The 144,179-nt window shown below is 36.3% G+C and overlaps 4 protein-coding genes across 8 annotated transcripts; 1 reads left to right on the forward strand and 3 right to left on the reverse strand.

The window, feature by feature from the left end:
* Positions 1-37,426: 37,426 nt before the first annotated feature.
* On the reverse strand, positions 37,427-101,441 carry LOC123306637. Of its 5 annotated transcripts, none has more exons than XM_044888735.1 (9): positions 101,338-101,441; positions 74,153-74,237; positions 55,154-55,363; positions 49,867-50,089; positions 44,802-49,813; positions 41,007-44,771; positions 40,752-40,949; positions 40,539-40,703; positions 37,427-38,528 (listed from the first exon to the last, which is right to left on the reverse strand). In XM_044888735.1, the coding sequence occupies exons 2-9, from the start codon at positions 74,231-74,233 to the stop codon at positions 37,578-37,580; spliced, it is 10,605 nt and encodes a 3,534-aa protein (XP_044744670.1). In that variant the 5' UTR covers positions 74,234-74,237; positions 101,338-101,441; the 3' UTR covers positions 37,427-37,577. The 5 variants fall into 5 exon arrangements, 2 of the variants coding, with proteins under 2 accessions (XP_044744670.1, XP_044744669.1); XR_006536932.1 differs by adding an exon at positions 38,596-38,671 and having other exon boundaries at positions 38,385-38,528; positions 41,007-49,813; XM_044888734.1 differs by having other exon boundaries at positions 41,007-49,813.
* Positions 62,160-70,636, reverse strand: LOC123306638. Its single transcript, XM_044888736.1, has 2 exons — positions 69,891-70,636; positions 62,160-62,315 (listed from the first exon to the last, which is right to left on the reverse strand). Exons 1-2 carry the CDS (start codon positions 70,570-70,572, stop codon positions 62,179-62,181), a joined length of 819 nt encoding a protein of 272 aa, XP_044744671.1. The 5' UTR covers positions 70,573-70,636; the 3' UTR covers positions 62,160-62,178.
* A 4,628-nt stretch (positions 101,442-106,069) lies between the features above and the next one.
* Positions 106,070-106,975, reverse strand: LOC123306377. The gene is made up of 3 exons (XM_044888353.1): positions 106,953-106,975; positions 106,353-106,902; positions 106,070-106,310 (listed from the first exon to the last, which is right to left on the reverse strand). Exons 1-3 carry the CDS (start codon positions 106,973-106,975, stop codon positions 106,260-106,262), a joined length of 624 nt encoding a protein of 207 aa, XP_044744288.1. The 3' UTR covers positions 106,070-106,259.
* Positions 106,976-108,189: 1,214 nt separating this feature from the next.
* LOC123306378 lies at positions 108,190-109,587 on the forward strand. Its single transcript, XM_044888354.1, has one exon. It carries the CDS (start codon positions 108,190-108,192, stop codon positions 109,585-109,587), a length of 1,398 nt encoding a protein of 465 aa, XP_044744289.1.
* Positions 109,588-144,179: the final 34,592 nt, after the last annotated feature.

Here is a 144,179-nt window from a genome sequence, read left to right on the forward strand (position 1 = left end):
TTGTTTTTTTTAACGAATATTGAAATTAATATGTTCCATAAAAAAGTTTATCTGATCAGATTAAGGAAGGATAATCCGTTCTTCTGGCGTTTTCAAATCCTATGGGTTGAAGCCAGTGTATTAAATCTACCCATCTTGTGATCCACTCGGAAGATAGATTTACATCCAGGTCTAAGGTGGATCTAGCTCCTTCTTGTTATATAGTTTTCGTCGAACAAATGTCTTCAATTTATATCAGAGCGTCGGTGTGAATTTTTTTGTTAATTTGTATTTCTGAATTTGATACATCTTCTTCAGTCTTTATATATATATATATATATAATATATATTATATATACACCGCTGCACTTAAGCCTCTTCCAAACTTTTCCTCATGTCCTTGCCTAGGGCAAGATGCGGTGCCAGTTTGGGACCACAGATTATGATATTATCCAGCAAACTCTTTTAGGGTCTTCCAACACTAATTTTCGTTAATCGTAGTCGATACTTGGCAAAGATGGGCCAGTCCGGCAATTTATCAACATAATCCTATATCTCAGCGTCATTAAGAGGATTTCCGGGCCCGCATGAAAATAATCAACACTGTGTATCTACCTCTAAAGAGGCTAAAGAAGCTTTCGAAATGTGGGCCTACCGCAGAATCTTTCGAATACCATAGACAGAAATACAGACCACATTTCCAATTTAGAAGTGCTAAGGCGAATGCGAAAAAACACAGAGATTGTATTCACCATCAAACAGTGGAAGCTGTTTGGCCAAATAATGAGAAATAGCAAATACCAAGTATTACAGCTAATTTTGCAAGGCAAAATGGAGGGTAGGAGAGGACCGGGCAGAAGGAGACATTCATGGTTGTTCAATCTCAGCAAATGGTTTGGACAAACTTCAGTACAGCTTTTTAGGAACGCTGCCAATAAAATAAAGCTTGCCATGTTGACTGCAAACGACCGGAACGGATAGGGCAAGCCAAGAAGAAGATATCTAATTTCATTACATTCGTCATCCACAACAAAATTTCGTTATTTATTGTTCAATTGATGGTGTCTCTTGATGATCTATGTTGGTAAGAAAATCTCTCAGTGGAGAGTGAAATTATTCTATCAATAACTCCATTACACTTGCCATAGAATGAATGAGATTCAAGTAATCTTCACTCGTGAAATCAGGTATCTGAAATTTCAATAAAGAGTGAATTCAAATGGAACAATTGGCTGTTATTTGTTGAATATCTCCGAAATCTTCAATTTTAGGCAAATGTTCCATGGAATATTTTTAATGTGTTTCTTATTTATTTCGAATAAGGAAGTTTTTGATGAGAAGTAGAATCAAAATTCGGCATCTTTTGTAAATTATTCTCTGTGAAACTTTTTAAGAAAGATGACAGCTTGAAATTTAATTCTCCTTACGTGAAGTTGCAAGTATACTCCATTCACTTTTATTTTAGCACTCGGTTGGCCATGGAAATTTGACACATTTCACTCTGTATAGTACGAAAATTTGGGGTTATGAAGCTTGTCAAAACATTTTTGGGTTTTAAATCAACTCTATCCCAGCAAACACTGAAATGCAGTCACTGTACAAAAACTGTACTTCGTTGCTTCAATTGACTGCAGTTACGGTAATGCAATAACTGCACCAAAAAGGACCGTATATGTCCAGGTGGACTTTGCAGTTACTGTACAGTACAAACTGCATTCGACATACAGCCACAGCTGCACTTCAAAAACAGCGATGGCATCGCAATCCACTGTACAGCAAGCTGCAATTCAAATGCAGCAGTGACGTGCTAAAACTGTACAGCAAGCTGTACTTTAAATGCAGTATTCACTTTGCAAAAACTGCACAGATAGCTGCACTTCAAATGCAGCAGTTACGTGCTAAAACTGTACAGCAAGTTGTACTTTAAATGCAGTGGTCACTGTGCAAATACTGTACAGTTAGCTGTGTTTTATATGCAGTTTGTTCACGCAAGAACTGTACAGCAAGCTGTATTTTATATACAATAGACACTGTGCTCAAACTATACAGTAGCTGCACTTTAAATGTAGCAGTCACTGTGTAAAAACCATATCGAAACTTGCAATTACGAAACAATATTCTATTAGAGAAGTTTCCTAGTTATAAACATAAAATCTATTCTGCAAATCAGAAATTTTCAATTTCACTTAGTATTTTTGCGGTAAGCGCAAAGGTGACTTCACGCCAATTGAGACATAGCCTACTCTTAGGGGTGGAGATTAATGAACCATAGGTGTTAGCTACGACAATCGTCGAGGCAGCGTAGATTGTGCCTGCTATAAACGCTGGTTACATAGAGGACTTAGAGTAATGCGTCGCCGGTGGCGCCATCGTTTGGCGTATGCTGCACCGCAATAGACGTGTATGCTACCCTGTGATCGCAACCGTCAAGAGCAGTGATGCCATCATTTGGCTAATTCTGGTACCACCATGGTGCGATGAAGTATTCTTCTATCATGGGTATAATGCATATTTTGGTAATGAACGGAGTCTTCAATTATTGAATTAAATCTGTTTATGAAATGTCTCTTTAACCTTCATAATCGAATTTTCAACTTCTTGAAGAAGGTATATGTTTAAGTTTTAGGAATTCCTATGAATTATTATTCTATATTCTATTATTAACTCTATATCAAATACTCCATTTTTGAAATCAAGAATTGCAAATACAGAAACTGTGCAGTCACTGTATATCAAAAACTGCGTTTTGAAAATGCAGAATTATCAATACAGAAACTGTGCAGTTACTGTACATCAAGAACTGCGTTTTGAAAATGCAGAATTATCAATACAGAAACTGTGCAGTTACTGTACATCAAGAACTGCGTTTTGAAAATGCAGAATTATCAATACAGAAACTGTGAAGTTACTGCACATCAAAAACTGCGTTTTGAAAATGCAGTATTATCAATACAGAAAATCTGCAGTCACTGTACATCAAAAACTGCGTTTTGAAAATGCAGAATTATCAATACAGAAACTATGCAGTCACTGTACATCACAAACTGCATTTTGAAAATGCAGAATTATCAATACAGAAACTATGCAGTCACTGTACATCACAAACTGCGTTTAGAAAATGCAGTATTATCAATACAGAAACTATGCAGTCACTGTACATCACAAACTGCGTTTAGAAAATGCAGTATTATCAATACAGAAAATCTGCAGTCACTGTACATCACAAACTGCATTTTGAAAATGCAGAATTATCAATACAGAAACTATGCAGTCACTGTACATCAAAAACTGCGTTTAGAAAATGCAGAATTATCAATACAGAAACTATGCAGTCACCGTACATCACAAACTGCGTTTAGAAAATGCAGTATTATCAATACAGAAAATCTGCAGTCACTGTACATCAAAAACTGCGTTTTGAAAATGCAGAATTATCAATACAGAAACTGTGCAGTTACTGTACATCAAGAACTGCGTTTTGAAAATGCAGAATTATCAATACAGAAACTGTGAAGTTACTGCACATCAAAAACTGCGTTTTGAAAATGCAGTATTATCAATACAGAAAATCTGCAGTCACTGTACATCACAAACTGCATTTTGAAAATGCAGAATTATGAATACAGAAACTGTGCAGTTACTGTACATCACAAACTGCATTTTGAAAATGCAGAATTATCAATACAGAATCTGTGCAGTTTCAGTACAGCAATCTCTGTGCTGTATTCTGGTGGCACTTGTTGTGCAGTATTTGTACAGTTGCTGTATATTGTGTTTGTTGGGATGTTGTCCATTCTACGTAAAAGTTTCTGTTATTACGTATTTTATCTAAATGTCGAATCGCTTCGGAAAATATGTGACGAACATAATCGAAGTTTATACAAACTGATTGAAGGCATGGCAAATCCAGCTATTTGCATGGAAAATACAAGAGATCGGTATAATATCATAATATGCACTAGCTTAAGGAGAGTTAATGTACGTTATCTTCTTTGACTTGACTAAAGTTTGAATACGTTACATCAGTTGTAGAGTTCAAAAATATTAACCCGAAGATGAAATGCATATGATGCAGTGGTTGGGAATGGGTATCTCCCGAAGGAATTAACAGATAATTACAAGAATATTAAATTCTTCAACAAATATCATCTTGCATCAATATAAGTAAAAGGAATTAAAGGAAGTTTTAAGTCAAGATGAACTTCACCTTTGAACAAAAATTTCACATGAATAAACAATTAACAGGACAACTGGCGCGTATTTGTGGGTGTTCATCTCAATACATTGGTATAATAATAATAATTAGGTATTCATTGGTACCTAGAGACATATACAATGTATAGGACAAGTCAAATGAAAAATAGAAAAATCAATTTTCGGGTACTTATTCTACGATGACGTTAATCGAAAATCCTGTAGTAAACTTTTCGCATTAATTCTCTCAAACATAAAATTCTCCAATGCCACCACTTTTTTGGGCCTCCCCTTTGTCATCCTCTTCATTCACAATCTTTCTGATTATGGAAATATTCAGCTGAAATATAAAAGTCGTTTAGATTCAGATGAAACATTATATAAATTCTCTTACATTGAATATGTTCGCTACCGTCTGACGTTTTGTGGATTTTAGAATATCAAGGTATAACTATTTGAAGGAGCGGACCTGAAGTCTAAATAGCACTTCCTGAAACCTTGTCTCTTTTTTCTATCGCTTTCGGCATTTTCGTAATAAAAATTGATATTAGTTGTGGCAACGGCGTTATGACATTAACGACATTTCATGAGTGCCAACCTTACTCCGTTCTAGTTAGAAAAACTTGAGAGAATTATTTCATGGCCAACCGACTGCTAAAATGAATGCGAAGGGAGTGTAGCTTTGATCATTTTTGTCATAATCCCGAATCTTTTCTTCGCGGCAGCTAATAGGCTCAAGTATTTGTCTAAAATCTGAAACCCCGAATGTATCAGCGAAGTCTTGATCGAAATCCAATCAAAATTTGAGGAGGAATCCAAAAATGCGATGATTTATTAGACATTCCATTTTATAGCTACGTATACGTGTAGCTAAGTAACAAAAACTAGAAAATATTATGAAAGGAAGATATAAATCCAAGCATCTGAGAACAACCATTTTTATGCTCATTCTGAAAATTATCACTCGCCAATCTGCGTTCATTTCGTAGGGACATTTCAAAATGCCACCAGCCCTTTTGAACCGAAACATACGATTATGTCCATTCCAGCGATAAACTAATAACCCAGTTCACAAAGCAACTGAATTCAAAAAACCAACTTTTTTACATCTCTCCAACAGTCTAGAGTGCTTTGAATACAACTTTTCAGAGCAGAATATCTAGGGAGCTTTGTCACGAATGGTACAATGCGCTTCCGCAGTGATATGCTGCTGTTCATTTCCTTCGTCTTTGTTTTCTTGCACGTAGCTCTCCAACTCTATTCGCACGGCCTGTGGTTGGAAGGTCCAAAGACTCCGAATTCATCTAGTTATCGGGAACCCTGAATTTTGTTTTGTTATTGTCTATAGTTGTATCGCATCTGTGCATAAGCAAAAAGACTCGTTTTAATTTAACCTAACCGTGGGCATGAAATGAATAGATATGGCTTACCGTATAATACTGCCGCGTTCATTCATTTCGAATTTGAGTCTTCTATACATGTGCTGCATTTAAAATATTCATAAAGCTGGGATAGTGGGATAGAAATGGGGATTATTTTTCCTCGAAAAAGTTTTGTGGTGATAAAATAGATGAGATGAGAGACATTTCAAAATACACTGCATGAGTTGACGCTTTGAATCGAACTAACAAACGAACATCATTCGAAGTATTGACAGAAATACCATTTCGTAGGAAAAGAGTAGATGCTGACCATAGTTTCGGTCTCATTTGACCTCGTCAGAGCAAAACAACTCCTCCCTCGATGAAAATAGAACGAATTGAGGGCATTGAACTATACGAATACATATGGAAGAGTCAACGGTGGTTGCGTCTAACATAGACAGAGAGATACGAGAGAGTGATGAAGCTACTCCTGGCAAAAGGCGAACAGATACTATCGTATACTTAAAGCATACAATATATATTTTATATTCTAAGATCGTATATGAATACACGGGGACTTTGAAGATTTACAGCAATGAAATGATTTTAAAAATTTATTCAAGTACCGATCGAACAACAGACTTGAACACATCTGCACCGTTCTGATAAGGTTTAATTATTTACGCACGTTATTAAACGATATAGCTACGACTGCGAAGAGCAATTCAAAGTATCGAATCGATAGACATTCAACGCCGCAGACTTCGAATCCTTCTACAGGAAAGAAATGTCCAATATTAGTGGAACTTCTTCAACTATTGCCTCAGAGGAGGAAGAAAGCGTAAACAAACAACAAGCAACTAAAAAACGCAGGAAGAAAATAACACGTCAAACAACCAAGAAAAAAAATGAAAAAAAATCTCCAGACATCGTTTTCAAACAACCGCTATTGAAACCTAATAACAATGAAAATATTCCGACCCAAATGGAAATTGACCATTCCAACGAGCCAACAACATCTGCTATGACAACAAGAAATATTCCACAACAAACAGTAAAACCACAACCTACAAATTCCACGCCAAATGCTATAATCAAAAATTATTCAGCCAGAATGAATGAAATCAAATACATGGAATTCTCTATATTATATAAATTATATATATATATATATTATATAAATACTGAAAACATTGAAATGGACAGAATGGAAAATATGGAGTTCCAAATTTCCCAATTCTAAAGACGTCAAAATTAGGTTTTATCCTGAAATCAAATAATCAGAAAACAGTAATTCTTCGAGGTCTAGAGGAACTCAAGAATGAAAAGAAAATAGTAAACTTCAAAGAAACAACAAATCAAAGAAAAATGAGCGAAAAAAAGGAACCTCAACAAACTTATGCAGTTGTTAATTAATATCTGAGAATGTATAGGGGATATTGTGAAAACAAAAACCCAGAATTCAAAAAAGACTTGAATAATTATAGCAAAAGTATCCAGAATGATACAACAATACAGAGAGAACAACTGGATTACTGCTTGCACTAATATCAATGAGTCCAAATGCAAAAAATTCTACAATGAGGTGAATAAACTGTCTAAATACAAGAAATATTTCTCGATACCGACAATAATCAAGAATGACAGAGAATATGAAACTGATCAAGAAAAGGCCCAACTATTTGCTGAACACTACAAAACAAGATATAAATTTAGCAACGACAACCTCTTTGATAGGAGCAATGGAGCACATATAGATGAATGGTATGAGGATTATTTCAAACGGCGGGATGACATTGTGGAACCGATAACAATAGAAGAAACGTACTACTACCAATTACTCCATAGCTCCAAAAATAGCACTCCTGGCGATGACAATATCCCAGCAAACACTGAAATGCAGTCACTGTACAAAAACTGTACTTCGTTGCTTCAATTGACTGCAGTTACGGTAATGCAATAACTGCACCAAAAAGGACCGTATATGTCCCGGTGGACTTTGCAGTTACTGTACAGTACAAACTGCATTCGACATACAGCCACAGCTGCACTTCAAAAACAGCGATGGCATTGCAATCCACTGTACAGCAAGCTGCAATTCAAATGCAGCAGTGACGTGCTAAAACTGTACAGCAAGCTGTACTTTAAATGCAGTATTCACTTTGCAAAAACTGCACAGATAGCTGCACTTCAAATGCAGCAGTTACGTGCTAAAACTGTACAGCAAGTTGTACTTTAAATGCAGTGGTCACTGTGCAAATACTGTACAGTTAGCTGTGTTCACGCAAGAACTGTACAGCAAGCTGTATTTTATATACAATAGACACTGTGCTCAAACTATACAGTAGCTGCACTTTAAATGTAGCAGTCACTGTGTAAAAACTATATCGAAACTTGCAATTACGAAACAATATTCTATTAGAGAAGTTTCCTAATTATAAACAGAAAATCTATTCTGCAAATCAGAAATTTTCAATTTCACTTGGTATTTTGGCGGTAAGCGCAAAGGTAACTTCACGATATTTGAGACATGGCCTACTCTTGGGGGTGGAGATTAATGAACCATAGGAGTTACCTACGGCAATCGCCGAAGCAGCGTAGATCGTGCCTGCTATAAACGCTGGTTACATAGAGGATATAGAGTAGTGCGTCGCCGGTGGCGCCATCGTTTGGCGTATGCTGCACCGCAATGGACGTGTATGCTACCCTGTGATCGCAACCGTCAAGAGCAGTGATGCCATCATTTGGCTAATTCTGGTACCACCATGGTGCGATGAAGTATTCTTCTACTATGGGTATAATCCATATTTTGGTAATGAACGGAGTCTTCAATTATTGAATTAAATCGCTTTATGAAATGTCTCTTTAACCTTCATAATCGAATTTTCAACTTCTTGAAGAAGGTATATGTTTGAGTTTTAGGAATTCCTATGAATTATTATTCTAGATTCTATTATTAACTCTATATCAAATACTCCATTTTTGAAATCAAGAATTGCAAATACAGAAACTGTGCAGTCACTGTATATCAAATACTACGTGTTGAAAATGCAGAATTATCAATACAGAAACTGTGCAGTTACTGTACATCAAGAACTGCGTTTTGAAAATGCAGAATTATCAATAAATAAACTGTGCAGTTACTGTACATCAAGAACTGCGTTTTGAAAATGCAGAATTATCAATACAGAAACTATGCAGTTACTGTACATCAAGAACTGCGTTTTGAAAATGCAGAATTATCAAAACAGAAACTGTGCAGTTACTGTACATCAAGAACTGCGTTTTGAAAATGCAGGATTATCAATACAGAAACTGTGCAGTTACTGTACATCAAGAACTGCGTTTTGAAAATGCAGAATTATCAATACAGAAACTATGCAGTTACTGTACATCAAAAACTGCGTTTTGAAAATGCAGTATTATCAATACAGAAAATCTGCAGTCACTGTACATCAAAAACTGCGTTTTGAAAATGCAGAATTATCTATACAGAAACTATGCAGTCACTGTACATCACAAACTGCATTTAGAAAATGCAGAATTATCAATACAGAAACTATGCAGTCACTGTACATCACAAACTGCATTTAGAAAATGCAAAATTATCAATACAGAAACTATGCAGTCACTGTACATCAAAAACTGCGTTTTGAAAATGCAGAATTATCAATACAGAAACTATGCAGTCACTGTACATCACAAACTGCATTTTGAAAATGCAGAATTATGAATACAGAAACTGTGCAGTTGCTGTACATCAAAAACTGCGTTTTGAAAATGCAGAATTATCAATACAGAAACTGTGCAGTTTCAGTACAGCAATCTCTGTGCTGCATTCTGGTGGCATTTGTAGTGCAGTATTTGTACAGTTGCTGTATATTGTGTTTGTTGGGATTCCATGGATTGTACTGAAAAAACTAGAAGATACAATACATAAACATATGTGTTAAAAATTTATGAATTCTGTCTAAATAACTGCATATTCCCGGATATATGGGAAACAGGACAAATGATAAATATTCCCAAGGCCAATTTGGACAGACAGAAAGTTGACAACTATAGACCCATCACCTTATTACTTGGAAAATCATATGAAAAAGTTATCAAAACAATTCTTTCAACTCATATCGAACGACACATACCACAGTTTCAGTTTGAATTCAAGAATAAAAGATCCAAATATCACCCACTCACCATTCCCAACAAACACAATATACAGCAACTGTACAAATACTGCACAACAAGTGCCACCAGAATACAGCACAGAGATTGCTGTACTGAAACTGCACAGATTCTGTATTGATAATTCTGCATTTTCAAAATGCAGTTTGTGATGTACAGTAACTGCACAGTTTCTGTATTCATAATTCTGCATTTTCAAAATGCAGTTTGTGATGTACAGTGACTGCAGATTTTCTGTATTGATAATACTGCATTTTCAAAACGCAGTTTTTGATGTGCAGTAACTTCACAGTTTCTGTATTGATAATTCTGCATTTTCAAAACGCAGTTCTTGATGTACAGTAACTGCACAGTTTCTGTATTGATAATTCTGCATTTTCAAAACGCAGTTTTTGATGTACAGTGACTGCAGATTTTCTGTATTGATAATACTGCATTTTCTAAACGCAGTTTGTGATGTACGGTGACTGCATAGTTTCTGTATTGATAATTCTGCATTTTCTAAACGCAGTTTTTGATGTACAGTGACTGCATAGTTTCTGTATTGATAATTCTGCATTTTCAAAATGCAGTTTGTGATGTACAGTGACTGCAGATTTTCTGTATTGATAATACTGCATTTTCTAAACGCAGTTTGTGATGTACAGTGACTGCATAGTTTCTGTATTGATAATACTGCATTTTCTAAACGCAGTTTGTGATGTACAGTGACTGCATAGTTTCTGTATTGATAATTCTGCATTTTCAAAATGCAGTTTGTGATGTACAGTGACTGCATAGTTTCTGTATTGATAATTCTGCATTTTCAAAACGCAGTTTTTGATGTACAGTGACTGCAGATTTTCTGTATTGATAATACTGCATTTTCAAAACGCAGTTTTTGATGTGCAGTAACTTCACAGTTTCTGTATTGATAATTCTGCATTTTCAAAACGCAGTTCTTGATGTACAGTAACTGCACAGTTTCTGTATTGATAATTCTGCATTTTCAAAACGCAGTTCTTGATGTACAGTAACTGCACAGTTTCTGTATTGATAATTCTGCATTTTCAAAACGCAGTTTTTGATATACAGTGACTGCACAGTTTCTGTATTTGCAATTCTTGATTTCAAAAATGGAGTATTTGATATAGAGTTAATAATAGAATATAGAATAATAATTCATAGGAATTGCTAAAACTTAAACATATACCTTCTTCAAGAAGTTGAAAATTCGATTATGAAGGTTAAAGAGACATTTCATAAACAGATTTAATTCAATAATTGAAGACTCCGTTCATTACCAAAATATGGATTATACCCATGATAGAAGAATACTTCATCGCACCATGGTGGTACCAGAATTAGCCAAATGATGGCATCACTGCTCTTGACGGTTGCGATCACAGGGTAGCATACACGTCTATTGCGGTGCAGCATACGCCAAACGATGGCGCCACCGGCGACGCATTACTCTAAGTCCTCTATGTAACCAGCGTTTATAGCAGGCACAATCTACGCTGCCTCGACGATTGTCGTAGCTAACACCTATGGTTCATTAATCTCCACCCCTAAGAGTAGGCTATGTCTCAATTGGCGTGAAGTCACCTTTGCGCTTACCGCAAAAATACTAAGTGAAATTGAAAATTTCTGATTTGCAGAATAGATTTTATGTTTATAACTAGGAAACTTCTCTAATAGAATATTGTTTCGTAATTGCAAGTTTCGATATGGTTTTTACACAGTGACTGCTACATTTAAAGTGCAGCTACTGTATAGTTTGAGCACAGTGTCTATTGTATATAAAATACAGCTTGCTGTACAGTTCTTGCGTGAACAAACTGCATATAAAACACAGCTAACTGTACAGTATTTGCACAGTGACCACTGCATTTAAAGTACAACTTGCTGTACAGTTTTAGCACGTAACTGCTGCATTTGAAGTGCAGCTATCTGTGCAGTTTTTGCAAAGTGAATACTGCATTTAAAGTACAGCTTGCTGTACAGTTTTAGCACGTCACTGCTGCATTTGAATTGCAGCTTGCTGTACAGTGGATTGCGATGCCATCGCTGTTTTTGAAGTGCAGCTGTGGCTGTATGTCGAATGCAGTTTGTACTGTACAGTAACTGCAAAGTCCACCTGGACATATACGGTCCTTTTTGGTGCAGTTATTGCATTACCGTAACTGCAGTCAATTGAAGCAACGAAGTACAGTTTTTGTACAGTGACTGCATTTCAGTGTTTGCTGGGTTCTCACATCCACCCAACAAACACAATATACAGCAACTGTACAAATACTGCACTACAAGTGCCACCAGAATGCAGCACAGAGATTGCTGTACTGAAACTGCACAGTTTCTGTATTGATAATTCTGCATTTTCAAAATGCAGTTTTTGATGTACAGTAACTGCACAGTTTCTGTATTGATAATTCTGCATTTTCAAAACGCAGTTTTTGATGTACAGTAACTGCACAGTTTCTGTATTGATAATTCTGCATTTTCAAAATGCAGTTTTTGATGTACAGTGACTGCATAGTTTCTGTATTGATAATTCTGCATTTTCTTAACGTAGTTTTTGATGTACAGTAACTGCACAGTTTCTGTATTGATAATTCTGCATTTTCAAAATGCAGTTTTTGATGTACAGTGACTGCATAGTTTCTGTATTGATAATTCTGCATTTTATTAACGTAGTTTTTGATGTACAGTAACTGCACAGTTTCTGTATTGATAATTCTGCATTTTCAAAATGCAGTTTTTGATGTACAGTAACTGCACAGTTTCTGTATTGATAATTCTGCATTTTCAAAACGCAGTTTTCGATGTACAGTCACTGCACAGTTTCTGTATTGATAATTCTGCATTTTCAAAACGCAGGTTTTGATGTGCAGTGACTGCACAGTTTCTATATTGATAATTCTGCATTTTCAAAATGCAGTTTTTGATGTACAGTGACTGCACAGTTTCTGTATTTGCAATTCTTCATTTCAAAAATGGAGTATTTGATAGTTAATAATAGAATCTAGAATAATAATTCATAGGAATTCCTAAAACTTAAACATATACCTTCTTCAAGAAGTTGAAAATTCGATTATGAAGGTTAATGAGACATTTCATAAACAGATTTAATTCAATAATTGAAGACTCCTTTCATTACCAAAATATGGATTATACCCATGGTAGAAGAATACTTCATCTCACCATGGTGGTACCAGAATTAGCCAAATGATGGCATCACTGCTCTTGACGGTTGCGATCACAGGGTAGCATACACGTCTATTGCGGTGCAGCATACGCCAAACGATGGCGCCACCGGCGACGCATTGCTCTAAATCCTCTACGTAACCGGCGTTTATAGCAGGCACGAACTACGCTGCTTTCGGCGATTGTCGTAGGTGACTCCTAGGGTTCATTAACCTACTATCACACCCAAGAGCAGGCCATTCCTCATATCGCGTGAACTCACCCCTGCACTTACTGCCAAAATATCAAGTGAAATTGAAAGTTTCCGATTTACAGAATAGATTTTCTGTTTATAACTAGGAAACTTTGCTACATAGAATATTGTTTCGTAATTGCAAGTTTCGATATAATTTTTACGTAGTGACTGCTACATTTAAAGTGCAGCTTACTGTATAGTTTGATTAGTTTGAGCACAGTATAAAATACAGCTAGCTGTACAGTTTTTGCACTTAACTGCTGCATTTGAAGTGTAGCTTGCTGTACAGTGTTTGCACAGTGACCACTGCATTTAAAGTGCAGTTTGCTGTGCAGTTTTTGCAAAGTGAATACTGCATTTAAAGTACAGCTTGCTGTACAGTTTTAGCACGTCACTGCTGCATTTGAAGTGCAGCTTGCTGTACAGTGATTGCAATACCATCGCTGTTTTTGAAGTGCAGCTGTGGCTGTATGTCGAATGCAGTTTGTACTGTACAATAACTGCACAGTCCACCCGGACATATACGGTCCTTTTTGGTGCAGTTATTGCATTACCGTCACTGCAGTCAATTGAAGCAACGAAGTACAGTTTCTGTACAGTGACTGGATTTCAGTGTTTGCTGGGCAATATACAGAACTCAACATTGAAAGGATGGAAGTTCGCAGTGTTGAGTCTTGATATAGAAAAAGCATTCGACTGTATGTGGCATAGAGGACTTCTGTACAAATTGCATAGAATCCAACTTCCATATCACCTAATCAAACTATGCAAGCACTTTCTAGAAGGCACAACATCAGCAGTTAAAGTTGGATTATTTGTGTCTGTATACATTAGCTCAGAGCAAGGCACTCCTCAAGGTTCTCCTCTTTCAACACTCCTTTTCAATTTCTTCTGTCATGACACGGGCGTAGCCTCCCCCCCCCCTCCGAAATAATAGAAGTACGTAGTATAAGTTTCAAAGAGTCTCACTTTTGTATGTCAAAATCAGAAAAATTTCATTTCAAACCCCCCTCCGAAACTCAACCCTGGCTACGCCCATGTGTCATTATATCATCTTGAATCACATGAACTCCTGCTACATTTTGCAATTCTCAGACGACACAACTCTGGTATCCCATGCGAAAACATTAGAAAACTGCATGCATACAGAAGCTCCAGGAACTCCTTGATGAGGTCTCCAATTGGTTCCGGAAGTGGAGAATGAAAATTAATCCTGGCAAGTCGCAGTTTATAATTTTCGACCACAAAATTTCTTCTACATCACCAATTCTTAAAATCAATGATGAGATCATAAAAGCTGCTCCTTCTATCAAATACCTTAGTGTCCACATTGAATATAAATTGAACTTCAACCTGCATACTAAGTCGATGAAGAGAAGAACCATATCAAGTGTGACGAGGCAGATTTTACCCCGCCACGAAAAGGAAATTTCTCTACCGATACTTTCTTAATAGGACCTGACAATCGAAGTATTTCGGAAGAAAACCGTTAAATTATCATAGGGGGGATTTACCGATTGATTTCATGTCATTGTTTTCCACCGACCAGTCCCATATTTGTAGCGGAGACCGAATATATCTTGTTTTCAGAATTCATATATTTTAGAATTCTTTCCGTTGAACCGTACTTTTTCTGACTCGAAAAAGGTCTTTCAACTTGTTCCGTTTTTCCTTCTCTTCAATTGTTTCTGTCTCTTTCCGAGCCCGTTGATTTACCGAACAATTTGAGTTTATCCAATGGGGGAATGAATTACCCATGGTGGGGACAATTTTCCGGGGTACCTACTTCTTCGAGTTCCGTCGCTGAAGGTCAAGATCAGTATGAATCGTTGTTGAGAGTTGAACGAGTGAGGTGATTGTCAAGTGAAAACCGTACTTACGAGACACAAAGGAATTTCTAAGGCAAGTGATATTTGAAATTATTACCGCTTCATTGCACCTTTATGGAACAATATTCTCTCTAGACTTGTGCTTGGCTGAAAACCGTGAGCTAACCATTTCCTGCTGTATATAGCTTTCCGTTACCGTAGGGTAGCATTTGGGTCCCAGGAGGACGTTGGGCCCCCCTGATTTTTCCGATTCCTGAATATTTGACCGTTTCATCCCGATTTCCAACCGTTTGAATTATAGTTATAGGTTAGATTCGCCGAGCATAGAGTTGGGATTCCATAACCGTCAAATACCCTCACCGCCGGACTCTGTGGCCGCTGTTTGACAGTCAGCCAGCTTAAGGTCACCGAGAGAGAGACCGAAGGACACCGGATCATAGACAAACCACCGAGACAGAGATAGAGGGCGTACCCCGGTGAACTGGTGTTTTTAAATTTTGACCTGACTGAATTCCGTTTATTATTTTTAAAACTGTTCGTACTTTTCATTCAATTGTGTCTTGCCTTAGTTGAAATATTTTTCCGAAACCGTGCATGTTTCTTTACACTAAGTTTAATTGAGACTTGACTTACTTCCGTATATTTCCGAAACCGTCCATTTTCCTGAAGTGAAAGTTTGCCAGCCGTCCTGCGCCGACCAGACACAGCCGTTGACGTCCACGATTTAGTGTACCTGTCTATTTTCTTTTGTGTACAGTTTTATTTTAATAGAAATAAATAGTTGAACATTTATTTTTGTTGCCAATTATTTTGCCAGTGAGAGTCTATTCATTAAATCAGTTTCATCTAAGAGTTTAGTTAGAAGAGGTAAGTACTCTTTCTGACGCCTAAAGACCGTTGAAAAGCAGACACTTAGAAGACGCTACCGCCTTAGTCTTCATCGATACCCTTCTCCACTGATACTCAAGTCTACCCGGGCTCTCCAATTCTTTGGGGATTCTGTGAGAGACGTGGGGTTTGACTGATTGCCCCACTGGCGCCCGAGCAACCGTAAGGAGCTGCCAGAGTACGAAAAGTCTATCACATCTGGCGCCCGAGCAGGGACTTCTGCTGTTCTGTGAGTAGTTCCTGTTACCGTAACCGTACCGTTTCCTTTAAATACTCTTCACTGGCAAATTGTTAACCGTTCTTTGTTTCTGGCATATATCCGTATAGTATATATTGTAAATCTTTCTTCTGAGTTTCTGGTACCGTGAAAATGGATGTCAACCGACTGAAAAGTGACGAACTTACATGGGAGTTAGAGGCAAGAGGCTGCACCGTGGGACACACCGTTCAGGAGAAAAGAGCTCAACTGAGAAGGGCCATCCATTCCGACATACCGTTCATTCCAAGAGATGAAATTGACCAGGCACAGGAAATTGGTGTTTGTGGTGCCAAGTTGTTCGACTTGATGGGAGAGATATGTGAGTTCGATTTTAATAATAGAGACAATGAGTTGCAGCGCATTAGGAGCCGGCTACTGCACGTTCAAGGCCGACTGAGAAGTCTATCTCCGGAAGCTGTCAGTCTGCTTCACAAGAAAACCGAGCTGGAGCACTCTCTGAAGATGGCTATGAGATTGCTGGAGAATACTCACTGGTTAGGTGGTATTCCAGAGAACCTGTCAGCCGGCACACCGTCGCTGATTGACCAGGAATTACCGGACTGCGCATCTAGACTTGGTCCAGGTCTGATTCCGTGCTCAACCACCGTTGGAGAAGCAGACTTGTTGAACTTGGGAGAAGATTGTGACATATCCCGACCGACCAGTCATGATGACCGGCTGCAACAAAACCGACAAGAAGTTTGCAGATTAATAACCGAACAAATTGAACGTACTTTTTTGCAGAAACAACCTTCATACCACCGACCGCCCGCCGACATCCTCCCATTTACCGTTGAACAAGCACTGCCAACCGACCGAACCAGTGAGGAAAATAGACCGCTAATAACATCCCCTGAGTCAAGGCGATTAACGAGGGAGTTTGCCGAATCAACCAGGAGAGTTTCATTTGCCTCATCTCCTACCGATACCGCTGGGATGAGAGAAGTAAGAAGCGAAGGACCGACGACCAAGGAAGCCGAACTGACGACCGAATACCCGCCGATGAAACCGCCGAAAACCACCGACCATTCCATCGTTCCTACCGTTCCTGTGTGGAAATGGAACCTGACGTTCGATGGGTCAACCAGTGTGACCTCATTCCTGGAGGAGGCTGAGTATCTTGCCGAGGCTAGAAAGGTGAGCCACGAACAGTTATTCGAGTCAATATACGAGCCGTTACGTAGGGATGCAAGAGACTGGTACATTCCCCGGAGAGGCACCTTCACCGACTGGACCGATTTCAAGGAACAACTCCGAGAGGCCTTTCTTCCTCCCGACTACGAGGACATCCTTTTGGAGGAAATCAAGAAACGCACTCAAGGAACCGATGAACGACTCTTGTTGTATGTAACTCGAATGCAAAATCTGTTTCAGAAGCTGACCATAAAACGACCGACCGAGGAAGAACAGGTGAATATCATCCGACGACGTTTACTGCCAGAACTGCAAACCGCCCTGGCCTTCCAACCGACTTCAACCATAGATGAACTGCTTCGAAAAGGAAAAGTGTTCGAATTGGTCAAATGGCAAACTGCTAACTATGCTTTGCCACCGATCCAAAAGAGTCTCATCAACGAACCGCATCTTACTTTCCGAAATCCCTCACCGAACGTCCAACCGATCGGAATGCACCTCAGCACACTGTCCGAACCGTCCGATAAACCGAAACTTGTCCAAAACTCTACAACACGTCAGAGACAAGATGAACCGAAGAATACCGTCCGACCGCCAACCGAAATCCAGTGCTGGAGATGTGGTGGTAAGGGCCATCTACGAGTACAGTGTACATCGAAACCGATACTTTTCTGCTCTCGATGTGGTAAGAAGGATGTAATGTCCAGAGATTGTCAGTGTCCGTTACCGAGGAACTACCCAAAGCCGGGGCTCCGTCAGTTTCAATCAACTCCATCCCCTATTATTCCGAAGAAAACCTTTTCTGATAACCGTCCTATAATTACTGTTCTTATAGGAGACAAGGAGTTCCGGGCACTATTGGACACCGGATCAACCAGGTCCTTCATCAGCAGTGAAGTGGCTGCTCACTGCAAGGCCGCTGGAATAACACCGAATTATGTTAGAGACGTTACCACCACCGTCGCTAACGGAAGTTCTATCCCGATTAAGGAAATGTACACAGCACAGGTTCAGGTTGGATCCGAAAAAATTGAGGCTACGTGGTTGTTAGTTTCAGATTTACCGATCAGTGTAGTACTGGGAATGGATGTACTGAGAGCACACGACTTCTCCATCAATCTCCAAACCGCCGAATGCTTTCTGAATGGCAGGTCCCTAAAGGACAAGCCCATGACGCAGGAAGAGCAGAATCAGTTACCGTCACCGTTACCGTTACCGTCACCGTCACCGTTACCGTTACCGTTACCGTCACCGTTACCGCTACCGTTACCGACCGAAGGAACCATATGCCTGACCAAGGACAGTGTAAGTTGCTCATGGTACAGGAGGAAATTGGCAGAAGTTAAATCGATTCCTACAGCGTTTCCTGACTACAGGATAGTGTCAGGAAAATTATACCGCCATTTTTGCGATTCCGATGATTTTACAGAGCCAGAATTGGGAAATCCCTGGAAGTTATGTGTTCCGAAAGATGACCGAAGAGAAGTCCTTCTCGAAAACCACGACCGACCGACCGCTGGACACTTGGGAATAGCAGAAACCAAATTTCGCATAGCCCGCAGCTACTATTGGCCAGGAATGTTCCGAGAAATTGCCCAATATGTCCGAAAATGTAGCAAGTGTCACCGATACAAGGTTTCACAGCAGAAACCGGCAAGGAATCATTCCTATGTGGTGGAAGAACCTTGTAAAAAGGACAGATTCTCCAAACGGATGTAATTTAGGCCCATGAGAACAACTGTCCAAAGAGGTGTGTACCAGGCTTCCAAGGAAGATGAAGTGAATTCCCCAAAGCAGGAGTCAACCGAAGACCCCAGAGCATTCTTGAACTTTGATAGGGAAATGCGTTCACCGAACGCCAAATTTTCTACCGAGATTGCTATCAAGGAGGGAGGGAATCACACCGAACCGGATACCGAACCGCAAGTTGCTTACCATGTAAATAACCGTAACCGATTTACCGAAACTAAATTTGTCCGAACTAGATTAACACGAGCCTTCGTCCAGCAAAGTCACTATAACCTACGTCGTAAGGACTGGCGTCATAGGATTGGAGACCAAGTGTACCGAAGAGGGCATTCCTTATCTTCAGCAGTAGAAGGAGTTGCCGCCAAGTTGGCTCCGAAATACTCCGGACCGTATACCGTTGTAGGCATAGTCTCTCCTGTGGTGTATGACATCAAGGATGGCACTGGTAAGGTTGTCAGACACATCCACATAAAGGACCTGAAATCCCCTGGGATTGAAAGGTATATGCCGTTAAGAACCTGACCGAATAATTTTCCAATTTGAAAATCCGAGAAGGCTAAGTCTTCTTACCGACATGGTGGATACGCCAACCGACAGTTTTTTTTTAATTACCGTTTGAGTTCATCAGGTCATGAAATGACGCCGAGTTCAATAACCCCGCAGCTTTCACAGGCTGAAACCGACATTTAGAAATACCGCAACGATACCCAGGGGGGTTGAAAAAAAGAAAATAAAACTTCGTGTTATTTTTTTTGCCGACGAAGGAGGGGGATGTGACGAGGCAGATTTTACCCCGCCACGAAAAGGAAATTTCTCTACCGATACTTTCTTAATAGGACCTGACAATCGAAGTATTTCGGAAGAAAACCGTTAAATTATCATAGGGGGGATTTACCGATTGATTTCATGTCATTGTTTTCCACCGACCAGTCCCATATTTGTAGCGGAGACCGAATATATCTTGTTTTCAGAATTCATATATTTTAGAATTCTTTCCGTTGAACCGTACTTTTTCTGACTCGAAAAAGGTCTTTCAACTTGTTCCGTTTTTCCTTCTCTTCAATTGTTTCTGTCTCTTTCCGAGCCCGTTGATTTACCGAACAATTTGAGTTTATCCAATGGGGGAATGAATTACCCATGGTGGGGACAATTTTCCGGGGTACCTACTTCTTCGAGTTCCGTCGCTGAAGGTCAAGATCAGTATGAATCGTTGTTGAGAGTTGAACGAGTGAGGTGATTGTCAAGTGAAAACCGTACTTACGAGACACAAAGGAATTTCTAAGGCAAGTGATATTTGAAATTATTACCGCTTCATTGCACCTTTATGGAACAATATTCTCTCTAGACTTGTGCTTGGCTGAAAACCGTGAGCTAACCATTTCCTGCTGTATATAGCTTTCCGTTACCGTAGGGTAGCATTTGGGTCCCAGGAGGACGTTGGGCCCCCCTGATTTTTCCGATTCCTGAATATTTGACCGTTTCATCCCGATTTCCAACCGTTTGAATTATAGTTATAGGTTAGATTCGCCGAGCATAGAGTTGGGATTCCATAACCGTCAAATACCCTCACCGCCGGACTCTGTGGCCGCTGTTTGACAGTCAGCCAGCTTAAGGTCACCGAGAGAGAGACCGAAGGACACCGGATCATAGACAAACCACCGAGACAGAGATAGAGGGCGTACCCCGGTGAACTGGTGTTTTTAAATTTTGACCTGACTGAATTCCGTTTATTATTTTTAAAACTGTTCGTACTTTTCATTCAATTGTGTCTTGCCTTAGTTGAAATATTTTTCCGAAACCGTGCATGTTTCTTTACACTAAGTTTAATTGAGACTTGACTTACTTCCGTATATTTCCGAAACCGTCCATTTTCCTGAAGTGAAAGTTTGCCAGCCGTCCTGCGCCGACCAGACACAGCCGTTGACGTCCACGATTTAGTGTACCTGTCTATTTTCTTTTGTGTACAGTTTTATTTTAATAGAAATAAATAGTTGAACATTTATTTTTGTTGCCAATTATTTTGCCAGTGAGAGTCTATTCATTAAATCAGTTTCATCTAAGAGTTTAGTTAGAAGAGGTAAGTACTCTTTCTGACGCCTAAAGACCGTTGAAAAGCAGACACTTAGAAGACGCTACCGCCTTAGTCTTCATCGATACCCTTCTCCACTGATACTCAAGTCTACCCGGGCTCTCCAATTCTTTGGGGATTCTGTGAGAGACGTGGGGTTTGACTGATTGCCCCACTGGCGCCCGAGCAACCGTAAGGAGCTGCCAGAGTACGAAAAGTCTATCACACAAGAGCTAAATATTTTTCCAAATTGGTTTACAGAAAGCAAGGAATAAGCATTAAAAGTGCGTCACTTCTGCAGACCCATATTAGAATACGCCCACCCATCATTCGCAAACTACAAGCCTCCAGCGATTAAAAATCTCACAGTACCATTGAGAGCCATAACTCGAATGCGACATCCTAATATCCAACTTCATAATCCTCCAAACCATTTACTCTACCTGAAAACCAAAATAGAACCTATTCACATAAGAATGAGCAGACTAAATAAGAAATTCTATAATAAGTTACGGCAGTTAGACGATGTCATCGCCCAATATCATGAGGAAGGAAGGAACACACCCAAAAGAATACATCCAAAATTTCCACTTTTAACTCAACTCAGAAATCTTCAATAGAGAGATGTAAAATATTTAACTTTCAGTTTTCACCTTAAGCAATATAATTGATGTACTAAAAATTGTTAATATTAAATTTAATTAAATGTACCAAAAATTGTAAAATACAGGCTGAAGGACCGCTGGTCGATGGCCAATTGCATAGGCAATAAAGACATTTAATAATATGCAATTTTTCACGAAAGCAGGTATCGTTTCATCATCAGTTGCGAAATATTTTACTTTGCGTAACTGGTTGCGAAAAGTAAAACGTTTCAAAGTGTCAATGGGTTTTGAGAAGGGTCACTTTATATGTTAAAATTAGAAAAACAATGTTTTTTCCAATTGAATAGCACTTTTGTAGCATTGTTTTCTTATGTGTTGTCTAAAATTATTATGAAATTTTCTAAATTCCAACGTTAATGATTTGGAAAATTTTCATCAATACCCGCTAATAAAATAGGTATTTTCATGAATATTAAGAATCACCAATCTTCAAATATGGGCATAATATCTTCTTTATTATGAGGAAGGAATATTATCTCTTTCATGAATTGAAGAGAAAAAGGAAAACTTTTAAGCTCTTTAGGTGCGTTGAAGCTTCTTTGTAGGTATATTGTAAATGAATGCAACAGAAAGGAGAGTAAGTTGAACAACATAAAATATTAGATTTCAAATATGATTTCCTTCCTAATTCCCTAAGAATTTTTCAGAACACCCTCGAACACCAGGTATCTCTCATCATCATCGGAATTATCGATGAATATCTTCACATCTACTTCAACTAGTGATTCAAAAGTTAACATGTGTCTTATTCAGAATGCAATACAGATTCTCCAGGTAATTTTTTTCTAGTACACAATCCAATAAATCCCGTAAATCTCGTAATAATTGAATTCCATACCTATGGTAAGACTAAGGTATCCCCTCAGGAAGTCCACTCTCCAGAGCTTACGTTCGTGATTCAATTTTCGGGACTTGAGGATTTTTCCCCAATACGTGAATCGAAAAGTAAAACTCGAACCTGTATTATTTGATATAATATTTATTGTATTTCATCGAATAGGGAGGGAAAAATGTAGGGTATCAGATCATTTTATGGGGTTCTATTTCACATTGTTCCTATATTAGATAGATGAGCCATGTTTTAATTGAAATTTTTTATTTATATCGCTACACTTTTTTCAATTGTGATTCTTCAGAAAGTAAAATACATTATAAAGGCTGTTACTAAATTGGATGTAGGTACAAACGGAAAGGGGAGATTTACTTGAGTAATTTTAAGAAAAAAGTCTCATTAACATGGGGATGGAACGATTCGTTTCCGAGATAAAGTTTGTTGAAGTTAGAACTTTTTTCAAGTTTTTCTCTTATAGTATCTACACTTCACAAGATATTCAACTGAAACTTGGCATAAATATTATAATTGATGGTTCACACCATGTGCCATGCCAATTTCGAAAGCAAATCTACAGGGTGATATTTTTTTTTTGACTCTCAATTGACTTACAATGTTCACTGCACATGGTGTAGTCAATAGTGTTTGCATGCCTTTACGCCATGAAAATTTCATCCACTTCAGAGCACTGAAAATTAAAATCAATGAATGACGGAGTCACATGTTAGCAGTTTTATTACTTACATTTCCATTTTCTTTCGAAAAATCCATTTTATTTGACAGTGAAGTTCTAGCGATTCACAGTTCTTCACCATGTAATTATTTTCGAACGATATTTTGAGGTTTTCACAAAGAAATTAGACAAAATTCAATAGTCAGCAACTAATAGATCGAGCTAGATAAATAAAAAGCGGTATGAGGATCAAAATATTCAAAACCTATTCGATCAAAATGTCCATTTTAAATCTCAAAAAATTTTATATGTTTCTGCAAATGGTCCTCGAATTAATATTTTAACCAGTCTTAGAAACACATTTGAAACACAGATGGCGCTTTCATCACTACTCTATAATCTTTGATGAATAGGTATGTTTTCACAACTTGTTTTGATACCAATTCAAAAATTCAAACTTTAACACCCTGTATCTCGAAAACGAAACGTTTGAGCTGCCACGTTTATGGGACATTTTTTTGCTCAAAATTACTTAAGAAATATTCCCATTTCGTTTGTTTCTTCAATTTAGGAGCACCCTTTAAATTTCTTAAAATAAAATTTGTAATTCAGAATAATAAATAATTCAGAAAACGTGAGGATGGCTTGTGTATATCTTGAGCACATTCCGTTTATTGATAAAAATATCTTTATATTCTCTTTAATCCTAGATTTATTATGAAGAATCGGAAAGATATCATTTATTTATTTATAAATTTTCCGCTTTGACAACTGGGTCATTAGCGGTTTCGGTACAGTGAATTTCACGTGTCACCATAGAGTAAAACCACATTAACCACATTAAACCACCACACAATGAGTATTAAACCACTCATTGGTGTCTCTTACAAAATTTAGTTAGGTATTTTATGAGGAAAAATTAAACATATTTTACTATTATATCTTGACACCAATTATATTAAAAGCCCCTGTTCTGCTGATGTTGAGGGCATCTTCCATTTTGGAGGATTTCCTTCAATTTCTATGTATACTCCATTCACTTTTTTAAAACACTCGGTTGGCCATGAAATAATTTTCTCAAGTTTTTGTGACTAGAAAGAAGTAAGGTTGGCACTCATGAAATCTTCATGTCATAACGACGTTGACACAACTAATATCAATTTATATTACATAAATGCCGAGAGTGATTGAGTATCAAGAAGTGATATTTAGAATTGATGGCCGGTTATTCGAATGAACCCTGATATTTTCAAATCTACGAGGATTTATTGAAAAATGCTTAGCCTACAATAGAACCAAACAAAATTTCAATGTCAAAATATTTTATTACTCAACATATTCTCCTCTTAATTGGATACATTTACTACAGCGAACCTGCAACGTCTCTAGACAAATAAAAAAAAAAGTTTCTTCTTGCTCTGCAAACCAGGCCTCCACAGCTTTTATTACCCCTTCGTTGGAAGAAAATTTACGACCTCTTAAACTTTTTTTCAGTTGAGGAAAGAGATGACAGTCGGATGGAGCCAAATCTGGTGAATAAGGCGAGTGTTCTAGTAATTCAAACCCTTAATCACGAATTTTTTGCATGGCAACATGAGATTTGTGTGCAGGGGAGTTGTGACGCAAAAACAAAACACCTTTGGATAGCTTTCCGCTTCTTTTCTCTTCAATTTTTTCCCGTAGAGTGTTCAGTAATATCGAATAGTAATCTCCGGTTATTATTCTTCCCTTATCTAAAAAATCAATCATGATTACTCCATGGCAATCCCAAAAAACTGACAACTTTTCCAGCAGATTTTTGGACACGAAACTTCTAAGGATTTGGAGAACCAGAGTGTCGCCATTCCATCGATTTTTGTTTTGTTTCTGGATCGTAGAAATGTACCCAAGTCTCATCCATAGCAACAATCCGGTTCAAGAAGTCTACATCGTTTTCAAATCGAGCACAGATCGAACGCGATGCTTCCCATGCACGCTTTTGGTCAACATTCAAACATTTGGAGATCCATTTTGAAGCAATTTTTCTCATGTCCAAATTAACTTGAACTACATGATGACCGCGTTCGTATGAAATATTCAGTGCTTCAGATATCCGTTTTAGTCCAATTCGACGGTCTGATAAAATCATGTCATGAACTGCATCGATATTTTCGGTGACTGACACAGAAATTGGCCTTCCCGATTGGTCATCATCTTGAATGGAAAATTTACATCTCGAAGCTTGCAGTTCAATTTTCCACATTAATCACCAAGGTTAACCTCAAACTTCACACTTATACTTCTAATGAGTTATTGTTCGTTGCTATGGTAACGCAATATTTTTTTCATGCATGGAATTGGTCTAGGCTAACTAGATATTCAATGTAGATAAATTTATATTATGTTTCATCTGAATCTAAACGACTTATACAGGGTGTTTCTGAATTGAACGTACAAACGAAAAGGGGAGATTTCTTAAGTGAGTTTAAGAAAAAAAGTCTCATAAACATGGGGTCGCAAACGTTTCGTTTTCGAGATACAGAGTGTTGAAGTTTGAATTTTCTTCAAGTTTTTTCTCATAGTATCTACACTTCACAAGATATTCAACTGAAATTTGGCATAGATATTACATTTTAGAGTTCTCACCACGTGACCTGGCAATTTCGATAGAAGATCTACAGGGTGATATTTTTTCTGGAATACTGCCACCTGTTCTTCTTCAGAACTTTTTTTTGGTGAGCAACTGTTAATTTGAAAAAATGTAAAAAGAAGCTTTGTTCCTATACTAAACTTTTCGGTCTCTTGTAGTTTTGTTGTATCTACCAACGAAAAAAACTTGAAAAAAATTCAAACTTCAACACTCTGTATCTCGAAAACGAAACGTTTGCGACCCCATGTTTATGAGACTTTTTTTCCTTAAACTCACTTGAGGAATCTCCCCTTTTCGTTTGTACGTTCAATTTAGGAACACCCTGTATTTTAGCGGAATGTTTAAAAAAATAGAGAGATTGTAAATGAAGAGGATGACAGACAATTTTCTTCTATTGGGGGACCCAAAAAAGTGGTGGCATTTGATATTATTATATCAAAGTATTAAAAATAAACAACCATAAATGAGCCAGCTTTCCTGTCAATTGTTAATGTTTAAGTATAAAATTTTTGTTTAAAGGTGAAGTTGTCTCTTGACTCTACCTTTAATTATTCTGACTTCCATTAATGCAAGATGATTTTGTTGAGGAATTTAACAGTTTTGCAATTATCCATAACTTCCTTTGAGAGATTTCCATTCCCAATCTAACTTGAGTTTCTTCCATGGCAAAAATAAATACATTTTTCCATTTTGACATAAGTATTTATAAAGAGACACTTCGTAAAACTCATTGACGTTTTGAAACTTTTCATAACCAGTTACGAAAAGTGGAATATTTCGCAACTGATGATGAAAACATTTATGCTTTCATAGTAACGGAGTGAAATATTAAATATTTTCATCAGTAGACGATTCAAAAGGAATGTGCAAGTACGCTTGTATAGACGTTTTTGGTACTTTTAGTTCGCATTCATAGACGCATCCTATTCAAATTTAAAAAAATATTGTGTGAAACACTTTGGAAAACACTATTTTATATTGTGTTTCATCTGAATTTGAACGACGTATATTTTAGATAAGTATATGTTTCCACAATCAGGAAGATAGTGAGTGAAGGGGATGACAAAAAATTTTCTTCCTTTTCGAGACCGGAAAAGATGGTGGCAGTATTTTATTTTATGTTCAGCCAGCAACGACAAACTTGATGAATATGAACATGAACACTCCTGTATTGACACACTACACGCAAATATGCGGAAGATAATTAATAAATTACTTTCTTGCGAAAATTTTCAAAATATAAATGATACTTATTTTTTCATAGCAAAAAACTCTTGTACTTTCTACCGAAATAACCAGATAAGGAATCCTCTCGATTAGTTTATATGCTTAAACGGTTTTTATGTCCATTACATATTTTCCAATTCGTATTTTCCGACGTAGGGAATTTCATATTGCGAGAAAATACAATTACTGAGTCTTTCACGTAGAACGGACAACACAGCGCTGATATAAAACCCAAAAATATTTTGACAAGCGTCATAACCTGAAATTTTCGTACTATACAGTGTGGAATGTGTCAAATTTCTACCGCCAACCGAGTATTTTCATAAAAGTGAATGTAGTGTATCTGTCATTTTATTTTTTGTTATCACAGGAAGAAATTCATAAAAAAATCCAAGACGTAGAAAAGTTTCGGACCGAATTTCTCTGCGTTTTATGATATTTGAATACCGAAAAATTTGCCACCCAAAAAAAAATTGATGAATGTAATCATCACTATAATACACTCTGTATGAAATTCAGCAAAAATTCAAACCAACGTTGCGGTGAGAGAATCTTAAAAATGACGACAGTCGCCACTCTTTACGGTGCATGCATAATCTATTTAATAATTTTGATAGAGGATGTTGTTTTTGTCAAATCAACTGTTAATCGTATAATTTTTGAATAGTTAAGTAGGTATTCTAGATTTAACTTGAAGCGACTGCGTGGTATCAGATTCTATAAGCCCACCATCAGTATAAATTAATGTTCTAATTACAAGTTGTTCTTTTAATTGCTAATGGTAATTGTAATTAGCGAACGGGATCCCGGCTGCTGCTTCAGCCTCCCCGTTATTATGTAAATATACCAAAATTGCACACCTGAGTCTTTCGTCATGATCTATTGGCTCTCCCGAAAACTCCATTTTACTAAATTACTAGTTACAGCATTGTCGCGGATACAAAGTAGTCAATTAAACCGAAACACACAGATATATGGATATTTAAAAGGCTTTCAAATGTTCGAAAGAGCCCCAACGTTATTTACAACCAGCTTTCAGATCATCGCTTTCAACTTTCTTCGTAGGTATGTTGAAGATTATGAAAAGAAGTGTTTTACTTATCAATAACGAATTGGATTAATTCATAGGGAAGAATAAAATAGAAGTAGTTCACTACTTGATACTTCTAGATTTCTGTACCACATTTCATACAGGGTGGGTTCTTGAAAATTTGCATTGCAAAAATGTCGACATTTTCTTATTTTCTCCAGATTCTCGCTTATGAGAAATTATGATGAAATTGTGGATTCTTATTTTTTTTCTTATTGTCCACATTTGAATAATTCATTCAAAAGATAGTTTTCTACTGTTTACGATTCTGTATAGAGCAGAGCTGTTTCTTCAAGAAATCAGTGAATTTAACTGAAAAACAGCCCAAATTTGGCCTGTCCCCTGGACCACTATTCAAAAGTATTTTTAAACCGACTTTACATTTATTATTGTTGAATAAGTCAAACTTATTACTTACATTCTCTTAACAATACAGTTTCATTTTTATCTTTATATATGGCAGATATCTCCCGAAATTTCACAATATTTTCCATAATCAGGTCCCCCGGACAACTCTAATTCTACAGAATCGGAACTTGTTAATTGGATTACGAAATGTTTATAATGATGGAAGAAAGCTCCTCCTGTTACATTGATTCATATTGCGTAATTGAAGGTTTAAAAAATTATGAACTCTTCTTGAATTTGAAGAGAAAAAACGATTAGGTACATGTGATTTTACCGACTTAGTTGTTCCATAGACATATCTGGTTGTCCAATGGAAATATTACAACCAACAATCTCAAAGAAGGTACTGAATGAACCAAAATCAATAAAGTATCAGTAGCAGCAATTTTAATGATACGGCACACCGGACAATCAAAACGTTATCAACGTTCTTAATAATAAACAACTTACAAAATAATAATTTCAAAGCCAGAGGTCTTAAGTTTTAAGAAAGCATGTCAACTGTTGGAATTAGGGTGTCAAGCACTAAAATTGTCATATTTTCCAAGTAAAAATCTTATCACATCGTTTTCATTGAAGGACAACAAAAATTTCCGTTATGTTCCCATTGATATTATACAGGGTGTCCGGGGAATAACTGTACATACCCTTACCAGAGATAGAGTTGGACTAGCTGGTTACGGATTGTCTATAAAAAATTAATTTCTGGATTTCCCTAGAAAGCTACAGGGTGATTTTCCAACTTCATGGAAATACTTAGACCATCATAAAATCCAAACTTATTGACGGATATTATTGAAACTTGGAAGGTTATTGACACATGCTGGAGTCAAGTCAAAAAAATATCAATTAATTCATTATTCCAGGGCCGGACTCATTAATCTTCATTTTAAGTGTTCAGGATAAAAAAACACTCTGTATTTCGAATTACAAATAATTGATTCGCTTTTTAGGAAGAAGCTAAATTATGCTTCAATTTTTGGTATCACTCAAAGTTGTCACATCAACAATTATTTTTTTATGAATTTTTGAATTTGGATAAAGTACGAAAAATTGAATTTTTCACCATGGAGAGAACTGAAAATCTCATGTTTGAATATAAAGAAGAAGAAGTATTAGTAGAAAATTTATAAAAAAGTTCAGAGCTTCAATAAGCACTTCAATAACGAAACAATATCAAATGAAAAAAACTAAAATACACTAAAGAGTACCTGATAAAAATGAAAATAGAAACGAATAAATTGCTGAGTCAACATTATTTCAAAAGTGGTTCGAAATGAAAACCATTAGCTTGTATACATTTCTCTTGCCGAATTTTCAAATTGGATACAGCCTTCCGAATCATATCGCCATTATTTCTTAAAATATCGCAACAGTTGATTATTCTGTTTATCAGCTGTTCTCTTGACTGGAAGAAGTGTAACTTTGGTCTATTTCATTGTTGTCGAACACCCGGTATACATAAGAATAATTTTGAAATATGCTTCTGTATACCCTATACACATCACCAATTTTTTTTTTAATACCTTCATTTACTCCCTCAAAGTGAAATCCGTGTCAGGGGTGGCCTCCCAGTATATCAACAAATCATTAGTCTTCTTCACCTTCAGTGACTTTTTTAAGAAAATTTATTATTTATTTTCGACCTACACAAGATGACTAAGTCCTGTTCAGGTAAATAAATTGCAATTTTCGAACTTTATCCAAATTAATAAATTCATAAAAAAATAATTGTTGATGTGACAACTTTGAGCGATACCAAAAATTGATGCATAATTTAGCTTCTTTCTAAAAATCGAATCATTTTTTTGTAATTCGAAATACAAAGTGTTTTTTTAACCCTGAACACTTCAAATGAAGATAAATGAGTTCGGCCCTGGAATAATGAAATAATTGATATCTTTCTAACTTCACCTTAGCATGTGTCAATAACCTCCTAAGTTTCAATAAAATCCGTCAATAACTTTGGATTTTATGATGGTCTAAGTATTTCCATGAAGTTAGAAAATCACCCTGTAGCTTTCTAGGGAAATCCAGAAATTAATTTTTTATAGTCAATCCGTAATCAGCTAGTCCAACTCTATCTCTGGTATGAGTATGTACAGTTACTCCCCGGACACCCTGTATAACATTTAATTTAAAAATATTTTATTTTATTTCCTATTTACTCGTTCTTTAATGGTTGTCCGAACCAAAAGTTGCTTTTCAATAGTAGTACAGATTGTCCATGTGCAACGGTGCAGCATAAAACTTTGTATCCCAAAAAAATTGATATGTATACACTGAATAATTTGTATGGATAAGTATAATCGATGAAATGTACCGAGTTCTTATATTGAAATTAATGAAAATGAAACCTATCGAGAGATGCAAAAATCTTTTCATTTCAGAGAAAATCGCATTATTTATGTAACAAATAATTATACTGAATTTCAACATTATGAGCTGAAACATGAGTACCTCCTTGAAGAAAATTTTGATGTTTTACAGGAAAAAATTGTGTAATTTGTTTTCATTAATTGTTTTGATATTATTTGTGACACGATCTACACCTTCTGTTGGTATATGTAAGAAAGTATCAAATAAAGTACTATCCATCTATTTATTTGCATTCAACCATTCAACGGTTTATGAATTTCTTGCGTTTTAATTTTGACCCTTCAATTAACTACGCCGTGTAGGTCCACCGGATAACCATAAATTAGTCATGAAATCTAAATACCGATGGCGTAGTAAGATACTTGAAAACAAGCTGAAATTTTCGACAATCAGATATCGACCCTGTACCAATTGGAATCAACATGTGATACATTTTTGGAATCAGCTCAGCTAGAGTGATCCGAAAATTGAGACAAAATGGGGGTGTTCCATTTAAAAAAAATGACGTTGTCGTCATTATTCAAAAGTAATTCACCCTGTATATTTGATTATTATTTTGAAATACGGTAAATTAAAATAAAAATAAACTTAATTTTAATGAGTAACAATTATTACAGTTTTTTTCAGGACTACCTGCAGCTTTAAAGGAGTGCGCATTTTGTTTTTGTGGGCAATAATGTGTAGCCTCATCTAGCAAAATTATTTCACAAATATCCTCAAGAGCAAAATCTTTTAATCGTATTAAATTCCTCCTAGATCCCCAGACATCAACCATATTGGATAAAGTTGAAGTTTCTCCTAAAGGAACATCAGCAATGAATATTCAGGTGAAATCATTGAAATATGAAGAGAAAATGCTATTTTCACTATGAATTTCATAGGCGCTTGTAGATCTTTGAGAAAAAAAAATTGTAACTCTCAACAAAACTATGAAGGATTTTAAATAAAATTAAGGCTTTTTTTATTACCTACTTCATGCACGCCACTTCTTCGGATGAATTTCATCAATATTCTTTAATTCAGTTAATACTCTATCTTGTTGTTTTTCATAAAAAGACGTATTTCATGAGAAAAACGAAATTTCATAAAATAGCGTTATTTCCATAGCAACAGAATGTATCGATAAAATGATGAAACCGAGGTAATGACCGAACAAACCACCCAACATAAAAAAGAACTTTGTAAGACCACTCTTCCTGAATTCCCGGTCGGAAAAATGTAAATTTTTCGCTTCCTAGCTAAAAAAAATACCCTGGGCTAGTTGCTTAGCGACTAACAATTATGCTTCGCATTACAGGAGGAAAATCAAATATCGGTGAAGAAATTTCGATCTTACATCTAGAATTCAAAGAAAAAGATGTGATTTCATAAAATGGCAATATTTCCATAGCAACGCCTTGTATCCGAAAAGTGGCAATGCTCCATCCAGTATAAAAAAGCTTTGCATCTCTTGTTGGAAATCCAACACCATCAAAGTATTTCAGTTATACAGGGTGTGGCATAATCATTGAACTCTAACTCAAATTTTCCGTTTTGCTTATTTTCTTTTCCTTATTTCAACCTAGCGTGGTGTAAAAAATAATATGGTTACCTGAGGGCCAATGCAAGAAAAATCATGCCTGTTTTACTGAGATTCTGAAATGGTATAACTCACTCTATTTCCAGCATTGAATACAAAATAAATTTCTCTTACAATGAGTCAAGGCAGAGTTTGATGTAAACATTTTTCTTTAATTTTTAGTGACTGAAATGAGACTTGCAAGCAGAACAAAGCAATCATTCATTAGACGTTGCAAAGCATCTAGTAGAACTCCCGATGGCCACTTTGAACACTTTTTGTAGAACTTGATTCAATGAAACGATATTTTGAGATTGTCTTTTCTCTCGTATTCTTTCATTATTGAGCCCTATAGTTAAAGTTAATAATTTTTAAGCAAATTTCAAGTAATGAAGTGAATTTTAGCACTTTTGTAATTAAGAAAAAAAGCTAAAATACTCAAAAGTATCATAATTCTTAGTGCATTGGCACTCTGCTCATATAACAACATCTATATGGTGAGAAGGATGGACTCCTCATCCAACACTTTGTATACTGCAGGGGTGCTGAAACACTCCACCACCATCAAGGAGCTTTACCTCTTCCACCACGCTATAAGTAGTTGCCTAGATACCTCGGCATTTTCTAGTCAGGGCAAGATAAAGTTCGTTAAATCCCTGGAGAGGAACACACAGTTGCAGGATGGTGGCAAAAAAAAATCATAAGCCTTGATGCATCCCAGGAAGTATAATTGATGGGCGAAGTGAAAATATTGGCATAAAACTATGGTTACAATTAGTCAAACTTCAAAATTTAGATACTGGCCATTGAAGTCTTTATAACTTCGATCGGTATAATGTTATGACAGAACGAGTACTTTAGATGTTACAGAAAACAGAAAGTCGATAATTGGTGCATTTTAGCTAACATGGAAAAAATTGCCGTCTTTCAGTCGTCGAATTCCACCCTATAAATAGAAGTGAAAAATTAAAGAAAGTACAGGTCTTAAGATATTTTGACGCAAATTTTCAGGACAAAATTATGATCAGTTTTCCATAAACGTCTAATAGCCCATTGGCGGTGTATATTTTTCCGACGACTCCATATATTTTCCCAACGACCGCAGATTTCATGAGTAATTACCTCTCAGTTTTGTCATACTGAACAGATCATTATAATTCAAGCTTCAAACCGCCTGTCCTATTCCTATGAAACAATGTCACACTGAACGTCTGATTAATAAGTTTTAGGAAATAATCTAGAGTAAGAAAAAACTTTTACTGAACAAGAATATAACAAAGTGCGAACTCGGATTTATCTACTGAGGTTTATTCCACAAAAATAATTCCTCCCCTAATAACATCGAGCCGTATGCCACCTGAGCCTGCCAGTTAATTCGGTCCTCAAGTTGGATATCCTGCAGAAACCAGCAAAGAAGAGGAAACAAGAAAGTTTATCAGAGATCTTCTCTTCATTCGAATTGCTTCCAACTCGAGATGAAACATAATTCATAATGGCAATCAATCAAAACAATTTGTTTCGTTAGAATTAGGTTCATCAATTGAAAAATACTAATCTTACGAATTTTGGAACAAAATAGTTTTCTCCCTCTGAAATATTTGAAATCCGTATTTCCCTGCTGAACAAGTTTTTCGATGATTTTCATCTTTTGTAATAAATGAAATATCTCAACCTTTGTTGATTAAACTTAACTTTTTCGGAACTATTCACATACAATATACACGCTGTATAAGAATATGATGAAAGTGGACCCCCTACATAACGACTTGCAGTGCATGCAACGATCAGCAGGAAGATGCTTGAAGAGTTCATCTTCCATCAGGTGGATGGTCTATTGAATGTTTATGGAGAACTAATAATAATTTTGCATGCATTTGCATGTGGGGGTTTGGACGATGAAGTTTCTCCCTGAAATATTTTTAGACCTAGGCAGCTTCCGGTTATACCGTAACAGCACACCTCTTATATTTTTGCATAGTTAAATAGCTTATTTAAGGGGAAGTAATACCCACGATTCGGGATAAAGGCGATCGACATTGGTTGCTTTACGGATACTACCCCAAATACGGAAATGTTGAAAAATAGAAATTACCACGCGAGAGGTAATATTAAGAATATTTACCATTTTTGGTAAATTGTATAAAGAATTGAATCGCCGATGTCACCCCGCGGCTATTTTTATCCAAATATGTTGAAAAACAATCGGAAAATTATTATGAAAACAAGTTTAATAGACACTGAAGACTTTTTTTAATCATAAAAAACCAACTAAATTGGAAAATAGAGACGGGGTGACATCAATACGTCCTTTAACTTCAATTCAAGGAAAATCAAGAAGCTACGTACAGAACTGAAAGCGTAAATTAAGAACTAATGAATGCTGTTTTTGAATGGAAATTCTTGATGTATTTCTTCCTCTTAATGGCAATTTCAACAGTATATATACCATACTTTGGGTAAAAAGTCAATGGTTTTAGTTTTTGTGATACTCATGGAAAAATTGTGATAACGGGGGGATACAGTCTTTTGAATATTTCTGCCGGGGAAGTTTTTTTCAAAAAATCTTTATCACTTTCAATTCTGCCTTCACGTAGTATTATAACACTCTTCTGTTTGAACCGGAAATGTTCCGAATTCATTCATCAAAACTTAAGAAGGCGGTTCGGTCATCGAAGAGAGTTTTTACGAAATTTTTTTTTATTATAGGGATGAAATGGTTGAACTCATTGAATTTGGATTTTTTCTGTATTGCGAGGTTATATTAATAATAAACACTTCTGAAGCTATTGAAAACAAGCCTTTTTCTTAGAGTGTTAATAGATGGAGACAAAAGAACGTACCTATTTGTCAATTCATTTTTGTAACTGTGATCTGTGATTTTTATTTCAATTACTTCCCTAACATATTGAAGTCATATTTTCTTGAGTTAAATCATTCTAAAACAGAAAATAGGATTTATGAGAAAAACTCATCAATGACCAAATCGAACATTGATTAACTCACCTAAATATCCTGCATCTGCTCTGAACGTCTGTACAATCATTCGTGAAATACCCTCAATACGAATAGAAAAAAATATCAATAGTATATCCATAGTTGTAGTTTCAGCTCTTAAAAATTATAACAAATTTTATTATTTCTGCCGTGTTATTTTCTAAAAAATTAAAAAAAAAACAATCGCAACTAATTAAACCTTTGCATGGTTGTAGCTCCGCCAAAAAATATTTACCAAATTCCCCTCCAATATTTATATTGTTATATTTGTGAATCCACCGATTCTGGGACACCCGGTTCACAGGATGAGTATTGTATTTGACTTGTAAATATATTTTAACACAAGATTCTGGAGGAAAAAAGAAACACTTTTTCCTTTTGGCATTTCTCCCAATTCGGCTATTAGGGGTTATTAGAAACCTATACAGGGTGATTCATAACTATTGGGATATAGGCTAAGGGCAGATTGTTAGGACCAAAATATGGCGATAGGACCAAATATAACTCAATAAAATATTGCTGTGGAAAAAGATAGAGGGCGTTAAAGTTGAATTTTTTATAAGGGGGCAGAATAATATTTTCTTCAAAGTTCGAAAGTTCTTGATTAAAAGAATTAGAAAAGGCATAGAAGTCGAAGGAGGCCACGTAGAACATTTAATTTAAGTTTATTTTTTTTATGTTACATTGTTTTTAATTATGCTTTATCGTCGAAATAAATAAATAAAATAAATGAATCATTACTTCTAATCCCCTTCCGATGTTCTGAACTGTTCAATTGTGTTTTTCTTAAAAACGGATGAAAAAATATACAGCGAAATTATTAGCAAAAAACGAAAAAAAAATTCAACTTTAACGCCCTCTATCTTTTTCCACAGCAATATTTTATTGAGGTATATTTGGTCAGATCGCCATATTTTGGTCCAAACAATCTGCCCTCAGCATAATGAGCTGAGTTACGAATCACCCTGTATAAAATGTAATTTTCCATCTCAATTATATCTCACGAACGATTGCATAGAATGCAATGATTTTCGAAATATAGTTTTTCATTGATGTGATTAATCGTCTCCTAATGCAAAATTTCACTCACACCATATCCTAAAGCTTCTTTATTTTGACCATTAGGTACTTACCATAAAATACAGAAATTCGAAGAAATCAACTTGAACGCTTATTAATGAAAATTGATATGAACATAAAATACTACATATTTATATTTTCTCGTATAGCGTGCCCTTTTGAGTAATTAGATATTAAAAAATAAAGAATATTTGAGAAATTAGCAAAATGGGCAAATTTGCTCAATGCAATTCTGTTTAAAGGTTCCACAGATTCACAGAACACTTCACTGATGTGTAGTTTCATAGATTCAGATTGTTATTCTGAAGGTTGTTTTGTTATCATTATAGAGGTGTAGTGATATCAAACTCATTTGAACACCCTTATTTCTACCCCTTTCAACAAAATTTGAGCGTTTTTTCGTTATTCCACCCTCCCAGCTCAAAATTTGGGGTGGAAAGTTATGTTTGGCACAGCCTGTATATTGCGAAGGAAATTGCGGTAACTCATTTATTGTATTATAAATACTGCTCCGTTCACCAAAAAGAATTGAAAAAGTAAGTTTTCTTGTTTTTTAAATATAGTTGCTTATTTTCAAGGTTGAAATGGTATATTTAATGATCAAAATAGATAAATATTCGTATATTGGCCGAATCAGAAAAAAATAGTGGAATGTGTTTATTTTGTTCTAGCTAGTAAAATTTGAGACTACTTCCTTAAAGGTAGAAGGCTACTGATATTCATTTTGGGTATGACATAAAATCTTTTGTAAAAATAAAAATTCTTATTGAATCCCAATTTGAGCGGACTAATCAGCGATAGTTTGATTAAAACTTCCAATATAAGCGATGAAAATATAATCACCATAATAGCTCATTACACTTTATGATAATATAAATATAGAATAAAATATAAATCGTGACCATTGAAAAAGTAATACGTCTTAACCAATCACTTAAATAATATATAAGGTAAAACAATAAACAGAATCAACTATGTTCTATAAACAAGGGGAGTGTCGAAAGCTACTTGGTCGTCTTGTTCCTTAACATCTGAATCATTTTCATCCAGTTTTTTATTTCCGAATGCTTCCCCTATTTTTTCTTCATTCCTTCTTTTGAATCGTACTTCTTCAGCTGCTTTTAACAATCTCTTATATTTATTCGATGTGAAGTCATCGTCTAATTCACTATTTTCTAAATTTTTGTTTTCCTCGATAAACTTATCGGAAAGGTCAATGTTCCGTTTCTTCAATTTATTCTCATGTGTCTCGTCCTCTTCAGCCATTTTTACAGGAGAGAAATTATTGATTCCAAAGGTCGGTTGTTGGAATGACGTTCTTTTCTTTTCGGGATTAACATTCTCAAGGTCTTTTTCCATCATGTCCAGGTTATTGAAGGAAGCCCGCGTCTTCATTGGACCTTCCATTTTTGATTCGTCAGAACTTCTTGTATGCATCTGAGGTGATTCGTTCGGTTCCATGTAGGTATCTGGAGTGAATGATGGCGTTTCCGTGTCGAAGGTATCATCGTCTATTTTCTTCAACATATCGAGGTGGTTCGATATGAATTTTTTGAGTGGTGCCGCCCTCTTACGAGAATCCTCATCAAGCTGATTGTACCGGTCAAGTAATTTGACTAAGTTAACTTCGAGCTGACTTCGTGTGTCTGGATCTAGTTTGGCAGGAGGACATGACGCCCTGAATAAAAAAGTATCTTCGTGGTATTTGTCGTCGTGCCGTTGACTTATTCTATGTTTAGGCGGTCTTACAATTCGTTTTAAAAAGTTTTTGAGGTGACTCGGGAGCCGTTCACACAATTTCTCTTCGATTTGTTTTTTTACTAATTTGTTGAGAACGCAAGATACGGATCTCAGCAAGTTTTTTGCCTCTTCGTATTCCGCACGTTCTTCGAAACTACAAGCCTTGGCATAGCTCCTTTGGTTCTGAAACATAAACATCAGAAGTTGTATCCTTATTTGTTCATTTGAACATTCAGTCCGACACACATACCTACAATATGTGTGCGGCTCTGAATGTTGCTGTATATGAAACTTCTACTGGATGATGATCATTTGCGTTCTAGATCCTGAAAAGTGTGGGAGAAGTGAAGGGTACACAAAAATAGCATAAATGGCTGTGTGATACAACCTGTGAATTCTTAAATAGTTTAAATTTCAACTCAGATGCGTGAAAACGTTCTCAAATATTGTCAAATGACTAAATAAGGATAGATAATATTCGGGAGGCTTGAAAAGTTATATTTTATTCTGCACGCTTCAAAAATATTGATGGAGAATGTTTGTCATGATAGATTAATAACGAAACCATTGGTAAGTCTAGTAGTTGGAAAGCCCACGAGGCTAAATCGGGATTTACTCGAACGTCGTGGAGATCTAATGGATTTTAAAGATTAAATGGAAGACAGAAAAAAATGGTTTGTTCTGTTCAGCGGTGGGGAAAGCGTCTGCAAGTTTTCAAAGATGTAAAAAAAAATCGTGAGCTGTCCTACATATTCGACCGTGTCAGATTGAGATAATTTATATAGCCTTCGTATCTCTGACAATAGGTTCATGTTAATCTGACAGTTTGCTTGGTGGGGTTGGACCATAGACATATTAAACACATGGACACGGCGTAGAGAGAGATGAGGTGCGGCCGAAATAAGATAGAGCTAGTATGGGCAAAACATTCGTTTGCACTTTGTATTTATCGAAATTTTCAGAATTTTCTCATCAATTTTAGATCGAAGTTGAATGTCGTATCCTTTTTCTATTATGAAAGTGATAATGGTGTCCTCGTAGAGTGCAATTAATAGTACGAAATGAGTTGAAAAGACAGATAAAGTGAAATTTCACAGGTATAGTAACTTCGAATGTATTAATCGATTTATTATATCATAGTTGAATTATTCATTTCAGATCAATAAATGTATGTCAATTCTTTTCTCATCTAGATAAAATAATACTCAAGAAGCAGTTGAGATTAGAAGAGAAAATAAATGCCCAAAATGCGAGCTTTTCCATTGGGACAAAATATAAATATGCTTCCTAAGAATTATCCTCAGTTGAAAAATTTATTTGTATGCTGATTGTAATTTCTATTTTTCAACCTTTTGATCAATATTGATCAATGAAATATTTTTTCAGATATTGAACCAAAAAGAAATCAGAATATAGCTCGGAAATTAATACCCAAATTGAAAGAATTACGTTTATAATCAATTATCGAAATATTTCTAAGCAAATTCCATTTCTAATTTTCCCTATATGAAAAAAAATCGAAATAAATCGTATGCGCTTAGCGCTAAGGCGTTCTAAGGAACGTTTTCTTGCCCATACTAGCTCCATCTCATGTTGGCCGCACTCGTGGCTATTGAAACTCTCTGGAAGGGCGCGTCCATGTGTTTTATAGTGTTTTATAGGTCTATGGGTTGGACGTACGGAAAAGTTGAAAATGGTGAAAAAATATATTTTTTTTGAACAAATCAAATTTTCATGTACACCCTCAATACTAAAGTATATTTAATTATGGGCCACTACAAAACTCTTGCTGATTTTGTCGCCAGCTTTCTGACTATGAATAGAATCATTGAGTATCAACTCGTTGTTATCGTATAATTTTGTGAAACTTGTTCAGTAATAATATTAAATTAATTCTTTTGCATAAATTTGAACCAGCAAATGTGATGGATTTAATTCATCAATAAAAAAGAAATGATAAAATGAGTATTCCACATCAAAAATTGATTGATAAATCGAAATTTATATTTCAGTTACTTAATTAAAATCGATTGCTTGGACTTTTCTCCATAAATATTTGTACACGTTTTGAATTTGTGAATACAGAAGTTGTAGATACAATACATATTTTAATTAGCTGTTGTTGATGCTTAGAATAACTTTTTTATCGAAATGAAAGTAGACTAAATACAATGAATTCAAGGTCATACTTACACTTTCAGTTTCATAAATTCTCTTCTTATTCAAAGCATTTCCGATTTTGATTTTGAGATTTGTATTTTTATTCACTTTGTTCATTATCGCCTCAACGATTTCTTTGGCAAAATGCATATCTTGGTATTCGCTGTTGCTTTTTTTTCGAAGTAACATGAAATCTTCCTAGAAAAGGTAGATTGAGCATCACATTATAGAAATGGATAAACTTACCGGATTGAGCTCACTTCTCGGGCAGCTGTCCCCATTAGAATCTTTCTGGCTGTTGCAGTTGCGGCGATTGATCTTTCCTATGGGGCAAATATCATCGTCGTCAAATTCGATATTTCCTCTCTTGAAGATGTTATGTGAATCCAAGAAATCAGCATCATTATCATACATGATGCTCTCCACATCTTTGAGGTCTTCATTCTGTTGTGGCAGTTTTTTATTAGAAGGTTTTTTGGGGACACCGTGTGGTCTTCTCACCTGTCTATCCAGAGTTTCCTTCTCAGGTTGTCCTTCGTAAATGGAACTATCTATCGATGATAACTGTCTTCTGTTCCTGGGTATAACTTGGTTCGTCATTGAGTAACGGCCACTGAGATATTGGTTCTTGAGGTATTCATTGACTTGTCTTGCTTTTTGAGCTATCATGTCATTGGTCGTATCGTCGCACGGTAGAGGGCAAGGAGGTGGACAGGCCGGACAGGGAGGTAGTGGTTCGCAAGGTTTCGGACACTTACGTTTCTCTTTTTCTGCGTTATCAATTTCGAAATTCGGACTTGCAATAAGATCGGAAGCGGATGCTGTGGAGGGTAGTATAATTGCTGGTTCGACGGTGTTTGATCTCCCCACCCTGCTGTCCCCACAAGGACACTTACACAAACAAGGATTAACGACATTACAATTCCAATACCAAGGAGGACAAGGAAAATCAGAATCTTGACATTGCAGAGTGGGTTCAGATACAGCACACGGATCAGGGCAATAAGGTTCAATGCCACCTGCTTCGGGATCATCGCAACTATAACCGCAAAAACATTTGTAACAAGGCGATTGACAAACTGGTTCATAACAGGCATATGGGTCATTGAAACTGATAGATTCTATGCAATATGGAGGAGTACAGCAATCTAAGCAGCCCCGCGATTGTTTCTGGTTAGCTGTAGCTGATGGATCTGTTTGTAGCAAACTGCGCTTGAAACGGCCCTTTCCACTATCCATACTTCGTTTGGAGCTATGAGTATTCTGATTATCATTTTGCTCTTTGAATTCGGTTTTTTTATTATTATCGAATTTGAAATTCGTTAAGTCAATCTCATTTTGGGAGTCTAGTTTAGCAATACTAGGCTCAGAAACTGTATTGGGGGCACTTTTTATAGGTGCACTGGCATAGAACATTCTGGAAAACCAGGGTGAAGTCGCCCTATAGCGAATACTAGATCTTTTTCCTAGATATGAACATGGGCAAGGTATCGGATAAGTCACCGCACAAGGCACTGGAAAACGTGGAAAATGACAAGAGCATGGCAATGGACTCAATTCCGGAATTGGACAACAAATCTCTGGATTGGGAAATGGCCCTGGCAAATAAACTGGGCAGTGGCATGGCACTGAACACCTTTTGTTCAAATAAGTACAAGGGCATGGAATTCCATAATTCAGTGTACATGGCACTGGAGAATAGGGAAAATGACAGGAACATGGTAAGGGGCAGAGCTCCGGTATATGACAGCATATTTCTGGACACGGAAAAGGTCCAGGAATACATACAGGATTACAGTCGCGGTAAGGAGCACAGTTACAGATTCCCCAACATTTCGGTAAACCGAATTCTGGATAATGATGTATGCAAATTGTTCGGCAAGGATCATACGAACAAGAAGACGAACTTCGCTCTTCGATTCGATGGTTATCGTTGTTTTTATTTTCACGTTTACAAGGCCACCCACAGCTACATGGCCCACAAGGACCACAGGGCGCACAAGGTCCACAAGGACTTGGTGTTTTAGAATTAGCGCAAGCTCCGAAAGGGTTAGAGGAAGAGGAAGATGGTACGCGCAAATAGCCCAGGACGCAACGTTCATCTAAATCGTGATTCGAAGTTGGATTTTGCGCTTGACGCCTACAAGGCATGGGACAGGGAAAACGACAAGGGCAAGGGCAGGGACAAGGGCATGGGCAAGGATCGCAAGGAAGAGGGCATGGACATGGACACGGACATGGACATGGACACGGACATGGACATGAATCACAAGGAAGAGGGCATGGACATGGACATGGGCACGGATCACAAGGTAGAGGGCATGGACAGCAAGGATAAGGACAAGGACATTCACAAGGACAAGAACAAGATGAACAACGGGCATTTATTTCGTGGTTATCTTCCAATTTCGATGCATCTGAATCAGATCTCAAACATGGGCAAGGGCAGGGGCATGGGCAGGGGCATGGACAGGGACATGGGCAGGGGCACGGACAGGGGTTTGGACAGGGGCACGGACAGGGGTTTGGACATCGTTTCGTACGTTTATTTTCATCATTTTCAGGGTTGTATGTTGTAAACTCTGATGATAACTTACGTTTTACTAACTGATGTGACTCGCCATCACTCGAGAAACCCTGAATGCTCGATTTAGGACAAGGAGGAATGCATGGCACTGGGCATGGTCGGGGAATATCAGGACATGGACAAGGGCAAGGGGGGCAAAATATATCTGGACAAGTACATGGTATATCAGGGTAAACAGGTGGGAAGGGACAACAAAAAGGTTCTATCCAGTAGCAACCTGGTGGACATGGATTACATGCACGTTTTTTCATATTATGTGTAGGCTCCGATGTAAGCTGCTGTGATGTTGCATAATTGCAACAAGGATATGGGCAAGGTGGGGGACATGGATTTGGACAAGGTGAAGGACACGGGCAAGGGAAGAGTATTGGACAAGGGCATGGACAACAAGAACATGGATCACAAAGACTGACCTTATCACTGGTCAATTCTTCTGACTCTGGTTGTCGTTTTTTTAAAGATATATTATCACCTGAGGAAGCATCATGACATGGATTTCGACATGGACTAGTAGATTGAGGACAATTATATTGTTGGTATTTAGAATAGATAGAATCTTCTCTTACTTCTCTTGGTTCACTGTTGATCAACTGCCCCTCCTTATTGAATTCATCCACCATTCTGCTGTTTTTTATATCGAATGGTTGAATTCCAGAGCTTCTTTCACCTATTTGATGTCCTTCAACATTTTCGTTATCTGATGTGATGCCGGGAGAGTAACATAATATAGGACACGGACAAGGACAAGGCGAAGGGCAAGTTGGGCATGGCGAGCATGAAGGGCATGAAGGACAAGGTGAGCAAGGACAAGGGGAGCAAGGACAAGGAGAGCAAGGACAAGGGGAGCAAGAACAAGGTGAGCAAGGACAAGGACACGAGAATGGACATGGATATAGGAGAGGATCTGGAACACATGGATCACACGGATTTGGAAGAGACGGATATGCACAAGGGAACGTACAGAAGTATGGACAACGTCCTTTCATTTCGTGCACTTCCTCATTTTTTGTCGAACTCGACTCTGATTCAGTTGTTTTCGATTCCTCACGTTTCAAGTTCATATTCATGAACTTGAAATCCTGATAGGGGGAACGCTCATTTCTACCATGAGTATCAGCATTATCTGAATTTTCTTCAGGAGTTTCTCTCGTTGGATTACAGTTACAAGGTTGGCAGGATGGACATGGAGAGGGACATGAGGGGCATGGACAAGGACAGGGTTGGCATGGAGAAGGACATGGGCATGGTGGGCCTGCTGGACAAGGGGAAGGACAGGCATCGGAACATGGAGGGTGTGGACAAGGCCAGGAAGGATAATTCGGATAGCACCGCTTCATGATTTCATGATCCTCATTTTTCTCGGACTCATTCGGTTCAGAAGGATCCCGTATTTGTGTATCTCGCAGATTAATGTTTTTTTCCTCGAAAATGTTCTCATCTTCAGAATTGATACAGGAAGGGCATGGGCAAGGGCAAGGACATGGACAAGGGCAAGGGCATGGACAAGGGCAAGGGCAAGGACAAGGGCAAGGACATGGACAAGGTTCGCATGGGCAACGATTTTTGATTTCATGGTAATGGGAAATATCTGGTATATCCGATCGAGATGTAATACAGGAGCTCGGGCATGGACATGGACAAGGACATGGCGAAGGGCAAGGGCAAGGGCAAGGACAAGGACAAGGACAAGGACAAGGGCAAGGGCAAGTGCAAGGGCAAGGGCAAGGGCAAGAAGAAGGATCTGGACATAAGTACGGATATCTTTCTTTTATGTCATGCATTTGTTGACTCTCATCTTCACTTTTCCGTTCACCTCTGAAACATGGACAAGGACAGGGGCAAGGACAAGGACAGGGGCAGGGACAAGGACAAGGGCAGGGACAAGGGCAGGGGCAAGGACAGGGACAAGGACAAGGACAAGAGCACGGACACGGACACGAAGTAGGGTCTGGACATAAGTAAGGATATCTTTCCTTTATATCATGTGTTTGTGAGCCCACATCCTCACTTTTTCGTTCACCTCTGAAACATACACAAGGGCATGGGCATGGACAAGGGCATGGACATGGACAAGGGCACGGACAAGGACAAGGACAAGGACAAGGGCAAGGACATGGAGGTGGCCATGAACAAGGACATGGACAAGAACAAGGGCAAGGGCATGAACAGGTACAAGGACAAGGGCAAGGGCAAGGGCAAGGACAAGGACATGGACAGGGACATGGACAAGAGCATGGATCACAACACATTGGAGGACATCGTTCTTTAATCTCGTGGGAATTATATTCCATTTCCCTTTTATCCATACAAGAAGATGGACAAGGACAAGGGCAAGGACACGGACATGGACAAGGCATTGGACAGCGGCAAGGATCACAAGGACATGGGCATGGACAACTGCACGGACATGGATCACAAGGACAAGGACACGGACAAGGACACGGGTCGCAAGGACATGGACAAGGATCACAGCTACAAGGACATGGACATGGACAAGGACAAGGACAAGGATCACATGAACTTGGACAATAATTGCACACATTTGGACTTCGTTCTTCAATAATATGAGATGATGATTCTTCTAGAGGGGAAATTTTGGAACGCTCCATGACTCTATGAAATTTCACTACTTCAGATTCCTTGTCTGAAGGATAGTATGAACTTGGATTGGCATTGAAACAGGGACAAGGGCATGGACATGGACAAGGACAGGGGCAAGGATCAGGACAAGGACATGGACAAGGACAAGGGCACGGCTCAGGACAGGGGCATGGACATGGACAAGGGCAAGGGCAAGGGCAAGGATCGGGACAAGGGCAAGGACATGGGCAAGGACAGGGATCACAACAGGAAGAAGGACAACGCTCTTTAATATCATGTAAACTACTTTCTGGGTAGCCCTTAGATTCTATACAGGGGCATGGACACGGACATGGGCAGGGGCATGGACATGGACACGGACATGGACATGGACATGGACATGGACACGGACATGGGCATGGACATGGACAAGGGCAGGAGCAGGAACATGGCATTGGACAGAAAGATGCATCATTTATGTGCTCAGTGTATCTTTTATACTTAGTTTCTCTTACATTTTCAGCATCATCGGAATCGGAAGAAAATCGACATGGACAGGGACAAGGACATGGGCATGGACAAGGACAAGGAGGTAGACAAGGGCACGGACATGGGCAAGGACAGGGACATGGGCAGGGACAGGGACATGGGCAGGGACAAGGGCAAGGGCAGGGGCAGGGGCAGGGGCAAGGACAAGGACATGGATCGCAACAAGGCATGCAACAGCGAGAGTTTAATTCGTGCATATTACTCTTTGAAAGATCACGTTCTTCAATTTTGTGCAACTCATCATTCGAGGGTTCTGCGAATGAGACGTATGAACAAAAAGGCCCAAAAGAGCAGGGACATGGGCATGGGCATGGACATGGGTCACACGGACAAGGACAAGGACATGGGCAAGGACATGGACAAGGACATGGACAAGGACATGGACATGGACATGGGTCACAAGGACAAGGGCAGGGACAAGGGCAAGGACAAGGACATGGACAAGGATCGCAAGGACAAGGACAAGGACATGGACAAGGCTCGCAAGAACACGGGCATGGACAAGGATCACAATTACATGAGCAAGGTTTACAACAATCTGAAATTTTTGCTACGTGGAAACACCGCCTACTTAGTGTATGAGGGTTATCACCCTGGTTCTCGAACTTCTTTACTTCAGATGGAAAATCTAGATTTGAAAAGGCATCTGAAGAACGTTCACCAACAATGTGATCTTCTGAATAATCATCTCCGTTTGCTTTATCGTCTTTTTTTTCTTCAGCATTTGAGAAGCATGGTGATGGACATGGGCAAGGACAAGGTTGTGGACAAGGACAAGGGCAGGGACAAGGACTAGGACAAGGTGGTGGACAAGGGTCGCAGCATGGGGGAGGGCAGCGTTCCTTGATATGAGATTCCATTTTTTCCATATCTCCCGAATCAGCAACCATTTTACATGAAGATGGACAAGGACAAGGACAAGGACAAGGATCACAAGGACAGGGACAAGGATTACATGGACAAGGACACGGATCACAAGGACAGGGACAAGGATTACATGGACAAGGTGAAGGACAAGGACAAGGATCACATGAACAAGGATCACAAGGGCAAGGACGACATGGGCAGGTATCACAAGGACAAGGACACGGACAAGGGCACGGACAAGGACACGGACAAGGGTCACACGGACACGGATCACAAGGACATGGGCAAGGATTACAAGGTGGTGGACAGGGTGAGCAGGGTTCACAAGGGCAACAACAACTATCACAACATTGTCGTTTATTATCCGCATCAGCAGCCGATTCTATTCTTCTTGAAGGTCCGGTGAAGCCATAATCTTGTTCTTTCAAACGCGTGGGCTCTGATTGCCTCTCTGACCGTCTACTGTCTTCATATTGGCTATTATAAGGAATCTCTTCTCTTACTGCTTTTTCTGAATCATCTGGCTGACTACTGAATAATTTATTCTTGAGTCGCGCAAGTCGATCTCTAAAAGATACTTGGCAAGAATGATGATCGGCTTTTTTCAGTTTGAACTTCTTCTTTTTACATTTTTTTCTAGGATAACAACTTTTTTTTGTGGCCATTAAATTACTTTTTGCATTAGGAACCTCCTCATATTCATAATTATCCTCAAAATTTTTACTGGGAGACATAACTCTGGTATACTTCTTCATTTTGTAGTGTTTTTTGAAATTCTGCCCCTCAGAAAGATCTGGTTCTTCGCCATAATCAGATTCAGTTCGTTTCTCCAGTATTTCTGTCACTTCATTGGTGTCTTCTTCGTCATCGACACCATCAATAGCATCCCTTTTCTGTATGATGTGTTCACTTGAAGTACAATTTGACTTCGCCATTAATTTTCTACAACAGTTACATTGGCAGCATCTCTTTCTTCTTCCATATTGAAAATATTTCGATTGAGAATATTCGGAGTTTTGTCTTCCTCCACCATTCATATTATTATTAGAATAGAAATCATTAGATTGTTGGTAATTTGGTGCTTGTGGTCTAAAGTGGAAATACCTCATTTTCTGATACACTTCTGCAGGATCTGAATTCATGTCCCAATTATATGTGGGACATGAATACTTTTCTCTATCATTCTTATCCTTTTGTTCGTATCTGGGAACCCTTAGCGAACCAAAACTATTTTTATTCTCGAAGAAACTATTCTTCTTCTCTTGTAGATTGCTTTTCATATTTGAGTCACTTCCATAGTCAGTGGCGGCACTCCGTTGGAACTCATGGCATCGTTGTCGACACATTGGGGATAATTGGTCAACTACCGTTCGTTTATCTAGTTTCATTTCTGGTTCATTACCTTTATTTTGTACTTGTCGGATATTTGATCTAGTGTTACCAGAACAAGGAGTACATCGTCTTCTCAGTCGTGATAGAAGTTTTCTTCTTTTTATTCTGCGGTATTTTTTTGATCTTTTGTTTCTTGTGTTTGTTGTATCAGTTGTGATATTTGTTGTTTTGGGGGAAGTGGATGTACTACTGATAGAATCTGGAGTTGTAAGAACTGTGACTGGTGTAGTTGTGGAGTAGAACAAATCATCATTCGAATCAGTCGTCAATTTTGTCTTCAATTTCTTGGACTTCATGAAGGTTCTCACAGATGATGTTTCATCTTCCTCTTCTGCTACTCTTACGGTTGTTGATTCTGTTCTGAACGCTAGATCTTCGATATAATCATCTTCGTTGTCCATACCTAATATTTCTTGAAAATTTCGTTTTACCTTTGTCGCGTTTTGGGTGGAAATATTCAAGAATTTCAAAGTTCTCGATAGGTAAGGATTCAAACTTTCCTGAGTTTGCATTAGAGACATATCTCTTTTGTTAATTGTATTCTCTGCAATTGGTTGGTTCACTTGTCTATAATATGGTGTATTATAAATCATATTCTTCAAATTCTGACCATAGTACATACTTCTCGGACCTTGCGAATACACAGATTCCAAATACGGTCGATATTGATATTGACTTCGAGATCTTATTAATTTTGGAACATCGCCTCTGTAATTGCTTTGTATCTCATCAATGATATTTCCTACGAATTTTGGTATGTTATGTACAAACTCCGTAGGTAAGAAAGCCCCTTTCAATTCAGATACAGATGGCGGAATATCAATAGCTTCGATTTTTTCTAAACGATCTGTGTTAGTCTTCACTGTATCTTGGGCGTTTTTATCAGTCACGGTGTGTTCTGATTCTCTGTTTTGAATTTCAGATGGATGAACAGTTGATTGGGTTGGTTGATCGAAGGCCACATTTTCATTCTCATTGTCATTGGACGTGTATTCCTTGATTATTTTACCATTCTTTATTATATCGATTTTTAGTTCTCTTTTACTATTCGATTTCTGGTCCTCATTAGATCTAATGGCTTCTTTTATCGGGGAAATGTCGTGGTCTAGAAATTTTGTTGTAGTCAGAATAATATTAACAGGCTCATCAATAGTGTTGTGCGAATTCGATGTTTCAGTGGCAGGAAGTTCCGATTTAGAGTTTGGCGTTGTTCTTTCATGTGATGGATGGGTTGATCTTCCCAGTTGGCTGAAGATGGTCATGAGTGCTTCGTGAGCATCATTTTCCAATAATTCAGCTTTACTCTTACTGCTGTACAGTTTTGTCTTCTCGCCTGAAATTACAACGAATGAATATTCTATAGATTCATTCATTTCTGATTCATACCGAGAACGTCTAGATTGCCTCTAGTACTTTTGGGCTCGATTTCCACATCTTCTGCAAGTTGACGACGATAACGTGGTCCTTTATCGAGGTTCAGATTATCCATGTACTTATCAACATATTCATTATCTGCGTGTTCTTTGTATATGTGTGGATAAATGTCGTTCAGCGGTCGATTCGATTTACGGAGAGGTGAGAGTTTATTGCTGCTCGGTGAGTATTTTTCCTAGAAGAAAATTTTCGAGGGGAAATTCGTGCATTCAATATCAATTCATCTAAAGATCAATTCATACAGAAGCAAATGACGGTTTGAAACGTTATGCAAACCCGGAGCAGTGGTACTGGCCTCTTCTATCGATATCGTAGCTGCACAGATTACAGAGGATAATCCCCCGCTGTAATATGTGATTAGCTGTATTCGGGTTCGAACAAGAACCGTTCTAGAACTGTCAGGAGTTTGCGCATTAGAATGTTCTTGTTCGGGTTTTTTTGGACTGGTCTAGGACTAACTTTTTCGTGTTCGGGTTCTGTCAGAATCATCCTGGGACGATCCTAGAATTATCCAAATTGAGTACCTGAGAATGGATCTGGGATATTTTCGACGCATGATCATGAAAGAGAATTTGTCGATAAAAACCTAACCTAACCTTAAGGTTTGAACAGGTAATCTAAAGATGAACCAACTTTTGTTTGTGAAAGTTATAATTGTTTACTATTTATTCTTATCCTTCTGTTTTCATTAATTTTGCGAATTATGTAGTTCAACCATTTATTTGATGGTAATAGTTCTTTATCGTCCTCTTCGAACAGTGATGAAGAGTTCCTTGCCGAATTTGCTGATAATATCGTACCAAACTTGTTGATTCCTGAAATTCTATTAGAACCAAAATGGTAGACTGAAAATGAAGGTCCCGTTGAGGAGACAGTACCATTATATTCAAATAAACAAGATTTCAATAAGATAATTGTAAAATTTCAAGAAGAGTTTTAACGAACGAATTTCAACAAGATGATTTGGACAAAAGAATTTTTACTATGGACGGTTTTCACAAAAGATTTCGAACAATGGATGGCAAAAAAACCTCGAGGATTTTCAAAATAACCACAGATAACAGAGAGTGAGATTTAAATCTTTTTAATATTTTACGCGCCATATATGACGTTTGTTACGCGTTCGGGTTTTCATGAAATGAGAACCATCCTCGAACAGTTCTAGGATTCGAAACTAGGGCGCAACAGTTCTGCGCAGTTCTAGAACAATTCTTGGACTGTCCGAAATTCGAACCCGAATACAGCTATTGTTAGAGCAATAAATCACAGGAGTAGATGACAAACATGAAGATGATATGATCATCAAGAGCAATAAGTTGATAAAAAGAAGTGGATATATGGAACGCCGCGCCTCTGTTGCACGACCCTGCATATCTCAAACTTACGCAAATGAAGGATTCTCTAAGGTAAGCAGAAAATTAAGATCGATAGTTCCGATTCTTTTTCCAAACGTATAAATACTCTATAGAGTGAGTCTTTGACTTGTACATATATTATGGCAGATAATTCACGAGAACGAAAGTGTCACTTTTTCTTTTTTAGTCCACTCACAATTTATACGTCATAGCATGCGTCAAATCCGGTAGTTCTGATTTTTTGCAGACTTGTTAATGATGTTGGCCTAATGAATAATCAAAATTTGTGAATTCGAGCAACGAACTCAATTTTGTCATAAATCGAAAAAACCAGGAAAAATCGTTATTTTTTCGAATTTTGGCGATTATAACCCTAGAGGACTAGTTTTTGAGGAAACTTTTTTTGAGCGTTCCTGAAGTAACTGAATTTGATACAATATTATTCTAAAACTGTCTCTGTTGTCCCAATAGTTTCCGAGCTTAAGCCTTTAAAAAATTATAATTTGTTTTTGCATTTTGCAATTTTTTGTGAAACAACAAAAGTTAATTAGTTTCTTCGTTAGGAAATGGAGTAATATTGAAAAACAGAAAAATTAATTCATATAACCCTCTTGGAAGGGACCGGTTCAGGTTCGTTCGAATCTGGATTGACGTATGTCAATTTGAGCTCACGAATCTGCTGTTAATAAAATGCTGTTATGAAATGATATAATATATTTTTTAACAGTACACCTAAAGATAAATTATTATTTATTGTTTTCTATTTGTTTGTTATCATATTTATTGCTTTGTGAGTGTGCTGAACGTTGATATTCAATATTTTTATATATGTATGTCCTGGTTTTGTATTTTAGTGTTTAGCCAGTTGTTGTTGATTCTGGATCTGTTCAGTTGTTTTTATGTATCATTTATTGTAGAGCCCTGATGATGATTTAAAATAAATCGAAACGTCGGCATTTTGTCCAACTGAGTCTCTGTAATCCAGACCAGAAAGAAGTGACCGTGAAGTTAGCACCCACTTTTTCGAAAATGAAAAAAATTTTGTTTACATTCGTTAGTAACTCGTTAGTAACTATTTGTAAAACTGAAATTTTCGTTTGTACCTCAAAGATAGTGCTAGAAAAACACCGCATTCCGCTGGATGCTAACTTCACGGGCACTCACTGTTCGATTTTTCGCGAAAAAAGAGTACAGTTGGAAAGTCCAAGGTACGTAACTATTTGTATTACAACATTTTCTTCTTGTAACCTAATCTATAATGGGAAAATGACACTCTAAAATGCGAAGTCAGCAATCACATTTTTGGAAAATCTCCATTTATTTTTTGCTTCCAATAGCACTTCGTTAGTAACAATTTGTTAGTATACTTCATTCACTTTTATTTTAGCAGTCGGTTGGCCATGGAAATTTGACACATTTCACTCTGTATAGTACGAAAATGTGGGGTTATGAAGCTTGTCAAAACATTTTTGGGTTTTAAATCAACGCTATGTTGCCCGTTCTACGTAAAAGTTTCTATTATTACGTATTTTAACACAATGTCGAATCTCTTCGGAAAATATGTGACGAACATAATTGAAGTTTATACAAACTGATTGAAAGCATACCAAATCCAGTTATTTGCATGGAAAATACAAAAGATCAGTATAATATCATAATATGCACTAGCTTGAGGAGAGTTAATGTTCGTTATCCTCTTTGGCTTACATCATTTGTAGATTTCAAAAATATTAACCCGAAGATGAAATGCATATGATGCAGTGATTGGGAATGGATATCTCCCGAAGGAATTAACAAATAATTACAAGAATGTTAAATTCTTCAACAAAAATCATCTTGCATCAATATAAGTAAAAGAAATTGAAGGAAGTTTCAAGTTAAGATGAACTTCACCTTTGAACAAAAATTTCACATGAATAAACAAGTAACAGGGCAACTTGCGCGTATTTGTGGCTATTCATCTTAATACATTGATGTAATAATAATAATTAGGTATTTATTAGTACCTTAAGGCATTCACATTGTAAAGGATAAGTCAAATGAAAAATAGAAAAATCCATTTTAGGGAACTTATTCTCCAATGACATTTATCGAAAATCCTGTAGTAAACTTTTCGCATTAATTCACTCAAACATAAAATTCTCAAATGCCACCGCTTTTTTGGGTCTCCCAATAGAAGGAAATTCTTTGTCATCCTAATCATTCACAATCTTTCTGATTGTGGAAATATCCAGCTGAAATATAAGTCGTTTTAGATTTAGATGAAACATTATATACATTCTCTTACATTGAATATGTTCGCTACCGTCTGACGTATTGTGAATTTTAGAATATCAGGGTATAACTATTTCAATGAGCGGACCTGAATTCAAAATAGCACTTCGTGAAACCCTGTCTCCTTTTTCAATCACTTTCGGCATTTTCGTAATAAAAATTTATATTAGTTGTGGCAACGGCGTTATGACATTAACGACATTTCATGAGTGCCAACCTAACTTCGTTCTAGTTACAAAAACTTGAGAAAATTATTTCATGGCCAACCGACTGCTAAAATAAATTTGAATGAAGTATAGTTAGCATTTCGCTGGGTGCTAGCTCAAAATCAAGAATCAATCGAAATACTGGATTTTCCATATTGAAGGAAGTACTCTAGTCAATATAAATTGGATGTGGAATATGTATCGAGACAAATTCGAAGATACTCAGAGCACAAACATTGGGTCTCAGAGGAAAATTTCCATGAAAAAAAAACTTTAAACGGAACAGAAATTCCTGTCACAAATATGTAGTTACAGATGGAGTTCTTATTTTACGGAAGCAATAAATTGATTCAGAATTTTCCAAAACGTTTATACATATATGCTAATTTTGCATTTTGTGTGGTGCTATTTTGTCAATTGCAGAATAGGTTACTGACGAAAAATTTTGTGTGTCGAACATTAAGAAACAGGGCACTATCGAAAGCAAAAGCGAAATCTACAATTTTTAAACATTTTGGTTCTTACTCACAGTCTTCACTATTTCAGGGTACAATTTTCCCATTAGTGATTGAGTAGAAAAAAAATTTTGTCCCGCAAATAGTTACTAACGAAGTTCTATTGAAAATGAAATATGGAATTTTTGAAAATGAGTGTGTTATCTCCGCATTTTTGGGATGGCATTATCCCATTAGGTATATGTTAGGCTATGAGCAACAATTTTTGTGGTTCAAATAGTTACCAACGATGGACTCTACAACTCAATTTTATTTATTTTTGGGTGCCCTGTGAGTTAGCACCCAGCGTAATACTATAATTTTCTTTCATTACTTTTGGAATACAAACGAAAATTTTAGTTTAGTTACTAACGAGTAAAAAACGAGGAAAAAAAATATCTTCATTTTCGAACAAGTCGGTGCTCACTTCGTCTAGCAAAAAAATGTAGAATTTTCGAAAGTGTGAGTGCTGACTTCGCATTGTGTGGGTGTCATTTTCCCATTATAGGTTAGTTTACAGGAAGAAAAATTTGTGTTACAAATAGTTACTAACCTTGGACTTTCCAACTGTACTATTTATTCGCGAAAAATCGAACAATGGGTGCCCGTGGAGTTAACACCCAGCGGAATGCGGTGTTTTTCTACTAGTACCTTTGAGATACAAACGAAAATTTTGGTGTTACAAATAGTTACTAACTAGTTACCAACGAATGCAAACAAAATTTTTTTCATTTCCGAAAAATTGGTTGCTAACTTCACGGACACCAGGAAGAACCCTGTCATTACTAAGTCACAGTTTTACATTGGTCCTTTGAATCGACCCAGTTAAAATAAATGTACAAGTCAAAGAATGGCACTGTATGGTCAGAGTTTTTATGACAAGATTTGATTAACGAAAAATTTCACTCACATTGTGGGACTTTTTATTATTTGCCACAAAATTGTCTTCATCGTACACGTATTCCTCTATGTCTTTATCCCTTCGATCTCTAGACATTGAATTTTCGGAATCGGTTTCAGCAGAAGCTCTTCGTATCATTTTGAACGCCTTCTTCAGTTTCATGACGTCTTCGAAGAAGGCATTGAGGTCTCCGGGGTTGTCTTCGTTTGGTTGAATTTCCTACGGAAAAAAAATTTTTAAAACTCATAATTAAGGTCTCAATGGAATAAGATGTTAGTGCTCTGATGAAAGAATTGACTAAGATATGGTAATTTCCAACAATGCCATTGTCTATCCTTATATTTGAATATCTTCTCCCCAAATACCAGCATAAATCTCGTTGAATTCAATTTACTATTTGATGTCCGTGGCTTAGTGGTTAAAGCGTCGGCATAGTATACTGCAAACGCAAGGTACTGAGTTCGGTTCGATTCCAGGCTAGAGAAAAGAGGCCTGTTTTGGTTCGCTTTTAGGATGGTTCCAGAACGGTTCAAAACAGTCGCACATTTATTTATTCAGCGTAAGCTCGCGCGTAGCATGCGTGTAGCTTCCCACAACATTGCTGCTCCACTACTTTGAACCGATTCGGAACCGCCTCAAGTGCGAACCAAAACAAAGCTAAGAATTTCTTATCTATACGGGTACGAGTCATTCACTGTTGGGTTGAAATCAACTGTGGCGTAAGGACACAGTAATAAAGCCTACACAGAACACAACTGGTTCTCCGAACTCGTACAAGCTCACGGAGCTTCTGAGGGGTACATCGGTACCTACGGAGAATCAGGATAATATAACAATAACATGCAGAGGCAACAGCATAGAGAGCCATAACTCGAATGATTCATCCTAATAACCAACTTCATAATCCTCCAAATCATTTAATTCACTTGAAAACCAGAATAGATCCTATTGATATAAGAATGAGCAGGCTAAATAAGAAATTCTATGGTTTCGGCAGCTAGACGATGCCATCGACCAATATCATGAGGAAGGAAGGAATCCAAAAGTAAACCTCCAAATTTTTCACTATTAACCCAAATCAAAAATACTTAATAAGGAGAATTTTATTAATTATACCAATTATATTGAATTTAATTTAATGCACCAAAAATTGTAAAATACAGGCTGAAGGACCCCTGGTCGATGGCCAATTGCATAGGCAATAAAAACATTTAATAATAATAGCAATAACAATAATCGTCATTTGATGGAATTATATCATTTACATTGAAATAAGCCTTCTAGATTTCAAGAAAAGACTTTTAACTTTTTTTTCTTATGGCAGCCATATTGAATTTTTCCAATGGATAATGAATAATAATATTTGTGTTCAACATAAGACTTAAGGTTGTATTCTGCTTTTCATCTGTAAGTTACAAATCTGTAAGTTACAAATCTGTAGCGTACGATCGATCTGTCAGCGTCTGATTGGCAGATTTGAAAATAATGCAATTCTGTTACTATCTTCTTTACTTTTGAACGACTTATCGTAAATAGTTGCGGATTCCTCAAGCTACAGATCACTAAAAACGTCCGGAATTGCAATTTTCCTGTAAGCTTATGGACAGTTACAGATTGTCTTACAGATTAAAGCAGAATACCACCATTAGTTTATTCAAATTCGAATCGAAAATGACAATTCTGAGGATATTTTCGAAAATATCTGTTCTGTCTGTTTTCAGTTCCAATTAGTGGAATATTAGTTCCGGTTCAGGATAGAGATCCTTGAAAAAAATTCTGGACTCTTTTTATCTCCCTTTTAGTTCTGAAAAACTTTTAAGCAGCGTGAAAAGCATTCTGAATTTGAAAATAACCTCGTTTTTCTTCGTTAGTACCGATAAGCCAGAGTAAAGAAATTTTAACGAAGCGAATCCTACTGATTTTTAGCAAACGAGGGTCATACCGTTTCCGCACCCCACAGGTGGCTTACAAAAGAAGATGTTTCCTTGTCGGTCATTCATTCTGTATTGAGTTTTCATGCTAGATCGAGTGTTCATTCAGTTTTGATTTGCGAGTAATCAGCGTGTTTCTAAAAGGTAGTATTTTACTATTTCTTACTACTGATACGTTCTATGAGTATACTACCGTTGACGCTGATAGATTCTTCACCTTGCCGTTTGCTTGAGGGGTAATGACGATCACGCCTAGTACCAGAGTGGCCAGTGTGACCGACCTCAAACAAATGCCTTGCGGCTTGCTCAGAGGTAAGTCACCCCTTCCTACTGTTAACTTGGAACATCAGCTCAAAGCTACCCCGTCCTGTCCCTTTTCCCCCTATTGTCAAAAAGTGCTAGCTTTCCCCGTCAGTTAACTCTTTGGCTGGCGTGCAAGCCTACAAAAAAGCATGAAGCAGAGCGGAGGACTGCATCCTTCCGCTGTTTCCCCAACCTGTATGAGGTCGCTAGTTCAATCAAATTGTCCGCAGAGGCTTGTGAATGAGTATGGATAACATCCGATAACAAGGAATCTTGTCTTCGACTCGAAGCCACCAGGATAGGTTTGCTATTTCCTCTCTAAAAAATAGCTGCCTTACAATGATTTTTTTGGTACATTTTCTGATATCAAATTTTCGATCTTTCTTACCGCTAGAACTTTAACCGAATAGTTGGGGAGCCGACGATGCTATATCGGGATTTACTCGTGCATCTTGGAGACCTAGTGGATTTTGAAGATTAGAGGGTAGAAAGAAGAAAAGATTCTATGATGTATGCACTTTCAGCGGTGGGGAAAGCGTCTGCAGGGTCTCAAAGATGTAAAAAAAAATCGTCAGGTATACATACTAGAGCGTGTCAGATTAGGATACTGTATATGCTCGACGTGTCTCTGATAATAATTCATGCTTATCTGACAGTTTGCGCGGTGGGACTGGCCGTACGGAAGAGTGTGTCAGATTTTCATACAGATGGTTAATTTGGGTGTTGTAGACGTGTTGACCCATTAATCTGACAATAATCAGGGGGGGTTTTCTTGATCTGACACTCCGAAGATGATAAAAATCCCTTTTTTTTCGAATATTTCCCTCCCTGTACCTCTAATCGTTTTTGTATTCATTATGAAAGCTGTAGATAATAAATTTCTACACAACTTTTGTCTGAAGCAATTTCACATACTCTTAACCGTTCTCGAGTTAGAGGGCGATAAAGGCGAGAAGCTTAGATACACATGCGAAAGGGCAAGGTCAATGTAGAATCCCAGTCTAATTTCGAAATTAGTCACGAAAATTTTAGTGTTGTCTGGACTCAACCCTTAGAATGTACTATTTTCCAACGAGTGAATTTTCGCTTCAGCATGTATCGCTAAACACCTCGCATCAATCGCCATATGTCTCAAAAAGGTTTAAACGTAGAAAAAATTGCTTGGGACAAAACTTGTAGAAAATATTATGTTCTACAACTTTTATACTGAATGCGAAAAAGATTTGAAGCCCAGGGAAGGAGATAATTCAAAAAAACTGATTTTTGTGACCTTTATGGCCAATTTTTATTGTTTCGGCTTGATAAAACTGTCAGATTATATTTGTTCCTTTATTCTTGAATCATTAGCTTCAAAATAAGAAGAAACGCCACCGCACTCGAGAATGTACACGTGACGTTTTTTTTGCAACTTTTGCACCCTCCCACACATTTTCGACATGCTTAAATTGTCAGATTAAGAGAATATATACTTTTCAACATGTAATTAACCACATATATCTTAATTTGACACGCTCGAATATGTACAATGATCGTTTTTTTACTATTCTGACAGGCTGTCCTAGACAATTCCCCCTATATACAGGTCTAATTTTTGGCAGAGGTACTATACAGGGTCCAAGGTATGTCCCCTTATATTAATCTGACACGCTCGAGTAAATCCCGAATTTTCCTCTTCGGCTCCCCAACTACAAATAATTATAATGAAAAATTCAACGAATCTTCACTGAATTTCATAGTTTTTTTTTTAGCGAAAGTCAAAGAAACTCCTCTACAAAAATATTCACCTTTTGACAGGGGCAATACACCAAAACGGTGATACGTCGTCAAGATTATGTTTCCCTTATCAATAAGGATACAAGATTTTGTTGGTTTATTATAACATAACATGTTCAAACTCTGAAAAAAATACAAATATTATTGCCCATTTCAGTTCAAACGCCCTAATTCAATTTGACCAAGAGCAGTCACTGAAAATCACCCTGTGAATAACAAACCTTATGAAACCCTCCAACTATAAACGAATTCTCTATTTTGCTTCCACGGTATCGCCATCGTCTGAAATTCCGCTTCCGCTCAATTTTTATCGCTAAATTTTAAATGAGCCCGCATTAACCGATCTTCTGCATCAGTGTATATTTGTTTGTTTACGATGCAACAGTTACGCCGCCGGAGTAAAGGGGGAACTCACGTCAGCCTTTTTCTGCTCGGCATAATCTTATCAATTATTAAACAGCGAACTTTTAAGTAAAACGATAATTTATCCCTTGGTAATAGGAAAATAAAAGGGTCCGCCTCCTCCGTTCTTTTATGAGTCGTATTTAAAACTGGGCGCCGTAATAAAATTAATATTTCTCATGTCGTGCTACAACAGATGGCACTGTCATTCTTGGGTTGAGATCTACGAGCTTCACGAGTTTTGATTAGAACACTATTCGATGGAGAATCGGACGAAAATTTCATTTGAGCTCTTATTTTTATATTAAACCGCCACGATGCAAGAAAAAAAAGATTAGTATTATCATAAAGCATTCAACCATTACCATGCACAGGGTTGGGTATGAGTCAAAATGAAAAAGCTGAAACTAGTCAATTGATTTTTAATCATCCTCACTTTCTGGCAATAAAATCGAGTGTTTTTATTCAACCCCTTAACCGCAATCCAACCTCCATTTTTCTGATGGAAACATATTATACAGGGTGAGTCTTTGACTCGTAAAAATATTTTAACAGTGGATTCTTGAGGTCAAAAAACACCTTTTTTCCGATTCGGCCCTCATAAAAGATATAGCCATTTTAAGTTTTCATAATGAGCTGTGCCACCCCTTGAGAAAAAAAATTACCTTCAGAATAACTACCTAAATCTGTGACACTAAACATCTGTGGATCTTTTAAAAAGAGTTGTATTAAGCCAAATTTCACAGATACTTCTAATTTTTGAACATCAAATTTCTCGGCGCATTATAGGAGAAAGTATAAAGAATACTTTTATTTTACAAAACGTTCGAATATTCATCAGATAGCGTCTAACTTAGTTTCAAGAGTTCGGTTCTTTGAATTTTTAGTATTTTTTTGGTAAGTAATGGTCATATTTAAAAAACTGGAAGACGTGGGTGATAAATTGTGTTCGAAAAAGATTCATCGAATAAATAATCAATCAATCAGAGCCAGATGAACTAACGGAGGAGTGTAACCGAAGATTGAGAAGGATAATGAGAACTGGCCTTAACAGCAAGAATCTGATAAAAGCGATTAATATCTACGCTTGCTCGGCGCTACTCATTCGGTATCAGGCTTGTTCGTAGAGTGGTTCCTAACGGTTGTAAACTGTACAGAGCAAGCGCAAATGGATTTTCGTCCCCCTAAAATATATTCACCCAATATTTAGATCATCTGATTTCAGCCCTTGAAACGAAATTTTCAAAAAAACATGAAACTCTACGAACAAACTTATCATCTCTTGGACCACCACCGATTTAGCAGCCCTACAGAAAAAAATAAGGACGATGCTGACTAAACACAATAAACATCACTCCAAAAGGTCAATAGAACGAACAGAGCTGCCACGACATCTTGGGGGTAGAGGAATTGTTGATTTGTCCAACCGTATGTCCCAGGAAAATGAAGGACTTCGAGAATATTTCCTGAGCAAGGCTGCTTCATCAGAACTCCATCGAGTAGTTTGTGTTGCTGATAGTTCTACACCGTTAAATCTACAACAGGACCACTTGAAAACCGTCGAACACTCTGCAGAAAGTAAAATGCAGAAACTGATTGGCAAACCTTTGCATGGGAGGCACCAGAACGAGGTCAACCATGATTACGTCGACTATCTGCGTCGAACTACTGCTTGACTTCCGTTAGGTTGTTTCCTGAAACAGAGGGCTTCATGCTCGCCATTCAGGTTCAGGTGATTCCGACAAGGAACTACATAAAATATATCGCCAAGGAACTAAATAAAATATATCGCCAAGGATCCAAGGATGCCTCAGTGGCGGATGATAGTTCTCCTTATGGCTGTGCGACATATGAAACTATCCAGAACATCATCGGGGGATGTCAGAAGTTCGCGGGCACGGAGTACAAAATAGACAAGATGCTGTTGCCAAGATTCTTCACCAAGAATTGGCACTAAAACACCAACTTCTAAGTTAGAAAAAGGTTACTTATTACAATTACCATCCGGATGCTGTATTGGAAAATGAACATCACAAGCTCTACTGGGATCGCACGGTTCTCACAGACCGGAAAATAACCCACAATAGACCAGACCTCATATTGCTCAATAAGGATGAGGACAGAGCACTATTCATCGATGTGGCGATTCCAAATAATAACAATCTTCTAGATAGGCACACTGAAAAAATTTCAAAATACAGAGATCTCGAGGAACAAACCAGGAGACAGTGGAAGCTGAAAGATATCAAGACCATCCCTATTGTAATTTCATCAACAGACCTGATACAGAAGAAACTACTAGAGAACTTAAGGAAACTTCAGTTGGAGGAAAATATATATAGATTTGTTTGTTGGTATATTTATTCCATTAGTTTATTATTGTATTAAATAATTGATCGTTTGGAATTTTGTAAACCTAATTTATTTAGTCAAATATAATAAAACGTTTCGGGTTTGGGCCCTTTTTCAATCTAAAAACAAATATCAAAAACACAGTTACATATACAAATATTCGAAATAGAGATCTGTCACCTTTATTTTAACAATTTCCAAGTCTTCTGCTTGTGGTGCATGTGTCCTCATTCTTCATTTTGTAACTTAATGTGGTGCTAAGTCAATGAATTGTCAAGTTGGTGTCGTTGTCACTCTTCTTCTTCTTTCGTTGTCGTTTTCCGCTGTCTTCTTTATAATCGTTGAGTATATTTTGTTCAGACCATTTATATCTGTTCTGTCGTTGATAGAGTTGGGGTTTCGTTTTATATTTCAATATTGACTATTTGCTAGCGAATAATCATCGGAAAAAACTTTTGGATGATCTTCTCCTAGGTTATAACTTATCCATTAGTTCATGTGAGCCTACTAGAATATTTACAAACAAGCATGGAATCACTACTACTTCAAAAGGGGATTACATTGCTACAAATGTTATGCATGATAAGATTAAAGTTTCTGTTCAGGAGCCTTTTATAAGTGATCACAAAGTTATTGTGCTAGATTATCTTGCAGGTTATTCACCGAAACGTAATTATAAGCAACCTTGTTTAGTAAGATCGATGTCACAAAACAACTTGAACCATCTGTCTGCATTAATCTCGGGTACTGATTTTCGTGGTATTTATTGCGATCGGTCGGTTGAGGACCGTTTTCGGGAATTTGTAGATATCCTGAAATCCGCCATAGAGGTTGCATGTCCATTGAGATTGCAGGATAGTTCTGAGTCATGTCGGCCAAGGTGGATTAATTCTCAAGTTCTAGAAGCAAGGGCTAACTTACGCAACTTACATTGGCTTGCGCAGTTCACTAACTCTCCAACAGTACGAGATAAGTATAAATATGCTAAAATTCAATATAATCGAATACCGACCTCTGCGAAATTCGATTACCATAGAAATCTATTTGCGAGATCTAAAAATCTAAATAAAACAGTGTGGAATTTTGTTAATGACCAACTAGGAAACAAAACAGAGAGAGATAAAATATTTCTCTAGAATTAAACGGTCAATTTATATCCTGCCCTAAAATGGTAGCTGAAGCATTTGGAGAGTATTTCACAGAGGTCAGTCAGCGATCCTTACTGAGCTGCTATGGGGGGCAAATCCCGAATACTTGCACAGTTCAGAGATTGTTACACTGCAATTTTTTCTTCTTTCCTGTGGTTGCAGATGAGGTCTTATCCGTCATTAAAAATTTGAAAAATGGCGGTGGAACAGGACACGATATGATCTCTGCTAGGTTACTGAAATCCATCGCTCCCTTTATAGCTGAACATTTGTCCCATCTCTTCAACAATTCCATCAGTTCTGGATGTTTTCCATCAATTTTGAAGCTGGCAAAGGTGATACCCGTTCACAAAAGGGAGGACACAAAAAACATAGCCAACTATCGCCCCATATCAATCCTAAGCCAACTGTCTAAGGTATTCGAAAAAATAGTGTACCAGAGAATGAGTGATTTCCTTGCGAAATTTTCGATACTTTCGAATCGTCAACACGATTTTCGAGTCGGTAGGTCCACACAAACTGCGTGTTCCGAGTTTATGGAGTCTATTTATATCTGTTTGGACAAGGGTGATCATGCCGCAGGAATATTTTTTGACCTCTCTCGTGCATTCGACTGTTTGCAACACAAGTTCATAATCGACAAATTGCACCAGATCGGATTCAGGGGTGTTTTTCTTGACTGGATCTCCAGTTACCTGTCCGATCGTACTATGTTCGTCGACCTCAATGGCAACTTTTCTAAAAGATATCACTCAGGGCTAGGTGTTCCCCAGGGGTCAGTTCTGGGACCTTTGTTTTTTCTCTTGTTCATTAATGACTTACCAGACTATCTCGTTGCAGCTATTCTAGTGATGTTTGCGGATGATGTTTCTCTGGCGGTAAGGGCGAAAAGTATTGAAGAATTGAAACATATATGTGAAGAACTTATTCAGCGATTTCTCGACTGGTGTCGTAAAAATTCGCTTATTATAAACTTGGCGAAAACTCAAATAATTAAGTTTCAAAACCGCGATTTCGGTGGGTCTACTCCACTTGCGGTGACAGTTGCGGGTAATTCTCTTGACACTTGTTGAGATAAATTCATCAGAGTAAAGCAAAACCAAATCCCTTACTCATTCAGAATTCTCGACAAATATAAATATGTCAAATGCGATTGGTTTATTAGTCAACAATATTAGTGCTGGCGGTAAAAGTGTTGAATAACATACCCCAGCAGTTTTCGACTGTGATAACCATATTATGTACTTTGCTATTGGAACCTATATACTGTATATAAGCATCTTTTAGGAATAAGATATTTCTCTCCGTTTGAGTTAGTTCTGGTTTGATATTCATTGAGAGTATAGATCGACCTCCGTTAAATCGATTGAATCAATATATAGATTGTTTCACAAAGTGCGTTTCATTGAAGAAGAATTTATCCTAAACCAACCTAATTTCCAACAGGTTATGGGCCCAGCTTGCTCTGTTAAAAATAAATTCGCCGCTGTTAATTGCGAATATACCTTTCGTTCATGAAGTTAATTAGTGAAATAATAAGAAGTTTCCTTCTACTATTGAGAATGAAAAATTTGGTAGTGAGTGAAGTGAAGTGAACTCGGTTCAAAAGCAATATGTGCGTAGTTAGCTGATGATCAGCGATGAGTCCTACGAAAGACCACAAAGTGTTTTTCAGTCAGTAGCAGAGTTGGATCAAGATGCAACAATCCATCACAAGGGGAATTAAGGAGCCAGAGAATGGGCGTCTTCTCTTTTATATTGATCAACAGCCTGTAGGGTTTTTCAGATAAGTAAAACGAAAGAAAGCTCGTTGAATCTAGACAAAATCAATTTGTCTGTGACTGTTATAAAATTTCGTAAAAAGGAATTTTCTCAATGATAGTTATCATTGAAGGGCATTATTATTGAATTTTGATTTGAAATTCCTTTATTAAAATTCAATTGAAAAGGATTTGAATTTTGAAATTGAATTAGGTACTCAAGCGAAATATAAATCGGACTCAACCAACTTAGAAGACATTTCATCAAGTAGACAAAAAAAAAAAAATCCGTTTGAATATATCTCAAGAGTAGTTTATGGACTATCTGGATATAAAATAGAATATCGAATTTGCCTTAAGAATCAGAACACAGTAAAGATGACATTTAAGGAATATTAAATTTTTCTTTTCGAGGTCAGTTACATTTATATAATGTGACTGATTAAAAAAAAAAATAATAAAAAAAATATTCAATTCTTGTATTCTTGAAATGAAGAGCCTGAACCATAATTTATAATTTCATAAGTAGTAATTGATAGTTTTCCGAAATCGGGACATTTCTTGTATATTTGAATTAAATGTTTTGAATGCATACATCGTTGCCAATATTAGATTTCGAACCAAAAAAAAAAAAAAAAATTTGTGAAATTGAGATTGAGTATCATTCAATATAGGAACCAGCTTCCGCATTTGCTTAAGCAAAAATATCATTTCAGGAGAAGCTGACATAAGTTGAAGTTATTTTCTTTGATTGGTGAAAGAAAAAAGTAGAAGTTCTGTTCAAGGGCATAAAAATAGGAGTTCATGATCATTATCGGAAATATAGCTTGAAAATGAATTGAGTATTCAATTTATTTTGAAATGTTCTGAAGGCTTCATAAAAAAAAAAAAAAAAAAAAAATATTTCAATTGAGTCTTCAATTATCTGAATAGGAATTGAAATATATAACTTTCATGACCTAATCTTCATATTATTCACACTATGATATGCTACTGTAGATGTTCGAAAGCCAATCTCTTTAATGGTGAAAATATTATAGATTGCTGGAATAGCAAAATACCTGAATATGTCTGTCTTCTAAATTGGTTGTTGAAGTCTGATTTTTGAGTAATTTGATTTATATTTCATTACTTGGCTGTTTCGAAGAATCTGATTCTCGATGAAAATAAATTCATAAAGCATTTTGAACAACTGCATATCTTGATAGAAGCTATTCTTACAAAAAAGGGATTCAATTGAGTCTTCAGAGTCTTGCTTATTTTAAATTATGATTCGAAATAATTATAATCATTTCAATACCCTGAAAAATAATGAAGTTGGAGTGACTCATTTCATATCCAAATATAAAATAGAGATGTGATGATTATAAATTACAATATCATATTCACATCAACGATTCTCTCTAATATTCTATTGAATTTGAATTTTATTAAACTTTGAATAATTGTTAATCAAGAGCTGATTAAAAAAAAAAATCAGTTATCTACCTTTCTGAAGAATGAGATAAAAAAAAAAATCTGATAGTGAACTAAAATCCAAAATACAATGCAATAACAAACTGTTATGAACTCTTTTGAATTGAAACCAGTAGGTGGTTTAAAAGAAAATACACAGCAGTCATGGAAAGTCATATAGTTGATGCAATAAGACGCAGGTACGGACTTTATTGAGTTGATAGCATGGCTTCATGTAGAAATCTGATAGTGATTGAAAATCAGATATTCGGTAAAGTGAGAAACTGGTGTGTTTGATTTTGTATCAAAACCAGTAGGTAAACCTGATAACGATAAATCAGGTAACTCGAAGGTAATTGAGAATGAAACTGGTGAGTTTGATTTTGTATCAAAACCAGTAGGTAAACCTGATAACGTTAAATCAGGTAACTCAAAGATAATTGAGAATGAAACTAGTGAGTTTGATTTTGTATCAAATCCAGTAAGTAAATCTGATAACGATAAATCAGGTAACTCAAAGGTAACTGATAATGAAACTGGTGAATCTGATTTTGTATCAAAACCAGTAGGTAAATCTGATAATGGTAAATCAGGTGAATGAATCGATAATAATGGAGAAAGAAACTGGTGAACCAAAACCAGTAGGTAAATCTGATATCAACACTTTGTCGAAAGCGAAAGAAAATTTATGAAATGAAATTGGTACAGTTAGTAGGTATATGAGAACAAAGTGATTGAATGAATTCGAAATTTAAGGTGGAGGTTATAATGAATCTCACAAGAGTGAATTGGGTTGAATTTACCCAAAATAAGGACAAATTGAAAGAATGTCCAGAGTGTGGATCATGAAAATTACTAAGTTATACTTTCTTAATATAATATAACATTCCAAAATATTTCTATGAAATGAATGAAATGTTGAATAGATATCATTGGTATAAATCAATTATTATTATTGTTGATGAATAAATAATGGTCTTTATTGAAGAGAATGAAAATATTGTTAATTGCAAATGGATAACAAGAATTAAAAATTATGCAATTTTTGGAAATCCATTTAAATATAAAAGCGATTTGTTTCCCGGGGCTTCAAGCAGCGATAGTTGATTAGATAATGCTCAAACTTTTGAATCGGTAGTCAGAATTTCAAGCTTCAGATACATAGTAACTCTTGCAATCGATTTAATTCATCGATACATCATATAACATATAGATGTCTAAACTTTCCCTTCAAATAGCTGATTAGTTAAATAGTTTTCTTAGAGCAAGAAATTCTTAGGAAGGTCCCGTGAGGAAACGATTGTCAATTTCGTCAATCGAGTAAAGCCCTATACGTAAAAGTTCAAACAAACAAAAATTCGAAAAGGATCTAAAATGATTTCGGTTTTCGAAATTCATACTCATCGATGCATATCTTATAGGTAAAAAAAAATATAGCGCAAAATATATAATTATGGGGTACTTTATCCGGATGATATATTGTAGTAGTTATACAACGAATGATGAAACATTGATAAGTTCTAATTGATGGATTTTCTATGACAAAAGCAATCAAGTTTTTTTAGGAATCAGAGTTGATAAAAAACAAAATGAAATTATTCCTGATTAAAAAAAAAAAAACAAATTATTACATTATATGAGTGATTTCAAAAGAAGATTATGAAGCACTGTGTAAAAAAAAAATCTCATAGTATAATTAAAATGGATCTATATATTTTAAGTAGATTTTTTTTAATAAAAGAAGAACAGAAGAACTTTGGATGTTCTTACGGAGTTATCAATTAATTCAAGATTATAAAATATGTTCGAATTATTTGAATTCTAATTTTTGGAAAATAATAAGTACAATTTATTAAAAAAAAAAATGCAAACTTTAATCGCTGCCTCATCCACAGAAAAAGATTATATACAACATGGTTCTATAAAAAGCCGTCAGAATACGTGAGTTAAGACTATAAAAAAAAAAGGTTTTAATTTGACTATTATGATGTCTATCATTATTATTATGAAGATAGAAATAATGGTTGTTGTAGCTTGTATTAGTTTTGGAACTAGTAGGTACTGCAAATCATACGAGATCAGAACATATTGACATCGAATATCTTTTCTCCCGAAATAAAAAATTAGGATATATTATAAAACTCAAAAAAAAAATTGCAGAGGTTATCAGCTCTCCGATATTTAAATCAAACCATTACCAGACTAATGTCTGTTATTTCATAGCAGGTTTAGGTTTAGTAAATTGAAGTGTTAAATGTTTATTTACTAGGTATTACTATATTTAATACTGAAGGTATTATAATATGTATCTATACAATTTCTAATAGAAATGGTCTGGTGTGGTTTTTCTGGGTTTCCCACATCCTTGCAATGAATATTGGACCATACTTATATTGCCCCAGATAACAAATGGAGGGTCTTTCTATACTCAGGAATATTTTATTTTTGCATGCAATTTTGATATGTAATGATATGTATAGGTAATTGAGCATTGTATTATAAAAGATAAGAGATTTGATTTTGAGGCGGCGTGTTGAGATAAATTCATCAGAGTAAAGCAAAACCAAATCCCTTACTCATTCAGAATTCTCGACAAATATAAATATGTCAAATGCGATTGGTTTATTAGTCAACAATATTAGTGCTGGCGGTAAAAGTGTTGAATAACATACCCCAGCAGTTTTCGACTGTGATAACCATATTATGTACTTTGCTATTGGAACCTATATACTGTATATAAGCATCTTTTAGGAATAAGATATTTCTCTCCGTTTGAGTTAGTTCTGGTTTGATATTCATTGAGAGTATAGATCGACCTCCGTTAAATCGATTGAATCAATATATAGATTGTTTCACAAAGTGCGTTTCATTGAAGAAGAATTTATCCTAAACCAACCTAATTTCCAACAACACTGTTGAATATGTCAAGTTTCTAGGACTGCACGTTGACAGGTTTTTGAGATGGAATTTTCAAATTGACCATTTATGCCGTAAGCTCAATAGCTCGTATTATGCTCTGCATCGTCTGAGGGGGTCTGTCTCCACTGAAACCCTATTGAATATATATTATTCTATTGTTTACAGTCACCTAAACTACAATACCATCCTATGGGGCGGATCGTCGGAATGCGATCGTGTGTTCATTACTCAAAAAAAGATCATTCGTCTTATATTCGGCTTGAAACCTAGAGATTCATGCAGACTGATATTCAAGAACTATCAAATACTTACACTACCCTGCATTTACATCCTAAATTGTCTTTTGTATGTGCGATCTAATATTAATTGTCTCACGAAATGCTCTGATTTCCATAGCTATGAAACTAGGAACCGAAATATGATTTGTGTGCCAAGGCACTCGACGACCAAATACGAGTCATCCCCCATATATGCCGGTATTGCATTATATAATCATCTGCCGAACAGGTTTAAGTCCATGAATGAGAGAATGTTCAAGAGGGAGATCAAAAAAATGTTATCTTCCAGGGGATACTATGATTTGAAGGAATTCTTTTCTGATGTATTAGAATAATAGTTTTGTATTGCTTACTTATGTATTGACATTTCCTATATACCTCTGCGGTATCTGAAAGGATGAATAAATTATTATTATTATTATTATAAATCATTTCCAAAAATTCCCTGGTTCTTTTATTTGTTTCCCTATCTAATATCCTTGTATTCTCAAAATTGAAAGTGTGGTTGTTTTCTATTGTATGTTTGTAAAGGGCTGTTTGAGTTTTGGAATATTTGTGTCCTTTTATCCTGTTTTTCAGATTTTGTTCCGTTTGTCCTATGTACACTCCATTACATTGGTTGCATGGTATCTCGTAGATGATATGTGATTTTTGACCTTTCGGGACTATTGCCTTCAATCTCGAAAATAATTGATTAACCTGCATAAATGGTTTGTGTGCAATCCTTATATTGGGGTATGGCTTCATTATGTTTTCTATTTTCTCAGACAGTGTTGGGATGTATGGTAGGGGTATGTAAACTATTGGCTCGGTTTTTGGATTTTGGTAACTTAGTGAGTTGTAAAATTTATGAGTGCGTTGTTTTATTGTTTTCTTTATCATTTCTTGGGGGTAATTGTTTGTGGCAAGTAGGGAGGAGATCTGATTTAGTATCTCCGGTCTGTAACGTGGTGAAGTTAATTTGATTGCTCGATCTATATAATTGGTTACTATTGCTTTTTTCTGTTTGATGTTATGTGCTGAGTTGTAATCAAGTATCCGGTCTGAGTTAATGGTTTTTCGGAGCATTTTAGTTTCTATTTTGTTATTTTCTCTAATGATGGTCATGTCCAGAAAGTTGATTTTATTGTCCAGTTCTGTTTCTAGAGTAAATTTCAGTTTGTTGTTAAGATTATTCAAACCTTCCATTATTTCTTTAATTTGATCTTCTGTTGTTATAATTAAACAATCATCCTCTTGAAGATTGTTATTCTATATGATGAATTTAGCAAAACTTTTTCTTCAAAATATTCCAGCACTAATTGAGCCACTGCTCCAGCAACCGGAAGAACACAATAAAGAATTTATCAGATACCATTATCCCAGACGAAATTCAACTTCTACTTAGCCAAGACCCTAAGTTTGCAATACGCCCCAAAGATGCAAATCAAATTCCAACAGATCAAATAATAGCCAACATCGAAGCAAATATAACGAAATTAAACCAAGAAAACCAAAATGAAATAAGAATAAAACTAAATAATACTTTAATTAAACACCACGACAAAGTTAAAAATGAAAAACTGAATTTTAAAGAAAGGAAGGATATAACAGCATTCAATAAAACAAAGAAATTTCTACGAGATAATCCACAGATTGTAGTAACGAGAGCGGACAAGGGCAATTCAATAGTTGTAATGAATAAATCTACCTACGAAACAAAGATTAAAGAACTGCTAAGTGATACAACAACATAAAAACGCATAAAAAGAGACTCAACAAATTCCTTACAAAAACACAATAACGAAATAATTAAAAAATGGGAAAACTCAGAATTTATATCACCAACCCTCGCTAGATCCCTCACTGTACATAATAGTATTTCACCGAAAATATATGGCTTGCCAAAACTCCACAAGCCAAACATTCCACTCAGACCTATTATTTCTCATACGCAGACACCATTTTATAAGCTGTCCAAATATTTAGCATCAGTTCTCTCAAATGTTATAAACAAAAATCCCTTTTACACCAAGAACTCCTATGAACTTAAACAAGAATTAGATACACTGTACGTTCCAGATGATCAAAAATTATTTTCTATAGATGCTGTGTCCCTATATACAAATATCCCCACACAACTGGTACCACAGATACTGGAGGAAAAATGGCACCTCATAGAAAAATATACAGATCTACCGAAAACTGAATTCATAGAGGCAGTGCAACTTACATTGGGAACTTGCTATTTTCAATACGAAGACGAATTTTGCCAACAAATAGATGGTGTAGCTATGGGTAGTCCGGTTGCTGGTGCAGTGGCTCAATTAGTGCTGGAATATTTTGAAGAAAAAGTTTTGCTAAATTCATCATATAGAATAACAATCTTCAAGAGGTACGTGGATGATTGTTTAATTATAACAACAGAAGATCAAATTAAAGAAATAATGGAAGTTTTGAATAATCTTAACAACAAACTGAAATTTACTCTAGAAACAGAACTGGACAATAAAATCAACTTTCTGGACATGACCATCATTAGAGAAAATAACAAAATAGAAACTAAAATGCTCCGAAAAACCATTAACTCAGACCGGATACTTGATTACAACTCAGCACATAACATCAAACAGAAAAAAGCAATAGTAACCAATTATATAGATCGAGCAATCAAATTAACTTCACCACGTTACAGACCGGAGATACTAAATCAGATCTCCTCCCTACTTGCCACAAACAATTACCCCCAAGAAATGATAAAGAAAACAATAAAACAACGCACTCATAAATTTTACAACTCACTAAGTTACCAAAATCCAAAAACCGAGCCAATAGTTTACATACCCCTACCATACATCCCAACACTGTCTGAGAAAATAGAAAACATAATGAAGCCATACCCCAATATAAGGATTGCACACAAACCATTTATGCAGGTTAATCAATTATTTTCGAGATTGAAGGCAATAGTCCCGAAAGGTCAAAAATCACATATCATCTACGAGATACCATGCAACCAATGTAATGGAGTGTACATAGGACAAACGGAACAAAATCTGAACAACAGGATTAAAGGACACAAATATTCCAAAACTCAAACAGCCCTTTACAAACATACAATAGAAAACAACCACACTTTCAATTTTGAGAATACAAGGATATTAGATAGGGAAACAAATAAAAGAACCAGGGAATTTTTGGAAATGATTTATATAAAACGAAACCCCAACTCTATCAACGACAGAACAGATATAAATGGTCTGAACAAAATATACTCAACGATTATAAAGAAGACAGCGGAAAACGACAACGAAAGAAGAAGAAAAGTGACAACGACACCAACTTGACAATTCATTGACTTAGCACCACATTAAGTTACAAAATGAAGAATGAGGACACATGCACCACAAGCAGAAGACTTGGAAATTGTTAAAATAAAGGTGACAGATCTCTATTTCGAATATTTGTATATGTAACTGTGTTTTTGATATTTGTTTTTAGATTGAAAAAGGGCCCGAACCCGAAACGTTTTATTATATTTGACTAAATAAATTAGGTTTACAAAATTCCAAACGATCAATTATTTAATACAATAATATATATATAGATTCATGCAGAAATCGGTACTGCTGGGAACGGCGAGAACTGTAAGCAAGTACATGGGGAATGCAGAGGAACACCGTCTGCTTCGACAGGAAGTGCGGGTGGAGCAGGAATCCAGCCTACAGCAGGGAGCCGAGGAGCGACCTGGACCCGACCACCACCACGAGCCCGAAAACCTGGAAAGGGCTCCAACAGAGCTTAATCCTTTTGATATCTGAGATATCTGGGATAAGTGAATTTTCCTCTGGAGAGAAGTGTGAAAGCCTCAAGGCTAAAGTCATATTCCGAAATTCATATCATTCGATAAAACCGTTTGTGAGAAAAAACTAAAAATAATTTTTTTTTATGGTTTTTCAACAGTCTGTATCTATTAAACCGAGCCGGTTCGGAAAAAATGGTGAAATCAAAAGTGCTTTTTTGACCTCAAGAATCTATTGTTGAAATATTTGTACGAGTGAAAGACTCACTTTGTATATCATATGTGGGCACATTGTAACGTTATTGTGAAATGTTTATGTTTGGAGTATAATCAAATAAATAGGTTACAATCACATGGCGTTTTAAAAAAGGTATAATTAAATGCATGTGTGATAGAATTCGTGGCCTACTGTTGAAAAAACAAATAAAAATATGGATTTTTCTGATTTTTGAAGCTAAAATTCATCAAAGATTAGGTTGTGATACATCAATGTATTCAGAACAAACAATTGCAAAAATTTGACGTTCCATTTGAAGAACACCAAGTTTGTACCCAATCTTAAAAACAGTGCTAAAAATTTTTGTTATTAGCAGATTAATTAGATGGGAAATCCAAATATATGAGTTGATTGCTACTTCCGCTACAACCGGAAGTGAAAGTGAGCTTGTCCTTACAGATATCACACTAAAAATTAATTTCAGGAAGATTTCTTCTGTTGGTATAATTTTGGGTGCATTGAGAAAGAATGACTCTGTATGCAAAGATTATAGAGTTATAATCATCATCCTGTATGTGCTGTATTCTTCAGAACTTTGGTCTTCCTAATGGTAATTTATGGAAACCGGTTTCTCCCAAGAGTAACGGTAGGATATTTGCTGTTGGATAAAATATAGAGATCTTACTCACCTCCAATATGTCCTTCATTTCTTGAGAAATATGCCATATTGATAAAAAAACAAGGAATTCCTTTAAGCTTATACATCGCATAACACTGAAATAAAAAAATTAGAATTAGTGGAAATATTTAATGTTTTCCAGTTTAGATATGTGATTTTCCTATTTCTTGATGAACTATTGCAAGCAACTCGATGTTGGTGTTTAGTACGTATATAGGGTGATACGACAAGTTGGCGCTAGACCATGGAGACCTTATATTCTTCAACTCGGAATCGGAACTCTTAACACTCACAAAAATTTTTTAGTTAGTAGTTTTTCGCTAGGTTGCGCAGTCTATCACATACTCAATGAGTATAATGGCATTCATAAGATGTAGGTACCTCAATAATAAATTATGGTTGGTATGTTGCCAAAAATATCAGAATCGACTGTTTCTATATGGGACAACTCTTAAGCATCTAATTTTTTTATTTTACATTTAGTCAAGTGTTGTTGAACATTTTTCCATTAAGATAGAGGGCATTAATATATGTATTGAATAATTTCTGCCGATCTGTTCAATACAGTGATCAAATGAATTGATTCTTCCTCATTATACGATTACCATATAAAATTCAAGGTAAATGATAGCGGATAATTTTTCCCTCGAACATTTCAACCCGAATTGGAACTTCTTCAAGCCTGCACCTAATAGAGTGCTCCATCGATTCATTTTAGAGACAATAGATTTGCGGCAAGGCATTCTCTGAAATAGAAGCGCGAGCACACACGTTTTAATGATCGTTTTGCTGTTGAAGGGCTGAATTTCGTACGTCAGTCGTGACAGTTGAACAGAGCTTTCCACAGGAAGCCCAAGGCTCTATGTAATTATTTTCAAAGACAACTATTATTCACTGCTGGGCCCTTTCTACCACATTCCTTACAGGGCCGAATTGGTGTCGTTCTGTAGCCTACGGCGCTGTTATGATGAGATGCGGTGGTTTTTTTGTGATTACTGATTTCGCAGGGTCGGGTCGGTTTGAACCCTCAAGAACATATTCGAACTTGTGATGAACTCTTGGAATTTGAACAGTTGCAGGTGGTATGAAAATATCGGACACGTTTGGGCGTCTTGTGTAGGGTCACCTATCTCGTAGATCCTCATCGGAGTCCGAATAGAACTGATAGAAACCTATTTGTTTTGCGAGAAATAAATGGCTTCACACAAAAATAATTTGCAGTGACACCAAAAAATTTATCAATTTAACCATTGCTGAAATTATCTTTCCTGAAAAACATCTTCAGGTGGATTCAAAATTCGAGGCATCGTGTACGATTCAAAGACTCACCCTGTATATTCAATGGACAAAAAATCCATTTTTCCTGAGCAATACGAATATCTTTATATTAATCACGAAATAATACATTTTCCTAGATAAGAAATTATCCGTTATATCTACTATCTAAGTAATATTTTTGATAATTTCAAAAGAATTTATAGTTCAATAATACATTTTTTAAATATATTTTTGAGGCAACGTGCATTAACACATGTTAATATTTCGAAATGAAAAATAATTGAAGAGAAGGATTTTGATATTTAAAATATCGGCAAGTGTCAATGAAAATTATAGATAAATAAGTGGAAACATGCAGGACCGTATTTTCAAAAATGGACATGAAATATGATTTCGTCGTTCGTTTCTCTTCTGCAACATATGTGCCATGCGAAGTGAAAGCTGAATTTGACAAAAGGTCATTTTTCCTCATAATCTGGAAATTATATGTACCATCTTGAAGAGTCAACAACATGGGCGCCCGCAGAAATTTTTCTCAGGGGGGGCAAAATATCATCTACGATTAGTTTTACTGAAAGAAAAATTTCTCTAACGGTGTCTATCAAAATCTCAGGGGGGGCCGTGGCAATTTTTTTCCCGCACGCATTTCAAGTTGCAAAGAGTCACTTTCCCGAAACGTGCGGGAAAAACGCCTGCTATTTCTTTCCCGCACGCATTTGCGTGCGGGAATGGATTAGCAGGGGTTTTTCCCGCACGCAAATATTATAGAGTAAATTAAATTCTATCATGTTTCTATGCATAGAACGTCAACGATGAGAAACCCATAGTAATGACATGCAGAATTACGTCTGTCATTATATATGAATTAATCAAATGAGATATGATCTGTTTCGTGAAATGGATATATTTATATATTTCAAGCGCTTGTAGAAAAAATATTGTTCCTAACTCTTGCGGAAAGTGTCTTGCCCGCACTCAACTGCTTCCCCGAACTCGGCTTCGCATCGTTCGGGCAACGGCAGTTTCGTGCGGGCAAGTATCACTTTCCGCACTTGATAGGGAAATAATTTTGTTACCGAAAAATGATGTGCCCTGACATTTTAGAAAAAATTGTTAGTAGGACGCTAAGAAACTATGATGATATAGTGAAAAATATAGTATCCAATTTGAACATGGACATTGAAATAGTCGCAGAAGAGGCTATAGGCCAGCTCCTTCCACGAAAATCCCGAGAAATATACAGGGTGTTTCATGAGTCGTTGGCCATAGCCCAATGGTCATCAAGGCCTTTCAGAAAACTTGCTTGTTTTATATCCTAAGGCAATTAGTTCCGGAGATACGGGCCGATTTATGAATATTGACCTGAATTTGGGATAGCCATAACTCTGGAATGCAAGGTCCGATTTCTATCAAATTTTATGGGTTTCTTCACACCAGAAAGCTCTTACAAACGGTTCATGAAATATCAATATTTTCAGGGCTGTACTCAGAATATCATGATTTTTAATTCAAGCCCCAAATTCTATATTTCTTACATCCCCTACAGAAATTTCGTTATTGCCATGAAAAACTACATTATTTATTCTAAGGAATTCAAGTTTCACTTTGCATGGCACACTTGTCACAAGGGATTAGGAACCCGACGAATTCATATTTATATTATATTATAATTCATTTTATTTTAATTCCTTCGGTGATAATATTTATTGTCCTTTGCCGGGATTCTGAATTATTTTAAATTCTGTTCAATTCTTCTTCATTTCACACCCTCAGCATATACTGAGTGTTCGTAAAAAGGTGTTTACAAGTATGCAAAGTCGAGCTGTGAATTCTTTTGAAGTTACATATTGAATTTAGATACAAATCATGTAAACCATCTTGAAAAATGTAATCCGTAAGTGTTTTTGCTTTATAACACACATAAGTTTTGAAATGTATTCTTCAACAATGAAAGAGTACTATCATAAGAGACGTTCGAAATGGAGTTCTTCAATCTCGACACATTTCCTAGCGCTTAAAATCAGATTATTCATTGCCCTTCTTATCATATCGTGATTTTGTTCAACTTCTATCCTCTGCCGCAAATGCCCCCGTTAGTTAGAAGTGTCTGTCACATTTTCACGCACACTCAGTGGGAACTAAGGGTTTAAAATGAGAAAGATCTGAACAGAATTAAAAAAAAATTAAAATCTCGATCGAAGACAATGATACCACCAAAGCAATAAAAACAGGACCGCATTTCGAAAAAATGAAAAAAACATGAATTCGTCCGGTTCCATCAGTTGTTTCATGAAAGGAAAGAAAAAGTTCAAGGTTTTTCGGAAGAATAAATTTTAACAGTTATGTGTGTTAAGAAGCAAATACACTTACGGATTACATTTTTCAAGAGGGTTTCAATTATCCGTATCTGAATTCAATATGTAATTGCAAAAGAATTCACAGCATACTTGTCAACACTTTTTTACGAACACTCAGTATGTGCTGAGGGTTTAAAATGAAGAATTTAAATTAATTAAGGATTTCGGCAAAGAACAATAAATATTATCTCCGAAGGAATAAAAACGAGACCGAATTTCGAAAAAATAAAATAAGATATGAATTCTTCCGGTTCCTATTCCCTTGTGAAAAGTGTGACATGCAAAGTGAAAATTGAATTCCTTAGAATAAATAATGTAGTTTTTCATGGCAATAACGAAATTTCTGTAGTGGATGTAAAAAATATAGATTTTGGGGCTTCAATTAAAAATCATGATATTCTGAGTACAGCCCTGAAAACATTGATATTTCATTAACCGTTTGAAAGAGCTTCTGGAGTGAACAAACCCATAAAATTTGATCGAAATCGGACCTTGCATCCCAGTGTTATGGCTATCGCAAATTTAGGTCAATATTCATGAATCACCCCGTATATCCGAAACTAATAGCCTTAGGATACAAAACAAGCAAGTTTTTTGAAAGGCCTTGACGACCTGCATTTACCATTGGGATATGGCCAGTGACTCATGAAACACCCTGTATATGAAACAGTTTACAGACTACCGAAAATAGTGCCAAGTGCGAAATGTGGGAGATATCACTGCTGTGACGTTGCTGATTTTTGCTCCGCCACAAAAAGAAATCTCATCACCGATACTTGCATAATAAGACCTGACGACCGACATATTTTTGGAGAAAACCGTTATATTATCATAGGAGGGCTTTATCGATTGATATTCTTTTACTATGTCATTGTTTTCCACCGACCAGGAATAGGGTTTGTAGTGGAAACCGTATATATCTTTTGTTTTCAGAATTCATAAATTTTATAATTCTTCCCGTACTTTTTCGGAAAAGGTCTTTCAACTTGTTCCGTTTTTTCTTTTTTCGATTGTTTCTGTCTTTTTCCGAGCCAGTTGATTGGCCGAACAATTAGAGTATATCCAATGGAGAGACGAGTTTTCCATACTGGGGCAGGTTTTCCGCAGAGAGGTGTACTTCTTCGAGGACCGGCGCTGAAGGTCAAGAGTGAAATTAGTTGAGATCGAGATGCCGAGAAAAGTGTGTAAGAAATTTATTGTGCAGTGCAGTTGAAATTACGACAAATTTCAAAGTTTAAGTCGAGTCACTTGTAGCATTTTTATTCCTTACACAGTGCATACCTGGGATGATATCTTCACTATTTTCCGCTTTCTTTAGTCCATTTAACTATCTGAAAATACCGAGCTACCGTTTAAAATTGATAATTTTAGGTTATGTAGATTGCCGATTTCCTCGACCGTTGGACCGCCGTTGGGTCACAGGAGGGCCCCTACCGTATTTGGTTCTTATTTTGTTAATATTTTACTGATTTCCGACAGATCAAGTTACAGGTTGACAGCTTCTTCCGACCTGCTGTCCGACAGGCAGCTCTCCTCAAATTCAATCTGGATACATTTAGATATTTCAGTATGCTCAAAAGCTCACTCTTGTTCGGGACTTAGTCGCTCCTAGTTGGGTTTTCAGTGTGTGCGACCATAGACGTCTTTATGTGGTTGTGACCACAAAGTTTTATAACTCATTAATCGAAGATTATAGAGTAGAAAGATGGGAAACAAAGCGACTAAAATGATGTGAGCGCCATCTGTGTTTCAAATGTGTTTCTAAGACCCTAGGATTGGTTCGAATATTAATTCATTTGCGGATTAATATAAAATTTTGAATGTTTTGATTCTCGTACCGCTTTTCGTTTATCTAGCTCATTCTAGTTGCTGATTATTGAATTTTTTTTGTTTAATTTCGTGGTGAAAACCTCTAAATATCGCTCGAAAATTATTGCATGCTGAAGAAATGTGAATCAACAAAAATGGAGATCCCGAAATTAAGTTTTCTACTTTACTAAGGAAAATGGAAATGGTAACATGTGACTCGGTCATTCATGGATTTTCATTTTCAGTGCTTTGAAGTGGATAAAATTTTCAGGGCGTAATGGCCTGCAAACACTAGTGACTATACCATTTGCCGTGAACATTTTACTGCAAGTCAATTGATAACTGTTCATCCATGTAAATATATGGTTGTACGCAGAAATCATCCCTTGCATGAAAAGTCCATTTTGGCGAATTTATGACTTTTATAGGTTCGTCCATTCAAAGATTCTCCATTGCTACTCCTTGAATATATTCAGAAATGCAATGGTTTTATTGATTTCGATTGACTGTCAAATTGTTATTTCGAAAGTCAAAGTTTTATGACACCTGCTGTGAGTGTTTTGTTCACTTTTATATTTATTTATATTGCGTTATAAAGAGACCATACCATAAAGAAATCCTAAGAAAAATATAAAGAAACTATACTGATTGGCTAACATACATATAACCCTGTAAGGTTTTTTTCAATTTTGCTTCTGAAAATTCTGTAAATAATATTTAAGTAACTGAAATGTGTATGCAATGATGGTTTGAATATTTTGGTTCATATTAATTTCTGATATATGTATATTGTATAAATTCAACTAAGATTATAATTCAAAACAACGTATTGCACAGAAATAACACCTTCGACGTATAGCAGATCACCATATACTTTTGTGTCCTAGTCGAAGCTTTATTTGTTGTCCATATAATTTCAACTTTATTAAATTTTTTATAAATTGCAAATAAAAATTTAGCACATCCAACAGCATAGTTCATTGAAATCAATTGATTCCAAACAATGTCCAGATCAAAACAAACATCCTGGTCACAAAACAAAACCATACTTTGTTTTGTCGCTCAGGATGTTTGTTTTCCGGTCTAAACAAAGTCGATATTGAAATTGAATATAAGGAATAGAATTCGAATTTCGCGCCCTTCAATTATAAAACAAAAAACTTTTATTGAACCTGCATTGAGAGAGAGTACGTTTCCAGCGCCATCTTATTGTCAAATGTGTTTTCACTGGCCAAAATGTAGTAGGTTTTTAGTACTAGAGATATGAGGGCGTTTCCTGCCTTTCTAGGGAAAGGTGGGGCAAGACGGGGTAGTGATTCAAGATGGGGAATCCCTACCATCTTTTAAGCTGAAGTTATCTAATCTGAGACTGGTACAGATTAACATGAGGCTAACATACCTCTCTCAGTTGCTTAAGTGTCGTCAAATTAATAGATCAAATTATTGCTTGAGCGCATGAAAATGAGTATTTACGTATTTTGCTATCATTCTGTTCTGTTTTCTTCGCGTGTTTAGAAATTTTTCGAATATTCTATTCTAACAACTTGGACTCCTGAAGAGACAGTGTAAAGTGGACGCTAAGGTAAGGATTAGTTTTTAGGTTGTTGGTAACCGGTTTTTCTTGAATGTTACAGTTTGTGTTAAAATGATTGAAGGGACATGATGGGGTTCTCAAAGTCGGGGTATCCCATCTTACCCCCGATTATATTTAATTTTTTCTTTCTTGTTAGAAAAACTGATAGAGGACAATGGTCGGAAGAAAAATGAAGAATGCAATTTCCGCTGTTACCAAGAGTCGAAATTAGTGAGCAATACAAACGTCAAATACAAATGCAAACAACAGGAACAGTCCTCAGCCCGGTTGTTCACATTGCCAAACAGAGCAAAGCCCTCGAAAACCTAAAGATAACCAAGAGACCGTATTCGCAATTGTTAGTCCAAACCAGTTGCTTCCAGTACCTGTAACAACACAAACAAAAAGATTTTCCAGAAAAAGAGGAAAGACAGCAATTATCACCTCCTCACCGTATAAATCAGAATTAGAAGAAGAAATTCGGAAGAAACATGAAGCAGAGCAAGAAAGAGAAAATTAAAAAAATTAAAAGCGAAACAAGATAGTGGGGAAACAGAAAATGAGAGAAGCTTTGCAATCGAAGAAAGTTTCAAGGCAAAATAAGAAAAGAGCCATCTTGAAAAATGCAATAAAATGAAACGAATGGGGAAAATGCCTTTTTTCTGTTAATTTCTTCTTTTTTTCCAAACCTTCAGAAAATAAATTTTCATTTTGCTGTTGTTCCAATGTTATATAAGTAGTAGTTACTTCAATGCATAATTTGTTTCTCCTCACCATGAAAATAATGGTTTAATTCTCAGACAAACCTCAACTACCCCGTCTTGCCCCACCTTCAACTACTATATAATCTTTGTTATTAATAACAAGCCATTTATGAATTCCCAGATAAACAAGTAGATTAGGTCAAGTTACGTTAGCCTTGTTCAGTTACCGCAGAGTGCGCAAAAGCTCCTGACTTCTAATCTTTGTTTTCCCCATTCTTTTGAAACATTTTTGAAGCGCAACATTGATTTTTGATTTCAATTTTCCGAATCCTTGAGCCACCTCTGGCCGGTACCTTCACAGTATGCTATGTAAAAGCTCCCCCCCTTCACCCCGCTAGTCATTTTCCCCGCCAACTTCATGCCTTCGCCGCCGCCTGCTAAATATTTTACCAACGGCGTTCCACCAAAGTCGTGTAGTTATTCAGATTTAATAATGTAAGAATTCAGACATGTATACGGTGATATCGCCCGTTGCATGCCCAAGTAGTTCTCGTGCAAAGTAACCCCGTCCTGACCCCCCCGCCGAGCATCTCCCGTCTCTTGTTTTACACAATGTTTAATAACATCAATGGGAGAGTGAACCACCGCCAAAAGAAGCATTGTTTATGGAGATTAGGGTCACATTCTGTATCCTATCTCCGGAATGCCGGTACTGGGGCATCGTGTTATTAAAACGAGATAATCGTTGGGGGTCAATAAGCTCTGCCGTTTTCAAGTCATTTTTCCACGTTGCTCAATTTAGAAAGAAGGGCACCGCTGATGATCCTGATGTAGAAATTTTGCCTGAATAATGAGGTTTTGGTAATGAAAACATAAATTGTAGAAAAATGTAGCTACACCTAATTATGATTAAATATGATGAAAAAATATTCTTCGAAATTCGAACATTATTCTTGCATATTCAAATCTCCATGGAAAATTTCGTCAATCAAAGGTCCTTTCGTTTTCGTGAAAACTGTAGCACTTTTCTACACTTGATTTTAGTATTCGTTTGCTGATTGAATTTACACCGGTCTAGAGGTAGTCCTTTTGACTATGTGTAGATAAACTACACTTCCTCTACAGTGGTGTAAATCAAATCGAGTGTAGAAAAGTGCTACACTTTTTATACAAACGAAAGGACAATTCACTCAAATTCAATCCTAATAGCAATTTATTCCAAGGAACAGGGCCGCATATTGATGACAAGTGGAAAATTCACGGTAAATCGTGAATCGTAGTCGATTTAATTATCAAGCTTGATGATTCAACATCTTCTGCAGAACACACAATTTTTTTTTAAAATGTCATAACTTCATTATAAGGGGTTGAAACTAACAACCCTTTAAGATTTTCCTTCAAAAATTATTCCGTGGGATAGATTTCCGAAAAAAAAATTCTCTTGTGGTTTCCCAATCTATTCTGGAGGAAAAAGGTCTCCTGCAAAATTTCGATACAGTCCATAATTTTCTCGGAATAAATAAAAACTTACAGGGAGTTCTTATTATTGTTCATTCCATTTCGTCGCATAAGTGTTCCAAATAATAGCATGAATATTGTATGGAACTACTGTATTGAAATTTTGCAAGAGACTTTTTTTCTCCGGAATTGAATGGGGAACAAACTATAAGATAATTTAATTTTTCGAAAATCTATCCCACGAAAATAATTTTTGAAGGAGAATCATTAGGGGTTGTTATTTTCAACCCTTAATAATAAAGTTATGAGATATAAAAAATTGTGTGAGTAACGTATCTACTTAGTGCGTCATATTATGTTTGGTTTTTTTAGTTTTTTTGCCCAGAGCATACGCCATTTTGCTACTCTCACCAAACCTTACCTTACCAATATAATCTAAAACGAGCTGTATCCTCGAAGACTGAAGATAATACATTTTGAAAAAAGTAGTTATTTATACAACAAGTGAGTTGAATGAATGTTTATTCATGAGAAGAAAGTTTATTTCTTCGTGACAGTTTGGTGAGAATAGCAAAACGGCTCTGGGCAGGAAAACTGAAAAACCAAACATAATATGTCGTATACAAAATTTTATCCCATTTTGAAGAAAATTCAAATAATGAATATTTTTTAGAGGAAATATATAATAATTCAAATTCATATCAGGATATCCCTTCGATCGATGTTTGCAATGGCACTATGTAATTAATTGTTTGCAAGTGACAATGAAAATTATAAAACCGTCAAAAATTCTTGATACGTATTTCGAAAAATGTTGAGCGGTGACGACGAGGTTGTAGTTCCCGAGAGCATTATAGAGGAAGCAAATGAGGCAGCAGAAGCAGTTATTCCATTGAAATCAAAAACTTTGTACGAAAAGGAATATACGGCATTTTGTGCCTGGAGAAATAATAAGAAAGCCAAAGGTGTCAACGAAAAAATAATTTTGGCTTATATTTCCGAAAGGTCCAAAAAAGTTAAGTCGTCGTCTTTATGGTCCTACTATTCGAAACTCAAAAAAATGTAGGCTCTGAAAAAAAAAATAGACATCGGAAAATTTTACCAAGTCACCGCTTTTTTGGAGCAACATTCCAGAGGATACGTAGCAAAGAAATCGAAAGTATTCACAAGAGAGGAGTTTAGATGCCGTAAAGGTAAAGGTAGTTTTTATTACGGGTGTTGCTGGAGGGTTGATCACAAGCGACTATGTCTAAATTATGAAAATGAAAAATGTACTGTCCAGCCTATAGGTTTGAATTCATTTTCTAAAATGCCCGCTAGAGTTTGGGTCTTTCTGATGCTGAACAGGGCACAGTTTCAGGCGATCTGCTACAACCCTACTCGCAAATTCTTGGGCAGATTTGACAGTATTGAAGAGACATGGTGGATGGCGCTCAAGTTCTGTTGCAGAAGGATATATTGAGGATTCATTACAGAACAAAATCAATATTTCTGAACAAATACTTGGTGGGGTGACTAGAACCGGAGTTTCTGATGCAGAAGTGGATATTCCAGCAGGACCTGAGAATTCCACAAACACATGTGCTATTACGACTGAGCGTGTTTCTTTTGAAGGAGGTGCAGGTTTTCAATTTCATTTTGAAAATCTTCATAATTGTTATTTCTACTTCAATGAAAGAAATTACTGTTGAATAGAATTTTTGATGAAGTTATAATAAACTTACTTTAAAATGAGTCTTACCTGCATTTTGTATGGAAAGAATAATTTCCAGAAAGTGAGTGGACAATATTTTATTTCACTAGTCGAATAAAAAAAATTTAATTCACTCAGTGGATAAACGTCAACATACCTTTGTTACCATGCGTTGAATATTGTCGTCTTTAAACGTCAAAATGGGATAAAAGAAAATTAACTATAAAAATGATAAGGAGAAAATAAGAGAATTGGGAAAACGTATGCAGAGGTAACATGTTACCAGAATGTTCAAAGCAATTATAAAGCAGGTACAAATTGGAGGGTTTGTGGGCAAATATATAGAGGAGAAAACTGGCTTTTTTCGCATAATGAAAAAGAAACATTGACCTTGAATAGAGAATGTATATTTTTTGTTAATTACTTTAAGCGCACACACAGTATTAATATACCATAGTGCGCCAAACTGTTAGCAGTAGGGATAGTGTTATTAATTTTATATTCTTTGTTTTGTTGACATTTGTTGTATTTTTTTGTGTATATATGTGCTATCATAAGGTATATTTGAAAGTTGTAATTTAATTTGTGGTACTGTTACTATTGCTGAATAAATAAATAAATAAATAAATAAAATAAACAAATGATTTTATGAAGAAAGGTGTACGATGATAGTTTTCAACGGTTTGGAAAAATAATTTTTCATTATGCATTAATAGCCAGTTTTCTCCAATACAGGGTGATTCTTTGACTCGTACAAATATTTTAACGGTTTTTGAGGTGAAAAGTAACACTTTTTTCTTTATCATTTGTTCTGAATTCTCAGTGTAAAAGATACAGGCTATTGAAAATCCATGAAAAAGTTTTATTTTTAATTCTATCTCAAAATGTTTTTCATTTATTTGAGTAATCTTTTTCGAACACAAGATTTCACCCATGCTTCCAGTTCTCTCATTAAGACCATTACGTACTATACAAATACCGAAAATTCAAAGAAACCATCTTTTGAAACTCAGTTCGACGCTATTTAATGAATATGTGAACGTTTTTTAAGATAAAAGTATTCGTCATATTTAGTCGTATAATGCGCCGTTTCTGAGAAATTTGAATTAGAAAGTATCTGCGAAATATAAAAAAAATGGGATACTTTGGCTGAATACAACTCTGTTGAACACATTTGTGTAGTGTCGATTTACCTAGATATTCTGAAGGTAATTTTGTTTATCCAGGAGTGGCACGGCTCATTATGAAAGCTTAAAATGGCAATATGTTTTTATCAGGGCCGAATCGGAAAAAATGGTATAGAAAAAATATTTTTTTCGGCCTCAATAATCTACTGTTGAAATATTTGTACGAGTCAAGGACTCACCATGTATATTTGCCTCCGATTAAAACATGCTCTATAATTGCTTTGAACATTCTGGAAACTTTGATCATTTTCCTTTAACGAAAGTAGAGGTTATTGATTGTTAATACAGGGTGTACCAAGTTCGAGGGCCTATTAGACGTTTTTGGAGAACTGGACCTATTTGAAATCTGAAAATTTGGATTATGATATTGTCCGACATTATCTATAGAGCTAAAATATTCTTGAAGCCGCTAACTCATGTCAGTGAAAATCATGGAATTCAGTCTTCAACTCAAGATGAAAAGTTATTGTTAGTTAACAAAATTCCAATGCAAAAATTTGAAGTGGAAACTGTGTTCGACACCAGAGATCTTACAAAATGTACCTAATTTCCGAATCGGAATTTTCGATCTTGTATGGTTGCGAATGGGGCTCAATTAAATTCGAATGATTTAGTGGTATTCTGTGGACAATGAAGTGGGACGATCAGAAGAGAAAATGCATGCCAAACTACTGAGCTGAGGAATTCGGGTGGAACACTTCTGTGAAGAAAATTCAAAGACGTTCCTCACACAATGTGATTATTGTCTTGTGGGAAATAAAGATTTTTGAATTTTTTTTTTTTTGAGACCCTTAAAAAGAAGTGTAATCGACCCATGTTTCATGCTCAAAATGGCGTTGTAGCGCCCGTAGTAGTGGGTTTTTAAAACTTTTGAGTGATGCAAAATGTAATGCACATATCAAAGATTATAGAGTAGAAAGATGGGAAACGAGGCGACTAAAGCGATTTGAGCGCCATCTGTGTGTCAAGCGTGTTTTTAAGACGCAAGGACTGGTTGAAATATTAATTTGAGTGCCCTTTGCAGAAACATATGAAATTTTTTAAGATTTCAGACGTCAATTTTGAACAGGTTTTGAATGTTTTGATTCCCGTACCGCTTTTTGTTTATCTAGCTCGTTCTAGTTGCTGATTTTTGAATTTTTTGTCGTATTTCTTGGTGAAAACAACAAAATATTGTTCGAAAATTATTGAATGGTGAAGAACGGTGGATCAAATAATATAAAATGTATTTTACGAGATTAAGTTTTTCACTCAACTAACGAAAATGGAAGCGTAAGTATTAAAAGTCGTAACATGTGAATCGGTCATTCATTGATTCTAATTTTCAGTGCTTCGAAGTGGATAAAATTCTCAGGGCTTGAAGACAATTACTTCAGCAAACAGTACTAACTACACCATGTGCAGTGAACATTTTACTACAGGTCAATTGAGAACTGTTCATCCACGTAAATTGTTGCATGCAGAAAGCATCCCTTATGAACTTCCTATATTAAGGGAAAATTATGATCTTTATAGGTCCATTCAATGATTCTCAATTGCTAATCTTTCAATATATTCAGTGGCGGATTTACCATAGAGGCTAAGTAGGCTGCAGCCTAGGGCGGCAGATTTCAGGGGGCGGCGAATTTTGGGACAATTTTGCTTGCACTAATTATAGAAACTGAAATACTTGTATTTCATAGATATTTTAATATCTATCTACATCTGATTTTCCCTATTTATAAAAAAAAACTGACCATCAAGTAGTGCATCATTACTATTTTTCTGTTCCACTCTTATTTCGGCCGCTTTGGACTCTATACTGAACTTTCGTGAGGTTGAAAAATTTTGGTGTAACCAGATTCTGAATCGTTGGGATGTGTTTCTTCGGTTCCTACGAAAACACAATTCAAGAAATGTTTGTCCAGAAGTTCGTATCTATGGCTCTATTGCCTCAATTTACAAGGTGAGCAAAATTCGTTGTCTGCTGAGGGGATCTCGAGAACTATCAGAGCAAGAAGAAAACGGATGACACATTATCTAGTTCTTTTTTCATGACCAATCCAATTCTGAAAAGAGAACCGGCCTATCATTTCTAGATTTTTAGTTATAATCAAAAATTGGGGTTTTGACGAATTCGAGAAGTTCTCATAGCTTTTTTGTGTTTGAAGTTACATATCTGAAACATACTTCCTTAGTCACTTTTATACGTAGATTCTATTGACAGAATCTTCTTTTCCAATTCAAAAATTACAAATTCAATTTAAAAAAACGAAAGTTCGCCTAATGTTTCGAAATGAAAAAATATTTGGTGCTCGTCAGTGGATTCTACCTAAAAAAGGGTCTGTAGAAGGTTCAAGTTTCAGATCTATAACTTTTTTTTTTAAGACAAAAAAGTTATGAGAACTTTTCGAAATCGTCAAAATTTCATTTTTGCTAATAACTCAAAATCGGTTTTCACCATTCTTTGTTTTTCTGAGCTCGAAAATGTGTCATCCGTTTTCTTTCAGCTGCCATAGTTCTCGAGTTTCCCTCAGTAGATAAAGAATTTTGCCCACCCTGTATACACCATCGACTTATTGTTCGGGTGAGAGAAGCTTTTTTTGCTTGAAAAAGGTGAAAAGTTAGGTACCTAAGAACCACATTGAGCCAAGAAAAGCTGAACGCTTTGGCTCTTTCGTGTATAAAGTCATAACTAAACAAATTTTCGTATGACGACATCGCAGAAAGATATTTTAACAGCGGGTTTCATAAAACTTATAATAGATTGTGCGATCAACGCTTGATTTCTAAAACGAAATCACTGAAACTTTTTCATTGCTGAATATATTGAACAAGTAGCAATTGAGAATAATTTAATGGACGTATGAACATAATTTGATACGAGAATGATATTATGAATGATAATGACGATTGAAAACAAATTGACCTCTTCTGTTGATCAATCAAACGTTGATTCCCTGATCAAGCTTTATGAAACCCGAGGTGAGACTTTTATGACTTACGTTCCTATTTTATTGTCATCGTCAGTTAGATTGTGGCGATATAATACATATAATAATATGAATGGTAGGGAAGGTCTTTTCTTTTTTGTGTCCCTGCTTAGTTACAGCCCCCTGAAGATGGCGTCCGAAAAGCAGTTTTTGTTTTTTTTTTATTGAAAATCAATGAACTTTCCTGTATATATATATATATAATCAAGCAGATATTTTATACGGGCGGGAAGGCATCAAAAAAATTTTGGTTCTGTTCGTCTATGATAGAAAGGGGTAGAAAAATCCATCCCTGCTCCTTGCTTCGCAAGAAACTTTTTCGATATTCATATCTTATAATAAAAAATTAATTTTGGATAACTTAATCCATTCTCAAAAAATCATCTTGTGATTTTTGTCATATATACTCATCAAGATGATTGTGTGCACAAACGCAGAAATATTCGATATGCACTTTGTTTACGGTCTTCTTTTTCCGTGAATTTTTCCAAGAAACTACAATAGACCTCATTTATTAGGAATGGATCAAGCTATCCAAAATCAATCTTTTATTTTGAAATACGGATATGGAAAAAAGTTTCTTGCGGGACAATGTTTAGGGGTAGCTTTTTCTAGCACTTTCAATCATAGAGGAACAGCACCGAGATTTTCTACCTCGAATAAAATATCTGCTTGATTTCGTTCTTGTCAGTTTTTCGATTCGCAAGAAAAAAATTGAAAACTGCTTTTCGGGCTGTAACTAAGCAGGAGGACTCAGAAAAGAAAATTGCATATTAATTTTCTGACGAAGAATCACCCCCTTAATTTTTTTGCAACTATTCCTATGGACCATGTAACCATGTATATATGCTATGCCATACTTAATGATAATAAATTTCTTCTTTTCGTTTGATATAGAATTTATCTATTCTATTTTGAACTGTGTGCCCAACAAAAATGAACCAAGTTTACTGAATGTATATAACTGTGTGACTAATATCAAATAATATATCCATTACTTTACCTTATTAGAAGTCTATGACTAAACTTTATTTCATTCAGACATAAACGTTCTATTTCTTGTGAAATCTCAACATAATCGTTGCGTTGTAAATATGATCTGGAAACTGGGACACATCGATTCCCTAGGTCACAATAATTATGAGTTGTTATTAGGACCAACGTGTGCAAATCCCAAAGTTACATTTTCACTGACACAAAAATTGTCATTAATATTTTGAACTAAATAATTATGGTAAGGGCGGCAAAATTTGAATAGCCTACTGGCGGCAAATATGTAAATCCGCCACTGAATATATTCAGAAATGCAGAGGTTTCATTGATTTCCATTTGGGAACCGAGTGACTGTCAAATTGTTGTTTAGAAAGTCAAAGTTTTATGAAACCTGCTGTGAGTGTTTTGTTCATTCATTAATCAATCTGTTTATTGTGTCACAAAGAGACCACATCATAAGGAAATCATAAAAAATTCTATAAATAATACCTACATATTATGTAAGTAACTGGAGTATGTATGCTATGATGGTATATTGAATATTGGTTCATATTAATTTCTGATATATGTATATTTTACAAATTCAACTAAGTTCATTAATTCAGAACAACCTATTGTACAGAAATAACACTTCCAACGTATAGCAGATCACCATATACTTTAGTGTCCTAGTCAAATCTTCATTTATGGCCCACAATTTCAATTTTTGTAAATTTTTTATGAATTGCAATTGAACATATAGCACATCCAACAGCGTTTTTCGTTGATATCATTGATTCCAAACAATGTTAAAATAAAAACTAACATCCTGATCACAAAACATAACCATACTTGTGTTTTGTCGCTCAGGATGTTCGTTTTCTGATAGAAAAAGAGATCCCCTTGGATTAAATTAAAGGGCGCGAAATTCGAATACTATTCCTTAATAGTATTCGAATTTCGCGCCCTTCAATTAAAAAACAGGAAACTGTTATTATTAAAAGTTTTTCTGTACTGACAGTGCGTTTTTAGCGCCATCTCATTGTCTCGCGTGTTTTCACTGGCCAAAATGTAGTCGGTTTTAAGTACTAGCGATATGAGGGCGTTTCCTATCTTTCTACTCTATAATCTTTGGCACATATCATATAAAATTTTGCAAATCATTAGAATATGAGATATATCGGTGGTGGCTTTTTTTTATTGGGACACTCTGTATGAGACTATTCAGGAAAGTATTCGATGAAAAAGTAGCGCATTGAACGCGTGTTTTTCATTTATATTTATTTGCCATTATAAGTAAACCATAATTATTATACTTTCAATCACAATTGATGTGTGACATTCACGATGATCAAAACTGTCAAATTAACGGTTATGACGAAAAGTCGATATTGTGCTCATTTTGGCAATTACCGAAACTCAAATTGTTGGACAAGGGGTTGAGCAGGAATTCATCAGGAAAATCACTTGCCGACAGATGAAATGAAATTTCGCCGGTAGTGAGTGGTTCGGAGAGTGCAGGATGGATGAGAGCTGGAAGTAATAATTCGCAAATTAAAAACCCAAGCTACTCATTAAAATATCTCCTCTCGTGGCCCGGCCATATGGCCCTTTTTCCGTCGTCCCTCCACACGGCTCACTGCGACCGTTACGGCAACAACAGCAGCGGCGCTAAGAGGAGAACGGAGCCATAACTCACGAACACACGGACCTCAGGCCCTCTCTGCATAGTAAAAAACAATTAATGAAGAACAATAACAGCGAGTGCGATATGCATGACAAAGGCGGAGAGTGAATTCGAAGAGCGCTGCATCAGAAAGCTACGAAATTAAAAAGACGGCCAACGGAGGAAATTCGAACGTCATCGTACTCCCCCCCCTCCACCTCTCCGAAAACGCTCAAAATACTGAAAATAATTACGACTGAATTGCGATGTGTATTCAAAGGAAAGTGGTACGGAACTGCATTCGCGAAGAGAATCATTTTTTGTCGGAGTCGTGGATGCGAATAATGATGGCGAAAAAGTGGATCAGGAGGAAAATTGAAAATCTAAATTTGGCGATGAACGTTCCTCATCGCAGGTTACTCCGTGCATTATTTCTTCTCCGTCTCTTTTCGCTTATGGCTATTGTTGTAATGGAAAGCAAACATTTGAAGTTGGAAGAATTATGAACAGGGAGATTAAATTTTAGAGGGTATCATAATAGTCCTGTAACTTTGTCGCCTGAAACTATGGGGTAGTATGCGTCGAATCTGGTAGTTCTGATTTTTTGCATACTTGTTTATAACATAACATACTTTATTGATCCTGTAAGACACAATACATATAGATAGTGTATGGGACATGTCAGATAAAAAAATTACATGGCAATTAAATATTCATTAGTTTCATTATACTGGTTATTCAGATCAGGAATTCGGAAAAATACTCATTGACTGAATAGAAACATTTCGACGTTAGAATAATCTTAACCTCCTTCTTGAACTGAACCACATTCAAGGATTTTATAGATGATGGCAAATGGTTATATAATCTAATGCTTTGATACATTGGAGAACATTCGAATTTATGTGTTCTGTGTTTTGGAATAAGAAGAATATCAGAGTTTCTTGTTTCATACTCGTGACAACTTGAAACAGATTTCCAATTTGCCACATTTTCTTCAGCATAAATGAGGCATTTCAAAATATAGATAGATGGCAGTGGTAACATTTTGTTTGCTACAAATACTGTTCTGCATGAGGAACCTGGTGTTAAGTTGAAAATCAACCTTATAATTCTCTTTTGAGCGACGAACACTCTGGAAACAGAAGTGCTGTTTCCCCAGAGCAAGATATTATATATAAGATGACTATAGACCAGACTATAATATACATCAATGAGTGAACTACGAGGCAGAAGGCAGAATGGTTGTGAGCCTATTTGAAGCAAAGAAGGATGAGTTGATTTTCTTGCATATATTGTCAACATTAGATAACCAACCAAGATTTCTGTCGATATGCACGCCAAGAAATTTGGTGCAATCAGCTGAAACTATCACATTACCAAAAAGTTCAGTTTAATAGGTTCCATCTCGAGGCTATTTAGGCCGAAATGTAAACAAACGGTTTTCTCGACATTTAAGTTGTTTGTGGGGCACCATTTGAAAAACTCTGCCATCAATACTTCACAAGCTTTTTGGAGCTCATCACGACCACGAGCCGAAACCACCACCGATGTGTCATCAGCAAACAACACCAACAGAAGACATGTTAAATGACTAGGCAAATCATTTATGAAAGAGTAGCAGCCCCAACACGGAACCCTGAGGCACCACCATTTCTATACTATTTTTCTCCGAATAACATCCTCCAACTCTGACAGACAAGGTTCTTCCATTTAAAAAGTCTTGCAACCAGTCCAAGAATATTCCTCTAAACCCCATGCTATAACACTTATCAACAATGAACTTGAAGTTGAGAGTATCAAAAGCACAGGAAAGGTCAAAAAATATCCCAGCTACCTGCATATTTTTGTCTAAACATTTTTATACAATTTCAACGAAGCTAAGTGCAGCTGTTTGTGTGGAATGAGAGTTTCTGAACCCATGCTGAGCTGAGTTTAAGATTTTGAACCTACTGAGATAATCAACCATATTCGCATAGACCACTCTTTTAAATACTTTTGAATAGACACTTAAAATTGATATTGGACGATAGTTTGTTATATCGTGGATAATTCCTTTCTTGTAAATGGGGACAACAATAGATTCTTTGAGAAGCTTTGGAAACTTTCCTGATGTTACGGATATGTTTATCATATTTGCTAAGTGATGGCTAATTGCTGGAGAAATCTCTTTTCGGATCCTAACTGAAATGCGGTCAGATCCTACGTTTTTTTTTATTTCTCAATATTTTCACGGTTTCTTCAATTTCCCAAGGAGACACGGGATAAAAAAAGAAATTGGTGTTTAGGGATGGTAAGACAGTACAAGAAAGTGATAGATTATTACCATAGCAAGTGTACAGTCTTTCTCTCGCTGTGGTGGAAAAATATCCAGCAAACAGCTTAGAAACTTCTGTAGGTTCAGAGAACACTGTACCATCCAACTCAATGTACATGGGATCATTACTTTTGAACATTTCAAAACATTGGCCAATATCATCTTCCCTGTAAATTTCGTCAAATTCACACCCAGATAGACATGTTACTAGATTAAAGATACAATCTAGCCCATAAGGCCAATGTTGGCCTTATGAATAATCCAAGTTTGTGACCTTAAGAGTCGAACGCAACTTTGTCAAAAATCGAAGAAACCACGAAAAAATTCTTTAAAATTTTGGCAATTATCACCCTGAAGGACTAGTTTTCGAAAAAAATTCTTGAGGACGTTTTTGAAGTAGACTAAATTTTCTAGAATATGATACAGAAACTGTCTCTGCACACCCAATAGTTTTTGAGATTAAGGCCCGTTTGCACCGCTTACATAAAAGTCCCCCTTTGCTAGGATCCACTTACACTTAAGCGGTATCGCTGTAAGATTATTAAATTATTGGTACACTCGACTCACTTGAGGATTTAAAAAGAAGAAATTTTATATACGTTTTACTGGTCTGTCAATATATCATTTGGCCTGCTCCTATCTGGTGAGTGCCGTTTGTGTCTAATCCCAGAGTTTCCCAGTCTCAGCGTAGGTTTGTGTTTTATATGTAAGGAGACTTTAAATGCAGGTGAAGTGCGCCTAGTGAAGGAAAGAGGTGTAAAAACCTTTCTGAGTTGAGTGTTTCCTTAAGAACATTTAAAATTAATAAGCGTTTCTTGAAGGGTGTGAATGAGATATATGTGCACAGTGCTTGTCAGATGAAATACAACAATCCGTTGATTGAAGCAGCTGTTAGTAGTGGAAAATCAAATATTACGCCATCAAGACCCACGAGATCTTTCTCTGAGTAGTTCAATTTCAGAGCAGAGCAGAGCACACTGTTGTCTATGTGGAGGCAAAGAAACTGAAGAGTTCCTTGTGGCAGAAAGGAAGAAGAAGGCAGAAAAACGGAATAAGGTCATAACTGCGGAAGAGTTGTCTCTCAGTGTAACAATCTTGAAAGCAGCTGAAAAACGTTGTGATGAATGGGCTCTTGAAATAAAAGAGCGTATATATGAGAACACAGGAAGGTCCAGTGAAAATCGTCAGTATCTCTCTGTTGAGTTGGCCATGGAAGAGATTTAATCATTTCTGGAAGAGATCGTCACAAGGTCTCAACCATAGAATGATGACCAGAGATGCAGCCCCACAACATATCTTGCAAATGATTTCTTGTAGTTGCACGAAGGGTTGTGGGAAAGCATGCGGCTTCAGTCTGCAGGCACTGCAGCGGAGCCTCTTGTGACAATATACCTGATGTTGCAGTAGCATATATCTCAGAAGACGACGATATGTCCGATGTCGAAATGGAGGATGACTTATGGACACAAGAAGTCGATCACTCATCACCATCCCCTGATGGGGATATGCCATCATACGTCCATCTAGATACGGACGAACCTCAACCGGGACCTTCCAAGAGGGCTAAATTAATCAATTTTTTCTATATTTTTAATATAACTCTATTGCGTAACGAATAAACTTATCAACTTTCGTTGTAATTATCTTTTTTACTTCTTTATTCGTAGTTCAGCTTAAACATCATGGTTCACACTTCTCATTTTCTTCTTCAACATCCCATCATAAAAGTACAGGGCTTCGGTAGTAGATATAATCAGGATCAAAATTCATACAAAACGACAGAATTGCAAAAAATTGCGAAATTCCAAAAAGATGATGAACTTTGAAAGGCTTCATCTCGGAAAGTATTGAATCTACTGAGACAATTCTGGCATCGTATTGTAGCAAATTTAATCTACTTTGAAAATGTTTAAAAAAAACACGATTTTTTCGCTTTTTGACGAAGTTCGAGGTCACAAACTTGGATTATTCATTAGGCCAACATCATAAACAAGTCTCCAAAAATCAGAACTACCGGATTTGACGCATGCTGTGATGTATAAAGTTACTAGACTATAAAACTAAACGGTTGGAATTTTCCACTGTAGATAAACGACTCATTGGCATATACAGGGTGCATCACCACTAATTTAATTTGATTCAATTTAATTTAATTTATTTTAATTTACAATGTTCAACAAGTCACACCCAACTATAGAACAAGGAGTATAAGAAAAAAAATACAATTCATAGAAATAAATAAACAATAAAAGTGATACAAAGTAGGCTGAATTATTATTATTGAATTAGTTTAATACAAATCACCTAGATGGAATGTGTTTCCTGTCTGAACTATAGGGTGTTCTATTTGAGAATTTTTTATATTAAGCCTGGCCAGATATTTGAGGGCTCGAAAAAATTGCAGGAAGCTGAATTTTTGGTATATTGTTAGGACATGTTTGAGCAGTATTTTTATTTATTTCTGGACTGTTTTCAGGTTATTCGTCGTGTTAAGTTGATTTTTTCACGAAAGATCATTCCTACCTTTTTTGACGTTCAAGAAAGTTGCTAAAATTAAAGTTTTGTTTGAGAAATTGGATTTCAAAAATTGGCTATTTTTTCGAAAATTTCCGTTTACTCATGTTTTGGCTACAATATTGAAACTAATAATCATCCCACGAAGGAAGCCATGAGAAATTTGCAGAACGTTTATTCAGATTTGATTTGAGCACGAAGTCCTGTCGTCTACCAGATTCTGAGTTATCTAAAAAATATGAAAAATCGATAATAAGTCCGGAAATTTTGAGGTTTTTTGGCCAACAAAAATGTAAAATGGACATCACAGAGACAAGTGAGTATTAATATTTCACTACTCGGGGTGCTGCATGGATATATTTTCACCTTCAATAAATCATATCATTAGAAAGAACATTTTCATACTTCATTAGGGAATTACTTGTAGAGGGTCAAGGAGTGCCAACCTAATTCCTTCATCATTATTTCGTTCAAACCATATATTTTTCGTATTCATATAGTATTTTTTGCGATATGAGAAATATTTACTAAATTAGAATGGATTTCAGGTTTCGCGCTCAACATTTCAAGAAAAGAATTCGTATCGGAATGGTTGAAATATGGATCAAAAGATAGAAATTAATGTCTCCTAATCTACATTTCAATACTGGTAAATAAGGATGAAGAAAAAATATTAAATAACACACATCAGAAGAATAAAAGACGCCATGGGAAAAATGTCGTCGGAGAGCTGAAAATTTTTTTTAGGCATTTTTGCTTATATTTGATATTATTAAAACCAATCAGTACTTGACTTTTTAAGTTGTTCTATAGTCTATCTTCGTTCATTACTTTCGTGATACTTTCCCATGTGTGTTATTTCTGGGTCCGTGAAGTTAGCGAAAACTTGAAAGCACTAATTCTGAAACTATGTCAAATATTTAGTGCCTAATTGGTGCCTATTATTGCCGTATAAATCTTTGACAGCACCATTGTAGTTTTTGAGAAATTGATAATTCAAGTTCTTGGTGCTGACTTCACCCTCAGCACCAACATTTTCAAATTACCGTGAAATTAGTATACGAATATTTAGTGCTCAATTAGTGCCTATTAGTGCTTTTGGAACCAATGGAAAAAATTGAATGGTTTTCATAATATCACAGATTATTTCCTTTGGTGCTGACTTCACGCTCAACACCAACATATTGGAATTTCGTGAAAATTTTTGTTGCAATAATAAATGCCTTATTAGTTTTACAGTAATTGCCTGATGCTTTTTGAGCAAGTGTGAAGTTAGCGAAAAGTTGGAAGCACTAATTCTGAAACTATGTCAAATATTTAGTGCCTCATTAGTGCCAATTAGTGCCGTATAAATCTTTGACAGCACCATTGTAGTTTTTGAGTTACACGAAATTATCTGTTTTGATACCGTGTAGCCATCTATGGACAGGTATGCGAGTCATTCCCTGCAATAGATTCGTCGTCATTGCGTCATTCCATTATCAGCTAAAGCGGCTCACACATATGCGACTTAGGTGGCCAATCTTGATATCGAAGAATAATAGTACTATTGATTTAAGTGGGCACCGAACTATTTTCTGAATTATTTAGATAATGTTCATATAAAGTGAGGTTCTTTTTCTCAATTTTCACGAAATTCCAATATGTTGGTGCTCAGCGTGAAGTCAGCACCAAAGGAAATAATCTGTGATATTATGAAAACCATAAAAATTTTTCCATTGGTTCCAAAAGCACTAATAGTCACTTACTAAGCACTAAATATTCGTATACTAATTTCATGGTAATTTGAAAATGTTGGTACTGAGCGTGAAGTCAGCACCAAAAGAAATAATTTGTGATATTATGAAAACCATTCAATTTTTTCCATTGGTTCCAAAAGCACTAATAGGCACTAATTAAGCACTAAATATTCGTATACTAATTTCATGGTAATTTGAAAATGTTGGTGCTGTGCGTGAAGTCAGCACCAAGAACTTTAATTATCAATTTCTCAAAAACTACAATGGTGCTGTCAAAGATTTATACGGCACTAATAGGCACTAATTAGGCACTAAATATTTGACATAGTTTCAGAATTAGTGCTTTCAACTTTTCGCTAACTTCACGGACCCGTTATTTCTAATGAATATATGTATTATGTTTATGTAAATAATGAATGCGAAAACTACTACTGAAATGTTCCATAAATTCCAAAACATTTTCCTAATTTCTATTCATTATGTCCAACTGTATGTATATGTACAGGGTGCGCAAAATTCGTTGTGTATCTACTGAAGGGTTCTCGAAAACTATAAGAGCTAGGAGAAAACGGATGACACAATCTTGAGCTCTTTTTTCCTGACAAATCTGAAATCAGAATCTGACTTTCATTTCTACATTTCAAGGTATGAGCAAAAATTTATAACTCGTACTCGAAAATCATTAGGACATTTTACAGGCGCTTTTTTGTAATTCGAACATGATTTTATTGAAATTTTCGATCCAGCCATTTTCAAGATCCTGATTTTTCAAATGAAAGTTCTTCATCTCACTGCAAATTTTTTGCTGATTTCAAAAATGTATCATATGTAACTATTCACCAAAAAATTTCACGAGATAAAAATTTGAACTTTTTTCTGTTTTCTGTTTCACTATTGAATAATAAGATAATAAGTAGGTAGACGTTACCATAGTGACAGTTGAATATGCATTCATTTTTCTTGAACTCATTACTCTCTGATCCGAAATTACCGGAATTACCGATTGTCGAATCACTGCATCTATTTCTACTTCAGAATTATTGGAAATGGCAGTTAGGCAGTTTATCAATTTTTGTTCATAACTCATAATCTAGAAATGATATTCCGGTTCTATTTTCAGATTTGGATTACTTAGGAGTAAAGAGCTAGAGAAAGTGCCATCCGTTTTCTTCTATTCGCTATAGTTCTCGAGATCCCCTCAGTACACAACGAATTTTGCCCACCTTGTAGAACATAGGGTACAGGGTGTAAATGAATAGTTGCGAAAAGGTTCGTGCGGTGACTCCTTATCAAAATAAAGGGTGGGTCTTTCATATAATTTTTTTTGAGCTCATTGGCTCAGATACAGCTACCTAAAATGGCACCTGAAAAGTAGTTTTAATTCTTTTCTTAGAAACCCGAGCAGAAAACCGACGTAAATTAAACTTTCAGAAATTTTACGGAAGAGAGAAGGCAATAAAAAATGTTTGGTGGTGTTCCCCTATAATGTCAGCCTGTTAAATGTAAGAACGATGGTATTTCCCCCCCTGTACGGTTCACTCCACAGACCTGTTGACAAATTATTTTTGTCTCAAGAACTGTCACTCTCCGCAAAAATTATTATTTTAAGGGTATGATTTGAATAAGGAAAAAAGTTTGAACAATTTACCTCTTGAAATTATAGGTACTTCTGTCAGTCATATGGTTCTTCAAAAAAATTTCAGGTGCCATTTTAGGGAGGTAAATCTAAGCAACTGTTGGAAGGACCCACACTTGAGAATCAAGCCTTGAATTATTTACAATCATTCATATTTACTTATTTACACCCCTTGTACCTACACTAATGAATTTCAGTGTTTTCAGGTCGTATTTCAACATACACACATATTGTAGTTCAAGCGACTGTCGAGTTTGTGAATAAAAAAAAAAACTTATGAAAGTAATCCAGGAGATAAAGTCAACTAAATTAGGCAATCTGAAAATCAATCTCTGAACTCTGAGCATGAGAAAAAACCTAATACTCACTGCCTCCCTAGTTTCCGTATACCTAAACTCTTTAAATTTTGGCATTTTTTTAAAAACTGTCTACAAGTGCATTTAAATCATCGAGTGGTCAAGGTAAAATGTACGGATACCCAAATTTGACGCAGTAATGCGAAACCATTTCCTGTACAGAATATAGCTTCAAGTTCTACTGGTAGATACACTTCAATCTTCCTATTTTTCCATCTAATCCTACTCATCCCAATTGAAAATTAGAAAACCCGAGATACCGAAACATTTCTGATTAAAGTCTGCGAATACATTCCAGAAGTAGCCTCGAGTGGAAAGAGAAAAACAACATCGAAAAACCGTCTCAGTGACAAATCATATCACTCCTTTTCTGTTACGATGCCCGTAGCCCGATGGAAGAATAATGAATTCCTTCGGCGAACAATCTATCAGTCTAGTGATGAATACAATCCACTGACAAACGTCTTTCCGCTTGAAAATATTTCTTTGTGTGCATATCTTTCCTCCCAAGTCGCATTGTCGTCGTCAGCCTCACAACAGAGGATTCTCCTTTGTGAGTCTAGTGGAGTATTTAGATATTAATATTGGAGGTGTTCATTCCCGTGCTCGGAAATAATCCGAATAGAATCCGTAGAAAAGTTCAAGAGAAAACCATTTCATCTTCAAGAAAATCTTTAGCGCGATGGACTTTGTCTAGTCCATACCGTGGACTAGATATATCCGATGAAATATTATGATTCCTTGGAATGAAAATAATATATGCAATGAACACTGGTTGAAATTCTTAAATATCATAAGGCGTTTCATGATCAGGTACAATGTTTTCTTGTATAGATAGTCGGCATAAAACACAGATTATTCGACAAAACTTCGATATGGGTTGCATCTGATGGTATGCTACATGGATGAAAATCAATGTCCGTTCTTTTCAGATATGAGTAAAATATGAATAATTGTGACTCACCTAAAGTACTACTGAATTTCTGGTAACACAGGTAAACGGTAAAAGTTATTTAAGAAGTCAAATTCGCTGAAAGAAGTACGTTGTAAAACATGACAAGACTTGTCATATTTCAAAATTTATATGATTCTATAATAGGCTAGCCATTTTCACTGTACCTTGTTATTGTCATAGAGGCAACTTTCGATTTCTCTGGTACCTAATCATATTTTCTCCAAACGCCGAGGGTGAAAGTTGAATTAGGTACTACAAATTAAATTAGGTACCTCTGCTCGAATTGATGTTTGAATGTGAAGATAAATTGAACGAAAGAGTGTTCTTATATTGAGGTGAAGCCTTGAACTTGCTCCTGAAATCTCAGGAGGCAGTAGTGAAAGTAAACGATTGGATTTCACTTAGACAGTAAAATAGTTTATGCCAATTTTGAAATGTTTCGAACCAATAAAGTGCTGGGAGAATGTATCGCTTATCTAGGATGACTTCCAAACACTTGCTATTAGTTTACAAGGTTCCTGGAAATGAAAGACTTTTATCTGGGACAATATTGTAAATCTGCAAGGAAAACTATTTCAATCGCGACTATCCGTACTGCTGTCCAAATCTTTCTACTCTCTTAAGGTTCATTTTCATTCATTGTTGTATCCCGTTACCAGGAATAAATCTAAAAAAAAAAAAAATTAAGGTGCGAACAGACTTGTAATTTCTTAGTGCTAGTTGCGACTGTATGCCCTCCTGTGACTGAAGAGACCCAACAACCGTGACCTACAGATACTTCCACACTCCGGGCATGGATAGAGTCACCAACTAGATCTGGCCGCCGCTGTATCCTGATTGATGTAATATATCCTTAAACCGCTTATAGTGGCCTCCTGGTTTTCGGGCTCCCTCTGTGAATTCATCATACAGAGCTATTTTGGAGAGTTTTGTGTTTTGTATCCCCAGAATGTGGCCGCTCCATCTGAGTTGGGCCCTCGTTACTTGAGTCTCAATCGTTGTACAACTCGCGCGTTGCAAGACTTCTGCATTCGAAACTTTGTGGAACCATCTGATATGCATTATTTGTCTTAGATGGCGTTGTTGCGTTTGTTCAAGCTGTTTACTATGTCGCTTGTAGGGCGTCCAGCTTTCGCTTCCGTAAAGAAGCGTTGGGAGGACGACTGTTTTGTAAACAGCTGCCCTGGTCTTCAGATTGAGGTCGTGATTTTGAAACACTCTGACCTTTAGCTTCCCGAATGCCCGTGATGCCGAATTGATATGGTTATGAATTTCCGCGTCTAGGTTAGCCCTAGTATTTATGGAGCTTCCCAAGTATTTGAACTGCTCGACCACTTCTAGAGTTTCATTCTTCAGGCTGATATGTGTTTGAAGGCTTTCTGGCGGACTTACCAGGATTTTGGTTTTGTCGATATTGAGTCTAAGGCCCAAAAATTCGTATATACGTTTATAGGTGTCCAGCATTATCTGTAGATCCTCTGGGCTGCTAGCGATAAGTGCGTAGTCGTTTGCATATTGAAGTTCCGTGGTTCATTTTCACACGGCTGTCGACCAACATCGATCGTCCAACGAAGGTCATGCAGCACTATTTTTGGGTATATCTACAGCCGAGATAGGTGAGTCCTGAGTGAAATGGAACTCTAGCGTAGTCGGTAGATCTACGCAAAACATTTGCTATTGAAAGTCATATGCAGACATAAAATTTATTTATGTTTGTGCTACAAATAGCCGTTTTATTATACTAATTTGAACAAATTGCCCAGCTTTTATCTAGTGTCAATGTTGGCTAAGTGTTCCTCCTCCGAGATGCATGAACTCCTTCGGCTAATGATCTGAGCCTCCATCATTAAGTCGGAATTCATAAATAGGGGCTTTCAAGGGAAATTTATTGTTGTTTGAGTCTTTGAGTCCAAGCATGGAATTGAACCAGTTTACTATGATCATATTCATTTATTTTGTTGAGATCTTCTTTCAAGGAATGATCTGTGATGTCCGAGGTGTGCCATTAGTGAACGAGGCATCAGCTGAGTGCTACTATCTGCAGAGCTGACCGTATAGGTAAGTCTTTTGAGAAGGACAATAACTCAAAATCAAATACGACTTCGATTGGAATGAGCCAATGAGTACGTTAATAAATGGAGGTCTGAATTGTTCACAGATCAGTAGAGATATGGACGTTTTTCGGATATTCGGCGTGTTCGGGTATGGACCCATCCTTTGTTGCCCATAAATCGTAGATCGGTTCAGGAAGTTCATTCATCAATAGTTGTTTCAGTTACTCTACTGTAGTTAGTTACAGTAATTTTTCTAAGATTTTCGAGATTGTGTTGTATAATCGAATTCTTGTTTCTTCGCAGTCTTTTACATCACGCTTTCAACATGGTTTTGTTCGTAAGAGATCAACGGTTACAAATCTTATCACTTTCACATAATTGGTTTCAGAAGTGTTGGATAAGAATGGCCAGGTTGACGTTATCTATACTGATTTTGCTAAGGCTTTCGACCGATTTGCATAAATTGATTAATTACGGATTGGACCAGGGAGCAATTAGACTGTTGGACTCATATCTGTCCCAACGTGATCATTTTGTCAGTTATAATGGATTCAGATCTGTCAGTTACTTTCCATCTTCCGATCATTAATGATCTACTCGAATTGATTCTTTGCAGAAGGCTTTCTTTCGCTGATGACTTGAAACTGTTTTCTGTCATTAGAAACTTCATCGATTGCGTCAACCTACAGGTCCAGTTGGTGTTGAGTTAGTGTGAGCAAAACAAATTAAGATTGAACGTTGACAAATGCAAGATTATGACTTTCTCCAGAAGAACTGAAATATATTCCTACGATGATGAATGTAACGGTAAAAGACTTTAAAGGTACACTGTTCTAAGGGGTTTGGGCGTTTAGTTTGATACGGAGCTGTCATTTGTTGAGCACAATTCACAGATAGTTTTGGATGCTGCTATGGTGTTCGGGTTCATGATTGGGAGTGAAAACCCTAAAAAGTTTCAGGAAATGCAGAATCCTCCCTGAATAAATTTCAATCGATATCTGCGATGAACTGTCTAAAATCTTGTATAATGCAGTTATTTGTTCGAAGTTAGATTATGCAAGTGTGGTGTGGAGTCCTATAGGAGTGCCAAAAGAAAAAAATTGAGGGCGTTCAAAGAAGATTCATGAAGTTCCTTTTGTGTAAGACTGATGGAGTGTATCCACCCTAAGGATGTGACGGTGCAATCTTGTGTGAGCGAACTGGATATTTGAGTTTAGAAATGAGAAGGGTAATTGCTTCTTTATCATTCCCTTTTAGTGTGGTCCATAATAATATTGATTGTTCAGAAATATTGTTGAATGTCAACTTTAGCGTTCCATGTTTCAACTCAAGAACTGTCCTGGTTTTCAAGCCAGGAAGAGCTCGAACGAACATTCTGCAAAAGGCACCTATCACAAAAATGTGTGAGAACTTCAATTCATTTTGTGTTGGCCAAGATATATTCTCCTCATCAAGGGGAAATTTGATCAAGTCAGTAATTTATTATTTTTCATAGATTTTATATAAAATTTCTGTTTATTTCGTTTTTATTTTTATGCTATCTTTTGATATTTTTTTATTTTATATTCGCATTGTCCTGTGAATGGGTTGAACTATTGGACAATAAAGCTATTATTATGACTTTAGCCTTGCGGGTTTCACACTCCTCTCCAGAGGAAAATTCACTTATTCCAGATATCAAAAGGATTGAGCTCTGTTGGAGCCCTTTCCAGATTTTCGGGCTCGTTGTGGTGGTTGGGTTCGGGCCGCTCCTCGGCTTCCTGCTGTCGGTTGCACTCCTGATCCACCCGCACTTCCTGTCGAAGCAGACGGTGTTCCTCTGCATTCCCCATGTACTCGCGTATAGTTCTCGCCGTTCTCAGCAGTAACGCCTTCTGCATGACTCTATAGATATTTTCGTCCAACTGAAGTTTCCTCAAGTTCTCTAGTAGTTTCTTCGGTATCAGGCCTGTAGATGAAATGACAATAGGAATGGTCTTGATGACTTTCGCGTGTGTCATTTGTGTAATTTTGGACCATCGTTGTTCGTTCAGCGAATTTTTGCTCCTATGGTTTTCGCTGTTGTTGGCGCTGCACAGTAAAAAACTAGATCCAATGAACTTCCGTTCTGTAGGTACTCAGGTAAAACGTCCTCATTCAAGATGTCGATTATAAGTGACAGTTTCTTGGATGTGTTTAGTCGGGGAGATGCTATTCGATGAAGAGGATCTGTCCCTTCCAGTTCGGCGAAGTATCTCCTCATGTCAGAGTTAACTTGTCGGTGGAGCTCTTCCCTATCGTCCTGGTGTTCAGGCTCACTTGCGTTGCAAGATGGACTTTCAGTATCAATGTCTTCTGGGTGTTGTTGCCCAGGAATGTGAATTTCATCACAATGTTGTTTCTTTGGTTGAAACAACACTTGCTTGAAGTTTTTAGGGCAACTGAACGACCAGACTCAGAACGTTCAAGGGAATGTCTTAACTCCACAGTTGCCCAAGAGGTATATTGATCAAACTGAAGATGAATGATGATTTTATTAATCACAGTCTAAGCTTATATACTAAATTGAATAATGACGATAGAAATAACATTGCTATATTTGGTAGTACTGCACTGACGGAGTCCCCGGTTGCATCAATTGTTTCTAGCCAGTCAGCAGATTTCGGTAGATCGACGGCTCGCTCGGCGTGACCCAGTTTTGTGAATAATTCTGATGTAATTTTCCATATTATTGAACTTGATTATTTTTTAGAATAATGTTCGAATTTCGAACATTACTCCCAAGGCCGAAATGCTGCAGGCTATGATGTTGGAGCTCCAGTGTTGGCAATCTGTTACTTCTATTGTCCTATTTCCTAATTTCCTATTTCTAACTCGTGTGACACTCGATCGAGTGCTTTATTGGGCATGGTCATGAATGGGTGCTGACGTCCGGAGTTGGTCTCTCGTCTGGAATTCTTTATTTTTCGAGGAAGGTCCGACTTTGTTAATCTTATCGTTTCTTCTTTCTTCTTGCTCGACCGGGAGTATGCAGATTTTGGTTATAGGTCTTCTGATCTCTTTCCCATCTTTGCATCGTATCGTAGCCACTCTCACAAATCCGTCGTTTCCTGGGTGACACTGCGTCACTCTTCCCAAGGGCCAATAGTTGGGATTAATGTTGTCCTGTTTGACTAGTACGATATCTCCTATTTTCATGTTTTCTTTTTTATCCGTCCATTCGCTCCTTTGTTGCAATCTGGGGAGATATTCCGATGTCCATTTCTTCCAGAAGTCTTGTTTCATTTTTTGTATAAGCCTCCATCTATCTTGTAGGGTGATATTCTTTTCATTGATCTCTGGTTCAGGGATTGAATGTAGTGATTTTCCTATGAGAAAATGTCCAGGCGTCAGCACATCTAATTCTTGTTGAAGCTTGGGACCAGTGTGTAATATATCATTTAGGCTGATTCCGGTACTGGTCGCAGTTTTGTTGTTTCTCTGTCCTCTTTTATTACTGCTTGATGCGGAATGTAGTATCTTATGCTGGTCGTCTGATTTGCTGGAGTCATGTGTTTTAGTTCGATATATTCCCACATGAATTCTTTGTACATTGCTTCCAATTTCTCTTCCATGTTGGTTGAAGGTTTCATGAAATCTCTGCTTTGAAGATTTTTTTTTTTTTTTGTTGATTTTCCGGAAGGCTAGTTCACGGGCTCGTAGTTGGCGCTGGAAGGCTTCTTCGCGGATGCGGGTGTTGGCTCTGGAGGGCTTCTGCTGGCGCTGGATTTGGCTCTGGAAGGCTTCCCCACAGGCGTTGATGATTTAATTGAGATAAGGGTCGTAAATCCTTAGCTCTTATTTTTTCCAGTGGACTCGGTGTGTTCCCTGGCTTTTTTTGAATTTTTGATCCGGAAGGCTTGTTCACGGGCTCGGATTTGGCGCTGGATGGCTTCTTCACGGATGCTGTTGTTGGCTCTGGAGGGCTTCTGCTGGCGCTGGATTTGGCTCTGGAAGGCTTCCCCACAGGCGTTGATGATTTAATTGAGATAAGGGTCGTAAATCCTTAGCTCTTATTTTTTCCAGTGGACTCGGTGTGTTCCCTGGCTTTTTTGAATTTTTGATTTTCCGGTAGGCTTGTTCACGGGCTCGGATTTGGCGCTGGATGGCTTCTTCACGGATGCTGTTGTTGACTCTGGAGGGCTTCTGCTGGCGCTGGATTTGGCTCTGGAAGGCTTCCCCACAGGCGTTGATGATTTAATTGAGATAAGGGTCGTAAATCCTTAGCTCTTATTTTTTCCAGTGGACTCGGTGTGTTCCCTGGCTTTTTTGAATTTTTGATCCGGAAGGCTAGTTCACGGGCTCGGATTTGGCGCTGGATGGCTTCTTCACGGATGCTGGTGCTGGCTCTGGAGGGCTTCTGCTGGCGCTGGATTTGGCTCTGGAAGTCTTCCCCACAGGCGTTGATGATTTAATCGAAATTAGGGTCGTAAATCCTTTCTCTCGATCCGGCTCGAAGGACCAAAAAATGTTGTTTCTTTGGTTGAAACAACACTTGCTTGAAGTTTTTAGGGCAACTGAACGACCAGACTCAGAACGTTCAAGGGATTGTCTTAACTCCACAGTTGCCCAAGAGGTATATTGGCTCTGGAGGGCTTCTGCTGGCGCTGGATCCGGCTCGAAGGACCAAAAAAAACTGCGTGTCGTATTCGACGCGAGCCAGAAAACCAGTACCGGAATCAGTTTAAATGATATATTACACACTGGTCCCAAGCTTCAACAAGACTTGATTGATATATTATTGAGATGGCGAAAATACAAAATCGCGTTGACTGCAGATGTGGAAAAAATGTACAGGCAGGTCAAACTACATGAAGATGATCAAACATTCCACACTATTTTATGGAGGTTCAACAAAAATGACCCAATCCAGGAATATCAACTCACGACAGTCACCTACGGAACCGCTCCCGCTGCCTACCTTGCTATAAGAACCATGCACCAATTAGCCATGGATGAATGCGACAAATTCCCGAGAGCTGCGGAACTGATACTTGAAGATTTCTACGTCGATGATTTTCTCTCCGGCGCCCACAATAAAGAAGAGGCACAAAAAATCAGACAAGAAGTTAAAACGCTACTTCTCAAGGGAGGATTCAACATTCGAAAATGGAAAAGCAATCTCACATTAAATGATGATACGTCCTTTCAAGATTTCAACAGCAGAGAGGACATAACCAAAATTCTGGGAATTAAATGGTCACCACAAAATGATAACTTCCAATACACTATTAAACAAACTTCCAATCGAACAAACACAAAAAGACAAGTGCTATCTGAAATTGCTTCAATATTCGTTCCATTAGGTCACATGGCTCCAATTGTAATCAAGGCGAAAATAATTATGCAAGACATATGGAAAACTGGTAAAAAATGGGATGAAGCTATTCCTACAGAAATCCAAACAGCGTGGGACAAATTCAAAGAAGAACTGCCAATAATAGAAAACCTGCAACTACCACGATGGTTCCAGTATAATCCAGAGCAGCCCATTGAACTACACGGATTCTGTGATGCATCGCAAAGAGCCTATGGAGCAGCAATATACACCAAAGCAGTCGTGAAGGACAAAACCCAGACAACATTGCTAGTAGCCAAAACAAAAGTTGCACCTGTAAAAAACAAATTAACTATCCCGCAATTGGAACTTTGTGCCGCAACATTATTGGCGAAACTGATGAAACGAACAATTACAGCCCTGAAGATCGCCGACATAAATATTTACACATGGTCAGACTCAAAAGTTGTATTAGCCTGGTTACAGAAAACTCCGAATAAGCAAAACGTCTTCATAGTCAACCGAGTCAACGAAGTTCATCGCTTACTAGGTCAAGTTCAATGGAACTACGTGAAATCGGAGGAGAATCCAGCTGATTTACTATCCAGAGGCGCGCTACCAAGTAAACTCCAGAAAAACACATTATGGTGGAATGGACCTGCATGGCTCAAAACATCAAGTAGTGAAATCAAGAGAAGTGAAGGGATTCCAAAAGAAATCGTAATGAATAACGAAGAATTTCAAGAACTAACGGTGTTTACCACCAAGACCAATGGACCTCTAGAATTGTTAACAAAATTCTCATCCTGGAAGAAGACTAACAAAGTCGGACCTTCCTCGAAAAATAAAGAATTCCAGACGAGAGACCAACTCCGGACGTCAGCACCAATTCATGACCATGCCCAATAAAGCACTCGATCGAGTGTCACACAAGTTAGAAATAGGAAATTAGGAAATAGGACAATAGAAGTAACAGATTACCAACACTGGAGCTCCAACATCATAGCCTGCAGCATTTCGGCCTTGGGAGTAATGTTCGAAATTCGAACAATATTCTAAAAAATAATCAAGTTCAATAATATGGAAAATTCCATCTGAATTATTCACAAAACTGGGTCACGCCGAGCGAGCCGTCGATCTACCGAATTCTGCTGACTGGCTAGAAACAATTGATGCAACCGGGGACTCCGTCAGTGCAGTGATACCAAATATGGCAATGTTATTTCTATCGTCATTATTCAATTTAGTATATAAGCTTAGACTGTAATTAATAAAATCATCATTCATCTTCAGTTTGATCAATATACCTCTTGGGCAACTGTGGAGTTAAGACATTCCCTTGAACGTTCTGAGTCTGGTCGTTCAGTTGCCCTAAAAACTTCAAGCAAGTGTTGTTTCAACCAAAGAAACAACAGACGTGTTGGTCTCTATTGCTAGCGGACGCTGAAGTTCTCGTTCAATTGCGTCGATTTGGGCCGTTAGTATTAGTTCATTTCTCAGAATTACGCGGTACTGGTCTGCCACTCGTTGTTCAGTGACATTGAGATTTGGGTAGGCGTTGCAGAATTCCTCATGGAGCCTTTTCCTATAGTTGTTCGTGTTATGCCCTAGTCCCGTGATGGAGTTATATATGCGCACAATAGTTTCATTCTTGGACGTTGTCCACTTCGTGCGTTTTCTTACTAACCCTGCTTGGTCGGCAATTGAATTGGACTCGTTGGTTGCTGTTGTTGCTTTGGAGCTGTAGCTTCTTTTGCAGCAGAAGCCCGCTTCCTCAACATCCTGCCACCGACGTCACGCATGCTGCCATGTCCAGTGCTGGCTCCAGACATGCCCTGACGATCCCCAGGCAGCGACTTGTTTCCGAGGCTTCTCGTTATCACCATTCCCATGGGTTTGTGCTCCCCTTTCTCGGTTTGGGTGAGGGGTAGAGAAATGAGACCAGAAAGACCCTATAAAGGATGTGAAAGAGAGAGGAAAAAGGAATGGGAATGCGGACAGCAGGCTGTCTACTTCGTTACGATGGCTACCCGGCAGGCCAGACATTGTTATTGTTATTGTTATTGGTATTGGTATTGTTATTGTTATTGTTATTGTTACTGTTACTGTTACAGTTACAGTTACAGTTACTGTTACAGTTACTGTTACTGTTACTGTTACTGTTACTGGTTATTGTTATTGTTATTGTTATTGTTATTGTTATTGTTATTGTTATTGTTATTGTTATTGTTATTGTTATTGTTATTGTTATTGTTATTGTTATTGTTATTGTTATTGTTATTGTTATTGTTATTGTTATTGTTATTGTTATTGTTATTGTTATTGTTATTGTTATTGTTATTGTTATTGTTATTGTTATTGTTATTGTTATTGTTATTGTTATTGTTATTGTTATTGTTATTGTTATTGTTATTGTTATTGTTATTGTTATTGTTATTGTTATTGTTATTGTTATTGTTATTGTTATTGTTATTGTTATTGTTATTGTTATTGTTATTGTTATTGTTGTTGTTATTGTTATTGTTATTGTTATTGTTATTGTTATTGTTATTGTTATTGTTATTGTTATTGTTATTGTTATTGTTATTGTTATTGTTATTGTTATTGTTATTGTTATTGTTATTGTTATTGTTATTGTTATTGTTATTGTTATTGTTATTGTGACAATTTTTTTATTGAAAGACATATATCTAGATGCTTCAATTTGTTTATTGCGAGAAGAATGAGAAGACAAAAAGATCTTCAAGAGTTTCGCGATTTTGATAGACGTACTGGAGGCTGGTTTGAATAAAGAAGAGCTTGAGCTAGAGGTACAAAATGTGTCAGAACGATCCCACTTCAAGATCCAGATCTCTGACTTCTGGCTTTACGGAACTGCTTCGGTGCTTCAAGTCAAAGTAAACGGCAGATCAAAGAGTTTGCAGAACATAGCAGGTCAATTGATATGTGAAATGTTTATCGCCAGATCAGAAGTTTCAGGCTCAAACTGCACTTTCGCTGAATACCTCATTTGACGTTCGAGAGATGTACTCTGAGAGATTTCATGCTGGAACTAGCGGTGGGCCATCTTGATGGCATACTCGTCTGTCCTATTGGTGACCATCCTGACTTGTAGTTTGAACGAGTGTATCTAGTCTGAAGTCTGATGTTGGGGCCACGTCCGGAATGGTGAGTGAGACTCATAAGGAACTGATTAGCCGAACATCTCCGGGTTCAGTAGGGACAATCAGACCGACTCCCAGATGAGTCGACAGCAATTCTCCACATATATGAGAGTCGCAAGGTCAACACAGGTAAGTTAAAACATTTAAATTACTTATACATATGAGAGGTTCAGAGCTGAGGTGAACCAAGTCCATTTAGCCTAATTTTGAGATGAATGGTTCAGAAGTTGTTTATCACCAATAAATTCAAAAGTGACTTCTTTATTTATTATTATTCTTATGTAGGCATATGCTCACATTTTAAACCCTTTAAAATCTAATGCAGTCACTTTTGAATTAATGGGTGATAAACAACTTCTAAGCCATTCATCTCGAAACTAGGCTGAATGGACTTGGTTCACTTCAGCTCTGAACCCCTCATATATATTGTGGATTGGAATTGTTATTGTTGAAGTAGAATCCATTATAGGAAGTCAATCTATGGGATAAGAGTCGTCTTCAGTTGTACCACGTGCGTGTGGGCCGCTATTTCTATCGGCCAGCGTCCGAGGTGCGGTTGGAGTAGACTTGCTATCATCTAATTACGTCGTCGTATTCTAGAAAGCTATGATATAATATTTCATTGAGCTTCTCTGCGCCTTGACGGATATGGTGAGTAAGTTTCTCATTTACAGTAGACTGAGACGAGCCTCCCCTTGATACCTTTGATATAGGAACCACCTTCCTGTCCTAAAGGACAGGATAAATCTCTATTTGTGCTTCCTCGAGATAGCGACAATCATTCATGCGGACTGTAAGACTAAGTACACATGAGGGCGTTAGACGCCGCGTTGAGCGCGCGTTTGTAGTTCTCACTTCGACCGTCGCGTTTGTAGCGCGCTTCGAGTTACTAGACTGGGCATTGGAGCGTACATATGTACGCGCGCTCAACGCGGCGTCTAACGCTCTCATGTGTACTAAGCCTTAGTAACGCCGACCTTAAGCTTTGTACACATGAGAGCGTTAGACGCCGCGTTGAGCGCACGTGCGCTAATACTCCAATGCCCAGTCTAGTAACTCGAAGCGCGATGCAAACGCGACGATCGAAGTGAACAAACGCGCGCTCAACGCGGCGTCTAACGCCCTCATGTGTACTAAGTCTTAGTCGGTCCGAATAGTCTATTTTCGATCCCGACTGAAAGCTTTTTAGTAATCCGGCCTGATGTTCTGATAGAAGGACCTGTTATAATTTTTTTCTTCAATTTAGATTTCCACTAGTTCGTTATTATTATTATTATTATATGTTCTTCTTTCAGGACGTTAAACTTCTTATTTATAATTGTTTATCCGAAGATTATAAAGTGAAAAGATGAGAAACGAAGCGACTAAAGCGATGTGGACGCCATCTGTGTTTCAAATGTGTTACTAAAACCCTAAAACTGGTTAAAATATTAATTTGAGAGTCATTCGCAGATATATATGAAATTTTTCGAGATTTCAGATGGTCATTTTGATCAAAGAGGTCTTGAATGTTTTGATTCTCGCTTTCTGTTTATTTAGTTCCTTCTAGTTGCTGATTATTGAATTTTTTCGTCAAATTTTTTGATGGAAACCCCAAATTATCGTTCGAAATGGTGAAGAACTGTGGATCAAATAAAATGGATTATCCGAAATTGAGTTTTTTACCTTGCTAAGGAAAATGGAAATGTAAGTATTGAAACTCGTAGTATGTGACTCGGTCATTAATTGATTTTTATTTTCAGTGCTGCGAAGTGGATAAAATTTTCGAGGCGTAAAGATGATGTCTCAAGTAAACACTACTGACTACACAATACACAGTGAACATTTTACTGAAAGTCAATTGAGAACTGCTCTTCTACGTAAATTGTTGTATGCAGAAAGCATCAAACACTCACAGTTTCTTGAAACCTGCTGTATATTGTGCCATAAGAAGACCATATTATAAAGGAATCATAAAAAAAAAATAAAGAAACTATAGTGACGGGCTAACATACAAGCCTTGTATACCTTTGTGAGGTTTTTTTTCAATTGTTGTTCTGAAACTTCTATGAATGATATGTGAAAAACTGAAATGTATATACTATGACGGTATATATAAAATTCAACTTTATTTGTTGTCCATAATTTCAAAATTTGTTTTTTATGAATTGCTATTAAAAAATAAATATATCAAATCCGACAGCGTAGTTCATTGATATCAATTGATTCCAAACAATGTCCAGATGGAAACTAATATCCTGATCACAAAACAAAACCATACTTTTGTGTTGTCGTACAGTATGTTTGTTTTCTAATCTCAACAAAGTCGATATTGAAATTCAATACAAGGAATAGAATTCGAATTACGTGCCTTCAATTATGAAACTGTTATTAAACAGTTTTTCTGTATTGACAGTTCGTTTTCAGCGCCATGTCATTGTCAAATGTGGCAAACACACAAAAAAATGACGGTTTTTAGTACCTACTTGAGATATGAGGGCGTTTCCTAGCTTTCTCCTCTATAATCTTTGTGTTAAGCTTCATGTTTAACTTGGAATATCTCGACAAGTAATGAATTTATCGCTATGAAATAGTTCCTTAATGATCAAAAGTATTGGAGAGTCGAAAAATTGTCATAGAATTCTAATTACGGGAGCGGTGTAGAATTTGGGAGAAATTAAACAGTCACCTGCTTCTGCCATAATCCACTGACAGAGGCTAGAAACGTTTAAGAGTTTATTCACCAATGAATATTATACGTACATTTTTAATTTTACATGGTGTTTCCTAATTGAATGTCAATACTTATGAGTGTGATTTTTGAGCCCATTTGAAGAAAAAACTTTATATGAACATATGTCCTAAACGTCTTACCTTTTGAGATAAAGGGTAGTAAAATTTTTAAAAATAAATCATTTATTATCAATATCTACAATACCACTTCAAGTATTTTATTGAAACTTGTCATACATGTATACTATGAGTCAAGAGGCATTTTTTAATGTATCACTTTTTTCTTAATTTCCACCAGTGGCGTTCGTACATAATTTGACCTACCTATTTTGGCAGACATTGATGGTACGCCACAGATTTTTCCTGAAATAAAAATTATTTTTGAAATTCCCAATAATTACTCACCAAAGTTGATCACTTGACTTTTTTCAATCCGATTCACGGTTTCCGCTTAAAAAAATAGAAACCGTTTCTTTGCATGATCATAACAATATCCTTAATACATATACATATGACAATATCACCATGCAGACACATGCGTACATTTAATTTTTTTAGATGAAACCCGTGCGTCGGATTGAAACAATTCACGACTGTCTAAATAATACCACCCTGTATCTCAAAAGGGAAGACATTTAGGACATATGTTCATATGAAGTTTTTTCTTAAAATGGGCCCAAAAATCACCCCCATAAATATTGACATTCAATTAGGAAACACACTGTATATAACAAAAAGTATTTTAGCCTTTTTTTCCCTCAATGAGGCAATGTTAAGCATAATTTAGTATTTTTTATAGAACCAACAAGTTCATAACAATGAATGGGTCGTTTAGTTTGGATGTAGGATGTAGGTACGACGCGCGAAGCAAAAACAATTCAAGAAATTTCAAATAAAACATCTTGTTACTTAGACAGAAGCATTGTGCTACCGAGCACTCTCTAAAAACAGTGCTTTGTGCTTAGTTATTCGAGTAGTAATTCCTCTGCATTGATACCGTAGCACATCAAGTATACAGAGTAGGTAAAAATAAATACACAAAGTACATGTTTTTGTATGTAGGATGTATCGTTACATTAAAGTCTATACTGTGTAAGGTTTTAATTTTGAATTGAAAATTAATAATTAATAACCGATACTGGCATAAAGAAATGATGAAGTTAGTGATTATTATTATTATGAATAAGTATGCATTAAATGAATTAAAAAAATTTTTGTAGCGTAAATGAAACCCTATCGATGAAACGAATTCATTTCAGAATAATGGGGCATTGTGGGCTTTCTTTTCTTGTGATTTTTTTTCACGTTACGAAAATTTTTTACTAAGCAAACCCCAATAATTTTTCAGTTATCTACCTATCCTAGAGATGGGGTCATCTTTCTTTAAAACACCCTGTAGTTAGGGCATATTTCGAAAACTGTCTGAAATATTGTGTAGGTATATGTACTGAGGCACATTCGTGAAACACCCAGTATAACTTGTTTACATATTTTAATTAGTTATTCAGGTTCCTGAATCTTCCAATGCCTACAGAGCGTAGTAAATGGCATTTCTTATCATTTTTCGAATAGTACTTACTCTCCTGTACTTTGTAACTTATGATGAATAGATCTGAAACTAACTGAAATTCTTTCTGTAATTCTGGAAATAAATTTATGTTATGGAACGAACGTGACTTGCTCGATTTATGATCCTTTTTTACACTTGATGAATAGGCTGTAAAATTAAGCTTTGTGCCTATTGTCATTCCTAAATATTTTACGACACTAGCTGAGTTGGTTGTGATCAAGGACGTCGCCGGACTTTGGGCTATGGGGGGTAAACGTTGGATTACGGAGCGCAAAACGAAATTCTGCCTGAATACCTCGTTGTGACCTAGAGTGGAGCCTCTAAGGGGAAGGAGGGGTAGGTGCCCCCCTTTGCGCTCCACTGTTACCCCATATGATGTTGAACTGTAGTCTAGCTGGTAAATTTTCACCAGCTCACATAATCAATCATTACAATATACCATGAAGTGATAGACCATACAATACAATAATCAATGTATTTATTGGGCTATAAAATGTCTCACATAAAAGCTTCAAGGTTGCTGAAAATCTACATATCTGTGATATTATAAAATGAAATATACAGGGTCGCCGACAAAATTCATCCGTTCAATGCATTCATTTCCCTTAAAAATGCACAAGGTACAAAATAATACAGATAAATTACAACAGTCACACTTACATTCAAATTGTATGAACTCCGTTACACACATAAAGTCATTCGGGGTAACTGAGCGCAGTGGGTAAGTGTGCGCAGTGCGTATATCTCGACTATGCAATGTATGAAAGAGGGGTTCATTTGGGTGAAGCAAGGGCTCAGAATCACCATATTAGTTTTTCATAGGATTGCGCCATGCCACGTTTCTTTAACTTTTTATTTGCAATCAATCAAATTCACTAGTTTTCTTGTTAATTTTTAGCATCTCTGCACATTCTGCCAGGTTCAAGTTCGAGTCCCTCAGTGTTAAACAATATTTTATTCGATCATGGGCATATTAATCTAAATATACAATAAAAAATTTTAGATTCTCTTAGCTGCTCAACTCTATAAGAACGTCAATTCAAATTTTGGCTTACTGGGGAAAGTGTGCGCGGGTAAGTGTGCGCATAGGTTCATTATATGGGCATTAGTTCAGTGAGGAATAAATTATGACATTGTTGATTTTCTTGGTTAAGACTCGATCAATATTGTCATATTTGTTCAGAAAAATATGAAGAGCCACCAACAGGGGAATGTATCAAGTGTTGTGTTCACCAAGAGTTGTGGCACGAACAATAATGCACTGCTTGTAAAAAGGCGCTTCTGTATTGATAATAAACAGCATTTCTCTAATATTGTAACATTTTGATGACATCATTTTGTAATTTGTTTTGATTGTGTGGTTCACTAAGCACTGCGTTCACTTACCCCGTGAGGGTGCGCACACTTACCCGCAATACGGGGCATGTGAACGCACTCCTCTATTAAATTCTTTTTTGCGGAAAGAAAACGTTTTTGTTTGTTTGCTTCTTGATGTTTTCTTATAGATTAGAAAATTCACTATCTTATGAATATGTTTTAATTTTCCTAGCTTCAACATTTGAAACAGGGTATGGCTTGAAAGGCAAAAGTGCGCACAGTTGCCCCGAATGACTCTACATATACAAAATATAATGAAATGTTATAAAAAACTAACAAATTGGCTAGTTCGATTCAGATCGTAACACTTGTTAATATTCATATCTGCGAGTGGTATGCGTCTGAAGTAATACTTATTATTGATTCATTTTTGCCTCCTCAGTTAAGGCGCTATCATTCTTTCGTTATAAAAAGCCTAGGTCAGATTGATAGTGAAATTATATTGAAAAATATATCACCCCGTATATTATTACTTATTTCAATTGTCTACGCAATTTGAAATATTTTTTATGAACTATATGTTATACAGCTAAACCCATTAGTTATTTAGATATCATTACCTTTTGATGAATTACTAAACACAAAATTAGTTCCAAGAAAGAATTCAATAATTTCTCTTTCAACAAAAACGCATAATGGGTAGATTTTTCAGTCAGTGTCGAAAATGGCCCCCATTCAATATCCGACAATACAATGAACAATCGCCAAAATATCTTTGGCTATTCGAAACAATTTCCTTTGTTATTCTCGTACTAGGTACTTGAACGGCGATTTCTAGGAAACTAATGAATTTAGGTATAATATATGGTTATTGAAAAATGTTTGAAAGTGTGTCAACAATCAAAATGAGTTATAATATACAAAACGTTTTGTTTATTTTTCGTAACTCTGTACCTCATAAATATTGAAGTATTGATGTACTGCTGAAAAATCAAGAGAAATATAAATAAATAATTTCATTTTCCCTCGTATGTCGTATGGAGTGACCGCAAGTTAGAACAATTTCGGAATCATAATCAAAATGGACAGGGAGCAGTTTCGAACTAAGATGAAACCAGTGACGGCTCGTGCCCATAAGGTGTGGGTCGGCCCGACCCAGGATATACAGGGAATATCCTGGAATAAAATTAGTATCTATTTTTTCAACCAATAACTGGAAATGAAAACGCGGAATATTCAATTTTATGTCCCAAAAATAAGTGCAATCAGAACTCAATTGACATGTTTTTCAGCATCTTGATGTTGAGTTATTGGTTGAAAAACTATTAATAGATAGAAGAAGAAGTTAATTGAAAAGCAATTGGTGGGTTTCAGCGTCTTCATTTTGAGTGGTTGATCAATATTGAAGAAACATTAATTTTATTCCAGACTTATGTCCCACCCTGCAGATATAATCTGATTTTCTTTATACAACCGCAGTGTATGAAAGTTTAGGATTGTTTTTGGAGAAAGAATGTACTACACTTCTTTGTTTTTGCCAAGCTTTTGAATAATAGTTTTATTCTTCTTCGCGGTTTTTCTGTAAATACCGATAACAAATTTATTACGTAACAAAACATCAACGTCAATACGAATAAAAATTTTAAGTTCACTGAAACACGTCTACAATTTTTATTTTGAGTGATAATGTGCTAATTTTTTCTTTCTTTATTTCACCATTCCTCCTTCTACTGTCATATGATTTTGTGACAGGATGCAAAGTTTGTTTCGATTTGCTACCACTCCAATTATTCAACAATCCAAGAAATTTAGAATCCACTCAGATTATCAAACTTTACGAAATGAATCGAAGAAAACTGATAAACACGTACGTGCACCCCTTCCTCTTATTCTACGACACTGACCTAATTCAATTCAATATGGAAACAGCGATACGGATGCGATTCTTATATCCCCACTCCGAGGCTCGGCCGGCCGATCTACGCGTATTCAAAAAGCTTCGGAATCACCGTGCCCTTATAAATTCACTAGGAATTACGAATTTTTATGGTCAAAAAATCACTAAACTACTCTTATACGGTACGAATAACCTTTTTCAAAAATCAACTATTCATTTAATAAACAAAGAATCTAACTATAATTAGTGATATATTATATTTTCATTGACTAAACTACTCTTAAACGGTACGAATACGCTCTTTTCTAAAATAGATATAATATTTAATGATTAACTATTCATTTGATAATATAATATCTTGCAATAGAGTCAATGGACAATAAAGAAATCTAGAAATATGAAAACTAAACGCCCAAACCATAGCAAGGTAGGCCCAACCCGTGCTGGCCGACCATGTATGTATCTAGCTGCGACGTAATACGATGTATTGTACAGTTCAACTTGGTGATAACTGCGTGCGACGTAGGTGCTGTACAGTACCATAACTTGAAGCGTTTCGCTAGGCTAGTGCGGCTGGCCGACCTAGCGTGTTTAGCGTAAGGAAAGAGAACTTCGAAATAAACTAATTCAGGGCGACTGGGGCGTCATTCGTTGATCGAATTAAGTTGTAGTACGTTATACTAGGGAATTAATCGAGATTTGAATATCGAAATTGATCATTTGGAATAAGTTTCGAAGAATAAAATGGTTATAATTATAATTATATTTGGGTATTATAATTATTTTTGGGTCGGCCCGGCCGACACTGCATACCCTGACGAGCCGTCATTGGATGAAACAATGAAAGTCATCTTTGAAAATATCTTTGTATCAAAGGGATGATTTCATGACTATTCGAAGAAAATTACCAGGTAATAATTACTAGAGAAAAAGAATAATCGACAATAGGTACTTAATTATTTGCCTGGAATTCCATGACATTTTAGTCATTTGCATTGAATCTTATCAGTTACCCTTTCATGCATTTACCTAGGTCTTAGGATGGTTGAGGGGTATGTCTGAAGATTATTTCATTGTTAAGTGGTGATGTAGAATATTCCAAGAAAATTTTAATGACTTTTGAAATGCTCTTTCGAAATTCTGTTGGCACTTTCTTCAGTTCAGAAACGGCAGCGGTGAGAGAAGGTTGCAAAGTTTTCGGGAGAAAAAAAAAACAAGATGAAAATAGATTATTGAGCGTGAACGGATATAGCTTGAAAAGCAGTAAAGTGAACATTTTCTTGTGTGCATAACAGCTCGATAGAAGGTTCACAAAAGCTTCAGTATCGAATCGAAGATTATGCCTTCATGGCATTGTCGAATCAGTTAAAAAATAGTGTAGTCAGTGCAAGTCGGAAGAGGAATAATTCCTTTGGGGTAAGTTGACCTAAATACTTGAAATCGCGATAGTTCCAAAAAGGTTTTTACCTAATGAAAAAGATTTTTATTAGATATATTTCCCATTATCTATATAATGGGACCAATCCAAAAGCCGTCTTAATATACAAGAAACTATTTGGCATTGACTGATGTCAATTCAGGTTTTCCTATTTTGTTATTGTGAGACGAATCGAACTAATTTTATTTTTATTCATAACCAGTAAATAGCAGTTAGTTCTCTGAACATTTTTTATGTATTTTCAACCAGATTCACTTACTTAAGCACTTCAATACTCAAGAAATTATAATCATAAACGTAAATATTTGTTCCCAAAAAGCTGCTCTGAATTACAACAACCGTTTTTTCAACTATATTCAACTTATTCGTTATAATTTTTGTATGACGTGGTGTAAGGCTATATTGGCCTGATTAATTTGTATATTTCATTGTTCGTTTCCTGTTTTTCTATTATATGTTTAGAAGGTAATTTTATTTTGCTTCACTCCTCTTCTATTTCTTCAAGATTTTTTATTTTTCTTCAACTTTTTTTCCATGTGACAGATGTATCCCTGGATTGTTTATATTTTTCTAGAGATATTCACTGTTTCTATTTCAGACGATCGATATCCAATAAGATCTTGAACTGTTATAGATAAATTCTTTTTACTGGATTTATTATTCCCTTCTGTTGTTTTATGCTCTTAATCATCTATTCATATATTTACCCTCATTTCATTCTTTAGGTCATATATTTGTCGAAAAGCGTCCCGTAACCGATTTTTCTTAAATGTCATCCGTTTCAGAGATATTCAGTTTTTTGGATTTCTTGCATTAGGACACCTTATAAATATATAAATCTTTTATATTCTACTAGCGCTACTTCGAGTTCGTCCTGTGTTGCATTTCTAAGGAAGTTTCGATTCAATTTTTGTGTAATCTTCATGAAATCAAAACTTTTCGATGATGTCTTCTTATATGCAGGGCCTCCGCCAGACATTTTGCCGCCCCGGCAAAATAAAATTTCGCCGCCCCCACAAAATGATGTTTTGTCACCTTGCTGTGACTATATTAAGTTCAAGTATATCATTTTTATGGAATAACGTACAGCATGTTCAAAATGTAGATATTTAAAGATGAGTCTTTTTTATAAATTGATATGCCTTATTAAATGTTGAAACTAAAAAAACGATAAGAAAGAAGGAATACAAAAGAGTGGGTTATAGATCTACTAACCACGCCGGCGCCGGTATTATACAGTAAAATACATACAGTGAAACGTTCGTAAAATACAGATATGTAGTACTGACCTTCAATATTATTCAATTTGAAATTCAATATTCCACAGATAAAGAGATATCTGAAAATCTACAACAGTCTCAATTCGTATAAACACGATAAACTATTGTAAAGGGTTGATAGGTACTCTTGCTTCTCAAGTATTTTAAATCCGTCCCAGAAATCAATTGGCAAACAAAATAAAAAAATTATTTCTGAATTATCCTGGAAGCCGTCCCAAAAACTGTACAGTCCGTGACGTTTATGAAAGAGACCGACTGGCTAGAGAGCAATAACTCAAAAAAAAAAGGGGCAGTGAGTGGCCGCTGTGGTGGAGGTATTTACAGGTCGCAATTAGAAATTATAAGTCGGTCCGCACCGTTTTTTTTTTGTCTTTTTTGTAGATTTATTCCCGGTAACGGGATGCAGCAATGAATGAATGAATTTACAGGCTGACTTTGATAGTTATTTATGAGGAGAATGCGGCATCTTTGATCGTTTTCCATCTGACGGTATTCCCCTTGTTTCTCGTTGAAATGCATTTTTATTCGGTACTTTGAGAACATATGTGAATGGTTTGGAGACCAAGCGCAAAAAGCCGCCTCCTCTATTTCACTCCAATTAACAATGTTCGTCTTTTCGATTTTGAAGAAAAAAATTTTTTGTGTAAAAAAATTGGTATCGTTTCATCAACTGATATGCCGCCCCCAGCATGTGCCGCCCCGGAAGGGTGCCCGGTTTGCCGGTCCTGACGGCGGCCCTGCTTATATGATATCTTTATTGAAGATTATTAGACAATAGGCACAAAATGAATCAAATCTCTGAATAAATAATCATATATAGGTGTCCCTTAATTTTATTCTCCCACGTATGAAGTCACCACAGAGAACAATTTCGTAATCATAATCAAAATGTACATGGAGCTGTTTCGAACAAAGATTAACAATGAAAGTCATCTTTGAAAATATCGTTGTATCTAAGGGATGATTTCATGCCTATTCGAAGAAAATTACCAGGTAATAATTTCTAGAGAAAAAGAATCATCGACAATAGGTACTTAATTACTTGCCTGGAATTCCATGACATTTTAGTCATTTGCATTGAATCTCATCAGTTACCCTTTCATGCATTTACCTAGGTCTCAGGATGGTTGAGGGGTATGTCTGAAGATTATTTCATTGTTTAGTGGTCATTTACAATATTCCAAGAAAATTTTAATGACTTTTGAAATGCTCTTTCGAAATTTTGTTGGCACTTTCATCAGTTCAGAGACGGCAGCGGTGAGAGAAGGTTGCAAAGAAAAAAAACAAGATGGAAATAGATAAGTGAGCGTGAACGGATATAGCTTGAAAAGCAGTATAGTGAACATTTTCTTGTGTGCATAACAGCTCGATTGAAGATTTACAAAAGCTTCAGTATCGAATCGAAGATTATGCCTTCATGGCATTGTCGAATCAGTTAAAAAATAGTGTAGTTGGTGTAAGTCGGAAGTGGAATAATTCCTTTAGGGTAAGTTGACTTAAATACTTGAAATCGCGATAGTTCCAAAAAGGTTTTTACTATATGAAAAAGATTTCTATTAGATATATTTATTTTTATCTATATAATGGGACCAATCCAAAAGCCGTCTTAATATACAAGAAACTATTTGGCATTGACTGATGTAAATTCAGGTTTTCCCATTCTGTTATTGTGGGATTAATCGAACTAATTTTATTTTTATTCATAACCAGTAAATAGGAGTTAGTTCTCTGAACGTTTTTTATGTATTTTCAACCAGATTCACTTACTTAAGCACTTCAATACTCAAGAAATTATAATCATAAACGTAAATATGTGTTTCCAAAAAACTGCTCTGAATTACCACCACCGTTTTCAACTATATCCGACTTATTCATTATCATTTTTGTACTGACGTGGTGTACGCCAGTGTACGGCTATATTGGCCTGATTCATTCGTATTCGTATATTTTATTGTTCGTTTCCTGACTTACTATGTTCAGACGGAAATTTCATTTTGTTTTACTCGTCTTCTTTTTCGTCAAGAATTTGATTTTGGCTACTTTGAATCACTCATTATGCGGTATCAAAAAAAGACCTACGGTACGGTCACACCACCAATCAAAAGTGAAAGGAAAAAAAAAAGAAATCGGATCGCAGAATAACTGAATAAAGAAATAAGAATGAACACCGAATATAGAACGAATCGAACGCTGAATAAAGAATCATGAATAATTGCCGAATAATGAATAATGAATGACGTTCGTCTGGTGGTGCGGCCCTATTTATCAACTTTTCAACATGTGGACGGTCATGTGATCGAAATTGCATTCAAAAATTCGGAATTCTCGAATATTCTCCCCAGAAGAAATATTTTCGGTGGCGGTTATCGTTTAAAGAAACTGTCGTTATCTGCAATCGACGTTACGTTGTTTTATGCTGAATTCGGTCTGTTTTTGTGGATGGAAAAAGAACGCCGAATGCAGAAAGACACTTTTTCTTTGTTTTGGATTATTACGGCGGATTACTGAAGGAAATTTCAATTTAACGGAATTTGAATTTTTCAGGATTCTGAAAAATATTTCTAGAATGAAGCGGAATAGCTAAATTAAAACTAAAATCTCCATCAGACTGTGTTGCATTGCTTCAACTGGACATTTAAAACGAGGCTTGATTTTGTTTTTTTTTTTATAAAATAATCAAGCATCGTTTCATCTCCCTCCTCTGGGAAAAATTGAACACGAGTTCAATTTAACAAGGAGATAACTGGGTCCAACCACAAAAAAAAATAGATAATAATTGGAAATTCAAGTCGCTCGCTATCTCACCCTTACAGAGTTTTCATCCTAATCTAAACAGTACAATCCGGATCTCCTCACATGCGTAGTTCAGTATTCGTCCGGTGGGCGTCCCTCCATGAAGTGGTTCTCTCCGATCCATTATCCGTGCTTGTGATCCTTGATCCGATCGTTGGTAGTGTAATAATGCACCCCGGATCTTGATCAGTGGAAGAGCGGCTTTCCACTGGTCATGGGGTGATTATTTTTAGATGTTAAATACACAATAATTGAATGTCCTCGAAAGGGGAAAAAATGTGGATCCGGCCCGTCGCACGAAGGACAGGTCTTGAAGTCGATATTATTTCTGGGGAGAAGTTTAAATGAAACCCATGGATACTTCAACAAATAAATCTATTGGCAAAATAAAAATTGGACCTTCTCTACAAATACGTACTCGGTCAAAGACGACCAACAAAACTTCAATTTCTTAAACCTAAGCAAATGAGCGCAAAACAATAAACATAATTTTTGTAACCAAAATCTTTGGTTAAAATGCAACTTCCCTACTTAGCGCGCAATTTTTTAATCAATGAATTATAGAGGAGCTTCCAGGACTCTGGACAAAGGACAAATAAAAATTGGATTGTTCTACCTTTTCTGCGACTGCTATTGGTAGGACGCTGCCGATGAAGAACTTCTCGACACCAGACTTTACCCGCACAAATCGGCGAATTCTTTACACTTAACCGAACTTCCCGCACCTTTCCGTCGCAAACGTTTTTCGCATTAAGATTCCCTATCCAAAATTTCAACACACCTTTATATCTGGTCTTACTACGAATCAAAATAAACGATCACTCCTCGAAGGCTACTTAACTGTTTCCGGATAAAACTGACTTTAACTCCAAATTATTTCCGTTCTCTTCAACTACCTATTTCCCGATATTCCGTTTCTACTTCAACAAAACCGACAAAAACAAAGGACTGGACTTTTCTGTATACTCAACCTTTCCAAATATATATACGAGCCGACCGAGTCTCCGATTCTATTCCGTGATCTACCTATACTTTTTTCTTACTTCATGAAAACCTATTTAATCTAAGTCCCTTTTCTCTATCTTTAATTACTGACTCTACAAAAAAAAACTTATGATTCCGCTGCTATTCCGCACTAACTCGAAAGGATATGTTTTCGATATTTTTTAGATCACGTCCCCGGACCGACTTAAAGGGGTATTATTTTTGATCACTTTCCTCGGACCGACTGACTAACTTTTTCCGAGGTACTTTTTCCCCCGGTCTTTCTCTCCCACGCTATGGGTGGTACCAAAACGTTCCAAAATCGCAATCATTGGACGATCATTATTGCTGAGTTGAAAAATCAGCGTTCCCAAGCTCGGCGGTTACAAGAAAATTTAGGCTACTTCGCATTCTGAGAACTGTTTTCCTCTCAGGGTCTCCAAACTGATAAATCTTTCTTAATCTACATGACTAACCATTTTCACTTGTTCCGAAATCCCTATCACCGGATATTGGAATCAATTACATAGGCCACCGATCGCCGGTTGCTCTCTGAAAACGTAGGGTATCAATATCTGCCGATTTTCTGACTGAGTGACACTAACTCTTTCAACTCTTATCGAACTGGTTATTATTTAAATTCCCGCGACTTAATACCGTCTGATCTCAAGCGCCTCAAAGTATCGTATTTCCAACTAAAAATCGCCCCTGCAGCACGGCTGCAACAATGTATGAAGGTTCCAGCGATACCTCGTTTCAATTATCCCAAATTAATTCGAATTCTCTTATTCCGATTTATTACAGTAGACATTTGATATTTATACTCATATATAAATGCCACCATTTTCAAAGTGAAATTAACAGAAAAATTTTCAATTTTTTTTCGAAAACGAAAAGTGAATCACTTTGTTTCTTCCTTCTGATTGTACATGTTGAAAATGAGATGAATTCATCGATCCGTTTTTGAATTAAGATGGAAATAAATAGCATTGTGAAGCATAGGGCGAATGAAAGTATTGTACAACCTTAAGAGCAAAAACTAGTTCCCCTAACTTTTCATCCAGTTTCTCTGATCGGTTTCGCAAAATTGTGCGATTATAGTTTTTAGGGTTCGATTAGCCCTTTCTTCACTGCGGTGAGTACGGTGGTGTAAATCTATGAGCAATATTCAGTTCCTGAAGGCTATTTTTAAATAATTTACTATCATACTGTACTCCATTATCGGAGATAACAACGGCCGGACATCCATATTTCAGGATGATTTGTTCGTATAAAGCAAAATAAACGGTTTTGGCTGTGGCTTTTCGCAACGGGCGGCACTCAATCCACTTGGTGAAGCGATCTTGCATGACCACAATGTAAGAATTACCTTTTACCATCTGCTATCCTGTGTGGTTGCATCTTCCCGGGGGGTTTCTGTTGCGAAACTTTGTAACGTTGGCACGAAGTGCAGTTTCTAACATATTTCGCAATATCTCGGGTCAGTAGTAATTCCGGGCAATCCTGGAACTTGTCTTGGCGATTCCCATATGTCCGGCTAGTTCCGAGTCATGATTCTCCTTCAGTACTTCGGAACGCTCTTCGGTGGGTACCTACGCATAATTTCCAGGGTTGTCCAGTGTCCAGTGCATTTCCACTTCGGCCAGGTATAGGGAGTCTACGGACGGTAGTGGAATCCCGGGACAGACTGTCAGCAAGTTTATTCAGGGATCCCTTACGGTACTGTACTTCAAAATCAAACTGTTGAAGGAAAACGGACCATTGAGCAATTCTTCCCGACGGTGATGGCTGTCCACGGGCACTGCTACTACGCAGCCCCTCCTGTGTCTCCAAGGCCTTAGTTATAGTCGCCTTCAGTTGTAACTGTGCTTCATCGGAAGTGATAATAAAGTTCAGTCTTCCCTGAATGTGTGTTAATCTTGTGAATACTCGCGAAAATTCGTTATCCGCATTATTGTAGTTGAAATTCTGGCAAATGTCGATATCCAGTGTGGGGTTCATTGATGTGCAAGACTGTAGCGATATGTCTGACTGTAACACTTGTCGCAGTAGACTTCGCTTTGTCGTCACAGTGCCTGGTATTGATTGTCCTCTCAGTTCTAGTTCATAAGTCATCCAGTGTGGAAAGCGGAAGTTTCTGCAGGGTTCTGCTACTAGTTGAAGGCTTGTTTTCTCTAGTGAAAGTTGCATTACTAGTATTTGAAGCCCTCAGGACGTTCATCCTTCTCTGTTCATCTTTCCTGAATTGTTTCCTGACTGACGGTTTTTCTACACACATAATACGTAGGACATTGGACTTTTCACTGTGCTCTTCATAGTTATAACCAGGTTGATTCAATTCCTCGTCATCCCATTTTTCATCTACCGGATCCACCAAGTTTTTGATGGAGAATCAGTGAGGCTTTTATTGAATACCTCTGAGTTACAACCACCGTTTTCAACTATATCCGACTTATTCATTATCATTTTTGTACTGACGTGGTGTACGGCTATATTGGCCTGATTTATTCGTATTCGAATATTTTATTGTTCGTTTCCTGCCTTACTATGTTCAGAAGAAAGTTTCATTTTGTTTTACTCCTCTTCTTTTTCGTCAAGATTTTTTGATTCTTCTCTTTTCGCTTTGTCATCACAGTGCCTGGTATTAATTGTCCTCTCAGTTCTAGTTCATGAGTCATCCAGTGTGGAAAGCGGAAATTTCTGGAGGGACTCTGCTACTAGCTCGTTTTCTCTAGTGACAGTTGCATTACTAGCATTTGAAGTCCTCAGGACGTTCATCCTTCTCTGTTCATCTTTCCTGACCGACGGTTTTTCTACACACATAATACGTAGGACATTGGACTTTTCACTGTGCTCTTCATAGTTATAACCAGGTTGATTCAATTCCTCGTCATCCCATTTTTCATCTACCGGATCCACCAAGTTTTTGATTGGAGAATCAGTGAGGCTTTTATTGAATACCTCTGAGTTACAACCACCGTTTTAAACTATATCCAACTTATTCATTATCATTTTTGTACTGACGTGGTGTACGGCTATATTGGCCTGATTCATTCGTATTCGAATATTTTATTGTTGGTTTCCTGCCTTACTATGTTCAGAAGGAAATTTCATTTTGTTTTACTCCTCTTCTTTTTCGTCAAGATTTTTTGATTCTTCTCTTTTCGCTTTGTCATCACAGTGCCTGGTATTAATTGTCCTCTCAGTTCTAGTTCATAAGTCATCCAGTGTGGAAAACGGAAATTTCTGGAGGGACTCTGCTACTAGCTCGTTTTCTCTAGTGACAGTTGCATTACTAGCATTTGAAGTCCTCAGGACGTTCATCCTTCTCTGTTCATCTTTCCTGAATTTTTTCCTGATCGACGGTTTTTCTACACACATAATACGTAGGACATTGGACTTTTCACTGTTCTCTTCATAGTTATAACCAGGTTGATTCAATTCCTCGTCATCCCATTTTTCATCTACCGGATCCACCAAGTTTTTGATTGGAGGATCAGTGAGGCTTTTATTGAATACCTCTGAGTTACAAACACCGTTTCCAACTATATCCGACTTATTCATTATCATTTTTGTACTGACGTGGTGTACGGCTATATTGGCCTGATTCATTCGTATTCGAATATTTTATTGTTCGTTTCCTGCCTTACTATGTTCAGAAGGAAATTTCATTTTGTTTTACTCCTCTTCTTTTTCGTCAAGATTTTTTGATTCTTCTCTTTTCGCTTTGTCATCACAGTGCCTGGTATTAATTGTCCTCTCAGTTCTAGTTCATAAGTCATCCAGTGTGGAAAGCGGAAATTTCTGGAGGGGCTCTGCTACTAGCTCGTTTTCTCTAGTGACAGTTGCATTACTAGCATTTGAAGTCCTCAGGACGTTCATCCTTCTCTGTTCATCTTTCCTGAATTTTTTCCTGACCGACGGTTTCTCTACACACATAATACGTAGGAAATTGGACTTTTCACTGTGCTCTTCATAGTTATAACCAGGTTGATTCAATTCCTCGTCATCCCATTTTTCATCTACCGGATCCACCAAGTTTTTGATTGGAGAATCAGTTAGGCTCTTATTGAATACCTCTGAGTTACAACCACCGTTTCCAACTATATCCGACTTATTCATTATCATTTTTGTACTGACGTGGTGTACGGCTATATTGGCCTGATTCATTCGTATTCGAATATTTTATTGTTCGTTTCCTGCCTTACTATGTTCAGAAGGAAATTTCATTTTGTTTTACTCCTCTTCTTTTTCGTCAAGATTTTTTGATTCTTCTCTTTTCGCTTTGTCATCACAGTGCCTGGTATTAATTGTCCTCTCAGTTCTAGTTCATAAGTCATCCAGTGTGGAAAGCGGAAATTTCTGGAGGGGCTCTGCTACTAGCTCGTTTTCTCTAGTGACAGTTGCATTACTAGCATTTGAAGTCCTCAGGACGTTCATCCTTCTCTGTTCATCTTTCCTGAATTTTTTCCTGACCGACGGTTTTTCTACACACATAATACGTAGGACATTGGACTTTTCACTGTGCTCTTCATAGTTATAACCAGGTTGATTCAATTCCTCGTCATCCCATTTTTCATCTACCGGATCCACCAAGTTTTTGATTAAAAAATCAGTGAGGCTTTTATTGAATTCTTTCAATCTCGGAATTGATTCAATTTCAGAGAACTCCGAAAAAGAATAACACTTTTGTTATCATCTCCTTTGTTTAAATCTTCTGTTAATTTCAATACTGTACGTGTAAGATGTTCTATTTTGTCTCCAAACATGAACTTAAAACCTTTCCCTTTCACGTAATTCCTATAGAAAACATCCAATTTTTCTCTCTGCAGTTCGCGTTGAGTAAAACTCCATGGTCTGCAGAGTGTTTGCTGTTTTCAGAAATTCATATGTAGAGTGAAGCCTGTGATTTCACATCTGAAGGGTCACATCTCCTCAATGATTTCTTGCAATGCTTTGACATTAAGTGCAGCTTGATCACAGATTGTAGAAATAGGTTTGAAACTAATTTCTAACATTCTGTTCGATATCTTGCCACCTAATGTCTCTTACTTCAATATTTTCATACCACCATTTGGGGAGAAAAGGAATGATATAGGTAGTTTGAACCTTTTTTGAGTTCTCTAATCATGAAGACTAGGGCATGATCAGCCCATTGCCAAAATATTTAAAACCACAGATACTAACTTTACTCTCATGGAAGTCAAAATGGTGGCATCAGAGAAATTTCATCCCACATCAACACTATGATTTGTTCGTGTTTGGTCTCGATTATTTCTCCGATACCAAATTCTTGATTGGGAAATCCATAAAATTGCCATCTTGAACTAAATCATTAAATCTTGCCTCCGTTATTTTTCGTTCCGGAAATGATTGTTAGTCGAACTAAAATAACACAAGCTTCACCTATAAGTTTCCTCCTCCTAAGTACCTTCTATAATGGAGGTTCGCAATTGCATAACTTCCTCTATAATGCGATCTTCATGAATTGAATCATATTCATTTGTTTCTTCTCTCAGCCACCACGTTTATATCATTGCAAACTTCAGATTTGCATTGTTGAATGCTGTTTCGATAGCATTGAATTCTCTAGAATTGAAAGATTATTTGCAGAACTCTTTTCACTGTGCTCTTTATAGTTGTAACCAGGGTAATTCAATTCCTCGTCATCCCATTTTTCATCTACCGGAGCCACCAAGTTTTTGATTTAGAAACCTATAAAATTGCCATCTTGAACAAAATCATTAAATCTTGCCTCCGTTATTTTTCTTTCCGTATACTATTTGTAGTTTATCAAAAATAACACAAACTTCACCTATAAGTTTCCGCCTCCAAAGTGCCTTCTATAATGGAGGTTCACGAATGCATAACTTCCTCTATAATGCAATCTTCATGAATTGAATCATTTTCATTTGTTTCTTCACTCAGCCACCACGTTAATATAATTGCAAACTTCAGATTTGCATTGTTGAATGCTGTTTCGATAGCATTGAATTCTCTAGAATTGAAAGATTATTTGCAGAACTCTTTTCACTGTGCTCTTCATAGTTATATCCAGGGTAATTCAATTCCTCGTCATCCCATTTTTCATCTACTGGAGCCACCAAGTTTTTGATTGGAAAATCAGTGAGGCTTTTATTGAATTCCTTCAATCTCGGAATTGATTCAATTTCAGAGAACTCCGAAAGAATAACACCTTTGTTATCATTTCCTTTGTTTAAATCTTCTGTTAATTTCAATACTGTACGTGTAAGATGTTCTATTTTGTCTCCAATCATGAACTTAAAACCTTTCCCTTTCTAGTGTTTCCTATAGAAAACATCAAATTTTTCTCTCTGCAGTTCGCGTTGAACAAAACTCCATGGTCTGCGGAGTGTTTGCTGTTTTCAGAAATTCATGTGGAGAGAGAAGCCTGTGATTTCACATCTGAAGGGTCACATCTCCTCCATGAGTTCTTGAAATGCTTTGACATTAAGTGCAGCTTGATCACAGATTGTAGAAATAGGTTTGAAACTAATTTCTAACGTTCTGTTCGATATCTTGCCACCTTAATGTCTCTAACTTCAATATTTTCATACCACCATTTGGGGAGAAATGGAATGATATAGGTAGTTTGAACCTTTTTTCTGAGTTCTCTAATCATGAAGACTAGAGCATGATCAGCCCATTGCCAAAATATTTAAAACCACAGATATTACCTTTACTCTCATGGAAGTCAAAATGGCGGCATCAGAGAAATTTCATCCCACATTAACACTATGATTCTCCCCAGCGGACTCCACTTTTTTATAGTGTATTGCAGCTACAAGCAGATATTGTTATTTAAAGCTGGCTGAACATGAATATCCTTCAAGACATTATTCAAGATTGACCTGCTTGGTAAAGCGAAAGCCCTAATCAGAAATCTATATGCCCTCGGACTCTGTTTTGACAGTGTGAGAGTCCTGATTTTGTCCTCCACTATGCTGCCTTCCAAATTTGCCTGCCTCTCTCAATTGACACTTGATGAATATGTGGAAGCACTCGTGAAACTTTTCATCCATACAGTGACCATACACAATCATTCGCTTCCGAAAAACTTCGACTCAGTTTTGTTTGAAATTGAAAATTGATCATTGTTCTAGCCTCATGAAGAGTTTTATAACGTGCGTTCAGAAAACTTTGTCGTCCAATTATGCTATGCAATTTTGAAAAATTATATTCTGCGTCTGGACGCAATTCTTTACTCGAATTATTTCCTCATAAAACAGAATGAAAATATGACAAAATTAATGTCTTCAACAATTTTGTTCAAACAAACTTTTTCAAAAAGAATTGAAACAAAATCCAAAGATGATTCCTTCCAACGTGCACAAAGTATCTCTTTCACTGAATTGAATATGAAGCAGGAAATATGAGGTGATTAGAAAAATTCCATGTAAACATTTTGAACGAATTTCACATCTTTCATACACCAAAACAAGAATCTTGAAATAATAGAGGATCATCTTTAACTTGAGGAAGTTTTTCAATGAGTGCTCTGGATCCACCTTATTGAAAAGAAATATTGAACCATTCATTTGAACTTTTTCAGATATAAAAGGCAAAATAATCTTTGCTTTATATCGTTCTGGTGTTACTTGTTCAAACAAAATTGGTCTGATCATTCAACTCTGATGGATGGGCGATATACTCCACTTATTGGAAAATGAATTGGCGCCTCAATGAAAAAGTGTACTGGTTTTTGGCTACTCAAAATCCTCATATTTTGAGAGTTTTCATACCCAGAAAGATTGAAGCATCACAAAAATAAATAGATTTAGGTTATCAATGATTTGTTTGGAAGACAAACGAGTGGCAAAAAGCTATCCCGAAAGGGTTATTTGTCTATAACATTCTGATAACAAACTAGTCTATAAGAAAAAATATTGATGCAATCTTTGACAGTCGTGCGACACATGCCAACAAAGACCACAGTCAGTTGAGGTGATAAAACCCGAACTGATTCGTGGAATTTCTTCCATCACATTTTTGAAATTCTTGATTACCTCTGGGGTTCTCCTCTTTAGATGACCACCCCTTTTTTCTTTGAACAAGTTTCACTGAGAATGCATCACGAAACAGTACTTTCAAAAGATTCATAAATAAATCTACAGCAACATTGAAAAATTCTGTCCTGAATTAACTGAAACATTTATCCATAGAATATTTTCACTCGCCTTCTATTTTCTTGAATTTTTCTTGGTTATCTCAAAAACATAGTTACTTATGCGAAATCATCTTTATTTTGGAAGAATACGAAAAAGAATTCCCCCATGAAAATTTTTTGCAAGTCGGTATGAACCATCTTTCGTCGGTTTACTGGCAAAACAAGATAAGTACATTTTTTACCATTTTTGCGTTTGTTTTGCATTACCAACATTTGTTAATTAGTTTTTTTCCGTTTAGGGCATTGATTATCATTGCGGGGAGAAACTTTCAATCCTCATTTACTCAAAATTAACAAAATGTTACTAAGGTATCTGGTTTTGGCAGTAAGAGGACGCTTTAATGTGATATTCATTTTATTATAACAGCAATCCAAAACGCTAACTAGACAAATAATTAATATAATATAATTTATATAATAAATAACAGAATATGGTTGAAACAAGCAAGAAATCAAAGAATTTCAACCTTCACAACTGCATAGCCTACTTGACGACGATTTTTTCATTGCAACGTTAAAACAAATCCTTCTATTTCATAAGAATAGATAAATGCGGAATTTGCTACAATATAATTAGTTTATTGATGAAAGTTCTATATGTGAATTCATGTGTAGGTGCAATAATAGATGTAGTTACGCATTTTATACTTGTAATCTTCATGACGCTTGATCAATAAGCAGCCCAAACAAGCTCTGAGTTGAGCGAGTAAAGAAAGTGAATTGAATCATTCTCATTCATGTATTTGTGTTTAGTCTCGAATATTTCTCCGCTACCAAATTCTTGATTGGGAAATCCATAAAATTGCCTTCTTGAACTAAATCATTAAATCTTGCCTCTTTTATTTTTCGTTCCGGAAATGATTGTTTGTGGAACTAAAATAACACAAGCTTCACCTATAAGTTTCCTCCTCCTTAGTGCCTTCTATAATGGAGGTTTGCAATTGCATAACTTCCTCTATAATGCATTCATCATGAATTGAATCATTCTCATTTGTTCGTGTTTGGTCTCGAATATTTCTACGCTACCAAATTCTTGATTGGGAAATACATAAAATTGCCTTCTTGAACTAAATCATTAAATCTTGCCTCCGTTATTTTTCGTTCCGGAAATGATTGTTAGTGGAACTAAAATAACACAAGCTTCACTTATAAGTTTCCGCCTCCTAAGTGCCTTTTATAATGGAGGTTCGCAATTGCATAACTTCCTCTATAATGCGATCATTATGAATTGAATCATTTTCATTTGTTTCTTCTCTCAGCCACCACGTTAATATCATTGCAAACTTCAGATTTGCATTGTTGAATGCTGTTTCGATAGCATTGAATTCTCTAGAATTGAAAGATTATTTGCAGAACTCTTTTCACTGTGCTCTTCATAGTTATATCCAGGGTAATTCAATTCCTCGTCATCCCATTTTTCATCTACCGGAGTCACCAAGTTTTTGATTGGAAAATCAGTGAGGCTTTTATTGAATTCCTTCAATCTCGGAATTGATTCAATTTCAGAGAACTTCGAAAGAATAACACTTTTGTTATCATCTCCTTTGTTTAAATCAGTTTTCACAGCCTTCTTTAATAAAATGATTAATCGACTTGATCAATGAACAGCCCAAACAAACTCTGAGGTGAGTGAGTGAAGAAAGTGAATTGAATCATTTTTATTTGTTTGTGTTTGGTCTCGAATATTTCTCCGCCACCAAATTCTTGATTGAGAAATCCATAAAATTGCCAACTTGAACAAAATCATTAAATCTTGCCTCCGTTATTTTTCTTTCCGGATACTATTCGTAGTTTAACTAAAATAACACAAACTTCACCTATAAGTTTCCTCCTCCTAAGTGCCTTCTATAATGGAGGTTGGCAATTGCATAACTTCCTCTATAATGCGAGCTTCATGAATTGAATCATTCTCATTTGTTTGTGTTCGTGTCTCGAATATTTCTCCTACACAAATTTTATCCAAATCTTCCATGTGTAGCGATGTTATTTGAGCACTGAAAGAACTCGGTGCATATGCATGGCTCACGAGAATTCTGAATTATCCTCTATGTTAACCCAGGAAAATTCCTGATGAAATTAAAAGAACGAAAACTGTTGATGCCTCCATCCTCCATGGTTATCAAAATGGTTTTTGTGGAACTAGAACAATATGAATTTAACCTTTAAATTTCCTCCTCCTGAGTTTTCAATGCCCTGATGAATGATTCGATTTTATCATATAGAAAAGTGAGGACCTCCCTTCTTCTCACAATGGCATTTTCCATCAGTTCATGCAACAGCTATCTCTGAACGTTTAGTCAGGCTTCCGACTGGTTTTTGTTAATTTTCCCCATTCTACCAGTTTGGGAAGATTATACGTCGTCAATTCCGCTGCTGTTCAACCTATGATCTTTCACCCTTTCGGCCTTTCATTCTTCGTACCTGCATTTGGTCTTCGGAGGAAAACATTTTTTCAGATTTCATCTTGCAATTCAGTCCAGTCGAATGCTCTGGGACGTCTAGTAAAACAAGACCTGTTGCTCGTTAATTTTGGAATCCTTCTGTTATTCATTCTGTGCGCCTCAGTAATTCAAACTCTGTTGAATGATCTCTTTTAAATACGAATCGTTCTGCTGGTGAGAGGTTCAGATGAGCAGTATCTTCTGTAAATTGATCATAAACACAGATTCTTTCTGGATCTCTTAAATTTCCATTCAGATAATTTTTCATTCTTCGAATCATTCAAACTTTTCGGACTTTGTATGAGTCAGTACTTTATCTTTTGGTACATTCAAAACACATGTTGGTTTCATATGTACTACATCATGTAATTGACTTGACAAAAATGTATATCATGTTGTAACAGCTTCCTTTCATATTGTACAGCATGATAATATTGCTCTTGACGTGAACATTCGAACCATCGGGGAGTAAATTTTGCAATTTTCTGAATCTAGTTGTTGAAAACGCCTTGCCACTAAACGCGCTCTCTTCACAAAATATTTATCTATTATCTTATCTCGATTTTTTCCTGGTATCTACATTCGGGTATCTACATAAGTAGTTACTTTTTCGGAATCATCTTCAGAAAAAAATGCCGTATTTATAAATGAGTTTACATTGTATAGAGCTATTTCTATGCAGAAAACCACACTATTTATAATGCATATAAAATATAAATGGAAGAAATTAAGCGGAAGTAATCCTCAGAGAAATATTAACCGTAGAAACGTTTTTCGGTATTTCGATCCTCATCAGTACGGTGAAATTTTAATACGTTATAATATTCTTAATTTCATCTCGAATTTTTCCTGGTATCCACATTTTTTTATCTACATAAGTAGTTACTTTTTCGGAATCATCTTCAGAAAAAAATGCCGTATTTATAAATGAGTTAACATTGTATAGAGCTATTCCTATGCAGAAAACTACACTATTTATAATGCATATAAATTATAAATGGAAGAAATTAAGCGGAAGTAATCCTCAGAGAAATATTAACCGTAGAAACGTTTTTCGGTATTTCGATCCTCATCAGTACGGTGAAAATTTTAATACATTATAATATTCTTAATTTCATCTCGAATTTTTCCTGGTATCCACATTTTTTTATCTACATAAGTAGTTACTTTTTCGGAATCATCTTCAGAAAAAAATGCCGTATTTATAAATGAGTTAACATTGTATAGAGCTATTCCTATGCAGAAAACTACACTATTTATAATGCATATAAATTATAAATGGAAGAAATTAAGCGGAAGTAATCCTCAGAGAAATATTAACCGTAGAAACGTTTTTCGGTATTTCGATCCTCATCAGTATGGTGAAAATTTTAATACGTTATAATATCTTTAATTTCATCTCGAATTTTTCCTGGTATCCACATTTTTTTATCTACATAAGTAGTTACTTTTTCGGAATCATCTTCAGAAAAAAATGCCGTATTTATAAATGAGTTAACATTGTATAGAGCTATTCCTATGCAGAAAACTACACTATTTATAATGCATATAAATTATAAATGGAAGAAATTAAGCGGAAGTAATCCTCAGAGAAATATTAACCGTAGAAACGTTTTTCGGTATTTCGATCCTCATCAGTACGGTGAAAATTTTAATACATTATAATATTCTTAATTTCATCTCGAATTTTTCCTGGTATCCACATTTTTTTATCTACATAAGTAGTTACTTTTTCGGAATCATCTTCAGAAAAAAATGCCGTATTTATAAATGAGTTTACATTGTATAGAGCTATTCTTATGCAGAAAACCACACTATTTATAATGCATATAAAATATAAATGGAAGAAATTAAGCGGAAGTAATCCTCAGAGAAATATTAACCGTAGAAACGTTTTTCGGTATTTCGATCCTCATCAGTATGGTGAAAATTTTAATACGTTATAATATCTTTAATTTCATGTCGAATTTTTCCTGGTATCCACATTTTTTTATCTACATAAGTAGTTACTTTTTCGGAATCATCTTCAGAAAAAAATGCCGTATTTATAAATGAGTTCACATTGTATAGAGCTATTCCTATGCAGAAAACCACACTATTTATAATGCATATAAAATATAAATGGAAGAAATTAAGCGGAAGTAATCCTCAGAGAAATATTAACCGTAGAAACGTTTTTCGGTATTTCGATCCTCATCAGTACGGTGAAAATTTTAATACGTTATAATATCTTTAATTTCATCTCGAATTTTTCCTGGTATCCACATTTTTTTATCTACATAAGTAGTTACTTTTTCGGAATCATCTTCAGAAAAAAATGCCGTATTTATAAATGAGTTTACATTGTATATAGCTATTCCTATGCAGAAAAACACACTATTTATAATACATATAAAATATTCCCATCCCATTTTTCATCTACCGGAGCCACCAAGTTTTTGATTGGAAAATCAGTGAGGCTTTTATTGAATTCCTTCAATCTCGGAATTGATTCAATTTCAGAGAACTTCGAAAGAATAACACTTTTGTTATCATCTCCTTTATTTATATCAGTTTTCACCTCCTTTTTTAATTAAATGATTAATCGACTTGATCAATGAACAGCCCAAACAAACTTTGAGGTGTGTGAGTGAAGAAAGTGAATTGAATCATTTTTATTTGTTTGTGTTTGGTCTCGAATATTTCTCCGCCACCAAATTCTTGATTGAGAAATCCATAAAATTGCCATCTTGAACTGAATCATCAAATCTTGCCTCCGTTATTTTTCGTTCCGGAAATGAATGTTAGTGGAACTTAAATAGAACAAGCTTCACCAATAAGTTTCCTCCTCCTAAATGCCTTCTATAATGGAGGTTCGCAATTGCATAACTTCCTCTATAATGCAATCATCATGAATTGAATCATTTTCATTTGTTTCTTCTCTCAGCCACCACGTTAATATCATTGCAAACTTCAGATTCGCATTGTTGAATGCTGTTTCGATAGCATTGAATTCTCTAGAACTGAAAGATTATTTGAGGAACTCTTTTCACTGTGTTCTTCTTAGTTGTAACCAGGGTAATTCAATTCCTCGTCATCCCATTTTTCATCTACCGTAGCCACCAATTTTTTGATTGGAAAATCAGTGAGGCTTTTTTAATTTATTTATTTTATATTTGTTCGTGTTTGGTCTCGAATATTTCTCCGCTACCAAATTCTTGATTGGGAAATCCATAAAATTGCCTTCTTGAACTGAATCATTAAATCTTGCCTCCGTTATTTTTCGTTCCGGAAATGATTGTTAGTGGAACTAAAATAGAACAAGCTTCACCAATAAGTTTCCTCCTCCTAAATGCCTTCTATAATGGAGGTTCGCAATTGCATAACTTCCTCTATAATGCAATCATCATGAATTGAATCATTTTCATTTGTTTCTCCTCTCAGCCACCACGTTAATATCATTGCAAACTTCAGATTTGCATTGTTGAATGCTGTTTCGATGGCATTGAATTCTCTAGATTTGAAAGATCATTTGCAGAACTCTTTTCACTGTGCTCTTCATAGTTGTAACCAGGGTAATTCAATTCCTCGTCATCCCATTTTTCATCTACCGTAGCCACCAATTTTTTGATTGGAAAATCAGTGAGGCTTTTTTAATTTATTTATTTTATATTTGTTCATGTTTGGTCCCGAATATTTCTCCGCTACCAAATTCTTGATTGGGAAATCCATAAAATTGCCTTCTTGAACTGAATCATTAAATCTTGCCTCCGTTATTTTTCGTTCCGGAAATGATTGTTAGTGGAACTAAAATAGAACAAGCTTCACCAATAAGTTTCCTCCTCCTAAATGCCTTCTATAATGGAGGTTCGCAATTGCATAACTTCCTCTATAATGCAATCATCATGAATTGAATCATTTTCATTTGTTTCTCCTCTCAGCCACCACGTTAATATCATTGCAAACTTCAGATTTGCATTGTTGAATGCTGTTTCGATAGCATTGAATTCTCTAGAATTGAAAGATTATTTGAGGAACTCTTTTCACTGTGTTCTTCTTAGTTGTAATCAGGGTAATTCAATTCCTCGTCATCCCATTTTTCATCTACCGTAGCCACCAAGTTTTTGATTGGAAAATCAGTGAGGCTTTTTTAATTTATTCATTTTATATTTGTTCGTGTTTGGTCTCGAATATTTCTCCGCTACCAAATTCTTGATTGGGAAATCCATAAAATTGCCTTCTTGAACTGAATCATTAAATCTTGCCTCCGTTATTTTTCGTTCCGGAAATGATTGTTAGTGGAACTAAAATAGAACAAGCTTCACCAATAAGTTTCCTCCTCCTAAATGCCTTCTATAATGGAGGTTCGCAATTGCATAACTTCCTCTATAATGCAATCATCATGAATTGAATCATTTTCATTTGTTTCTCCTCTCAGCCACCACGTTAATATCATTGCAAACTTCAGATTTGCATTGTTGAATGCTGTTTCGATAGCATTGAATTCTCTAGAATTGAAAGATTATTTGAGGAACTCTTTTCACTGTGCTCTTCATAGTTGTAACCAGGGTAATTCAATTCCTCGTCATCCCATTTTTCATCTACCGTAGCCACCAATTTTTTGATTGGAAAATCAGTGAGGCTTTTTTAATTTATTTATTTTATATTTGTTCGTGTTTGGTCTCGAATATTTCTCCGCTACCAAATTCTTGATTGGGAAATCCATAAAATTGCCTTCTTGAACTGAATCATTAAATCTTGCCTCCGTTATTTTTCGTTCCGGAAATGATTGTTAGTGGAACTAAAATAGAACAAGCTTCACCAATAAGTTTCCTCCTCCTAAATGCCTTCTATAATGGAGGTTCGCAATTGCATAACTTCCTCTATAATGCAATCATCATGAATTGAATCATTTTCATTTGTTTCTCCTCTCAGCCACCACGTTAATATCATTGCAAACTTCAGATTTGCATTGTTGAATGCTGTTTCGATGGCATTGAATTCTCTAGATTTGAAAGATCATTTGCAGAACTCTTTTCACTGTGCTCTTCATAGTTGTAACCAGGGTAATTCAATTCCTCGTCATCCCATTTTTCATCTACCGTAGCCACCAATTTTTTGATTGGAAAATCAGTGAGGCTTTTTTAATTTATTTATTTTATATTTGTTCGTGTTTGGTCTCGAATATTTCTCCGCTACCAAATTCTTGATTGGGAAATCCATAAAATTGCCTTCTTGAACTGAATCATTAAATCTTGCCTCCGTTATTTTTCGTTCCGGATATGATTTGTAGTGCAACTAAAATAATACAAACTTCACCTATAAGTTTCCTCCTCTTAAGTGCCTTCTATAATGGAGGTTCGCAATTGCATAACTTCCTCTATAATGCGATCATCATGAATTGAATCATTTTCATTTGTTTCTCCTCTCAGCCCTCAGAAGTTAATATCATTGCAAACTTCAGATTTGCATTGTTGAATGCTGTTTCGATAGCATTGAATTCTCTAGAATTGAAAGATTATTTGAGGAACTCTTTTCACTGTGTTCTTCTTAGTTGTAATCAGGGTAATTCAATTCCTCGTCATCCCATTTTTCATCTACCGTAGCCACCAAGTTTTTGATTGGAAAATCAGTGAGGCTTTTTTAATTTATTTATTTTATATTTGTTCGTGTTTGGTCTCGAATATTTCTCCGCTACCAAATTCTTGATTGGGAAATCCATAAAATTGCCTTCTTGAACTGAATCATTAAATCTTGCCTCCGTTATTTTTCGTTCCGGAAATGATTGTTAGTGGAACTAAAATAGAACAAGCTTCACCAATAAGTTTCCTCCTCCTAAATGCCTTCTATAATGGAGGTTCGCAATTGCATAACTTCCTCTATAATGCAATCATCATGAATTGAATCATTTTCATTTGTTTCTCCTCTCAGCCACCACGTTAATATCATTGCAAACTTCAGATTTGCATTGTTGAATGCTGTTTCGATAGCATTGAATTCTCTAGAATTGAAAGATTATTTGAGGAACTCTTTTCACTGTGCTCTTCATAGTTGTAACCAGGGTAATTCAATTCCTCGTCATCCCATTTTTCATCTACCGTAGCCACCAATTTTTTGATTGGAAAATCAGTGAGGCTTTTTTAATTTATTTATTTTATATTTGTTCGTGTTTGGTCTCGAATATTTCTCCGCTACCAAATTCTTGATTGGGAAATCCATAAAATTGCCTTCTTGAACTGAATCATTAAATCTTGCCTCCGTTATTTTTCGTTCCGGAAATGATTGTTAGTGGAACTAAAATAGAACAAGCTTCACCAATAAGTTTCCTCCTCCTAAATGCCTTCTATAATGGAGGTTCGCAATTGCATAACTTCCTCTATAATGCAATCATCATGAATTGAATCATTTTCATTTGTTTCTCCTCTCAGCCACCACGTTAATATCATTGCAAACTTCAGATTTGCATTGTTGAATGCTGTTTCGATGGCATTGAATTCTCTAGATTTGAAAGATCATTTGCAGAACTCTTTTCACTGTGCTCTTCATAGTTGTAACCAGGGTAATTCAATTCCTCGTCATCCCATTTTTCATCTACCGTAGCCACCAATTTTTTGATTGGAAAATCAGTGAGGCTTTTTTAATTTATTTATTTTATATTTGTTCGTGTTTGGTCTCGAATATTTCTCCGCTACCAAATTCTTGATTGGGAAATCCATAAAATTGCCTTCTTGAACTGAATCATTAAATCTTGCCTCCGTTATTTTTCGTTCCGGATATGATTTGTAGTGCAACTAAAATAATACAAACTTCACCTATAAGTTTCCTCCTCTTAAGTGCCTTCTATAATGGAGGTTCGCAATTGCATAACTTCCTCTATAATGCGATCATCATGAATTGAATCATTTTCATTTGTTTCTCCTCTCAGCCCTCAGAAGTTAATATCATTGCAAACTTCAGATTTGCATTGTTGAATGCTGTTTCGATAGCATTGAATTCTCTAGAATTGAAAGATTATTTGAGGAACTCTTTTCACTGTGATCTTCTTAGTTGTAACCAGGGTAATTCAATTCCTCGTTATCCCATTTTTCATCAACCATAGCCACCAATTTTTTGATTGGAAAATCAGTGAGGCTTTTTTAATTTATTTATTTTATATTTGTTCGTGTTTGGTCTCGAATATTTCTCCGCTACCAAATTCTTGATTGGGAAATCCATAAAATTGCCTTCTTGAACTGAATCATTAAATCTTGCCTCCGTTATTTTTCGTTCCGGAAATGATTGTTAGTGGAACTAAAATAGAACAAGCTTCACCAATAAGTTTCCTCCTCCTAAATGCCTTCTATAATGGAGGTTCGCAATTGCATAACTTCCTCTATAATGCAATCATCATGAATTGAATCATTTTCATTTGTTTCTTCTCTCAGCCACCACGTTAATATCATTGCAAACTTCAGATTCGCATTGTTGAATGCTGTTTCGATAGCATTGAATTCTCTAGAATTGAAAGATTATTTGAGGAACTCTTTTCACTGTGTTCTTCTTAGTTGTAACCAGGGTAATTCAATTCCTCGTCATCCCATTTTTCATCTACCGTAGCCACCAAGTTTTTGATTGGAAAATCAGTGAGGCTTTTTTAATTTATTTATTTTATATTTGTTCGTGTTTGGTCTCGAATATTTCTCCGTTACCAAATTCTTGATTGGGAAATCCATAAAATTGCCTTCTTGAACTGAATCAT

The sequence above is a fragment of the Coccinella septempunctata genome, chromosome 2 (genome assembly GCF_907165205.1).
Source record: "Coccinella septempunctata chromosome 2, icCocSept1.1, whole genome shotgun sequence".
In the NCBI taxonomy this organism is placed as follows: domain Eukaryota; kingdom Metazoa; phylum Arthropoda; class Insecta; order Coleoptera; family Coccinellidae; genus Coccinella; species Coccinella septempunctata.

Coding starts and splice junctions, on each gene's coding strand:
- LOC123306638 (XM_044888736.1), bottom strand. CDS start 70,572: ATGACCATCATTAGAGAAAATAACAAAATAGAAACTAAAATGCTCCGA. Junction 62,316..69,890: donor GGAATTTTTGGAAATGATTT/ATAATAATAATA, acceptor GTCAATATTGAA/ATATAAAACGAAACCCCAAC.
- LOC123306637 (XM_044888734.1), bottom strand. CDS start 74,233: ATGCGATGTATAAGCTTAAAGGAATTCCTTGTTTTTTTATCAATATGG. Junction 55,364..74,152: donor AAATGAAGGACATATTGGAG/GTGAGTAAGATC, acceptor TTTTTTCCGTAG/GAAATTCAACCAAACGAAGA. Junction 38,529..40,538: donor GAATTTATGAAACTGAAAGT/GTAAGTATGACC, acceptor TTTATGTTTCAG/AACCAAAGGAGCTATGCCAA.
- LOC123306377 (XM_044888353.1), bottom strand. CDS start 106,975: ATGGAAGAGAAATTGGAAGCAAT. Junction 106,903..106,952: donor GAAGAGAAATTGGAAGCAAT/GTACAAAGAATT, acceptor ACATGACTCCAG/CAAATCAGACGACCAGCATA. Junction 106,311..106,352: donor AAGAAAGAAGAAACGATAAG/ATTAACAAAGTC, acceptor AAAGAATTCCAG/ACGAGAGACCAACTCCGGAC.
- LOC123306378 (XM_044888354.1), top strand. CDS start 108,190: ATGTACAGGCAGGTCAAACTACATGAAGATGATCAAACATTCCACACT.